Source organism: Syngnathoides biaculeatus, chromosome 12 (genome assembly GCF_019802595.1).
Source record: "Syngnathoides biaculeatus isolate LvHL_M chromosome 12, ASM1980259v1, whole genome shotgun sequence".
NCBI classification, from domain to species: domain Eukaryota; kingdom Metazoa; phylum Chordata; class Actinopteri; order Syngnathiformes; family Syngnathidae; genus Syngnathoides; species Syngnathoides biaculeatus.
Window position 1 is genome coordinate 4990716 of NC_084651.1, and position 140875 is coordinate 5131590.

The 140875-nt window shown below is 43.2% G+C and overlaps 9 protein-coding genes across 24 annotated transcripts in view; 4 read left to right on the forward strand and 5 right to left on the reverse strand.

The window, feature by feature from the left end:
- Positions 1 to 3581: 3581 nt before the first annotated feature.
- Positions 3582 to 26622, reverse strand: ccar1 (cell division cycle and apoptosis regulator 1). 3 transcript variants are annotated; one of them, XM_061836901.1, is made up of 26 exons: positions 26305 to 26622; positions 25239 to 25406; positions 23865 to 24046; positions 23662 to 23757; positions 22102 to 22134; positions 21813 to 22003; positions 21284 to 21410; positions 20958 to 21077; positions 20164 to 20350; positions 19922 to 20066; positions 19011 to 19166; positions 18707 to 18932; positions 18513 to 18626; positions 16705 to 16871; positions 15800 to 16010; positions 14581 to 14664; positions 12274 to 12462; positions 11985 to 12176; positions 7876 to 8115; positions 7670 to 7802; positions 7381 to 7463; positions 6040 to 6183; positions 5838 to 5958; positions 5580 to 5762; positions 4548 to 4753; positions 3582 to 4268 (listed from the first exon to the last, which is right to left on the reverse strand). In XM_061836901.1, the coding sequence occupies exons 2-26, from the start codon at positions 25354 to 25356 to the stop codon at positions 4197 to 4199; spliced, it is 3720 nt and encodes a 1239-aa protein (XP_061692885.1). In that variant the 5' UTR covers positions 25357 to 25406; positions 26305 to 26622; the 3' UTR covers positions 3582 to 4196. The 3 variants fall into 3 exon arrangements, with proteins under 3 accessions (XP_061692885.1, XP_061692888.1, XP_061692886.1); XM_061836904.1 differs by having other exon boundaries at positions 19922 to 20054; positions 26305 to 26535; XM_061836902.1 differs by having other exon boundaries at positions 6040 to 6180; positions 26305 to 26533.
- Positions 26623 to 26775: 153 nt separating this feature from the next.
- Positions 26776 to 32477, reverse strand: zgc:110319 (uncharacterized protein LOC796111 homolog). The gene is made up of 8 exons (XM_061836905.1): positions 32384 to 32477; positions 31926 to 32014; positions 31690 to 31825; positions 31481 to 31547; positions 30178 to 30289; positions 30022 to 30085; positions 27464 to 27638; positions 26776 to 27376 (listed from the first exon to the last, which is right to left on the reverse strand). The coding sequence occupies exons 1-8, from the start codon at positions 32449 to 32451 to the stop codon at positions 27308 to 27310; spliced, it is 780 nt and encodes a 259-aa protein (XP_061692889.1). The 5' UTR covers positions 32452 to 32477; the 3' UTR covers positions 26776 to 27307.
- Positions 32478 to 34509: 2032 nt separating this feature from the next.
- On the forward strand, positions 34510 to 44703 carry si:dkey-228d14.5 (uncharacterized protein LOC796266 homolog). The gene is made up of 7 exons (XM_061837634.1): positions 34510 to 34647; positions 35917 to 35964; positions 36078 to 36140; positions 36225 to 36292; positions 37662 to 37792; positions 39179 to 39356; positions 42618 to 44703. Exons 1-7 carry the CDS (start codon positions 34583 to 34585, stop codon positions 42803 to 42805), a joined length of 741 nt encoding a protein of 246 aa, XP_061693618.1. The 5' UTR covers positions 34510 to 34582; the 3' UTR covers positions 42806 to 44703.
- Positions 44704 to 45031: 328 nt separating this feature from the next.
- On the reverse strand, positions 45032 to 55007 carry eif4e1c (eukaryotic translation initiation factor 4E family member 1c). Its single transcript, XM_061837635.1, has 7 exons — positions 54852 to 55007; positions 52426 to 52508; positions 49909 to 50004; positions 48512 to 48575; positions 48305 to 48418; positions 46856 to 46995; positions 45032 to 45294 (listed from the first exon to the last, which is right to left on the reverse strand). Exons 1-7 carry the CDS (start codon positions 54867 to 54869, stop codon positions 45180 to 45182), a joined length of 630 nt encoding a protein of 209 aa, XP_061693619.1. The 5' UTR covers positions 54870 to 55007; the 3' UTR covers positions 45032 to 45179.
- Positions 55008 to 55832: 825 nt separating this feature from the next.
- On the reverse strand, positions 55833 to 97062 carry tet1 (tet methylcytosine dioxygenase 1). 4 transcript variants are annotated; one of them, XM_061836338.1, is made up of 12 exons: positions 96403 to 97062; positions 93001 to 94989; positions 67886 to 69968; positions 66975 to 67065; positions 63850 to 63943; positions 63536 to 63744; positions 63205 to 63355; positions 62705 to 62794; positions 62414 to 62551; positions 62145 to 62321; positions 60971 to 61115; positions 55833 to 59368 (listed from the first exon to the last, which is right to left on the reverse strand). In XM_061836338.1, the coding sequence occupies exons 2-12, from the start codon at positions 94864 to 94866 to the stop codon at positions 58497 to 58499; spliced, it is 5916 nt and encodes a 1971-aa protein (XP_061692322.1). In that variant the 5' UTR covers positions 94867 to 94989; positions 96403 to 97062; the 3' UTR covers positions 55833 to 58496. The 4 variants fall into 4 exon arrangements, with proteins under 4 accessions (XP_061692322.1, XP_061692321.1, XP_061692324.1 ...); XM_061836337.1 differs by having other exon boundaries at positions 60968 to 61115; XM_061836340.1 differs by lacking the exons at positions 93001 to 94989; positions 96403 to 97062 and adding an exon at positions 77191 to 77386 and having other exon boundaries at positions 60968 to 61115; positions 67886 to 69642; positions 69747 to 69968.
- Positions 74865 to 109253, forward strand: slc25a16 (solute carrier family 25 member 16). Of its 7 annotated transcripts, XM_061836345.1 has the most exons (13): positions 77776 to 77933; positions 79640 to 79735; positions 82275 to 82331; positions 97991 to 98122; positions 99192 to 99284; positions 99369 to 99502; positions 99622 to 99685; positions 100027 to 100148; positions 100249 to 100315; positions 100584 to 100746; positions 100836 to 100904; positions 101730 to 101925; positions 109115 to 109253. In XM_061836345.1, the coding sequence occupies exons 4-12, from the start codon at positions 98023 to 98025 to the stop codon at positions 101884 to 101886; spliced, it is 969 nt and encodes a 322-aa protein (XP_061692329.1). In that variant the 5' UTR covers positions 77776 to 77933; positions 79640 to 79735; positions 82275 to 82331; positions 97991 to 98022; the 3' UTR covers positions 101887 to 101925; positions 109115 to 109253. The 7 variants fall into 7 exon arrangements, with proteins under 7 accessions (XP_061692330.1, XP_061692331.1, XP_061692333.1 ...); XM_061836346.1 differs by lacking the exons at positions 77776 to 77933; positions 109115 to 109253 and adding an exon at positions 74865 to 75208 and having other exon boundaries at positions 101730 to 103738; XM_061836342.1 differs by lacking the exon at positions 109115 to 109253 and having other exon boundaries at positions 101730 to 103738.
- Positions 107335 to 120900, forward strand: alox5a (arachidonate 5-lipoxygenase a). The gene is made up of 14 exons (XM_061836341.1): positions 107335 to 107599; positions 109115 to 109313; positions 109384 to 109465; positions 109865 to 109987; positions 111481 to 111587; positions 111661 to 111833; positions 112651 to 112797; positions 114266 to 114469; positions 114544 to 114630; positions 116343 to 116521; positions 117879 to 118000; positions 118161 to 118261; positions 119176 to 119346; positions 120627 to 120900. Exons 1-14 carry the CDS (start codon positions 107450 to 107452, stop codon positions 120804 to 120806), a joined length of 2025 nt encoding a protein of 674 aa, XP_061692325.1. The 5' UTR covers positions 107335 to 107449; the 3' UTR covers positions 120807 to 120900.
- A 3482-nt stretch (positions 120901 to 124382) lies between these two features.
- LOC133510141 (polyunsaturated fatty acid 5-lipoxygenase-like) lies at positions 124383 to 132577 on the forward strand. Of its 3 annotated transcripts, none has more exons than XM_061837862.1 (14): positions 124383 to 124570; positions 125317 to 125515; positions 125592 to 125673; positions 125745 to 125867; positions 125990 to 126096; positions 126161 to 126333; positions 127810 to 127956; positions 128030 to 128233; positions 128304 to 128390; positions 129095 to 129273; positions 129349 to 129470; positions 129548 to 129648; positions 131033 to 131203; positions 131274 to 132577. In XM_061837862.1, the coding sequence occupies exons 1-14, from the start codon at positions 124418 to 124420 to the stop codon at positions 131451 to 131453; spliced, it is 2028 nt and encodes a 675-aa protein (XP_061693846.1). In that variant the 5' UTR covers positions 124383 to 124417; the 3' UTR covers positions 131454 to 132577. The 3 variants fall into 3 exon arrangements, with proteins under 3 accessions (XP_061693846.1, XP_061693847.1, XP_061693848.1); XM_061837864.1 differs by lacking the exon at positions 124383 to 124570 and adding an exon at positions 125169 to 125239 and having other exon boundaries at positions 131274 to 132575; XM_061837863.1 differs by lacking the exon at positions 131274 to 132577 and having other exon boundaries at positions 130990 to 131170.
- Positions 132578 to 134645: 2068 nt separating this feature from the next.
- The window catches only part of marchf8 (membrane-associated ring finger (C3HC4) 8), a 90565-nt gene continuing 84335 nt past the window's right edge, over positions 134646 to 140875 (reverse strand). The window contains exons 5-7 of one of the 3 annotated variants that reach the window (XM_061837867.1): positions 138740 to 138875; positions 138202 to 138216; positions 134646 to 136730 (exon numbers count right to left, since the gene is read on the reverse strand). In XM_061837867.1, the coding sequence (XP_061693851.1) occupies positions 136426 to 136730; positions 138202 to 138216; positions 138740 to 138875 (456 nt within the window). In that variant the 3' untranslated portion in view covers positions 134646 to 136425. The remainder of the gene's footprint in view (positions 136731 to 138201; positions 138217 to 138739; positions 138876 to 140875) is intronic. The other 2 variants (XM_061837865.1, XM_061837866.1) reach the window with 2 other exon arrangements.

The following is a 140875-nucleotide window of genomic DNA, read 5'->3' on the forward strand; positions in this document are numbered from 1 at the left end:
ATTAAGATTTTGGACGGAGTGGGACGCAATGTCAGTTACAGCGAAAAGTTTTGACGCCTCACAAAGTTCATATTGAAAGGCAACAGGATAAAATAGTGAAATCGTACCGCACGTGTAAAGCGCGGTGAGTACTTTTTACTTGGAAAGCTCACGAGTTGTCTTTAGAAGTGAGTGGGTGTATTCATTTGACTTGGCTTGTAATCAACCCAGCGCTCCGTCTTAAAAGTCTGATGTGATACAAATAGGCAACTAGAAATTTCTCTTGCATGACATGGCGCATTTACGTCTCACTAACCCGACTCTTCGGCATAAAACATGACACACTTTGTTCAGCTGGTCAGTGATACGTGAACAAAGTGAAAGTTGTTCTCTTGCAATGTATAAAGCATTGATAATAATTCAATCAAACTCAGAGAAGATACTTCTCCCTCACTTACCTTCGAACATACAGCCTTGTGTTTGTCGATATTGTCCACATTTAGTTGTACGTGCGCTCTTCTGCGAGCCTTAATCCGTCGAAGACACTTCGTCAACTGTGTTTTAGGCTTTGGAAAATGAATAAACCGGGCCCAAGGATATCTTTAATCAGAATTGCACGTTCCACAAGTGCATCTGAGGAGCATTTTCTTCGTAACATTAACTTTTCCGAGCGCCCGCTACTGACAACCAGCATCGCTTGTGGGACAATACGGCGAGAGGGGCGTGACAAGCCAGGGGTTAAGACAATGCGGTTATCTGATTGGTTGTTATTGTACGAGTGATTGACAGGTCCATTAATTTGAAAAGTGTTGAAAGTTTAATAGAGTTTAATTCATTTGAAAAAGTGAAACTCAGACTCCCTACAACCTATACAGTGCATTATTTTCTTGATTTTTCACTTGGGAATATCTTAAGAAATTAGAATGTTGCCTTTAAAAAAAAAAAAGTAATCATGACATTTAACAGATTGATCAAGAACCGGCCTGGCCTGGAAATGTAGGTCAGTACTTCGGATTGCACAGAAGGCTTCAATGGCCCTAAACGTTCAGCACTGATCCAACTACTCCGTAGGCATTACCTGGATCCCCGGATCATTGCGGGACGTTGAACAGTTCTGCCCCAACCCATGCATTATATATATATATTTTTTAAAACTAACCCCGTCTGCAGAGCGTGACCCCCCGCATTGAAACGAGACGACTGTCAGCTTGCAAGAGTACAAGCTCTTTGATATAAGGGGGTCCCACAAAGGGCTTCTGTTGCAGCCAGGGGGAGCGGGCTTACCTGGCCTGCTCTCAGCGACCGGCCTTTAAATTCACACGTCGCACGCGTGGGCGTAAAAATGAGCAAGTGCGAAAGCTGTGTGTTCCTCAAGGCGGGGAGGGAAGGGGGCGACAAATGAGCTTTGTTTGTCAACTATTGGGCGTGCGGCAGCACGACAAATGCAGCCACATAAGCAAAGTGCTGTATGACAGATCCACATTGTTCCCAAGGAAATGACACAGACAAGCTGCAGGCGCTGCACAGAGCTGCTTCCTGTGCATTTTTGGGGGAGGGGGGGGGGGTGGTGTGTGTGGGGGTTTTTTGGAGTGGTAGTTTGCAGGCCGCCACATTCACACCATTCTGCATTATTGTGAGAGGGATTAACATAAGGGTGGGAAACCTACAGCTTGTGCGATTAATATGTATGAGCCAAGATGACGTGCAATTTTAAAAACATAAATCCTCAGAAGAACACAAACATGTCTTTATAAATTACAAATTCCATGTCGTGTTTGGAAAAAAAAACTGCACAAATCGGACATTTCTGTCACTTGTGTGGCTGCCGGGTAAATATTGACATTTTTGAGCGGAAAAGGTAAGCGTCAGACCGGTGGAATATATGTGCCAAGGAAGTGACTTTTACCGGCCCTGTTAGTGCTGCGCTAGCATCTACGCTGTGCTAGCATGTTGCTGCTGTGTTACTGGCGTGTCTTAGTGATATTTACCAGTAAGTTTTATTTTAACCGGCCCTGTTAGCGCTAGTGCGACGTAAGCGCTAGCGTTAAAGTCTGTGTACCATCTTCCTTTGTAAATATCTCATGATTCAATGCGGATTTCAATGTGGGCACTTGGGGCTTTTACACAGCTGCGTCATATGTACGTACCAAACAGTATTTCCTTTCCAAATGTACTTGGGGAGGCTCGTAACCAGGTGCGCTCTGTAGGCCGGGAATTAAGGTACTCAATTTGACCCACAACGTAAAAGGAGGGTTAATGACTAAACTACAAGCACAATGATTAACATTTTAAAAAGGCCAAGTCCCTAATCGCGACAGCATTATAATATAAGCCCCCCCCCCCCCCCCCCCCCAAATGGAGTGCATGTATTGGGACTTGAGATTGTAGGGGTGTGCCTAATATTTAAGGTGTGCGAGAGAATGCATCCAAGGCATAAACAGACTACAAAAGGTAAAAGATCCAAAAGACACAACATACTTAGGTGTAAAACACAACATGATTAATATTCTTCTTTCGAAGTGTATCTGGCCACACCCGTAATAATCTTGTACCTCCAAGCATGAGGATAATATTCCTGATAGATGGCATTGAAATAAAAGCAAGATTTGAAACATTTCTCTGTCTGCCCAAGCAGGACAAAAATAAATGAATTGGTGAAAAGACAGGTAACAAAATTCCATATCTTATAAACACCAAGAAATTGCTGTTACATTAGTCAACAAGATTCTAATATAAAAATGAGTTTGGAATTGGCCTTCCTGAATAGTATTATCTTGTGATGAATGAAACCAAATTTTCACTTTTGGAATTGCAAAGTCTCCTGTTGTATTCTAATTGATTGAGATGTGGCTGTAACACAAGGCATTACAGCCAACAGCTGAACAAAAATAATCATTTTTTATCATTGCATTGTGTATGCACATTTGCCTCAGTTTAAGGTTAGAGGTTCGAACCTCTTGCTTCAGCCTTGCTGTGAGCAGTTTTCCCAAAACAAACGTTATCTTTATTGAAGACTAAATTGTCCATAGGTGGGATTGATTGTAGGACTAATGTGTGTGATTGACTGTCGAGTTGAAACTATAAATCAAACCCTCAAAAATAACCAGAGAGGACCACAATAGGAGGGGGGCACTCACCATTAGCTGCACACAAGGGCATGGAACAGCTTTCCAATCGCCGGGTATGATGCCTCGGTGTCGGGCACCTAGTGCGAAGAATCCAGCCAGGATCCCATTCAGTCATGGATCACGTTCTTAACCACTTGATGCTCTGCGTTGAAGCAAATCTGTCAACAGATTATCACATTAAAATGTGTCAAAAGTTAGAAATGGTCACACGCATTTCACAAACTTAGCGCATGGCGCCCCTTGCTGGTGAGAAGTGGTGTTACAACAAGAATGCAACAGGGCTGGGAGGCAGACATTGTACTACAGTAGAAGGGAAAAAAAAAAAAAAAGGATTTGACAACTTTTCAAGTATCAGATAAAAACGCAAAACTGCAGTCAAATTGGATAGTAGAACCCTTTTAGTTCACGCTTCCAACAGTAAAAAGCCACAATGTGGTCCTAAAAACAACCAAATGTTAAATCAATCCAAGGAAATACAAAAACAAACAGTTGTTGTTTATTCAACACGGTTTTGAACAGTGGATGAAGTCTTTTATACAAGTCGGCGTCAATCTTACATTTCCATCCAAGGTTTTCGTCATTTAAATATAGCTGATTAGGAATTCTCGCACATAAATAGCATCGGTATTGCCTAGGAGGAAAAAAAACCTAAATCTCTTAATAGTACAACTGTCACACTAAACTGGCACAATAGAAGAATGGCAAAAAAAAAGTTAAAAGTGATGATAAAGCGTTATAAAAAAAAAATTTACACAGAGGGGGGAAGGAAGCAAATCCAGAATAAACCCATATAAAGGAGTTGAGTTAAACAAACAGTTAAAAGGATATTTTGTGAATATTTACACTTGAAGACAATCAGTGTTAGCACAGCAGTAGAGAAACTTTTCCCACCATGAGCCATGCAAATTGTTTGGGGGGGGGTGGCAGGGAACTTGTCTCAACAATCAAACAAATTTGATGAATATTTACGGGTCAAACAATTTCAGGGCTTTTCCCATCAGTTCCTCTGAGGTTTTATTTGTTTTGAGCATTGCATGGCAGGCCACTCTCGCACGTGGGCCGCAGGTGGCAGGTTCCACACCCCGAGATTTAAGAGGTGCTTTGCACGTCGCCGCCGTTCACTTGGAGCGACGCCGTTTCTTCATCGCCGCCGTCTTGAGCCTGAGGAGGAAAAGAACAACAAATGAAAACGCGCATTCTTTTTCGAACATCACTTATAGTGCTCATTAATATTGGTATTTGGATGTAACAGAGTACAAATCATTTGTTACTGTACTTCACAACGTAAAGTACAGTGATGAAAATTCCACATATATTTCTGGCATTTCCAGATTTTTTTTTTTTTTAATTCTAATGAAATTTTATTTTACGATAATTGTAATTTTACCCAAGTAACATCTTTACGCTACTTTAAACAAGACTGGCAACTACTACTACCACCTTTCTCATCACCGCGGTCAGCCCTTTGACCGTGTCTGTCAGGGTCTTGCAGGTCTTGGTGAACTGTTCATGGTAGATGCTCTTCTGTTCCTCGGCGTCCTTCAACGTCTTCTCTGTCTGCCTCAGGGTACTTTTGGTCTCATCCAGCTCCTTTGACAAGGACCTGTTGTCTTGTTCCAGTTGCGCTTTCACCTTAGCGTCTTCCTCTAGTGGGAGAGTTAACGGGGACATAATCATAAGCGTGTATAAAAATAGTTGGGACTGCCCACTTGTCAAGTGTGAAATCAAACAACCATGGACATCACAGGTGTCAAACAAGGACGGGGGGCCAGATCTGGCCCACGACATGATTTTACGTGGCCCGCGAAGACAAATCATGCATGTCCACTTCCATGATTCCTAAAATCTAAAATTTGTAATTGTCATATCATAAATGATAAAGTTGAGATTTTACAAGCCTTTTTGTGCTACCAAACAACAGGTTGAAAAGTCCATTACCCGTGATTTCCGATTCCAAAACGAGTTCATAAATTTCATGTGTAAATATGATGAGGCGGTTAAAGATTTTTATGGTTTCACGGTCATAAGGGCCCTCTTAGGGGAACCGTAAGTAAAATGTGGACTGTGACAAAAAGGAGTTTGACACCCCTGTTTTATATGATGTAGGGATCATCAACAGTTGCTATAAAAGCATGTAATATTTGTTGAAAGCTATGGCAAGCGGGCTTTCGGATGGGGCAAGTGAGATTTAGATTCTGCTCCAAAATGTAACGTTGAGCCCTGAGTGTACCAGTCAGTCTTCATTACCAAGTAACAAAGGTAGGCCATGTGCCCGTCCACCTCTCCAGCACTCAGACAACAAGAATGCTGAATGTGGTGGAACTGGGCTTTAGTGTAGCAAAGCTCAAATTGAGACAAACCATAGTCCAGCTGGAGGTCTGACACAGAGTGTAGCTTGCAACATGAAAGAGGAGAAAAAAAAACAAAACAAAAAACAATTCAAACAGGTCGAGTCAATCCGCGAGTATTTACCCATTTTGGCATCCTGCACCATGAGCTTCTGTTCGATCTCCTCTCGTGCCTTCTCGCACTTCTCTAGCTTCTGCATCAGGCTGCCAATGTCCACCATGGCGCCGTTGTACACAATCAGATTACTGGACTCGCTGGTTTCTGACCCGACACATGACTTCGGAGCGGGAAGCAGCTCTCTGTTGCCTGAGAGGAAGAAAACAAATTAGATATTTTGTTTTTTAATAGCTCTTTTGCAGTGAGCGTCACCCACGAGCTCACCGTAGAGGCTTTCCATTTGTGCGTCAGCTGGGGGGAAATCGGCCTCATCTTTCGGCCTGTCTGTTAGTTTGCGGTAATAACACGACTCTCTCACAACCGGCTTGTTCAGCAGTTTCTTTACCTGAAACAGACAAAAGCCCCATTGAAATGACGCACTCGGGGGGGGAGGGGGGGGGGGTGTAGAGAAACGACTTCTGCTCACCTGAGCACGTGAAAGGTGCAACCCCAGCGTGTACAAAATTTCCTCCAAGTCTTTTTCCAGCAGGTAGCCCCAGTGACTTTGGTCGAAGTAAACAAAAGCCATCAGCAGCTCCTTGTTGTGCGTCACCATCTGGTTCTTATCCTGCTGGCAAAAACAAACCGCCGTATTGCATCTTTATCCTGCGACAGTCATCATTATTTAAAAGGGGTCATATTATGGAAAATATACAGTACAGTGGTGCCTTAACTTACAAGTTTGATTGTTTTCAGAACAACGTGGTGGCTTTGCACAAGCAATATTTATTTACAGCCTGGACACAGAAGGGTGAATATTTCCTCTGGAGGCACAGACTCTCCCATAAGAAGAATATACACCGTAATTCCCGGCCTACAGAGCGCACCTGGTTACCAGCCTCACCCAGTACATTTGTAAAGGAAATACCATTTGGTAGATACACAAGCTGCACCTGTGTAAAAGCCGCAAGTGCCCACATGGAAACCGCATTTAAACACGAGATATTTAAAAAGATGGTACACAGAGAGTTTAACACTAGCGCAATGCTAACAGGTCCGCAAAATAAATAAATAAATAAATAAATAAATAAAAGTAAAAACACCATACCGGTAAAAATCAGACACGGCAGTAACATGCTAGCGCAGCGCTAACATGGCCGGACCAGTAAAAGTCACTTCCTCGGCACATGCATACCACGTGTCTCACGCTTAACTTTTCCGCTCTAGTGCCCCCTTGCGGCGGTTAGAAAAAAAAAAATGCACAAATTAATCGCATCGCCGCATAAGATGCAGGGTTGAAAGCATGTGAAAAAAGTCACGGCTTACAGGCCGGAAATTATGGTATGTAATAAAAATCTTTACATATGTTCATCATTCCATTTAACAAAAAAAAAAAAAAAAAAAAAAAAAAAAGCTAGAAGATTGCCGAGTTGGTCGACGTGTTAAATCTACACTTGCAATCTGATTGATACTAATCTTCCTCCAAAGCAACATGTGATGTCCGAGTTTAAATAATTTCTCCGGAAAAAGGCACAGAGAAACTTAAAATTTAATCCATCGCAGCTTCAGATTGGTGCATCATTTCTCATTAGTATTTTAACAATTGTTGCTTCCTAGATGACAATCAATATGAAAAAACATTTACCCACAATCTTACATTTATGTACAATTAAGATGTATATTAGTGCAAACATTTTGCTTAAGCTATTTGGGTGTTCAAATGAATTGTTATATTAATTGTCAAAAGTTACCGCTTCACTGAACCAATACTAAAATCTTTGAAAAAGCCTCAATTGTTGTCACTTTCACCTTTGATGTAGCAACCTACCTTGTCCTTTATACTCTTGTCTTTTGGCGATTTGCGATCATCTTTGCGATCTCTTTTTTCTCTCTCATCTTCATCATCCTTGTCTAAGAGACAAACGGAAATGTGTGAACGTGATCGTCAAACGTGACGTCAGTGTAGATAATGCTTCAAATAGAAAAAGCCTCAGAGAAAGTGGAAAGGGAATCCATCACAGCTTCAGAGTGGTGCATGATTTCTCATCATTGGCCACGATTTGAAACGAGAAATTGAAATACTTGTCAGCTTTTGGCTGACTATATGAACAAATTACCATCATCGTCGTCATCTTCATCTGCGTCTTCGGCCTCCATGGGGTCGTACTCGTCTGCGTTGGCCGTGCTGTGAGCGTCTTCGTTCTCCTCCTCATCACGGGACTCCTCTTTCTTCACGACCTTGTCGTCGCTCTGCTCATTCACGTATGCAAGGCGTGCGATGAAAACACAATCCCGCATAAAGTGCCAGACGTGCACGACTGACCTTCCTCCTCTCGACCTCTTCCTCCTCTCTAGATTTCTTCGCTGCCGGCTCATCGCCGTCCTCGTCTTTCTCCTTCTTTATGTCCCGCTTTTCGGCCTCCTTCTTCTCAACCTCTTTTTTGGCCTTTTTCTCCTTTTCCTTCTTTTCGTCCTTGACGGGAATCGCGGCAAGGGCTTTGTAGATGCGGTAACCGAAATCTCTCTGTAGCATCTCATTGAACAGCTCGGCGAAGAGGGAAACCTGGAGGACAAGATTGCCACTCTTTAGACCAGTGATTTCCAACCTTTATAGAGCCAAGGCGCACATTTTACAATTGAAAAATCCCACGGCACACCAACAAAAGTAAATGTCACCAAAAATGGATAATTACTGTATGAACTTCCTGTCATCTGATAGAAGATTTTTTGTTCTGTCTGTCATTGTGCCTCACTGGCATAAATAGATGAGTAAAGATACATTAATTCTTGGGAAATTTTTTTTTTTTTAGCAATTACATAAAATTGGGTAACGTCCCAGGCACACCTGGAGAGCGCTCATGGCACACTAATGTACCCCGCCACACTGTTTGGGAATCACTGCTTTAGACAGAGCCAAGACTTTACACTTACAAAATAAGAAACCCATTACTCATCGCAAAAAAAAAAAAAAAAAAAAAATCTGTGAGTAATTGATGGAAACCCCAATAAGTTTGGAAGTGCCTATAGATGCTACAACAGGGGTTGGAACCTATGGCGCTGCAAGCCATACCTGGCTCTTTTGGTGGTTGCGTATTATATCATAACGACATACTGTATACAGCAGCGGTGCTGGTCGATTGCATAACTCCATGGCCAAAAAGGCGTCCCTTTGAATTCTTTTTTTTTTTTTTTTTTTAAAGCATTTTGGCACCACACGTAACTTTCGCTAACAACGACCTGCTGCACGGCCTCCAATGACGGCCACACACTCTTCTTCCCAGTTTACCTTTGCACCACCCCCTTCTTCGCTCTTAAAGGGGTACCCTCATAATTACAAATGTTACAGCAGAGACGAGAGAGAGTATATTGGTAGAAGGGTGCTGAGGATGGAGCTGCCAGGCAAAAGAGCGATAGGAAGACCAAAGAAAAGGTTGACGGATGTTGTGAGGGAGGACATGAGGAGAGTGAGTGTTCGAGAGGAGGATGCACAAGATAGGCTTAGATGGAAAAAGATGACATGCTGTGGCGACCCCTAAAGGGACAAGCCGAAAGGTAAAGAAGAAGACAGTTTTTACGCAGCCTATCTTCTTCTTCACGGCGTGTCGTATTTTTCCAACTAAGACACACCTCTGTCGGCAAGCATTGTTGGCGAGCGCGCATAAGTGGGGACAAATGAAGAGTTTGTTTTCAAAACGCGACATAGGCATTTTTTTTCAGATTTACGAAACTCGCGCCAAAATTATCCAGCTCCGAATGGTAGTTATCGGGATACTCTGATTTTTGTTGAAAGTGCAGCATATCGTTCTATATCAGCCAAGGAAGATCGCGTTTTATTTCAAAATGCGACATATCGAGATCTTATTTAGAGCAAAATGCGACATAATTTCGTTCAATCAGCATGCGCTGCTGAAGCAAGCAGCATCCAATCAGAATTCGTCTAGAGGGAAGTTCCGGCATCTTCCACATCATCATCCAAAATGGCTGCGCCCACGTTTGAGAGAGATGCTAATGCCGAGTTTGATTTTATGTACGAGACACCGGAGAGAATGAAGCTGGGAAGGAAAAGAAACCCAGCGGAAACGGGGTCAGAAAAGAAGAAGCGCTTGCTATGATCGTAGGCCCTATTTTTTCCTCTTTGTGAAGTTGACCTATTGTTTCCTTTTTTATCACATTTGGATTTTCTTTTACATGAATTCTATTTTTAATAGAATCTACTGATGTGTGAATCAGTAAGGTTTCTTTTCTACTTATGAATTGAAAGAAAATAAAGACTTTTGATCTTTGTAGATTGTTTTTGTTTACACTGAAAAATATCCAGTACAGTCAGTAGCAAACCTTTTCATTGTTTTGCCATGTGATACATTTTACCATGTTTTTTTATTTGGATCCTTGGCATGCATTTTTGTCGATTTTATCTTTACAGTGTTTCTTGCTTTCAAGCTGAAATAAGTCTTGTATTTTGTTTATCAATGTTTAATAATATCGAATAAATGAATCAGTGATTGTGCTGGTTTACTTGCAGGCTGTCCCATTGTGAGGGTGCTTTTCCTATTTAATTTTAATTCTTTATGAAATTATTACAATTTAATACTTCAGTTCTCATCCAAGTACCATTGTATCTGAATGTAATAAACATACTGTTTTGTCTATGATTGTGTAATGCTTGAATAGTAATTTTGTTCAAAATATTTCACCAACGATCATTAATGAATGAATAAATTTTTTATAATTCTATGCAATCTTTTTTTTTTTTTTGCCATTTTTTATAAGGAACATTATCGGCTATGACTTAAGAAAAGTTGACATTAAAAGGAAATCAACACCCTTGGAGTAGACTCAATTTCTGTCTATGAGCATTATGAATACTGTTATTATTACTACAGACTTATATCCTATTCTGCAGTGTTCTTTCCCCCGACAGCGACAGCTATAAATAAAATCAAAAGAAAGCAGACTCAATGAGTCAGATTTCAAACAGTGAATTTGTGAGTTTGAAACTGATTTCATCTTGGAGATGTGTGTATGAGATCGACTACCGATTTTTTTTCTGCTGGTATCCCTCGCAACCCATATTAACCTTGGTAGACTGGTTTGAAGCAGTTTACTTTCTTAATGATCTCACATCAACTTATAAACAAAATTAATCAACTGAGTGACACAAAGCCTGCAGATGTCGGATTGCAGAATCGCATACAGATACACAAAATTACAATGACGTAAACTCAGCCTTTTAAAGACCTCATACTGAACTAAGTTTCTAAATAACTGAAAAACACCTTTTTAAAAGAAATTCCCATTTTTTCATCTCCTTTTTCAACATCTGACATTAGTGAGCTAATTGTGAAAATTGTGACTGGTGACTGACCCTTATTTCTGATACCTAACTCTCTAAATGTGGTGGTCATGGTCTTTAATATTATTTTAAAATGCTTGAAATGTTGAAAGGCAAATAGTTTTCATGATTGCCTATCAAAAGCAACTGATTTTTAAAAAAAAAAAAAAATACAGCTGCTCCTGAAGGTTTAATTTGAAATTTGGATATGTCTCACTTTGCCAAGAATAGAATGTTTGGATAGGTCTCATTTTGGAGAAAAAATGAAATTTGTCATCAAAAAAACTCGGTGAATATTAAAGCCAATATTTTTTTGTAGTATGGTGTTTAGTTACTTTTTACCATCTCTTTCCATCCCCCAATAGTTAGAAACATAAATTGAGTTTGTTTTCACTTCAATACCAAGCCCTTTTCTCCAAATGTAAAAAACGGATATGTCTCATTTTGAAAACAAACTCTTCAAATGGAAAAAAAAAAATTCAACCTGCACACCAGCTTATTGTGAAAACTTGGAACGCACTTCCTGTCACATACCACACACTGAACATTGCTGTACTGACAATGTTTGGTTATACCTATGCATATGAAAAGTCTTAAAGTCTCTAAAAAACCACTAAGACCAACCTACGTTCATGAATAACGGATAGAAGTCTCAAAGGCTGCATGAAGTTTAATTTAATGACGTATGAAAGAGACGACTAAGCCATCAGCAAAGAAGTCACATTATTGGTAAAAAGTACTTTTGTCATCATTGGCTAGCAGCAGTATAATGCTATTTAAATGAATTTAGAGACTTGTTGCACTCTTAAAGTGTTGGTCTTGTGTAAAATGCACGAATACACTTGTATTTAGTTTTAAAAACAATTACATTTTAAAAATATTTGCCGTTTATGGGTGTCTTAGCCTAAAAGGTTCCCGACCCCTGTGCTTCAAGATTGCATAAACCCTTTTATTTTATTTTTATTTTTTTATATTGGGCTCCTCCTTGCTACATGGTCCTATGACACCACAAAGGTTTTGGCCTGAGATTAAACAGCTAACAAAATTTGCAAATACCAATGCAGGGTTTCAATGTAAAGACATCTGTTTGCAATTCTTACCTCAAACGAGGTTTCCTTATTGTCCTCGAGTCTGTAGTCCAGAAGCACACTTAAGGACATCACACTGCAGTCGAACTTGCCGTTCTTTGCGGCCCAATTGGGGTGAACGAGGATGGTGGGCTCATCGGGTAGAATGTAGCGTCTTTCCCGGCGCTGGCGCTCAAGTTCCTCTTGCTTCTTCTTTTCCTCCTCCTGGTAGAGAAGGGAACAATATCGTTTGATCACGTTTTTATGAGAAGTCTTTCTCACCACGATTCCCCACGCTTAGAAGTCAAAAAGACTCGTTCACCTCTTTGTCCTCCTCGGTGCGACACGGCTCTTCTTCCTCTGGAGGTTTTACATCTGGTTTCTCAGGTTCCTTGGACTCTTCCACCTGTTCCTCCACCTTCAGCTGCTTGGTGAGTCGAGCGATCAGCTGCGACTTTAAGCCCTTGGAGCTCAGAGCACGACAGTCAAGCTCCTTGCGCAAGTCGTTCACCTTGCAGGGAAGGCAGTGGGCAAGTTAGATCCAAAATGTAATAAGTCACTTATTACACAGTTATTATACAGTGGGACATTGACATGTGAGGGCTCAAGAGAGTTATTGGTGTTCCAAACGTTCGTAGATTTTTCTTTTTTATTTGGTTGGCAATTCCTTTGTATTCAAAACAATACGTACAAAGATATTGAAGTTTGCGTTCTTGAGCAAAATAGTTCATTAGACGCCGCTCGTACCCTCGACATGTCTATCTGAGCCCACCATAAAACCGAGGACCCCTAGACCCGAGTAACATGGGAGGCAATGTACCCAGTCAACCTGTCACAGCAGTCAGACAAGCAAAATGCTGAATGTGGTGGAACTGGGCTTTAGTGTAGCAAAGCTCAAATTGAGTCAGACCATTGTCCAGATGGAGGTCTGACACAGAGTGTAGCTTGCAACGCGCAACTTAAATCCATCCGACCATGGCCTTAAGAATTTACCCGTTTAGGAGTCCTGCACTGTTGGATGATCCGTCGAGTACGACAGGAACAGAGTGTGCCTTCTTGTGCTAGTGCGCAAACTAGTTCAATGTGCCTCATTTATAATCGCAATACGTCATGATTACGGTAAATGTTGGTGGCTACAAATAGATAAATCACACAAAAGTAGACTTTATACGATGAGGATTTTTGGGGGCGATCACCAATCAGCGAGTTAAAAAAAATACGATCACAAAACGGAGCAATAAGTCTAAATAACGTGACTAGTTAGTGTAAATACTCGTGTATTTCAAGTAAAAAAAAAAAAAAAAACATTTACAATAAATGTGTTCATGTATTGATGCCGGTGAGACAGTGCCAGACAAACGAATGGTCTTCTATCTTCTATTACATGGCAGTAAGTACAAACAGCAATTAATACATCTACTTTTTGTGATTCTTGTTCTTTGGGGTGCCGTGATATTTTTCAATTGTAAAATACGAGCCATGGCTCCAAAAAAAGGTTGGAATTCCCTCCTCTGGTAAGAACATCTGCTCAACACAATGGCAGCATGTTTACACACAAATACGAGGGCTAACACCAGCTTCCTAGGCTACGTCAAAAGACACCTGAGAATGCTAAAAATTAAACTTGCTTTTGTATTCAAATCTAGTGGCGGCAATGGTGATTAGCTCCGGAAAAGACATTTGTAAAGAACCGATCAATTGACTGATTGGATCACCGAATGATCACAATCAAGCGGATCAATCGATCAGCATAAAATGGTCATGATCGGCAGATACCGACCTCAACAATCAAACCGGTGTAAAGGCTAACAAAAAGTTGGTGGTATACGACTTTCCTGGATGGATTCATAAATAAAATCTGATGTGAATTTAGGTCCCTCGTTAGAGAACAGCAAGCCGTGTTAAATAAGTTTAATATGCATTCAAAAACTATGAAGGTCAAATTATGATCTTTTTCAGAGCACCAAATGCAATCAAATGAAAAAATTAGTTGAGCACTAATATTTGAATGCATGTTTTTTGGAACCTTTAAGTGGAATCTTGTATTAATTTAAACGCTCAGCAAAACACTTCAGTCACAGAACAGCCGTGGCTTTTAGCTTTTATAAGTAGCTTTAAAAAGCAAAACAGAATAAGTGATTACCTGTAAATGCTATGCTAATGGACAGGACTACGGTTTGACTAAGTACATAATTGGTTGAAGCTCCCCTTGCTAAAAAGTGTTTTCTTAATTACTTTTGCCTTCAGGAGAAAAGTTAACTACATTATATGTATATCGTTTACTTATACAAATGTGCCGTACTAGTATACAAACAGAGTAATATTGTCATCTTTGAGAGTGCTGTTGTGACCTTGGGGAAAAAAAAAAAAAAAAAAATTGTATTTAAAAGTTTTTCCGGCTTCTTTGATCTGATTCCCTTCATTTACCTGAATTTGGAAGAAATGTTTCGACCACTCTACCCCGTTTTGCATATACCGCATTGACCCCAAGCTGCAGCAAATTACTGTTATAACACTGCTTGAAATGTATTAAAAAGGAAAAAAAAAAAAAAGTTTATTTTCCTACAACAGGGCATTATTTGCACATTCAAGTTCAGCGTTAATGACAGCATGTGCATTTGAATATTACCTTCATTGATTTCGGATCAAGTTTAGTCCAGTGAGTGGGGGTGCAGACGTCCTTGGATTCGTCCCCATCCTTCTCCTCTTCATCCTTTAGAAAAAGCCATCGAGTCAGAGAAAGAGCAAGGCAGAAAGAGAAAGGGACAGGACTAAGTTAGAACGCCGCTCGTGATCCACATAAACTACAGAGTTGATCCGTGCAAGACCACAAATGTCTTCAACAACAAAAACTAAAAAAAGCAAACAAAACAAAACAAAAAAAAGAAAATAAAAAGTCTTGTTCTAGTGAGCTCGACTGTGTTTTAAGTCCACTGCTACTGACGGGGTACACAGGGAAGCTCTCTAGCTCTTAACAACCAGCTGCCAATCAATCTGTGGAACACACAAAAAAAAAAAAAAAAACTAAAAAAAAATAAATAAAATAAATTGAAGTATCTGTACCACCGGGAGATCTGGTCTGCAAACAGGATGAGGGGTCGGGGTGGCCCTAACCTCTACTGGCGTTGCCAATTACGGGGGATTTAAGGGACTACATGCGACGTGTCATTCAGTGCAACCAACTCCGCTTGAAGCGCCAAACTACATGTAGTCCAAATGTAAAATAACAGACAAGGGACCCTCGATTTAGGGGGAGGGGGGGAATGTTCTCGTTTCACAATCAAATTGGTGAAATCATACGAAAATAAGACATTTCTACAGCAAACGTTATCGGCGGGCAACCGACTCCACAGATTCCAGCAGTAATCGAGTTCCACATCCCAGCGTTTGGAAGCAATCACTGGTTCAAATTTAGAAAATCATCTCAGATTAAAAGATTGTTTGGAAAGACCAGCAAATAGCAGACATACAAAAATTCTTAGACCCAGATTAGCGTCGAATGAAGACAAGCTGGAAGCTGTTTTACCAGTTGCAAAAGGGGGGTGGGGGCGGGGGCATACACAAACACAAGCTAGTCTCACTGCTTCCACTTTGTGTCTGCTGGATGTGGGGGGGTGGGGCTGAGTGCTGATGGTGGGATGGAGGAGAAGAGGAAGGGGATAGGTGGAGGAGTAAAGAGAGGACATCTAGGTGAGATTGGCTGGAGTGGTAAACTCCGTCTACATGTGTTTTGCGTGTGATGTGAGGTTGCGTGTGGGTTGTTTTTTTTGTGTTTGTTTTTGTTTTGTAATTCCTGTGCCTTCCTGTGAGAAGCGGAAATGAGAAGAGAGGGATTAGCGGTTCAGTGCCTGTTCTCCATCCGCCTCCTTTCGCTCGGCCGACAGCTTCTCAGCCAGCTGCTCCCGGAGTCGCCGCGACAGCGCCTCCCACTCTGAGCGGGTAGGAAGACAATGCCAAACATCCGGAAGAAACAAAACCACTGTCTCCACATGAGCGGGGACTGTCCGCCCCTTGTGTGTCTCCTCCGGCCGGTGATAGCGAATCTCTGCAAAACGATACCTGTCGCAAAGGAAGAAGGCGAATTGGAAAGAAACACTGTGGTCAGGGCAAAGCATAACAGGCAAGCCTGGCTAGGGCAAACCTTTTGCTACCACTGCCTTCACCTTCACTCCCCCTCCCCTTTGGAGTCGCCGAAGGACCTTATAAAAAGGTCATTACGGTCACCCCTTCCCCCACACAGAACACAGAGAAGAGCCTGGTCTGCTGCTTTCCAATGGTTGTCATGGTGACCGGAGCCAGGTCGAGAAGGTTGACAAACAAATGATATCAATCACAGCCTATATAAGCACCCACCCCAACCTACATTAGAGCTCTGCCTTTTACCTATGATACACTGGAATGTGCAAAAAAATAAAAAACAAAATGAACATGAAAGACAGTTCAATAAATAGCTCATATTTAAACAGAGAGAACAGAGGAACACAAAAAAGCAAAAGTGGCGGCAAGTGTCATCTGGTCCAGGCTACTGCTTCCAGCCACAGTCCCGTGTTTGCTTTGGTCGTCACGGTGAAATGCGTGTGTGACAATTTAAAGAGTTGTGACAGAAAAAGACAGCAAAGATGACGACACACAAAGGGCAAGACAATAAATGACTGTACATCGGTGGTAACAAATTAACAACACGATGCAGATTCAGATCGTTGCGTTTCGCACTTGGAACGACAAAATGACGGATGACAAAGAGAGTTCTTACCACTGAGTGCACAGACTCAGATCTATGCTCGTGAGTGCCTTGCAACAGCGTATAGCTGTCTTAATGAGGACTGAGGGATCCTTTTCTGGGTCGGCTCCATCCAGAGAGGGAGACCAGTGGCCGCCGATGGCCATGGCCTCATCTTTGCCTCTCATTCCCACTAAAAACTGAAGGGGGGAAAAAAAGCACACAGGGTACAGAGGAGAGCCAGAGAGTGAAGGTTAGACAGAGATGAGTGATGGTGCAAATCAGATGAATCAACCGGTCATCCAAAATAAACATCTTAAGCTCCAAAACACAGCTGCATATATAGAGCTCGTGCACCTACGTCATAAAATCACGTGATTTTTGTTTACCTCGTCAAGCTAAGCATTGCTCAATGCTAAGTCGATTGGATACGACACGGAAATATGTCTTGCGGCACGACGCCCAGAATCTAGTCCGATATCGTCAGACATTTAGAAGGTGAAAATAAACGACGGTAGTGAGAAAATTAGATAAACTCGGCATAGAGGACCCGTATTTAATGCTGAAATCGATGCTTTCGCCGATAAGAAATTGGATTGTTAATTGGCTTCCGGTTATCTTGGACAACTAAATATACACAAGGATCTGGTGAGTAAGTCGTGGAGGGTTACACGGAAAGGTTTGAAAGCGTATAAAAATCTGGACGCATACAAATACTTTGTTGCTGTGGATCTGTTCTCATCAGAAATAAATCCCACATAGTGACGGTTTTGACGGCTTGTGAACGCGGAAGTGTGTTTGCCGACACGTTAACCTGTGCCGGAATCCAATCGATCTTTTCAGATAGTATTCAATTCAAATACCAATATCTAAATAACTGACCCCTGGTTTTACACAAACTCGCATTCATTAACCATGGTTGGAAAAAAAAAAAAAAAAAAATGATTGCGGTCACACTTAACCTCCGTAAAACCTCTGCGACAGACAGTTTTGGTTTTTTTCCAATATGCATTGTTCTCAAATGAGCCAACTTGGCATTATAAATACTTTTTGGTAATTTGAAATTGAGAAGAATAATTGTAATAATAATGACCTGAAATAAAGCGATCGCTACACAGGCGTGTGTGTATTTTGGTTGGGCACCATCCATCATGTTTAATTGCCGAAATCCATTGATATTTTCTGGTCTTTTCAGCTGGTATTCCATAAAATGATCTCTTTGAATATCTGTCTCGTCTGTAGTGACAACCAACAGTGCAACAGGTCTCGGGTATTGGAAATATTCTCCTCCGGTTCAATGTCTCCCGCAATGTCGAGCAGCTCTGTTTGACCGGCAATATGGGGCCGTGAAAATGGTGACGTCACATGCATAAGCTCTTTTGAATATTTACTGAACCTACCAATTAGCCGATTGATTGGATAAATATTCAATTTGCTTTATTAAAGAGATCATTGTGGTCCACTTGGGGCGACAGTTATGTTCCACAAGATATCACGTGTGACTGAGTGCGGGTTTAAAACGAACAAACATTATCTAGTGCCTGCAGTCACAGACGTGCTGCTGTGGTACGTTTGTTAGGTCTGCTCTGTAGTTGGCACGATACATTTTATCATCATTTTGGCTTGAGACCAACTTTCATTTATGCATTGGCCTGCTAAAATGGCACCAAATTATTACTCCAAGTAGTGTTGCTATTAACATTCATGAATAGGAAATGAAATATTACGAAAGTTTGAGGCAGATTTTGATTGAACTTTTTTTTTTTTTAAATAATCAATTTGAAGACAGTCTAAAACCATAGAAGAAGACTGTGCCACACAAAAAAAAACCCAACATCTACCTTGATAAGTCTTGCGGGATGCTGGAAGGAATCTCTGACCTCCTGGGAATCTTCAGCAAGCGCGCATGACTTGTGATATAACTCCTCTAAACTTGGGTTAGCCAGCAGCATCACCTTGGGCAAAAAAAAAAAGAACTTTCCAATGAAATCACACTGCCAAAAAAGTCGGGGTGAGAATGTTTCGTTCAGCCTACCTTAGCGCTGTACGTGTGATTGGCATCAGGCGGATCCAGCACGGCTGTATTTTTAACAAAAGGATCCACCTCCTTGTGCAGTATGTGGAAGTTACACGCATTGGTGAACTGAAAGGGTCGGGTCAGGGGGAAGCCGTCCACCCAAGTAAAGGCCGCGCCAAAAAAGTCGCTGGGAATGTACAAACTCTGATAGCGGCGCCTCAGCTCCATCATGTCACAGCTCGAACTGGGAAAGAGAAAACAGGCATAAGTTACATCCTCCGATGCTAAACCTCCCAAACCAGTGCAACCGTGTCCGACTCACGTGTCCAAACTGAACTTGGAAAATTGCACCGTGTAGCGGGAGACAACCCTGCGAGGACGCCGTGGCGAGCGCTCTCGCCTCGGGGAGCGCTCTCGGGATCGCTTGCGCATGGGGGAGCGCTCTCTCGATCGTCTGCGCTCGCGCTCTCGGTCTCGGCTAAAGAAGTGAGAGGAGAGATGCATGAGAAAGTGACACAAGCACACGTTACCACTGAATAGAAAGTTTGACGGGACTTTCGAGTGGCAGAACACGAGTCGGGAGGGTCAAGCAGAACTTGTGAGTGAGGATAAACAAAACAATCGTAAAACTGCATTGTGCCATATTAGCCACTTTTAATGGGACACTCAACCAAACATCCATTTTCAGTTTTATGAAAGATTTTCCTCACAGATGTGTGAAATGTTTAAATCCACATTCAAACTATTTCCCCCGTTTTCTCAAACGACACGCGAGGGCACACGTGTCAAAATCAAAGCCCAGGGGCCATATCCGGCCTTCCAGAGGATTTTATGTGGCCCGCAAAGCCAAATCTACAGTGTCAATTTCCATGTTTCTTGTAAAAATCGGGATAAAAATTTAAAATTGTCAGGTATGGCAAATGGTAAAGTTATTAAATATTACAAGCATTTTTGCGTCACCAAACATGAATAGTTGAAGCAACACATTACCCTTGATTTCTGATTCCAAAACTAGTTCATGAATTATGTAAATTTGATGAGACAATTGAATATTTTTGTTTCACAGTCGTAACGGCCCTCTCAGGGAAACCCGAACTACAATGAGACCCGTGAGAAAAATGAGTTTGACACCCTTGCGCTAGGGGTTCTTTTGTCCTGGAAAGTCTTCTGCGACTAGGAAATGCGTGACTTCATGGTGAAAAAGGTCTGTATAGTTTGATTATCCACAATGACCTGCGATCCTCTTTACTGCGGAGGATGAGTTCAGGTGGGCGATCGTTGCGAGGAGGGAAACGTGGAGGAGGCTCGATCCGTCTCACCGGCTGGGGCTGTGGCATGAGTCTCACTGGGGGCTGCAGGAGACCTCCTGGAAACACATCTAGAGCACAATGTCATACTGGTTTTGGCAGTTTTACTGCCAAATTTGATTTGCTTTTTATAGGGGTGAGCCTAAACTGGTGATTTTTTTCTCTTACCTTTGGGAGGCGGCTGCGGCAGCAGAGGCTGAGGGGGGTTTTGGAGGAGCGGGCCCAGCGAGGCGGCAGACAGCTGGGCCTGCAGTAGGGAAGGAGGAGGAGCCGAGGGCGGAACACTGAACGTGGTCGGAGGAGGAAGGGACTGAAGTATGGGGGGCGCCTTCATCATGTTGGGAGGTGGATGACTCTGGAGGAAAAACCACAACAGGTAAAAGGAGATGAATTCATGAATGAATTTCTCTGACTTAAAGTGGAATATCCATCTTGAGAGCTTTGAGTTCATTTTAAAGTGCAACGCTTAAGCTGTATGATCATAAAAGGGGCATATTTTACCAATACAAATGTTGCCCATTATCTCCCTGTATGTTTTAGTTTTATACGGTACTAAAACCTAGATTGGCCTCGCTTTTTAAAAGAATCTTGACGCTGAAATCTGAGACCGTGAAGCCAAAGAAATGCAATTGCAACTATTAACCCAAGGCTCGAAACTATGCCACACACCTTAAGGCACTGATTCTGTGCGAGTTCCATTTACTCTACTTCCCCAAACACGTCATCTTGCAAATCATTTCAACCGTGGGACGGAACGTCTCAAACTCACACGTACATTGCCTATCTAGATTAAGACAGCAGCCCGGCAAAAACGTGATATCACGAATCCGCGATAAGGCACTACAAAGAAATTTACGGTTGAACTGCCAACGCAGATACTGTCAAGAAGAGATCTGTGATTATGGTTCAAAGTTAAAAATGGAAGTAAAAGGAGATGTGTGATTTCTGGTCTATGTGGTTACATTTTGTCTGCCGTCCGCTGCGGGGTGCATGTCGGAGTAGCGCAGCTGTATTCCTGGCTCACTGTAAAGGCCGCCCAGCTGTGGGGAAGCTTGAGGTAAAGGCTGAGGCTGCTGCTGATGCTGGGGAAGGGATTGAGAACACAACAGTCATTGGGGAGAAGAACAGGACGGGGGGGGGGGGGGGGGGGGGGATTAAACCTAATTTGATCGGAAAAAAAATAAATGTTAGGACTTGCAGGGTTCAACTCAATTAAAATCGTTACGGCCCAAACTGAAACGGATGATCTCTTCACACAGAATTACGTGCAAACTGGATATGCGCTTACCGACTGGTTTGCGAGCTGAGGTAAGGTCTGGACGCGCTGGGCGTTCCACTTGAAGGGCAGGTTGGCATTGTACACTGCCTCCACCAGCACCCTGTCGCCCACTTGCGGTGTCTTCCCTTTCACGGCGCTGGAGCAGGGCAAACGACAAGTTATTCTCAAATACAAGGACGGGACGAAAAGTAGAATGAAATTGAAGAAACAACTTATGGAGTTCCATAAACTTTGCAAACTGATGCAATTGATGAAGCAATACAATTTCCTTCCTAACAGCAAAATTGTTTGGATTTTTATTTGGACACCTTAATGCAGCCTTAAAAAAATAATCTGTGAAATGCGCAAAAAAAGGAGCAAAAGGCATTGACACTGTGCAGGAGAAAGCGTAACCGTTGCATAAAAACTGAATTGTTCGCAGGGGCGTTCGTGAACAGAGCTCCACTTTGCATAAAAATTAATGAGCAAGATTTGGACAAATGTTTGCTATCACCCCAAATGTACATAAACGCGTTTAGGAGCACATGGTCTCATTCACCTTAATTGGAAAAAGACATCTTCGTCCACAAAGCCAAACGTGTCATGCAGCTTGTTGACGACGCCGGTGAAGACGCGCTGTTTCTGGGGCTGCTGCTGGTGGCTCGAGCGCGGCGTCGGGTAGGACACGGTGATCTGGGCCGTCTGCTGGGGATTGGACAGGCTCAGGCTGGTGGGCAGCGCCACTGGAGGCTGACGGATATAGCAAGGAGAAGCATTTATATTTCCCGCTATAAAAAAATGACTGCTAAAAAGTTATTAGCGCTGCATTGTTCATTCTTCCGCGTTACCTGCGATAGGAGTGCCGGTTGTGGCTGTGGAAGCTGGAACAGGAACAAAAAAAAAAAAAAAAAAATGGTGTTAAATATTATTCATTAATTAGGAATGAGTATCATAAACAACAGTAAGCTTAACTACATTTCAGTATTCCGAACAATAAAATACTTCGCACAGCGCTGTAAAAATGCATTGTCATGCCAATAAGTGTTTTGATACAAATATTCACTTACTATTATTATGACTATTACCGTAATTTCCAGCCTACAAGCTGCAACTTTTTTCCCCACACGCTTTCAACCCTGTGGTTTATGCGGTGATGCGACAAATTTGGGGATTTTTTTCCTAACGGCCACAAGGGGGCACTGGATGGGAAAAGGTAACAATGAGATGGTGGAATATATGACGAGGAAGTGACTTTTACCGGCCCCGTTAGCGCTGCCCGAGCGTTAGCACTGTGCTAGCGTGTTGCTGCTGTGTTACTGGCTGGTCTCAGTGATATTTACCGGTAAGTTTTATTTTAACCGGCCCTGTAAACGTTAGCGCCGCCCAAGCGTTGGCTTTTGCGCAGCACTAGCATTAGCGCCGCGCTAGCGTTAAACTCTTTCGGTGTACCGTCTTTGTAAATTGCTCGTGTTTCAATGTGGGCACTTGAGGCTTTTACACAGCAGCGGCGTATGTATGTACCGAATGTTACTTCCTTTACAAACGTACTCTGTGAGGCCTGTAACCAGGTGCGCTCTGTAGGCCCGGGAATCACGGGACTGTAAAAGTTAACTTTAGTGATAGACTCCTAGCATTCATAATCATTCACTCATTCCCTATTACCTTATCACTGTAGGGAGATTTCTCTATAGTGGATTATATAATTAACTTGGTCAAAAGAGAGCTAGATAGACAGATAGATTTGAAAACTTCTCACTATGTTATGTCACTGCTGTTGCCAAATTACAATGTATCTATCGGATTAAGGTCAGATGGCGGCCCTTCCACGATAAATACTGCAGGAGTAGATCAATTCTCCTATCGTCCTATTTTGAGCTGCAAATAAACACGAGAGCCTGTGTTGTGAGAAGTTGAATTTTCTGTATGGATGCAATGCATCATGAAGAGAACCCTTTTCAACTCACCATTGGGTGTTCACTACTTTTTCATAAACTGACAGTGCTGGATAAGGGGATAACCTTTACTGACGACATATTTGAATAGCACCGCAAAACGGTGAACTCACTAGATAGGGAATACTTTGCAGTACAGTCCAAGACCTGAAGCACTTGAGTGGACTACTTGTACTTATTACCGTATTTTCCGCACTATAAGAGGCACCTTCAATGACTGGCCTATTTTTAAACTTTTTCATTTATAAGGCGCATAAAATAGATGTTACAGTAGAGGCTGGGGTTATGTTATGCATCCATTAGATGGGCTGCGCTTAAGGCTCAATATTGATCCATATATAATGCGCACTGTCAGCTTTTGAGAAAATTAAAGGCTCTTGGCTGCGCCTTATAGTGCGGAAAATACGTCAATTGCCACGTTCAGAGTGTTGAGTGTGACCAAAGACTACACTTCACCTGATGAGGTACACTGTACAATGTCTGCTGGGGCGGTTGCTGTGGGGGAGGTTGCTGCTGCTGCTGATACTGCTGGAGGGCCGAATTGATCTGAGACTGCACACACACACAGACAGACAGACAGACGCAGCAGATAAAATACAAGTGTGCAGTGTGATACACTCGTATCTGCTCCAATCTTCCTGTGCTTGTGCTCGACCGACCTGCTGCAATGCGGCGGCGGCGGCAGCGGCGGCGGCGGCCTGCTGCTGCAGAGCGGCCGTCTGCTGAGACAGCTGGTAGCTGGCGGCAGATTGGTTGCCGAGGGAGGCGGCGGCCAAGGCCGACTGCTGGGAGTAGACGGCGGGGGAGGCTCCCAGGAGTGAAGGCTGCTGAACGCTGAGAGCTGTGGGAAGATGGGAACAAATTTTTGGCGGAAAAAAAATGACAGGGCACTTCAGACTGACCCAAACACACACGTGTCAAATTCAAAGCCAAGGGCCAAAACCAGCCGGCCACATAATTCTATGTGGCCCGCGAAGGCTAACCATGTGTTACCTTCCATGATTCTTGTTAAAGACTATACAAAAAAAATTGAATTCTCAAATATCATGAACAATAACGAGATATTGAAAGCGTTTTTGTGTTTCCTAACAAGAAAAAAATACTTAAAAACACCCATTACCCTTGATTTTTGACTCCAAAACTAGTCCATGCATTTCATGTGTGAATATGGAATGATTAAAGATTTTTATAATTTCACACTCATAAAAGACCTCTGAGAGAAAGAATGACTACAATGTGGTCCGTGACAAAAATGAGTTTTGGTGTTTTTAGGAAATAATAATTCAGACTGTGCAACTATATCTGCTTCTTGGTCTATAACACTAAATGGTCCTGAATACATGAAATGCTAATGGGAGATAAACCCAACAGAACTCTGAGATCGACTGATCGATCGATTACTCTGCATGCAAATGAAATACGATGTCAACAACTGTGACATCAACCCCAAGTCTACATACTTTGAAATGAAAGTTAAAAAAAGTCTCCCCCCCCTCATGTTTTTTAGAATATTTCCTCTTTAAATATTTGTTGCACTGTATGCTGTTTTAATTTTTTTTATTTTATTTGTTTTTAAATATTTTTAACACGTAAAGCGGATTACCTTGTGTATGAAATGCACAATACAAATAAATTTGCTTTGCTTATCACTGTTGCCTGCATTGTTTAACACCTAAAAAAAGTTTTTTTAAAGGAATAACTTAACATTTTGCTAAAAAAAATAAAATATCTGGGAACTGTTTTGAAATGTCTGTTTTTCAAAACCAAAGTACGTACCAAACAGTCATTTTTTTTACCCCTTCAACACATGTTAATTTGTGTATGTAACTAAGATTTAATCAACTGAATTTTATCATGATGTACTGTGTAGCTATCCAATGTCGCCATAAAGTTAGCTCGGATAGGCCCAGGCACTCTCAAGTCCATAAAACTTTCAGTTTGCAAACACCAGTGTCCTTCTGTGGCGATGAACACATCTGTTGTCATACACACGATAGTTTCAACGTGACAAAAAACATGCTGACAATACTCACAGTGCAAGTTGATATCAAGAGACTGGGCCGCGTGGCCCGTGTGTCCTGGTTGCGAGACGGCGGTGGCTGCAAACTGAGTCGCCCAGGGCGGATTTTTCTGTCCCCCAAACTGGGCCATGACTCACTCGGATGAACGCTGGTCTCCACTCGCCGGCTTGTTGCTTATATCTATAATTTTAAAAGACATACAACAAAAATCCTATGAATGAAAGTAGTACTAACAAGACTGCTTATGACAAGCAAAGAGGAGCTCAACTACTCACTCACCGTCTCGTTTATTTTGAGAGGCAGTCAAGCAAGGCATGCAATAATAATAAACTCCACATTTTTAAGCAGAGAGCAGACGGACATACACAACGTGAGCATGCGGGTCAAGGGCAACTTTACAATGAGAGTGCGACATATTTCGACCTTTAATTTGGAATTATACGTAAATCACGTAATATACGAATATCAATTCACGCCGGCTTTGAAAGGCTTTATTATAGCATCCGAGCCGCCGAATAAGTGATTATAATGAAGGAATACATGCTGCTTCACCAGAATTTACCAGCTAAAATTGGCAGATTTTACTTATTTATTATTAAGATATATATTTTTGAAATAGCTTCTGCTGACACAGCAAACCCCGAAAGCTATCGCGTGGCTAAATGGCTAAGCGGTACTTAGCCACTTTTAAATGACAATTACACGTTGCCATTGCAAAGACGCATTTGTGTAGCGAACTCTTCGCGGTTTCATTACAAAGTTGCATCTCGTTCCCAACCACAATATTTAAATTCAGAACCGCCATTATATTTTCGACAAACGCGCCACGAGGATGCAATTAGCATTAGCTAGCATTAGCTTCACAGCCACAGAAGCCGCCTCGTGCGACATTTGTTATGGAGGCCTCGGCTAATGTTGTGCGGACGCTAGCGGCTAAGTGCTCGTCAACAGCACGCGGGACGTACAAACGCTAACAGGACAGTTTTGACCTCAAGCGATGTGTAACGAGATTAAATATCAGGATTATACATTCATACACATTTTTTTTTTCTTCAAATAAGTATCACCGTCGCCTTACCGCTGTGCACCGTACCCCCATCCCGGGCGTACAAGGACTGCGCATGCGCGTAACGAAGACCTATTTTAAGTGTTCAGTTCAGTATTTCATATTTCAATTTTAAAAATACATATATCATAGAAAGTGGTCTCAAGCAATATAGTTAGCACTTTTGCTCGTAGGGTGCGATGAGTCAGTGGAGGCCATCAAGTTTTCTAGATGAATGCACGAATGTAAATGAATGTGTAAGTCGGAACGTGGGGTAAAATACACTAAAACTGTTGAAATTGCAGTCATTTTTAAGATATATCAGATTATCATTTTTGCAGCATGATCATAAATGTGAATATTTTCTGAATGTGCCTTTAATTCAAACAATGGAGGAAAAAATATATATATATTTAAGCCATAAATATAGTGGTCCGGCTCATTGGACATCGAATTGGAATGAATGTGGCCTGTAAAATGAATTATGACTCATAATGCGCACAAAATGAGGGGAAAAAAGGGGGGGTGCATGTGGGGGGAGGGGGAGCAGTCTTTTGTTTAGTTTTGCTTTCGTCATATTTATTGCGATGAAGTGGGCTTGAGAAATTATTACAATACAGTTAATTGTAAATATTTTTTTTTCAGTGCGTATGCTCCCTACGTGTGCTAATTTCCCAACAGATCATCTGTTCCATTATGAAATCGGCGTGACGCCAAAGTGCAAAACCTTTACATAAAATACAGTATTCTTACAGTGAAAATAAATAACATTTGCAGCCTCGCAGGCGCCGCTTTAAAACTGACATTTTTTTGGGGAGGGTGTGTGTAACTCCATAGTGAAAAATGGGAATTTTCATAGCGCATTAGCATCCTTAGCTTGACGTGATGACATTTCCGTGATGAAAAGTGTTAACTGTAAGTAGCAGGCACAGGTACACACAAAGCAAAACGATGCCTCTGAATTTCTCTCCTTTTTCTTCTTTGTGAAGCGTGGAGAAAGATGATCACGTAGCACACCGATCAATAAACTTCACAATTACTCCTGTAATTTGCTTTCTAGCTCTGAGAAAACCTTCGCGCTGACTTCGTCCGCTTCATCTTCCACCTACGTGGGAAGAAAAGACCAGTTGAGAGCACCATTATGACTTAGCGATCATATCTGTCTACCGGAATAACGCCGATTTACGCTCACCTGTTCCACCGCCTTAACTTCGGGAATGTAGAACTGCATCATGTTCTGAATGCCGTTCTTCAGGGTCACCGTGGAGCTGGGGCATCCCGTGCAGGAGCCCACCAACTTCAGCTGCACCGTGCCGTCCACGAAGCCCTTGAAGACCACGTCGCCGCCGTCCTCCTGCACCGTTGGCCTGCGTGGATGAAACGAGAAACCCTTGACAAATATAAGTCCTGTGATATACGGAAAGCGTTGGCCTCACAGCTCTGCGATCCCGGACCCGCCTGTGTGGAGTTTGCGTGTTCTCCCCGTGCCTGCATGGGTTTTCTTCCAGCACTCGTTTCCTCCCATCCATCCATCTTATTTGCCGCTTATCCTCACGAGGGTCGCAGGGAGTGCTGGAGCCTATCCCAGCTGTCAACGGGCAGGAAGCGGGGGAGACCCTGAACTGGTTGACAGCCAATCGCAGGGCACATAGAGAAATAGTCAAACTCACAATCACACCTAGGGGCAATTTTGAGTATCCAATTAATGTTGCATGTTTTTGGGATGTGGGAGGAAACCGGAGTGCCCAGAGAAAAGCCATGCAGGCACTGGGAGAACATGCAAACTCCACACAGGCGGGGCCGGGATTGAACCCGGGTCCTCAGAACTGTGAGGCCAACGCTTTACCATCAGATCCACCATGCCGCTCCCCGTTTCCTACCCCATCCCAAAAACATGCAACATTAATTGGACACTCTAAAATTGCCCATAGGTGTGATTGTGAGTGCGGCTGTTTGTCTCTATGTGCCCTGCGATTGGCCGGCGACCAGTTCAGGGTGTAACCCCGCCTCATGGCCGTTAACAGCTGGCATAGGCTCTGGCATTCTTTGTGATCCTTGTGAGGATAAGTGGCTAAGAAAATGGATGGATGGATGGATGGATTTACAACACCCACAAAAAAAAAATAAAATCCAAAGTATTTGTAAAATAATTTGACAGATTTAATTAACCACATGTTTTTCTTGTCATTTTTTTACGGTATGTCGTGTCATGTCATTATCCATGCTGCTTATCCTCACAAGGGTTGCGGGAAAGCTGGAGCCTATCCCCGCTGGCTTCGGGCGAAAGGCGGACTACACCCTGAACTGGTCGCCAGACAGTCGCAGAGTTCGACACCGTCACTGAGCGGGAATCGAACGCACGCTGCCCGCACCAAAGGGGCGGGGGGTGACTCCTTTTTCACAGTGTATCTTTTTTTTTTTTTTTTTTTTTTTAACGGCGTATGAATTGATGATTCGAGTCAATCAGTCCAACAGAACAGAATTTCCACAGGGGTGAGAGGGGAAAAAAAAAAAAAAACAAGACAGAGCAAAAGCTAACTTTAATCACAAAGAGAAATGTAAATCATCGCTCAGGACAGTCGCGCGACATCCTGTGAAGGAAGAACAGGACAAGATGTGACAGGACAAGGACAGGAGAACAAGCGTCCAAGATAAGGATTGTAATCCCGGCGTTACGACAGGAATGTGGTTTGACTGACTGAGTGAATTACAGAATCCTACAGAACGAGAATATATGTGAGATGATATACAAAAGCGCTACATGTAGGCATGCATTATTGACTGCAATAAGAGCGCAGTCCCACGCCCAATGAAAGAATCCAATGGGCGTGTGCCGACAGACGCATTCAGGTGAATTCACGCCGTTGTGCGTGCAAAAAGACTGACAGAAATGTAAATGCATGACAACTGGTTATAATTTAAAAACAATAAGCAGTAAGATTGTCAAACCTTTCTCCGGGCACTCCAGTTTTCTCCCGCATCCCCAAAACACGCAACAATAATTGGACACTCTAAATTGCCCCTGGGCGTGAATGATTGTGCCTGCGATTGGTTGTTTGTCTACACGTGGTCTGCGATTAGCGGGCAACCGGTTCAGGGTGTAGCCCGCCTCCTGCCCGCTGAGAGCTGGGATAGGCACTCCCCGCGACCCTTGTGAGGATAAGCGGCGAAGAAAAATGGATGGATGGATAATTGCTGTGTCCGCAACGCGGAGGCGAAGGACCTCGGCCAACCAATCCAGGACGTAGACCGGGACCAGGGATCCGACTGAGAGCAACGCTGTTCACAGGCAACCCCCCCGCTCCTCCCCCACAACAACTGGCCGCAGGGACCCAATGCCGCCCCCCACCCTAAATCCCAGGAGAACAGGAAACCACACCACGATGTGGCTCGCCCCAGCCCAAGGATGGGAGAATGTCTCTTATATGTTGGAAGGGGGGGCTAAGGGCACCCGACAAAGGAACGGCGGGGGCGGGAACCCAGAGAGTAGCCACGGGCCATGAGGGGGGAGCCCCCACGCCAAGCAACCACCCAGCCTGGGGGGGTCGCCGCCATTTAAGCAAGTGTAAAAACCAACTCCCCCTGTTACTATGCCAGGTCCCTGACTGCCAGTCATTAGCCCAACCCCATGAATCAGCGCCCCCCTCCCTGAGTGGTGTGGTGCAATCTCGCTGTTTGCTATTCGCGGGTATTTTTTGGAACGTACCCCCGAACACCGCGCGAGTAATTCCTCCATCTGAGCTCATTTACCTGATTCTGGTGTCCAGAAGCTCCTTAATCATCAAGACCACTTCGTCGTCATCCTCAGAGACACCTGCGTACGGCGAGGGCAACGTTCCGATCAAATCCCAAATTTTTCATCTAATCCATTTCTCTCTTTTTTTTAATAAACAGTACTGTACTTACTACTTTCTGCGTGCACTTCCCCTGTCGTGATGGGGTCGCCACTCTCAAAGAATTTGGCCATGGCCTCCAGGGCATTGCGCTTGATGTCCGTCCACTCCAAGTCTTCGTCTATCTGTTGAGGACAGCTTTCATTTTTGGGACAAAAATACTTGAATTACAAATGTACTTTCCTGTTGAATGTAAAGGCCAGAAATCTGTTCCTGCCTCCACAAAACTTCTTGTTTCAAGAGGAAGAAAAATTAGCATTGATTCTAGTTTTAATTTTAAAAACGTCGCCATTTTCACAGCGCCATATTGGCGGTCAAGCTGAGCCGCTCGACGTTATGTGGGACAGTGAACCGGAGGAGAATATTTACGACACCCGAGACCTGTTGTGCTGTTGTTTGTCACAACAGACGAGAGAGATATTCAAAGAGGTCATTCTATGGAATATCAGCATAAAAGACGAGAAAAAAAAAAAAAAAAATCGATGGATTTCGGCAATTAAAGGTGATGGATGGTGCCCAACCAAAATACACACACGCCTGTGTAGCGATCGCTTCATTTCAGGTAGGAATTATTCTTCTCAATCTCAAATTACCAAAAAGTATTTATAATGCCAAATTGGCTCATTTGAGAACAATGCGTATTAGGGTTAGGCAGAGGCTTACGGAGGTTAAGTGTGGCCGCAATCGCTTCTGTGTACGTTCCGTGGAGAGGACTCTTGTCTTTTTTTTTCTCAATCATAGTTAATGAATGCAAGTTTGTGTAAAACCAGAGGTCATTTATTTAAATATTGGTATTTGTATATAATACTAGCTGAAAAGATCGATGTAAAGGTTAACGTGTCGACGAACAGGCTTCCGCGCTCACGAGCCGTCAAAACCTCAGCTAGATTTGATGACGTAGGTGCACGAGCTCTATAGAGAAGGTTTTGGTGTTTTTTGTATATATATATTTTAAAAATGTCTGTATTGAGCAACACAGCATCAATACACTTAGCCCAAAGTATTGCAACACTTCACTCAACCTCTTATGCCCATCACTAGTTTTCCCCATGTTGTGTTGGCATTAATCTCGCGCACCAGCAGTTATGTGGATGATTTAAATAAACGCATAATTGATATTTTGTTTTGTTTTGATGGTAGAAATAAACTGGAGGTGGCATTAAATCACTTGAAGACGCTATGTTAGCACAATTGCTCACTAGCTAGCAAACTGGTCCTTGTTGTGTAGTGAGTTGAGCTCACAGGCCACCTGAATCCCAATATTTTGCACCATAACAAAATGCCCAACGTGCGTGAAAAGTCGACATAATGCTTACTTTTGTGACGGTGATGAAGTCCGGCCCAAAGAAGACGCTTTTGACTCCTTCGATTTCGAAGAGGTCCCTGTTGGAGACGTGGACGTTGTCATTAAATAGTTCGCCCGATGTATTGTGGTTAATTCAAGATTTATGGCACGGCAAAAGGGAAAACGCTGCCAGACAGGTTTGTTGTGTTTTATGTCGGTAAAATTAATCTGTTTCTCAACCTGGCTAAAGATGAACACTCCGTTGAGCTCTGCGAGGGGAAATCCAGCGTTCCGTGTCCTAAAACCGGCTTATCAGGGAGAAACTTCAAGCTTCTTGGGTTTGGGGTGTCTTCCGTCTGGATGGATACCTGTCGTACTGGTGGGGGGGCAAAACAAAACAAGACAGGAAGGTCAAGTTAGGCTTGAAATTAGGAAAGGGACTGCTACTGGCCAAGGGATTCAAACTATATCCTCACTTGGGACGTGTGTGGTTTTGGTCGGGGGTTCGGAAAGGACTCTCCTGTGAATCTGGGTGTGGTATGAAATACCAGTGTTCTGTGGAAATCTTAACACAAATTATTTATATACATTAATGTGAAGAAGACTCAAAATTAGCTACGCGACATTAGCAATCGCTTATGCATGCGATTTAAGCATCAATGCCGGTGTAATTTTAATCTTGTATAACCTCCACATACTCAAGGAACACAGAGGCGTTATTACAACTAAAAGCTTCACTAATTTATGGTTATTAACACAAAGTGAAAGCGGAAGTATGTGTCAATTACAGAGCTGCTTGCATGTAGCATCTTGCTATCGAGTTAGCTTTGCTCGTGACTGCGCATAAACGACGCGTTTAATTTGACACATTCATCACGCCGGCAGCGGATAAATACTATCGAGATGATAAATTTTAGTCGGGGAAAGTTCCAACCGGATAAAAGTTGAATTTTTCGCCGTCCGTAGCCAGTGGCACATAGCCCATCTCGTGTGCGCCGCCATCTTGATTGTTTTGAAAAAGAAGGAAGTTGACGTGACATTGCTTTCAAATGACGTCATATTATTAAAATAACTTTATCTTAACGAAAGATTTGTGCACTTAATACAATAATAAGGTTCGTCATAGGTGTGTATAAGTGTTTTTTAAACAAGTATATTTTTAGTGAAAGTATGTTATTGAAGAGACTGGGGTGATGACGGGAATTTTTTTTAATCTACAAAATTATGCTCCCTTCTAACCAAAATGAGATGATGAAGCAGTCAAATGTAAACGTTTGAAATATAGAAACGATCCGAATGTATTCAGTGAAAATATGAATGTTTATATTCTTAAAGGTCAAGTGTCATGCCTATAAACATTCGAAAATAGATATTGCCATGAAAAATACATGTAACATTATTCACTTCAATGTCCATACGAAAAAATAAATATGAACGTAGAGCGCGTCATCCGTGCGCAAAATTGCGGAAGTCTCTTTCGACATCCAAGTGGTCGCCATATTGGCTCCATCCTCTGTTAATTACGTCACACCGTGACATTCGCTGTTGAAAACACGCCGGGCCGCCTACCATGGGACACAGAAGCTCTTTTCAAGGAAGAGAACATCTCACAATCGAGTGAAGTGACCTTGGCAATATTATCCTGTCGTTTCGTTTCGAGCCATATTTAGATGATATGCGGATCACTTCCAACTAACAACAGACTCCCAGACAGTATGTATGATTCAGACCGGCCGAAGCCGTCTGCCGCAGACACAATCGAGTAAAGTGACCTTGGCAATATTATCCTGTCGTTTCGTTTCGAGCCATATTTAGATGATATGCGGATCACTTCTAACTAACAACAGACTCCCAGACAGTATGTATGATTCAGACAGGCCGAAGCCGTCCGCCGCAGACACAATCGAGTAAAGTGACCTTGGCAATATTATCCTGTCGTTTCGTTTCGAGCCATATTTAGATGATATGCGGATCACTTCTCACTGACAACAGACTCCCAGACAGTATGTATGAGCCGGCCCGGCCGAAGCCGTCCGCCGCGGACACCATCGAGTGAAGTGACCGGGGCAATATTAACCTCTTGTTTCCAAACCGTTTTGAGGCATATTTAGATGATATACGGATCACTTCTAACTAACAACAGACTCCCAGACAGTATGTATGAGCCAGTCTGTCCGAAGCCGTGCAAGGCGCCGACATGTACATCGACACATTTAGCACCCCTGAATTACATGCGCGAATCTTTTGTTAGATTCTGAGAGGATTACGTCTCCCCACTCCCCCCCAAACTATTTTTTTTTTTTTTAGTAGCTCAATACACACTTAACTGTCATTTCGAACCCACTGAGCTCTCGTCCTTTGCGGCCGTGCAATCCATTTTTCACGGCGAACCGGGTCTTTTTGAAAAATATGAAGAATGAATCCATCCTCTCGAGTGTTCGAACGATATCCAGCAATACGACGAGGCTAACACGATGGAACAACGAGCTCCCTTCCGGCAGGTAAAACTAGTATGAACAGACGAGACCTCTTGAGCGTGCGTCTGCAACTCACGTCACTTACCGCTTCTTCTCGAAAACAAATCCCTCGAGAGGATTTTCGTGGCGGGCGTGACAAAAAGCCATATACGTCAAAATCATGTTGCGTGGTGAAAAAAACCGATGGGTCCATTTTTTTTTTCATTATTAACATACTACATACAGCGGACCTTTAAGGAACTACTATAACAAAATCTAGTTACAAAACATTTAGAACAGTATATTCAATTCAAAGCGTCTTCAACAAACATTCCAAAAAATGTATCGACTAACCTACATTTGTTCACTGTGGATCACCACGAACGGGATGCCCGACGCTGAACGTAAAGTAAAGATAAGGCCCGCGAGGACACAACGGGAGGGACCGCGTCTGCGATTCCTCCAGAACAAACAGGTTGTCCGACCCATCACGTTTTCTTCCGTCACGGCGCGAGGCGTGACAGGCGGGGAGGAGATGAACGCGTAAAAGGCAAAAGCCAGCGCGGAGAACACATTGCGACATCTGGGACTGGATAAGTAGCGTGGAGGTATGAGGTCGGGAGCAGGAATATCTTGACGGAAGGAAATATTCTCTCCATATTTTTCATTTCCAAGACATGTGGCTGTGGATTTTCCTCCCTGTGAGTCTCTCGCTGACATCCTTCATTGGAACGTGGGCAGTGTAAGGAAACTCTACGTCTGCTTCATCTTAAACGGATATTCATCAATATAATACTCTAAACAATGGCCACAAATATTCAAATCTCATTTGATATTGATCTGTTTATTTTTTCTTGCGTTTCAGTTGGTTGGTTTTTTTTTTTAACATGATTTAATTTTTTAAATACTTCACCGCAATGGTTCCGATGCAACCAGGTTGGTGTCTCCTAAGAACAAATTCGTTCATAAAAAACAGGAAGAAAGTTTGTTAGTTATCGAGCACCTTTATTATTATTATTTTTAAATCTTGACTTTAGAGCAGAATTTACTTAGGGGTATAATAAAAAAATAGAACAGATATTTTTTATATTATACATATTTATTTATAAAAAATATATTTTTAATATATATTTTTCCAAATAAATCATTTTATTCTTTCTCTTTGACTGTATTTCATGTTAATTTATTTTATGTATTTGTTACCAGTACATGTTATTGACCTGCATGAGTTAAAGTTTTTTTTCCTGCTTTTAAATTCAATTATTTACAAAAATGAAATTTTATATAATTTTAGTTGACTAAATATTTTTGTGTTTCTGGTTTAACATTAACATATCTTCATTTCATTTGATATCTATTTCTTGACAGCCTATATTGCATGCATCAAGCATCTAAATATGTGTATTTTTTTCTTGTTAAATTATTTTTTCTTTCAATTTCAAAAAGAAAGTCATATTTAATCCAAACAATTTTTATTTTATGTTTGCTAAATTTGCTTTTATTTAATTTAAAATTCACATCCCATATTTTTGCTTTTGGACCTACACGATTCAAGGATTTCCATAAACATTTCTTGTTATCCAGTTCTTGCTTTTAAATATAATTTTTGCTGCATTATTTTTTCTCATAATTAAAAAAAATATCAAATTTAATCCAAACATTTTTTCTTTTCTGTTTGCCAAATTTTGCTCTTACTTAATTTAATGTTCACATCCCATATTTTTGTTTTGGACCTACACGATTCAAGGATTTCCATATAAATTTCTTGCTTTTAAATTATATTTTTTTGTTTTTGCTGAAATTCTACCATGTTAAATCAATTTAAGTGTGCATACATTTCCCACTTTTTTTGCTTATTATTATTTTATTCTATTTAATTTGATTTAATTATTTCTCATTGGCCTTCAAGGGTTTAAATACAATTTTTGTCTTGCTTTCAAAGGATTTATTTTACTCCCTTGCAAATCTATTTAATTTAAATGGATTATTTTATTTTATTTTATCCTTCCAGATACGGCTTAGCCTCGTCCAGCGGACATGTGTGCTTGCTCACCGACTGGTGAGTTTGATCTCGTTGCTGCCATACCCAACACACATAATTATCAAATGATTCATTATCAATGATTAATTATGAAATAATTATTGATCATTCTTCGCAACGTTGTTTCCCAGGCAGGGGCAGAACTTCTGCACAGTCAATCACACTGAGGACTGCTGCAGGGTTCCCACCATTAGGTAAGAAAATCTCCAATGAAATGATTTGATTGAATAGAGCAGCAGATTTTGAATTTGTGTCCACGCAACGGCAAAAACGTGCAGCACCAGCGGAGCCTCCCCGCCGGAGAATTCACTTTTCACGGCGACCATCAACGCCGGCTCCTTCCTGTGTGAGTTCACCCGCTCGGGACACGAAGCCGCGCTCGGGAAGTGCCGCGGCGCATCGGAAAAAGCATTCGCAATGCCACGGTTTGATCACATTTTGTTGTGGAAAATGGATTGCATTCATTGACCCCCCCGAAACTGGAACGTGCAGCGAGCGCATTTCGAGATTGAAAAGTGATCGGGCATTTTGAAATGAGCTACAAAGTACACGGGAGGACAGAAAAGGAGTTACATGCTCCCTTTTACGCGTTCCAGCTGAGACGCGAGTCGCGGCCTTTTCAGCAAGCTCGGGTGAGGACCGGAGTTGAACTCACAGTCGAGCCCAGCTGAGCTATCAGTAATTGCTCGGTATGCTGTGATATAACTGCTAGTTTTTGGGCGGCACGTTGGATCAGCTTGTAAAGTGTTAGTCTCACAGTTCTGAGGACTCGGGTTCAATCCCGGACCTGCCTGTGTGGAGTTTGCGTGTTCACCCCGTCCATGCCCGCGTGGTTTTTCTCCAGGCACTCCGGTTTCCTCCCACATCCCAAAAACGTGCGACATCAATTGGACACTCTAAATTGCCCCAAGGTGTGATTGTGAGTGCGGCTGTTTGTCTCCATGTGCTCTGCGATCGGCTGGCGACCAGTTCAGCGTGTACCCCGCCTCCTGCCCGTTGACAGCTGGGATAGGCTCCGGCGCTCCCCGCGACCCTTGTGAGGATAAGCGGCTAAGAAAATGGATGGATGGATGAGTTCCGGGGTATCCTGTTTCCAATGATCCTGAAAATGATTTTTTTGTGGGGTCGAGGGGTTAAAGTCGTATTTTGTGTGCCCGTTACATCGTCTTCTTGGCCAAAAATTAAAGTTTTGCGACCGCAATTCTTGTGGAAGTAAATTAGTGCCACCAGGATTTTAATTTGAAATGCCACAGAAAACAGGATTTGAATTTTAAATGTGACGTGATCCACATTTTCAATAGTTGCTGCAATTCGCTGTCTAAAGTTCACCGTCTGTGCCACCGGGCAGGGTTACTCCAGGTCAGAGCCAAAAAGCCAGCCAATCGCAACTACTCTTTCTTAGTCACATGATGTCACATACAAAGAAAGCGTAACTGAATAATTGGCTGGCCGTTCGGTTCCGACCTGAAGTGACCCTGCTAGGTGGCACAGTCGGTTAATTTCAGACAGCGAATTGTAGCAACTATTGAAAATGTGGATCACTTCACATTTAAAATTCAAATCCTGTTTTCTGTGGCATTTTAAATTCAAATCCTGGTGGCCCTAATTTACTTCCATAAATTCTTTTATTTGTCAATGCTATTTGATTTTAAAAAAAAATAAAAGCTAACCAAAAACATCCCTGCATGTTCATATATTATATCTTTTTTTTTAAGTTTTCCTCTTCTGCATATTCCACCATGCCCACGTGATGGAGAAAAACGCGCGTCACGGCACAATGAGCAGGTTGGCGCTGGTCTTCGGCGTGGGGGCATCTCTGGGATCATTTGCCGCCGGAAACTGCAACGTAGGTTAAAAAAAAAAAAACTGATGTATGGATGGATGGATGGATGGATGCTCAACCCTGAAGTATGTGGCCAGGCTGGCATTGCGTGACATAAATTCTCCTAAACAGACTGGAAATGTGGTGCAAACGCTTTTGTGTAATTTTGTGTAAAAGTAACAAGTTATTCCTGCTGTGCTTGCCATTGTGCGTTTTCCATCTGTTGTTTCCAAGACAATGACTCATATCACGTTTCCTTGTTGAAATCAATGACAAATTGTGTAGCAATGTATTTGTGACGATACTGAATAATCGTTCCGCGTTTTTTTTTTTTTTTGGGTCAAGAAGGGCCTGAGGTGCTTATTGGGATTCTTTTGACATTGCAGTATTGGCCACTAAGGCTGGTTCTGATTCTGATTCTGATTTGGATATAAATGACCAAATTGTCAAAATGGTACAAACTCCTGATACTGTACGAAAAAAAAAAAGTTGATATACCGGCACACAATTGTGTAATGTAACAGTTCAGAGTAAACATTTATCAAATTAAATGAAATAAACTGAATTTCAGTGATATACCTCAATACCTGGTTATTAAATGTGTAACGTATCTGCTTTAGTGCTGTTCGATAACTTAGTAATAAGTTCTAAAAAATTAAACAAAAAGAACTGCACCAGCATGGTTAGTTATGTAGTAATTTAAGGATATAGTCCCAATCAATAGAGTGAATAACTATAGTTTTTTTGGTGTTGTAATGTAGTAATAACAATGTCATACCATAGTAGTAATTATTACCCACCCTGTCAGTGTTTTCGACTTGTTTTTCTTGGCGCCAAGGAACTATGTCGAAGTGAGTCAAGGAGAATCATGTACAGGGAGTCCTCGGGTTGAGACGGTCTCGACCGAAGACCTTTCGACTTCACAACGCCCGTCCCCCGTCCGCCATTTTGTCCGGCTAACGCTTGTCCGCGTTTGTGCGCCGGGAGCATCTTCGCATTTTTCGCCCTCCTTTTTTCGACATTATCGCCCCAAAGAAGAAAGCCGCGTCTTTTAGCGATGCTTCCGCAACCAAAGGAAAACCCATTACCATGGAAACGAAGCTCAAAGATCGGAGAAAGGAGAGACACCGACGCCACCGAGGCGTCGGTCGGTCGACCGTGGTGAAGGGTTCCGGTCCGACGGCGGATACAATGCTCACAAAACGAGGTTCTTTGATACTTGTCGTAAGTCGCGACTGTCGGAACGGATCTGTCGTAGACCGAAGACTCCCTGTATTGCTTTGCTGCTATCATGTGGCATCTATGTGCGTTTTTTTTTTTTTTTTTTTTGGGGGGGTGGGGGGTGGCGTCGATTCTATTTTATTCTATATTAATATTTGACTATACTGTACGTCGGTTGTCCCCACCCAGCCCGGTTACCTGACCCTGCTCCACCACATGGGGGCGGGGGTGAGCTTCATATGCCTTTGCTGCTACGCCGTCCTGCTCACCGCACTGACGAGGAGATGCCAGCTGACGGGCTACGAGAATTTTCTCTACCCACTGCGCATCGTGTCCACTGTGCAACAGACCATCCTCACCGTCTGCTGTATCCTTTCCAATGGCTTACAGAGTTGATTCTTAACAGGCTGACGCCCTCTAGTGACATGCGAAAGAATTACTGAAATAAATGTTCAAACTGTGCCAGAGTGACCTATATGAGTATTAAAAATATTTTTGAGGTGGTACTTTGTGTAAGTTCAAGTAACTTTCTTGTCAGATGCGATACATACATGACGTAAAGTACTCCTCTAATAAACTGGTCCGGGCGGCACGGTGGAGCATCTGGTAAAAGCGCCGGCCTCACATTTCTGAGGTCCCGGGTTCAATCCCGGACCCGCCTGTGCGGAGTTTGCACGTTCTACCCCCGTGCCTGCGTGGGTTTTCTCCGGGTGGGCACTCTGGTTTCCTCCCACATCCCCAAAACATCTATCTATCCTCTTTTTTTCCTTAGCCGCTTATCTATCTATCTATCTATCTATTATCTATCTATCTATATCTATCTATCTATCTATCTATCTATCCTCTTTTTTTCCTTAGCCACTTATCTATCTATCTATCTATCTATCTATCTATCTATCTATCTATCCTCTTTTTTCTTAGCCGCTTATCTATCTATCTATCTATCTATCTATCTATCTATCTATCTATCTATCTATCTATCTATCTATCTATATCTATCTATCTATCTATCCTTTTTTTCTTAGCCGCTTATCTATCTATCTATCCTCTTTTTTTCCTTAGCTGTTTATCTATCTATCTATCTATCTATCTATCTATCTATCCTCTTTTTTTCCTTAGCCGCTTATCTATCTATCTATCTATCTATCCTCTTTTTTTCCTTAGCCACTTATCTATCTATCTATCTATCTATCTATCTATCTATCTATCTATCTATCTATCTATCTATCTATCTATCTCTATCTATCTATCTTCTATCTATCTATCTCTTTTTTCTTAGCCATTTATCTATCTATCTATCTATCTATCTATCCTATATATATTAATTGGACACTCTAAATTGCCCCAAGGTGTGATTGTAAGTGCGACCGTTTGTCACCATGTGCCCTGCGATTGGCTGTCGACCAGTTCGGGGGGCACCCCGCCTCCTGCCCATCGACAGCTGGGGTAGGCTCCGGCGCTACCCGCGACCCTCGTGAGGATAAGCGGCAAAAGAAAATGGATGGATGGATAAACTGGTCTGGCTAAAATATATACATTGTACCTGATACTACGATGTAACAATATAGTCAATCTGGCTGAGAAGTGAAGAACTGTAATTCCTATATATAGTATACATTAGATGTGTGGTATTGATATTATGAGCAGTGATGTCCACTATTGAGTATTATGGACCGTGTATGAAATTATAGACATTTATCAACAGTGTAGCAGAATAATGAGTCGGGTAATGTACACAGTCCTGCAAGGACGAAACGAATCGAGTACTTAAAAGTACACTGTTGAGTATCATGGACAGTGTATGAAATTATAGACATTTATCAACAGTGTAGCAAAATAATCAGTCGGGTAATGTACACAGTCCTGCAAGGGCGAAGCGAATTGAGTACTTAAAGTGCGGTTTGCGCACGAGTTTAATTCACGGTATGGTCGAGAGTCAGTGGTGGCGGGTGCCAGGGAAGGATGACTATAATGGGGGCTAAGCAGAGAGGGAGTTGAGTATCCTGACTGTCTGGTGGAAGAAACTGCATTGAGCTTGCTGGTTTTGGCCCGAAGGCTCTGCAGTCTCCTCCCTGATGGCAGCAATTTGAAGAGGCACTGGGATAGAGGCACAAGCCCACTATGATCGTCTTAGTCTTCTCTTTAGTGAAAGGGTTAGGAAGCACCGGTGCATCCTGTGATAAAATCGAGTGATTTAGTGAGGGTGGAACAGGATGTGTGAGTCCTGACCGACTGTGCTCTTTCGTGTATTGCTGTTGACAAAGTGGGCCTGGCTACAAAAGACGCGAGTACGGCAATCCACGCAGTGCCCTTGACACACATTGTCTCAACCTGCCTGGGTCACATTTCACCCACAATTATTTACTTGCAGTGGGAGGTGATTTTTTCTAGAAGAAAAAAAAAAAAAGATGGGTACCTTGTATGTATGCAGCTTTTCTTCGACTGTACCATTAATAAGTGTTATATGTGGTTCCCACCCCCCAGAAAAAATACTTGAAAAAAAACATCTTTAAAATGTTTTTTTCTAAAAAGAAAGACATTCTCAAAATACACTTTATCTAAAAAATGTTGATTATATGCAAACTGCAATCGCTGATGGTGTAGTGGTACACACGCCTACCTTTGATGCGGGCAGCGTGGGCTCTGTTCCCGCTCAGTGATGGTGTCGATATCTGCCCTGTGACCGGCTGGCGACCAGTTCAGGGTGTAGTCCGCCGTTTGCCCCAAGCTAGCTGGGATAGGCTCCAGCTTTCCCGCAACCCTTATGAGGATAAGCGGCTTGGATGACATATGCAAACTCCACACAGGCGGGGCCGGGATTTGAACCCCGGTCCTCAGAACTGTGAGCCGGTTGATCCGCTGTGGCGCCCCCTATTGTTTAAATTAAAAAAACTTCTTAGCTAAAAAAAAAAAAATTTCGCCTCAACATACATTTTCTCAAACTTGTTTTTCCAAAGTAATCAAAAACACATTTATTAAAAAAAAATAACTTAACCCCCGCTCATAAATCATTTGATATACAATTTTTTAATAACTTTTTTCAAAAGTTAATAAAAAAACAATTTACACAATTATTAACAGTTCTGTATATTCCCTTGAATATATACACATCCTTCCATTTTCTTCGCCGCTTATCCTCACGAGGGTCACGGGGAGTGCTAGAGCCGATACCAGCTGTCATCGGGCAGGAGGCGGGGTACACCCCGAATTGGTCGCCAGCCAATCGCAGGTCACATCGAGACAAACAGCCGCACTCACAATCACACCTATGGGCAATTTAGTGTGCATGTTTTTGGGGCCGTGGGAGGAAGCCGGAGCGCCCACCCGGAGAAAAACCACACAGGCGGGGCCAGGATCGAACCTGGGTCCTCAGAACTGTGAGGCCAACGCTTTACCAAGTGCTCCACCGTGCCTGAAAATATTTTTTGGTACTCTCATCCAATTCTGGCTTTTCTTAAATATGAAGAAAGGTTTTTATTTTCAGGTAAGAATTAAATCGTGAATATGTACTTTATTATCACACAATCGCTGTAACATTGTTTAGAGAAACTATGGCAACAATCATGTGAGTGTGCCTCGAGTCCCGTGTTGAAATCCCGTCAACCCTTAACCCGAGTTCCCCGTTCAGACGCTTTTTGCTTCGGCCAGCACGACTACCACTACGTTCACCTGTCGGCCGTGTTCGAGTGGCTCCTCAGCGCCAACCTGGAGCTTTTCGAGCTCACCTACGTGGCCGAGTTCAGCTTCTTCTCCTCCTACATGCTGTCCAACCTGTACGGCCCGCGCGACGAGGACGGGCCGTTCATGTTGGCCTAACGCGCACGCTAACTCGCGCAAAGGCTGCCCAGGTCCAGCTGGAGAACGAGTACGACGGGACCGTGAATGCGACGTGAGGATTTTATGACGACTGACTGTCGGGATCCATATTTATTCACGCGTGAGCTATCGTTGTGAAGATCACTCATGGTTGGGGTGTACAGTACATTGAGTTGATGCTTTGTATACCTCATATCCTGTCGCGCTGGATTCCTACGACAGTGCTCTTGGCCTCAGGGGCGGATGTCGTTACCCCCCCTGGGCATTTTGTTAAGGTGTAGAAAATAATCAGGTCCAGAATCCGATCACCTTTTCATGTTTAGGTGACAGGAAATTATGCAAGTACTAACCCACTCAATATGAAGTGTACAGTTGTGCCTCGAGTGATCAGACTTATCGAGATTCGAGCTATCGTTTGACTAGTGAAATTTGATACGAGCCCTGTATAGTTGCATTAAAATCTGCTATCTTAATGCTAACAGATAAAACACCATAGATGGGCTAATGAAACTAACACCGACGTTGCATCGTTAAGCAATACACTGTGTATTTGAGCACAAATGATGGAGCAACATGTCGACAGATGACATATTACCTACAGGCATATATTCTTTATCTTCCGCAAAGAACAGTGTTAGGTTACTGGAAAGTTGAAGCCCACCTCCATGTATTCTATACCTAATTTTCTGTATTATACTGTCCCCGGGGGCCGAGGGTTGCACACCAGAAGGTCCAGCGCAATGTCTATCAAATTGAAGCAAAAAAAATGTGGCAACAAGTTTTAGTTTCTATACATTCTATTTAATTCATCACTAAGTTTTTTTTTTTTTTTTTTTAAGTTCCAATTCATTCATTTCAATGGGGAAAGATGATTTTCAAGGTTTTTAGTTACAAGCATGGTCTTGAAAGAAATTAACTCATATTTCAAGGTGCCACTGTATCCACTAACGCGGTTGAACTTCACCCAGCAATCATTTATGTGTCGCGCATCACATACCAACACTAATCTGTGGATGCCAACAACACTCGATGCAGCTCTGCCTACCTTTTGGCTTTGACAGACTGACTGCCTGTGTATGGAAAACCACGAGCATTTATTCATTACTGTATATCTGCATCTATCTAGATCCAGTTTAAGATTGGACTAGGCCAAAAGCGGCACTAGTGATGGGAAAAGATTACATGCAAGAGCTGTTCTTTTAGTGCACTTGTCATACTAGTGAGGATGGAGTGCACGAGTACATAGACTGGATAAACTGGATATTATTTGGGGGGGGGGGCTCAAATTCACCAAAACGTGAGTCCAATTTTCAGTGTCTTAATTAATCTCTCAACCTAGGGAGGAGAGGAGGGAGTAAGAAACCATGTGCGAGAAAAAAAAAAAAAAAGGTTAAAAACAGAAAACTTCAAAGTTGAAGTAAATTTGAATTTTGCGTCACTTTCGGGATGTCTGCGGGTGGGACAAAGACAACAGCTGCAGCGGCCTGTCGATTTAATGCAAAGCACTTAACCTTTACTTGAAAGAAGGTAATATACATCCTGGGAGAAAGGATAAAGATGCCACTATGCAAAAAAAAAAAAAAAAATTATAATTCCACAATGAATTTCATCTTTTTAAATTGAAACAGAGATAGTGTGTCATTATCTACATTTTGTTAGCAAGGGGACAGTGAAAGCGCAACAAAAGTTGGGTCAGTATCTTTACTGTTTGGTACACTGTAAAAAAAAAAAAAAAAAAAAAATTAATCTAGAATGCAGTACTCCATCCACATTGTCCCCCTCCCTCCCTGGAAAAAAAAAGTCATTCCTCAACTGCAAGTGATACATTATAAATAAATGTAAAGAGGGCAACTTGGGGAAGAAATAAAGAACAAAAAAAAAAAAGGGGAAAAACAAAATACTACAAGCAATAATCCACAATTCCAGCATGGCTGAAACAATAAGTGGCCTTAAAAATCCAAACCACTGGGGAGCGTGGCCACAGTTTCTCTATGTCTCTCTCTCTCTCTTTTTTTTTAGCTATTTATTTTTTTTGATAAACTTTTAAGATATTGTAGAATCTCCGAGATGGCGTGTCGGCCCATTTTGTAACGCTCGAGAGAATAAATCAAGTTAAAACTGCTCTTGAACTTTCTCATTTTCACACCTTTTTATATGCTCCAACAGTTATTTTTGTCCAGCTACTCATTGAAATTGAGTGGTGGTGCATTTTTTTTGTCCCCCCCCCCCATGTGAGAGTACAACACTACGGTAGTTGAATCCCCCCCCCCAAAAAAAAACCCCAAAAAAAGTTACCATGATAATGATTTGGGCTTGCAATTGTTAAAACCGAAATCACGGCCGAGTTGTTACGTCAACACTGAGGGCGGGCGTTTCAAACGGAGTACATGTTCTTGGTGGTGGAGCCGCTCTTGCTGGACGTGTCTTCGTGCGACTGGTAGCCCAGCATGGCTTTGCTGGGGATGCTCAAGAGGTCCTTGTAAGTTTGCCTAAAGGCAGAGGGAAGTACAGTGAACCCTCCTCGCACATTCACAGTTGGGAATTTGCTGTTTCAATATTTCAGATTTTTTTTTTTCTAAACCAAGCATTACTTTGTTGCCATCTGGTGGAATTTTGACATTGTTAGTATTTTTTTTCCCCATTAGTTTGATCTTCTATTTTCTCAGAATTAATGAAAGTATATTTCAGCTTCCTCCAATGTAGTCTTACTTAGCGTAATTTCCGGGCTATAAGCCACGACTTTTTTGCCCCCCTACACGCTTTCAACCCTGCGGTTAAGGCGGTGATGCGGCTAATATGTGCATTTTTTTCCTAACTTGCTGAAGGGGGCAATCAAGCGGAAAAGGAAAGAGTGAGACCAAATACGTGTGCCGAGGAAGTGACTTTTACTGGTCCGGCCCTGTTAGCGCTGCGCTAGTGTGTTACTCTCATTTCTCTGTGATTTTTATTCTGTATGTTTTTTTTTATTTTTTTTTTAAAAAACAGCCCTGTTAGCGCGGCAGCGCTCGCATTAGCGTTAAACTCTCTGTGTACAGTCCTTCTTTGTAAATATCTCGTTTTAATGTCAGCTTCAATGTTGGCACTTGCGGCTTTTACACAAGTGCGGCCTACGTATTGTATGTACCAAATGGTATTTCCTTTACAAAACGTACTGGTTTATAAGCAGGTGCGCTCTGTAGGGCGGGAATTATGGTACTTTGCCGTTACAATTTCCCTGTACTGCCAACAGTGCTTGTGAATGTCAAAAAGTGGGTTTAATGTCTTAATACTGCTTGTGGACAACAAGCATGCATATTTATTTGCCTTTTTATTTGATGTCAAGTCAGTTTGTGTGAGTGTGTTATTCATAGTGGTATCCAAGCTAATACTACAGATGAGCCTCATGTGAACGTGGTGTTGAATATTAACTACTGGATGAATGTACACGGATGGTATTGAAGCTTTGTACACCTCTCAATTTGAAAGTCTTTTATCACCACATTTATATGCGAATCAAAATCATCTTTATTGGCAAAGTATGTTGGAAACAGGGAATTTGTATCCAGTACCAGGAGGAAGTTAAAAAAAAAAAAAAAAAAAAAAAGGATGGAAAACTTCGCTGCTTTCGTCGTTTCATGGTGAGGGCTCACTTAGTATCCCCCAACATGAGTTAGATTATTCACAAAAAGTTAGGCCCATTGGACCTTTGGGTGGAAAATTTCAGAACCAATCATTCCCAAAAATTTGAGTGTACCAAGTTTCAATATTTCACTTAAAAAGACAGAACATCGATTCACTACGCAGTTAAATGTTTCAAGATTTTATTTCTCATGCCGATTCTTCCTCACAACCTCAAATTTACCATCTACAGGAATTATATTACACAAATGTTTATTTTTTTAATTTTATTGTGTAATATTAATAATGTAATATTAGTTAGCGGTTGAACAGAAAGTGTTGAATGTGATAGTATAACACGACTTTCACTTTCTTCATTGAACTAATCAAATAAATCAAGTTTTCTAGCACATTCTGACTGGGACGCACGTGTTGCTTATGCAAAGAGCTCACCCTATCGTGATGATGGCGTCCCTGTTTTGACAGTTGCTGGTCCAGATGGATATTTTGTCCGCTTTGTGTCTGACGTTGACCACGGCTCCGCACACGTCATCGCTTGCCTCGTCGAACGACTCACCCACCAAACACAGGAGCTGGAAAAATGAAAAACACTGTCACAAACATCAGCCAGTGGCGACAATTTTTGTTTTGTGTGTTGCTAACACGACTGAGCTTCGGACATCTCACTGCTCAATGGCAGCAGCAAACATCAGATGTTACTACTGTCCCTGAGGATGGAATTTCAACTGCTGTGAAGTGCTATTTTTCTGATCAACAACCATCTTCTGTGGTGGCCAAGGCACTCACACCAGAAACACAATGACCACTGAATGAATGCAGGAAAAACACTTCTTTTCCTTTCGGCTTGTCCCGATTAGTGGTTGCCAGAGTGTGTCATCATTTTCCATCTAAGCCGATCTCGTGCGTCTTCCTCTCTAACAGCCACTGTCCTCATGTCCTCCCTCACAACATCCATCAACCTTTTCTTTGGTCTTCCTCTCGCTCTTTTGCCTGGCCGCTCCATCCTCAGCACCCTTCAACCAACACACTCACACTCTCACCTCTGGACATGTCCAAACCATGTAAGTCTGCTCTGTCTAACCTTGTCTCCAAAACATCCAACTTTGGCTGTCCCTCTAATGAGCTCATTTCTAATCCTATCCAACCTCCTCACTCCGAGTGAGAACCTCAACATCTTCATTTCTGCTTCCTGCTGTCTCTTCAGTGCCACCGTCTCTAATCCGTACATCATGGTCGGCATCACCACAGTTTTATAGACTTTGGCCTTCATCCTAGCAGAGACTCTTCTGACAATTCCCGCCAGCCGTTCCACCCCGCTTGGGCCCGTTTCTTCACTTCCTTACCACACTCTCCATTCCTCTGGATTGTTGACCCCAAGTATTTGAAGCCATCCACCCTCGCCATCTCTTCTCCCTGGAGCTTCACTCTTCCCCCTCCAACCCTCTCATTCACGCACATATTTTCAGTTTTACTTCAGCTAATCTTCATTCCTTTCCAGTTCATGCCTCACTCTTAATTGTTCCCTGACCTGCTCCCTGCTTTCACTGCAGATCACAATATCATCTGCGAACATCATTGTCCAAGGGGAAGCCAGTCTAACCTCATCTGTCAGCCTATCCATTAGTACCGGAAGGGGCTTAGCGCGGATCCCTGACGCACTCCCACCTCCACCTTAAATTCTTCTGACACACCAACGGCACATCTCACCGCTGTTCTGCTGCCCTCATACATGTCCTGTACTATTCTAACATATTTCTCCGCCACACTGGACTTGCGCATGCAGTACCACAGCTCCTCTCTTGGTACTCTGCCATAGGCTTTCTCTAGGTCTACAAAGACATGACATCACAATGCACATTTTTTAACACCGCACGACCTCACCGTCTCCATCCAGTAGCGATCGAGGTCATTGTGCCGCTGGACTTTGTTGAGGGTCATCAGCCACCGACCCCCCAGTTTGTTGCGATCGTCCTCCCACATGGGCTTGATGCCGTCCTGGAACGCAACACAGACGTGTCTTTACAGCTGTCAAAAGCAGTGTATTTGTGATCTTGGTGGTTGGTTATGAGCAGGGCAGGACAGAAGTACCTTGAATAAGCAATAGTCACAGCCAACAACGAGCTTGCTGGGCTGCTGTATGTGGTTGTACAATCTGAAAGAAGCACACGACAGGGTGAGAAAAACAACTGGCAGGCACAGTAATAAAACAACAGGAGCGCTATGTTCAAATTTGGTAGAATAACGTAGCATACACCGTAACTTCCGGACTATAAGCCGCGACTTTGTCACAGGCTTTCAACCCTGCGGTTTATGCGGTGATGCGACTAATTTATGGATATTTTTTTCCCCCCAAATGGCCGACAGGGGCGCTCAGACAGAAAAGGGAAGAGTGAGACAGGTGAAATATATGTGTCGAGGAAGACGCAAGTTTAATGTAACGTAGCACTTTGTGCATGAATAAAATTAGCCTGAACAGAAACTCATCATGGAAAATGCAAGAAGAACTGTATATGACGCAGATTTCTAGTGAGAAGCAATCGAGCTGGACGATAAAGAAGGAAACAGACATAAATGAATCGATGGGGGGACGCTGGAAATGGCAGCGGGAAGAACTGGAGCAATGTAAAAAGACGAAAAAAGCTGTCAGACGTAATAAAAGCAGGTAGCCTGAACCGTGTTGCTGCCACGTCACAGGCACTGTTTGGAAAGAAAAGTCCATGGTACATTATTAAAATTTTGAAAACTATTTCTGTGTACCATCTTTCTTTGTAAATATCTCATGCTTCAAAGTGGGCACATGCGGCTTAGAGACATGTCCAGCTTATGCGTGTACAAAATGGGTTTTCATTTAAAAATATATTGGGTGAGGCTTATAATCAGGTGCGGCTTATAGTCCAGAACTTACGGTAGTTAAAATACCCCCTATGATGAGAAGCTCGAGTACTACTCTTTGAATAACTGCTATGTTAAAAGGTTACTCATAAATGGTCGTGTCCAGTTAATAGTTTTGTGGTTGAACGGCACACATTCAACTGCCATTATTTGCAATGGGAAATGTTCGTGAAAGCAGCATGCTGCCTGGAAGACCTTGTGTTTGTCCAATGGCATTCCAGCCTAATTTGAAGGAACCAAAAAGCAACCTAACAGTAAAATATGTACAAAATACTGTATGTTTTGTCATGTTTGTGTATGTGCATACGCCTTTGTGAGTTGAGGCCTGGTAAAATGGCGGCAAGTGATGTCAGTGAGTTTACACGCGAGTCTCAAGCATAAGCCGTGTCTGTCATCAGGTTCTATGGGTGTATGCTTGTTTTTTTACTATTGTGCAATTCATTTAACAACTTTGGCTATCTTTTCCCACATAGGAGGGTATTACATACTCTTGAGTATGAATGATAACACATGATATAGCGTGGGAACGCGACAATTCTAAGGAGGACAGTGATTAAAATGCTGATTTGAGAGCACGTGAAAAGAATACTCACGCCCAAAAGTCTTCCACTGTGTCAAATTTGGAAATGAGACGCAAGTTCTCCGTCCAGTTTTTGTTCTTGTCATTTTTGAAATACCACAGGGCCCATCTGAGGAGAGGAGAAACACAAAAAAGTCAGCTTTCATTCACACAGTCGTGGCAAATAACTCTTGGATGAATTAATGAAGCATTTAATGGGCGGACACGTAGTTTATACTCTCAGTGTGAAAACATGTCATATGCTCAACAGTAGCCTTTGACAATCTCGTTCCCAACCGCCATCGGCAGTTGATAAGAGCAATAAGCGAGGGATGGAACGGAAGACGACAACAGTGCCGGCATGCATATGAATGCCGGGGAAGAGGAAAAGTGCAGCACAAGTGCAGCCTTTGTTTATGGCCACTGAGGTGATTCTTTCATTTGTTTGGAGGGTGGGCGGGGCCAGGAGGGGCAATGTGAGGCCATTAGCTGAACTCTGTGACCCCCACCCCTTTTGCAACATTTATCCCACCCACCAACACCAGTGTACAACCCTGCCCTCGCGCTCACCGAAGCCATAAACTCTCATGGGGTGTATGTCTTGTTTATACCCTGCGTCAGTGGATCAAGGTTTGAGACGCTCATTGTTCACCGCGATAGCACGAGCTGGGACCAGTGAACGGGAGATAACCTGGACAAGTGGAATACTCTAGAAGCCACTTACCCAGAGAATCATTCACAAACCAAAACAATATTCATGAATAGGTCAGGAGTAGTGCGACGTGGTGGGGGGTAACGCAGATAAATCAGTCTCTCCCTCGAAGCGCCGCTTCCACCATATTCCTTGCACGTCCGCGTCCCGTGTCTGAACCCCACCCGCCGGCTTCGAGAGTGCCGACGCCGTGTTCTGTGCGTTTCCTGTGGTTGCTGATGATTGAATGTTGTTGCGCTTTTGTGCAGGGGGGCATGTGGAACTTTGCGTTTATACGCAATGATAATAAAACAAAAACTTCAATCTGCGTCATTCAGATCACTCAATTCAATCTAATCTTTTTATGTAGTAGTCCACTATTCAAAAGGATTTGATATAATACTAAAATGATTCCCAAAAAGGCAACATCCCCACCTTTGCTTAATTTCTCTGGAACTACTGATCTAAAAATAAAAGACTGGAAGGCTCATTGGCCACCAAAACTGAAGTTGTCATCCGCCATCTTGATACTCCCAAAACAACCGCACTGATCTGTGCAGTGCCAGTGATTAACTGCGTTAATCACCAGATACGTGGCTGTGAGAAAGTTAGAAAGATTTACTTTGACACTGTTAAAGTTTGTTTGGAAAGGTTTTTTTTATTTTCTGATGATCTTAATTCACTTGAACAAAGTTTTGTTTACGGTTGTTGTTGTTCACTGTTCACTTTCCGCTTCACCTTTCCAGGACCACGGTTTTTCACGAAAAAGCCATGTAAATATTACCAGAAATATACAAGAAAACAAATTTTCTGTGAAATTTTTGATGAATTTCATAATACTGAACTCTGCAAATTGAATTTGATTTTCAAATGCGAGGAAAAGTTTAAATTTGTCTGAAATAGGATGTCTCAGAGACAACAAATGATCAATACGTTTAGTATGTATTTTCCCATTGAAAGTCCTTATTTCCAAAGATATATCGAACTGAGTGACTTAAAATGTAATGTTTTTATGACAAATAAAATGCTTAGTTTTTTTGCTATGTTATGATGATAGTGCTTCACAGCATATTTTGAGAAAAGTTAACGTGACACAAGGTAATATGCAAGGTTTCTTGGTAGTCACGGTGTTCTATGTCTTTCCTTTGCAGTTCGCCTTTTTGGCTTACCAAGTCGAATTGAAAATCCTTCATGTTGCCAGAACTGAAAAAATGTCAAGCTCACACTACCAGCTTTCATTCTACATGCCAAACTGAGGAAAACCCCGCCATAATCCAACCTGTAAACCATGACCTCTACACGTTTTGGGAGTACCAAGATGACGGCCAACTGGCTTCAGCCAATTGTACCGCTCGATGTCTATGCGCTATCCAGTCTCTTTTTTAGGTCAGTGTCTGGAATTCATCATCTGATTCTCAAAATTCTTTGCGCTCTGCTCCTCTTTCTTCTTCATCATCCTATTTTCCATCTGTCTAGCTCACCCTCTGGCACCATGTTCCCCCTTAGAGGTAAGACTTGGTATTACAGCAGATATGGTTGAATGTGTTCATCATCTTGAGTATGCGACACACACCTGTCCTTGATTTTTCCACACGTGTGGTATGTCACGTCTTAAAAATTGGCTACCATGTTAAAAATCAGTGAGTGTGTACCCTGCTTTACACACAACTGAGACAGAAATGTGCAACTAATAAACTACCAAGTTGGCATTAAAAAGGAGTTGCGGTACACTATCCTCCTTGGCTGCATTCTACCACATAAAATAACAATTGTAATAACTTACCCATTATGTCTTCTACCGTGCAACTAGTGAAAATAAATTTTAAATGTGCGTGCTGTTCTGAAGCGCAGCTTTGTCACCTGTTTTGCAAGGGATGTTTGATGTACTGTTCCTGGTTCGCAACTTGGCTGTCAGGTTGTGTCTCTTCAATTTCAGGTGCTTTCTGGATAGAGACAAAAAACAAAACACATTGGGAATCTTTCATTTGATTTAGTAGAGAGTGGACTAATCACTACTTTGTCGCTTGGAAAAAAAAAAAAAAAAAGGTTAAAAAAAAGTTATTTTTGTTGCTCTAATAGGGCACCCAAAATTCCTGCAGAGGAGCAGCTAGTGTGTTTTTCCCCTCAGAGAGTGATGCGTGGAGAGTCTATGATGACCTCTTAACACTTGAAACTGGTCTAAGGTAGAAAAGAGATAGGGGACCGCTGGCCCGAGAGGACAGTAAAAAACCAGCTGATTGATCGTCCAACCTAAACAGCAAATTAACCGCTGCATTCCCCGTTGCACTTCGTTCAAGTCCCCCCCTTACCACTATACACTATATCAGGGGTGCTCAATGTGATCGTGATCGACTGGAAAGGTAAGCATTGGTCAAGTGCCTGACCACATGATTTAAAAAAAAAAAAAAAAAAGACAGCCGAGATTGCTAATTTTGTTGTGAAAGATTGGGTCGTGCGGTGATACAAGGTACATCAACATTGATCCTGAGCCAGAATTTTGTCCGCATTGCGCCCGTTATCAGTCTCTAATCACCACCTTCGTGCCTACAACTCTGACAAGTACCATTATCACGTAATTAACAAAGAAAGGGGAGCCATGCTAAGCTACTGTCACATAACACAACAACAAAAGAAATGCTTGGGTAATATAGTCCACTTGTCACAATTAAGCAGATAGTAACGAACTTTGAAGTGCAAAATAGCAAGTAAATTAAGTGTCTGGAAAAAAAACACTAACACACTAGACGGCCACACAGGGACAGGAAATTAGCAATGAATTAGTACGTCGGCGCTATGTCACTTGGAAAAAAATGTGCCTATATGGTAAAAGGATGAAATAATATAGATACATAACTTACGATAACCTTTATTATTGCCACAGTGGTGAAATTTGCATAATTTAAGCAGCAATAGTAGATACAGGAATACAGTACTTTATCAGCGATTATGACTATACAGGAATGCCTGTTGTGCAGCGGAAAAGTATTCAGGATTACATAATTTGTTACAGTAACTCCTACAGAGTGACAATTTTTAAAATATGGAAATCTAGACATTTTTCTAGAGGTGAATTTCTATGAGCTGGCAGCCCTGCAGACATATCCATACATGCAGTTTTACAACTAATATCCAAATATAAATAAATTACTTTTGCTTTTGGCCTTGAATGAATGAATGCCAATTATCGTCAGGTACCTCATTCCCAATTGGTTAAGAATTTTCATTTTGGTGCATATCAGTATGTATTTCAACAACTTATGGGGTTGTTCTTCATTTTCCAAGTGAACTTCGCAATGAGCTATTAACAATTAACATCACGTCAATGTCGGTTTAGGAAGCTTTGCCAAGATAGCAACCTCATGAAAGTAAGATCAAGACTGTTATGCAAGTTTGAAACAAGGATTTTTACCAAAAAAAAAAAATTGGACCCCCACTGACTTTGTATAACTAGACTGACATAAATTGAAGCACTTAACTTTCATAACTTTCTCAGTAGTTACGGCAGAATGCTACTGTAGCAATACTCTTTGAAAATTTAGAAAGATAACGATAATACCATGGAAATCAAATCGATTTGATCTATGAAATGTTGCACACGCACATTAATCGTTGAGTCCACCTTTCATCATCGCCTTTAATGTCAGTGCGTGACTTGTAATACTAGTAAGAACCTGGTCGAAAGGAGGAATAGAAACATAAAACACACAAAGTATCCGAAACTAAAACCCACGCCGTAGAAGTTACATTTACTGACAACTATCTAATTCACAACGGATACTATTGAAGAGGAGTACATTCGACAATGCACGAATGTTAACTTTGCTCCAATTTTTCTTTTTGGTTAATTTAGCTTCAGAGTTAGCCTACACACACACACGTGTCACAAATTTAATTAACGAGTCAAGACGCCATTCGTCAAAAGGCTCATAAGGACGTCGGGAAATCGTAAAACATTAACATTTGAGACAAGTAAGCCTTTGATTATTTGTTTTTCCTTTTATTACAACAAGTATGTGAATGTCGTTTGAATGAGGCGACGTCCAGGTTGCAGCCAAGCCTCCCTCCCAGCCGACAAAAGTGAGCCACTTATTGCTAAAATGCTAACGGCTACCCACGCCAAAAAAAAAAAAAAAAAGACCAAGCCACAAGAACTGCTCTGACAAGAACCACACGAAGCCCTTTCAACGTTACGCCGCCATATCACAATGTTGTTCGACCCAAAGAGGTTTTCCTTTTCTTTGGGGCAAAGCGGCGGATTTGGGTCAGTTAGCTTTCGATTCACTTACCGGTTCCGATGTCGCCATCTTGACAGTAGAAATGATCTGTCCGTTAAGTTAAGCCCGCTGCGTCACACCGTAGCCACTCGCTTACGGAAGCCGGTACCGCTCAAACATGGCCGAACATTACCAGTTTACCACCGCATTACAGTAAAATAAAATAAAATAACACTCACCCCCTTGCCCTATTACCTAATAAAATGCCACATGATGAGTAACTACTTTTAATATAACTATTGAAACCAAACTAGTGCCTAATGCTACATAATAGAGAAGGCCATACCGGCCAAACATGGCCGCCCATCACTGGCGTTAAAAAAGGAATACAAACTTGCTTTCCATATTTATTCTGTACAATATAAGTATTAATACAGAATTTTGTGTCCAATATCGCAAATATTTTAATCAATACATTATTTTTTTGTACTAAAATAATTTGTTATATGTAATCACTTTCACACAATTTAATAGTCATGATAAATTATTTTTAGTTCCTTTGGTTTTAAACCCTATTCTTTTATACAAAATATATTATTTTTTCAAAAAGTAAAGTGCATTCGATCATCAGTTCTGAAGTCACACTGCATTAAATTATGAGTGACTCATCCTCACACATGAAGAGGACAAAGTCTAAATTCCAAAGCAGTGAGTCAAATTCTAATGTAGTAACTTTCTTCAGGCATTGCATTGCATTGTGTTGTGGAAATAAAAAATAATCCTTTAGTTTACTATAAAATATGGAGAACCTTGCAAAATGGGAGAAAAGCGTACAGCCTGAGCCTCTAAATGTGACAAACGAAAAGCAGAATATCAGGATCGAGTCCAAAATATAAATATGACTTTATTTCACAATCCCAAAAGAGATCAGACATCCATAAAAGAAATGCAAAATTTAGTCTCTTCTCAAGTCTAAAATGGATATATATATATATATATATATATATATATATATATATATATATATATTATATATATATATATTTTAGCCACGTACAGTAATTCAGTTGCAAAATAAGCAAGAGCATCCATTGTCTACACACAATACAGTAAAAAACAATATAGTTCACATACATATTTACACAATATTCTGACGATTGTAAAAAGTGTTTTTTTTTCCAAGTTTTTAAATGCTGGTGATAGCCTGTGGTTAATTTAAAAAAATTATTTTGTAATTTGGACTCATACAATAAATCAAAATGTTTTTTTTTTGTGGAGTTTCCTGTACTTGAACTGATTCCAAACATGCTTACAATCATTTCATTGTGTGTCATTCCAAATCAACTGTACTTTTGTATAGACTCTAATACAGTTTTTTTTAATTATTTTATTTTATTTTAAAAAGAGCACCATCCCTATTGAGTATAAAACCACGTTTAGTCAGTGAAGTAACTTGTCCTATTAGCACCGAGGGGAAGTTACCAGTCACCAACAATGTCACATTTGAGCAGATATTTCTTTCAAGGATTTCAAAATAAAATCAGATCGTCCTATTTAGACTCATTCAAATGCTGGAATGGAAATATGATATAGTTAAAAACTGCTTAAACATTCACTGCCATTGGTGAATCTTGAATGGTGTGATACTGGAGTGGTTTTTATTTCCCTTCAACAAAAGCTGAAATGAGGGCTATACACACACCAGTAAATGGTCCAAATTTGAAAATTTTTCCAGTCAAATGTTTAAAAAATTTGCAATGGTGGAAATTGTCTGCACCCTTTTTAGTTACATATCTTTTTTGTATGCAAATACAGTACAAACTGGCAACATGTCGGCATGTATGACAAACAGAAATTTGAACAAGCACCAATAAAATGTACAGCGAAGTTCCAAAATCCTATGATTCCCACCTCTTAATAATTCCATTTGCAGAAGGTGAACATACATAAAAGTGCCAGTCGTGACAAGCACTTTGTTGTTGTTGCAAATTATAATTGCGATGAATGCTGTAAAATAAAATGTTATTATATTTCTGCGATTGTACACATAGAGACAGACAAAGCCCTATCTGTACATACATAATTCGGCCTAACATTTGGGACCAATATTTCAAGTGAGCCTTGAGAGAAAATGGAAAATAAAAGTGCTTCGTAGCAACCTTCAAGAAAACTAATAATTGCTTTCATTCACGATAGAAACCGAAGGAGGAGATGTGTAAAGCCATTATGCTACATGAGATAATATGCCGTAAAATATATGCATGATATAGTGCGTAACGCGGGGGCGAGGGAGGGAGGGGGGGGGGCAATTCTAATTTGGATGCAACAGATGATCATAGAAGTCTTGCAGTAAACAGGCTTAACACCAGAAATTAAATAGAAATGATCGGAAATAAATAATCACGTTTTTTTGTTCTTTATCGTGTGTATACATATATGCTGTATACGGTATATATTGTATATATAAAACCAAAAAAAAATCTTAAAAACATCTTAAAAATGCTTGAAAGCACCATCTCTTTAATAAACATAAAACTCACAGTTAAAAAAAAAAAGAGCCCCGAAATACTTTGGCCTTCCTTGCCGAGGAAGACGAAGGAGCACCAAGTAAGCCGTTTGCGTATTTATTCGATATCCTAAAATGAGCGTGTCTTACGGGCAACATTTTTTTTCTACAAATTTTTCTTCTAGTGCATTGAATTGTCTTACTTGTGAGGATAAAGCGGGTACTAGCGCACGGAGATTCAGATGGATATCAAGCTTGAGCGGTACTTCATAGTAGTAGCACACTGTTGTCGAGTAGTGTACAGTTTTGCCACAGTAGTAACACACAGTTGTGCCACTAGTCTGCAAAATTTATCCTACTATGCCAAAGTGTGCACTAGTGCATGGATCTGAACATGGTTATCCTTGATATCGAATAAATGCTCGAAAAACCTTCAGTAAATTTGTTTGAGCATGTATTTGGAACTCAATTTAAAGGTTTGTGTACTAGTGCACACTTTGTCCTCACTAGTGGGAAAACATTGGCATTCTAGGAGGGCGACTACAGGCTACTAAAAATGTGCACTAGTTGACAACTGTGAGCTACGAGTAATGCTAGTGACATTATAGAATTCATCTAAAGTTTCAATAGTAGTACTAGTATCAAATTGCTGCACAGTTTGGCCTCACTTATGTAGTTGTCCTACTAGTGTGGACAAAAAGCGTACTTGTATGTGAACCTCATGCTGGATGTCGAGAATATGGAATAAATGCTCAAACGGCTTTTCATAATAGCGGAGTGCTGATGTCAACACTACACTGCCAAAAAACTCAAAATCTTAGCAAGACTATTGTTGTCATTTATTGTAAAAACTGATCTAATTACACTCAAAATTAGAGTCAACATTATTATTACATTACTTCGAGTGTAATCAGATTAGTTTTGACTAGAAACAAGGCAAATATTCTTCGGAGTATTTTTGAGTTTTTGCAGCGTAACGCGCAACTTTGCCTCACGAGTGACATGTAGTCGTCTTCGGGTGTAGCGCGCACTAGTACGTGGACCATAAACCTAACATCGAGGGTACTGAATAAATACTCAAACAGCCTTCCAAAGACAGGGATCATAAACGCATGATTAAAACCAGGTAGAAAGAAAACGAGAGAAGCAGTCTCAAGTTGATTGAGGTAAGGCATAAATAAGCACAGTGTTGTGTGTGTGTGTGTGTTGACTTAAGTCCAGCTGTTGTAAGGTCCCGTCACTTGTGTGAGGGCGTAGGGGGACACGGTGATGACCCCGTCCCTCGGTAGCGTCCACGTTTGCCGCGTGGGGACGTCCCTGGCCTTCCGCGCGTCCTCCCCGTTCACCCCGGCCCCGTCCCCCGTCTCCCCTCGGGCCCCTCTCCCGCCCTCCTCCATCCTCAACCTCTCCTCCTCCTCCTCCTCTTCCTCCTTCTCCCGCTCCCTCTTGGCCATCTTGGCGTCCCACATGGCCATCCCGTGGCCCGGCTCGTTGAGGGACTTGTGCTGGTAGAAGACCAGGGAGATCCGCGTGGGGTGCCGGCGGTCGGGTTTGAGGATGGGCGTGGTGGCGTGCAGCTCGCGCCGCGCGCACTCGATGAGGATGGAGCCGTGCGACGGCGCCACCGCCACGCCGCCGATGTCGTGGTCCAGGAAGTTGTGCTCGCTGTCTGACCACACCTCCTCCTGCTTGACTTCCTCCTCGAAGCCGTGGAGTCCGTTCAGCCTGCTGTAGAGGCCCTCAGAGGTAGGTCGAGGGGAGGAGGCGCAGGAGGACGGAGGGGCGCTCCCGCTGGCCGAGGGTCTGCGCGGGGGAGAGTGCGCCTCGCCGGGCTCAGATTTAAAAGTACAGGGGTAGCCGTCGAGGTAACCCCTCAGCGCGTCGTCGGTGGTCTGATACGCCGGGACCGAGGGGCCGGGGCCAAACAGAACACCGGGCGGGTGGTGGTGGTGGTTGTGGTGGTTGGGTGACACGAGGTCCCTCTGTTGGTGGTAGTTGCTGGAGCTCTGAGCATAAGTGCTGGCCTGGCACCGATCCACGCTAGCGGGGCGAGGCAGGATTTTGTTGTAAAGGGCGTGTTGCTCTGTTTTGAAAATAGAAAACATACAAATTTCAACAATGAGAATTTCTTCACGCCATCATACCTTGACTTACAACTACACCATTCGATGAGCTGTCAGAGATTCATGCTGTTGCTATGTGGATTTATTGTTATTTTCTGGACAAAATTTGCACTAAGTTGGCATTGAAGGATTCTCATTTGAAATGATGGAGCACTAGTTTTTGTAAAACGTTAAGGTCCAGTTGGTTCGATGTGGTTCAACTGTATGTCAACTTCCTCTTTCTCTCTTTGTGTCACCTCCTGTCTCTCCTTGTTCTGTCCCTGCTTCTCCTTCTGTTTGTCCTCAAGAAGTCCTTTTCTATTGTGGCTGACCCCTGCCAGATCCTCTCTTGACTGACTAGGTCCTGCCTCACTGCAATCAGGAATTGCCTGCAGGCCAGGAGGATAAAGTTAACATTTGAAATATTGTTAGCGGAGGAATGTCGTGCATAAAAACCAAAAAATGACATCTGCAAACTAAAAGGCTTTTTTTTAAACGTTTTTGCCTAGCTAGAAAGTGCTTCATGGAGTGAGTGTGAAAGTCAACTTCAAGAACAGAAACAGGTAGAAAGTTTTTGTTTTTTCTGGTAGAAGAAGAATCTTCTCCTTTTTGTAGGTTTTTGATGCTTACATTGTCTCAGAACAGACTGTTCTGTGAGTCTAAAAAAATATATGTTTTTCCAAAATATTTTAAAACGATTGGCAACATGGGGAAATCTGCTTTGAAAATGTCAATTAGCCAATGAGCTAAAATAGACATTTTTAAGCCTTATTAGGGGTGTCACTTACCTTCGGCCTTTTGCAGGGAATATTTTGTAAACCAGTGAACAAATTTTTTACACTTGTATCACAATTAAGTTAAGCAATTTTCTTCCTCTCCACTTCCCTATGAGTTAGGGTATCCATCCATCCATCCATCCATCCATCCCTCCATCCTCTTTGTCGCTTATGCTCACCGGACAGGAGGCGGGGTACACCCTGGACTGGTCAAAAGCCAATCACAGGGCACATGGAGACAAACAGCCGCACTCACAATCACACCTAGGGGCAATTTAGAGTGTCCAATTAATGTTGCATGTTTTCGGGATGTCGGAGGAAATCGGAGTGCCCGGAGAAAACCCACGCAGGCACGGGTAGAACATGCAAACTCCACAGAGGCGGGACCGGGATCGATCCCGGGTCCTCAGAACTGTGAGGCCAACGCTTTTAACAGCTGACCCCACCGTGTCGCCCTGAGCCAGGGTAGGTAGTCAAAATTGGTGAGTCATTCTACTTTATTTTTATTCATAATATATATATATTTGATATATTTATTTTTCTTACTTTCATTATGCAGCAGTTATCATCTTTATCCACTTGTGGTAAATATATGAAAATATTGCTGGTCCAACTTAAAAAACAAAGTCCTATGTGATGGCTACAATAATATATATTTTTTCCTTATTCCTAAAATGCATGAATTATAATGACTGTTTTTTCTTGTGGGAAACTGAGTTTGACTAGCATCCCAGGACTGCATCGGTTTCAATCTTAGCGCGTATTGAAAGCAAAAATGAAATGTGCGGAAAGACTCGGACTTACCACCTTTGGTGGGGGTTTCCCGCTTTACTTTAGTCGGAGTGAGAGGGCTCAAGCCGAGCTTCTTCTCCAGCTTCTCCGCTTGAGCTTTCAGACGAGCTTCTTGCCTTATCTTCCGGGCTGATTTCACCGGCTCAGCTAGCAAACGCACCTGACAAGAAACACGCAGAAAGTAGGTTTCAATTCACATTTTATTTCATTTTTCCCCCCTATTGGTGCCATTGCAATACGTCACAACACTTATACAATGCATCCATCCATCCATCGATGCATCCATTATCTACCGCTTTTCCAGGTCTGGTTGCAGGGGAAGTAGCTTTAGCAGCGATACCCAGACTTCCCTTTCCCCAGCCACTTCTTCCAACTCTTCTGGAGGGATCCCGAGGCGTTCCCAAGCCAGCCGAGAGAGATTGTGTCTCCAGCATGTCCTGGGTCGTCCTCCGGGTCTATTTCCTGTAGGACATGCCCCGAACACCTCACCAGGGAGGCGTCCGGGAGGCATCCGAATCAGATGCCCCAGCCACCTCATCTGGCTCCTCTCAATGCGGAGGAGCAGCGGCTCGACACTGAGCCCCTCCCTGATGACCGAGCTTCTCACCCTATCTCTAAGGGAGAGCCCGGACACCCTGCGGAAGAAACTCATTTTGGCCCCTTGTATCCGGGATCTTGTTCTTTCGGTCATGACCCACAGCTCGTGCTCATAGGTGAGGGTAGGAACGACTGATCGACTGGTAAATTGAGAGCTTTGCCTTTCGTCTTAGCTCCCTCTTTACCACACCGGACCGATACAAAGTCCGCATCACTGCAGACGCTACCCCGATCCGTCTGTCGATCTCCCGGTCCATTCTTCCTTCACTCATGAACAAGACACTATCCATTTATTTTCTATAGCATTTATCCTAAGGGTCATGGGTCAGCTGGACCCTATTCCAGCAGAAGCGGGGAACACCCTGGACTGGCCACAAATAAACAAACGAGCATTCACACTCATATTCACACCTAAGGACAGTTCGGAGTCTTCATTAAACCTAACCTGATTTTGAAATGTGGGAGGATACCAGAGTACCTGGCGAAAACCCAAGCAAACACCAGGAGAACATGCAAACTCCACAGGGACTGAGATTCAAACTCAGAAACTCCAAACTGTGACCCAGACATGCTAAATATGCCCTCTTCTCACCTCTCTGGGGAAGGATGAGAGAACCTGCAGGGCACCGGATTGGATTTTGGCCCACTGCCCTTCGACCCGACCAAACTCATCCCTGTCGGAGATCTTGTAGAGTGGAAGAACGTGGAGCTGCTCGTCTTCCGGTATATTCCGAACCGCGCGGTTATCTTCCTTTGTTAAAGTGCAAACCTGAAAGAAAGAAAGAGCATGAAGAAGGACTCAAGAACCGGGACCTGGTGGTTGCCGACTGGACTGCAGTGTACACACAGTCACTCGCTTACCACAGTGCTGCCATTATTCATGTTGTGGTTGTCCTTGTGAGCGTGAGCGCAGAAGTCCACACAAGCCGTGACTCCCGAGAACGGACGTCCCCCCCTCCAGCCCAGCCGGCAGGAGTCCCCTTTCTCCTCTTGTTCCACCTTGAGAAGAGATGCAGGCGCATTTGATTTGTGGTGATGACAGAGAGGATGAGCGGTGATCATTTACAAACGAATGCAAAAAGTTCTCAAATCAAACCTTTACATAATAATTAACATGATTAATAACTTACAAAAGTGTTTCACATTTCGTACCTGGTTCTGGAAGGCTTCAGGAGCGAGGCACTTGTACAGTGGTGCAAGGTCAGTGGCAAGACTCTGGAGGTTTTTCTCTATCTTCTCCTCCTAAATGTCACGAAAGATGAGATTATTAACAGCTTAATTTCAATATTTTTATGTGATACTTAACGTAAATGTCATGTCAAGTCATTATCCAAGCCGCTTAGCCTCACAAGGGTTGTGGGAAAGCTGGAGCCTATCCCAGCTAGCTTCTGGCGACTGGTTGTCAGTCACAGGGTAGATCTCGACACCATCAGTGAGCGGGTATCGATCCCACGCTGCCCGCACCATAGGCAGGCGTGTGTACCACTACACTATCAATGACTTTTGATGTAAAAGTGTATATGATTGAATACTTTTCATAACTGCTTTCAGTGGATGTTGGTGTTATTTTTGTTATTTTAGTAATAGTGTCATAATACCAATGATCATGATTTTTGTCACGATCATCGTGACCTGACAACAGTCCCCCTCACCTGCTCCCGGTAGTCACCAAGCAGGCGGAATTTGCGTGGCACTTTGCTACGGGCGAACTTGCAGCCATTGAAGTACATACTCCACGAACAGCCGAAAGAGAAGGAAGCGCCGCAGGTGTCCGGGTCTAAACCCTGACAGGCACAGGTACGACTGTGAAGGGAAAAGAAACAGGTGAACCTGGAAGAAAGAGCTGACTCCAAGGACCTATCTATTATATGACACATAATAGTATTTCCCTGGCGTGTCACCATTTGGAGAAATACATTTACAAATGCAGTTTCGGGCTACTTTGGCCTCCAGAAGAACACCGTGAGCAACAGAAGCCCTTACTCTTCGTTGAGGGCGCAGCGACGGCTGGTGGGCGAGCCATATCTGAAGAGGGTCTCCGTGAGCTCCTGGTAGAGGTGGTCCGCCACCGCCCGCGGGATTCCTTCCCACGCCAGAATGAGGATGACCAATACAGCCGTGTCACAGTGGTGCCCTGGCCGCCGCCGCACTAAACACAGCAGCTTCTCCTCTTCGCTGCCACGCCGGACCACCTGTCATGCAGTTGTACACGCACAACAGCCAGAAGTATGACATTACGGGCCGATAATAAGCCCCATAAATGTATAGATGTTTATTTGCACATGATTGTCATGTACCCATTTAGCAATAGGACACCCCTGGGAGCTCTTTCCTTCTTTTCCAGTGTAGACAACAACTTCCAACCGCACTGCATTCCCCTTGGCGCCGTATCTGTGACACACAAATTTACAAAATACATGTTGACATTTCATTGGGTACACCTAATGCACTTATGTCAATACAGAGCAATGGTGAGTGTGGTAAGGCAGTGAATAAATGGGTCCAAGCGGGATGGGACAGTTGGCGCAAGGTGTCAAGATCCTGCCAGTCCTGGCCCTGACTGTGCAGGTCCCTCGACACACCGGCAGTCATCAGGAGGCGCATAGCTGCGCCTCATCCCGAGTAATTACCTGCAGTACTTATAGGACCCAGCGGATGGTTTGGCTTTGCCAGATTATTGCCGTTGATCCCTCGTTCCCGCACTTCTTCGACTCTGATCTCGACTCCCGGCGTACTGACCCTTGCCTGTCTGCCCCGTAAGCCTGACATCATTATCACTGCTGCTCTCGTGGACTGCCTGCCTGATTACCGACTCTGGACTGAATAAAGATATTTCCTGAACTGCTTCCACGTTTCCCGAGTCGTGCATTTGGGTCCACGTTCTGGTCGTGACAGAAGAGTATCCGCTGGAATGAAGGGCAAAGTGTAAAAAACAATGGTGAGGCCGCCCATGATGTACGGATTAGAGACGGTGGCACTGAAGAAACAACAGCAAGCAGAACTGGAGGTAGCAGAAATGAAGATGTTGAGGTTCTTGTCATGGTCCTCCCAGTGCAGCCCTGGCTGGGCGGGTCCCAGCACACCGGCGCTGATGAGGAGGCGCACACCTGCGCCTCATCCTCGCTGATTCACCCCGGTTTTATAGTACCCAGGGGACGACTGGTCTTCTCCAGATCGTCGCAACTCATGCCCCGTTCCTGCACTCCCGTGTCTCTCATCATAAACCCTTGTGTACCGACCTCCGCCTGTCCTCCGACCGACCCCGTAAGCCTGACGCCCTTGACACTCCTGGCATCTCGGATCAATTTCCCGTGTACCGGCCCCTGCTTGCCCGCGGACCTGCTCTCTACGCCCGACGTCTTGACTACCGCTGCTGGACTTGACAGTCTGCCTGATCCCCGACCTTGGAACGAAATAACACTTTTCCCAAACTGCCTCTGCGTCTCCGGAGTCGTGCATTTGGGTCCTCCTCCGTCTCGATGGGTCGTGACAGTTCTCGCTGGGAGTGAGCAGGTTGGATAGGATTAGAAATTAGCTCATTTGAGGGACAACTAAAGTTGGATGTTTTGGAGACAAGGTTAGAGAGAGCAGACTTCAATGGTTTGGACATGTTCAGAGGCGAGAGAGTGAGCATGTTGGGAGAAGGGTGCTGAGGATGGAGCTGCCAGGCAAAAGAGGGAGAGGAAGACCGAAGAGAAGGTTGATGGACGTTGTCAGGGAGGACATGAGGACTGTGGGTGTTAGAGAGGAAGATGCACGAGATAGGCTTAGACGGAAAAACATGACAACGCTGTGGCGACCCCTAACGGGACAAGCCGAAAGAAAAAGATGTATTTAAAACAACCACAAAGCTTAGTTCGAAGTAACTGAGAAGGTCCCTTCATTTTTTTTTCCCCAGAGCTGTATATCACGTCGATATAGGACAGGAAGTGTAACCGTCTCAAATTGTAGCCACATGCTTCTGTAAAAATCGTTCAGCTCAGCTTCTGGGCTGATGTGGTTTTTGTATCACTACAACTTTGACAGGCCGTGACCGAACGAATGCTGCTTTGCTACGCACGGTCTCTCATGTCGGTTACATCACAGTTTTCCTGTCTCAACATGTTTTGTGTGTGTGTGTGTGTGGCAGGTGGACATGCTGAGCGAGCTTCCTTTTAATAGCTGGCTCCTTGGCAATGACCTCGCCGCATTCCACCAAGCCCGAGCTTGACACGCTCAGCATGTTCGCTGACGAACACGTCCACACATATCCAGCTAAATAATAACAATTGCCACAGTCATAGTAGTAGTCGTAGCAGTACTAGTATATAGCAAGGGATTTGGGCACTTTTGGGATCTCCAACTGAAGGAACAAGTTTCTTTTTGATACTCACCCGTAAGAGGAATATCCAACTATAGATCCATCCATTTTCTTAGCCGCATATCCTCACAAGAGTCGTGGGGAGTACTGGAGCCTATCCCAGCTGTCAACAGGGAGGAGGCGGGGTACATCCTGAACTGGTCGCCAGACAATCGCAGGATATCCAACTATCCATCCATCCCTCCCAATGTCTACTGCTTTTCCGGGTTGCGTCGCAGGGGAAGTAGCGTCAGCAGGGATACCCAGACTTCCCTTTCCCAAGCCACTTCTTCGAGCTCTTCCGGAGGGACCCCGAGGCGTTCCCAAGCCAGCCGAGAGACATAGCCTCTCCAGCGTGTCCCGGGTCGTCCTCGGGATCTCTTTCCGGTGCGACATGCCCGGAACACCTCACCAAGGAGGCATTCGGGAGCCATCCGAATCAGATGCCCCGGCCACCTCATCTAGCTCCTCTCAATGCGGAGGAGCAGCGCCTCGACACTGAGCCCCTCCCGGATGACCGAGCTTCTCACCCGTTCGCTAAGGGAGAGCCCAGACACCCTGCGGAGGAAACTCATTTCGGCTGCTTGTATCCAACTAGTATATCATTATCTGACTAGTGAGCTAAATTATGTATGAAAACTGGTGCAGATCTTCAAAACGCAAATATGGCAAGATATTTGATCATTTACAGTATTTGATGCCCTTGGTATCCAGTGGAATTTCCATGTACCATGTACAATTAAGTAAGAAAACCTTAGCAAAAGTGCCACTCAATGCCACCAGTGAAGCAAAACTGCACTAATCAACAACTGCAAATTTAACATATTAAATTACTACTATTCAAGGATAGTACTTCCCATTCAATACTGTGCAGATGTCAGCTCTTTGACAGGTTTGCATTACTAATACCAAGTAGTGTAGTGTGGAAAAATGTCATGGCCCTACAGTAGTAGAAAAAACATGTTACTAGTATGACATTGGTTCTACTCGTGCTGATTTGCCTTACTAGTGAGAAGAAAGAGTGTGCTAGTACTTGGACCTTAAGATTCGCTGGTACTGTATTAGCAATGGGAAGTAGTCTACCTGTTCTCCATCAATTCCCTCACTGCGGCAACACTCGGTCCTGCTCCAAGGTGAGTGTAGTAAGGACCTTCTTCCTTTTCAATGATCTGGTCTGTGAGGGAAAAAACAATCTGTTACAAAAACTGTTCCTCTACAGTAGAGCACACAATGGTATTATTTAAACTAGATGACTCGGTTTTGGTTAGTGAGCGATGAGGATTGAAATGTATTATTGTTTGTGACAAAATTCTATTTAAATGCCATGTAATACATTGGTTGCATTAGTTCATTAAACGCATTAAAATGGGGTCAAATATATCAGGGCGGCACGGTGGATGTTTTGGTTAGGCTGTAAGGCTCACAGTTCTGAGGACTGGCGTTCAAATCCCGGCCCTGCTTGTGTGGAGTTGGCATGTTCTCCCCATGCCTGCGTGGGTTTTCTCCAGGCACTCCGGTTTCCTCCCAGATCCCCAAAAACCTGCATTAATTGGTGACTCCAAATTGCCCTTAGGCGTGACTGTGAGTGCCAACGGTTGTTTGTCTCGGTGTGCCCTGCAATTGCCGGATGATAGCTGGGATAGGCTCCATAGCCCCGTGACACTTGTGAGGATACGCGGCTTGGAAAATTAATAAAATAAAAGGAAATAAATCTATTTAATCATCTTTTATTTCAGGACCAATTAATATGTTCCATCTTGTATTTAATTATTAAATGCCATTTGATAGCTGCCATTTATTAAAGAGACTTAATAATTTAACTGTGTCAGTCCATCCATCTAATCTGTGTAGCATTTATCCTCACGAATGAAATTTGTATTCAGTTCCATTTCTATAGTGTCACTTAGTGATTTGTCTTGTGCTTTTTTTATTTCATAATGCTACGGCAGCGCCATGACAAATTCCCCCATGAATGTCTGGTAGCATCAACTTACCCACACACTGACAGCAAGGAAGCTCAGACAGCTTTTTGGAGGGCGTGTTGAGCAGGTTCTTTGTCGGGGTGTCCAGAAAAGCCATCGGCGACTCCAGGAAGCTGTTGACACTGTGCTTGGATGGCGTCGACTCCGCCGAGTGGCCCGCATCGCCATCAGCAGATGTAGACAGGACAGTGACGGGCCCCGACCTCTCCAGCTTGTAGTAGCTCTGCTGTCTCGGAGGGGGCGACTGGCGAGCACCTGAAAGGCTGTTGGCCAGACCAGGGAAGGTGGCGTGGCCGGGGTGAGCCACCCCGTGATCAGCACCGTGCTGCAGCCCTTTGGGGGGCTGAGCTACCTGAGTTAACGAACACCTTTCCTGCCCTGGTCCTGCAACAGGATTGTGTTGGTTGAGTGGATTGTGCAGATAAGACAATAGCTGGTTCTCATGGCCGAGACTCTGGTTGGTCCTGCAGTGGTGAGTCTCTGTACTGTGATGGATGAGTTGCCTTGCTTCCTCCTGGGCCTCACCCAAGTATCTCTTCAGGTCAATCTGAGCCTGAGGAAGAAACAGATTCCTCCTGTGGGGGAGATCTGATTTGCCGGACAGGGGGGGTTTCTTTCCTTTGCTTCGATGGGATGCATTTCCATTGCGTTTTGAAAACGGGGTCCTTCGGTTGATTCCCTCCTGCGGTTCCTCATTTATCTTCTTCTTCCTGGGCTTTGGAGGAGTCGTTTTAGTTTTCTTTATGGGGGTCTTTTTCTGACTGGGGGATAACTGAGAATGGTAGTTGTATTTGATGGCTGACACCGGGGTCCCCTTCATGCGATTGCTCATGGACAGCTGGTTCTGTCGTGACTGGATGATGAAGGCCAAGTCTGCTAATTGGGCAGCCACTTCCTCTTCGTCTTGGTTTCTCATCATTTTTGGTCTCTCTCGGTCCTTCCAAAAGTTACGCTCGTGATCGTTGTTAAATTCCGACTTGATGACACGAGAGCCAAAGTTTTGGTATGTCCTACTGCAGGGTGCCCCGTTACCGTCTACTGACAGGTCAGGTGGCCTCGTGTCCTGGCACCGTTGTATGACGTTGGCCTGTCTGGCCACAGGCGGGTGAATCACTGACGTCTGGTGAACCGGTGAGCTGATGACTGAGACTTTGTTGTAGCAGATTGCCGCTGTGGGTTTGGCTTCTTGTGTTGAGGTTGCTTGGGATGTGATCGCAGAAACGGGAGATTCACACTTTCGTTCGGCTTTAATAAACACTGGGGTACGTTGAGGTATAGCTGCCAGTTGAGTTAAGGCCTCAATGGCGATCGCCTGGTCAAAACTAAGATTCCTCTTCTGTGCCAAAGACTGCACACTTGGTAACAGGTCATTAGAAGGCGGTTCACTTTTGATAGTCTGGGCAGTCCTCGGTAGGCTACCTAGACCGCGACACTCATCCCTCCTTAAATCCTCCGACTCTTTGTTGATTAAGTTTAAATCCGGTGGTTCCGTTTTGATGCAGTGAAGAGCAGAAGGACGTGAGCTGAAGAGTTTCTCCTCCAGCCCTCGCCTCTCTGTGACAGAGAGACACACCACAGCTGCCAAAGTGGACAGAGGGTCTTCGCAGACATCATCTTCGTCGCCCAAATGCGCGGTGATCACCTCTTCATTCTCCTCCAGTTTGATCCTCTTCAGCGGGACCGACGTATCATGCGGCGGAGTCTTAGGTCCGTTGTCGGAAGGGATGCCGGCGGTTTTGCTCCTTTGAGGCTCGGAGGCCATCATAGCCCTGTGATATGCAGACTTCAGGTCAGCGTGACACCCGGCCGTCACATTAGCACCGTTTGTCGGGTTTTCGGAGGAACCGTTGTGGGAATTCACAGAAGGGCGTACATGTTGGTGAAGTGCAATGTTGTTCAGCTGCAGCCCGAGCTCTCGCTGAATAAGTGCCGGCCGTCCGCCGATGTCCAGGTTGTGGCGAAGCGAGCTGGTGACGGGGGGAGTTTTTGTATGTTGTATGTGGCCTTCCTCCTCCTCGCCCTCCTCTGCCGCCATGTGGGTGCCATCCATCTGTGCCTCCCCTTTGCCATTGAACGACCCACTTTCTGGAACCACCTGTGAACGGAGGGAGAAAATAAGAAAGTGGTGACTCAGTGTGGTGTGGTGCTATGTGTGACTCAGAATCAGTCCACAACGCATCACACCCCCTCTCAGCACGGCATCTGCCACCTCCACCATCAAGACGGTGGAAAATATTGTGGGAAATGAACAAATCAACCATGAGGCAACAAAACACTCGTGTTCAAGGCTTCAATGGGGGCTCAACTGCAGAGTACTGCCAGACAAAGACTCATGACTCAATGTTTAGAGTGGAGCGAGGTTTGAGATTGCATCACTAGCGGGAGTGGGTCAGTGGGGACACGTGCAGCCAGCACGAGTGTGTGTTTGCACAGTTTGTAGATGGTAATTCACGCTTGTGCGTACTAGCGCACATGGATATTCACTTCCCCGGCACACCCGCAAGACTACGTGACTGAAACTCACAAAATGCTTAGTTACTGTGCTTTTTTTTTCCCCAGTTATCCATTTTATCTTTAAGACAATTTTTCACGTGTGAATAGAGAGAGGAGGAGCAGGAACGAGTGAACATTAACAATGAGGTCAATAAATTCGGAAAAGCATGACAATTTTATTTTTTTTATGGTGTGAGCTGTCAGAACAATTCGCGGTAAAAACAGCTTTTCTGTTCAGAAATTCTCAATGTAACTTGAAAAAAAAAAACAGAAGAGTATTTTTTCCTAGTTCTTATCATTTGGTAATTTTTGTATTGTTCCTAGTTTTCTTTCTTTCACAGGTGTCAAGCACAAGGCTCGGGGGCCAGATAGGGCCCACTCCATGATTTTATGTGGCCCGCAAAGGCAAATCCTTTGTCCATGATTCCTAAAATCAAAAATTTCTAATTGTCGTATCCATCTATCCGTTTTCTTTGCCGCTTATCCTCACGAGGGTCACGAGGACTGCTGGAGCATATCCCAGCTATCAACGGGCAGGAGGTGGGGTACACCCTGAACTGGTCGCCAGCCATTCGCAAGACACATCGAGACAAACAGTCCCACTCACAATCACACCTACGGGCAATTTAGAGTGTCCAATTAATGTTGCATGTTTTTGGGAAGTGGGAGAAAAGCGGAGTGCCCGGAGAAAACCCACGCAGGCACGGGGAGAACATGCAAAGTCCACACAGGCGGGTCTGGAATTGAACCCAGGACCTCAGACCTGTGAGGCCAACACTATAATGGCTGCGCCACCATTCCACTTAGTTGTCATATCATAAATGATAAAGTTGAAATATTGCAAGCCTTTTTGTGCTAACAAACATCAACATTAGTTGAAAAGCCCGTTACCCGTGATTTCTGATTCCAAAATTTCCTAAATTTCATGTGTAAATATGGTGAGCCGATTCAAGATTTTTATGGCTTCGCAGTCATAACGGGCCTCCGAGGAAAACCGTAACTACAACGTGGCTCTCGACAAAAATGAGTTTGACACCCCTGGCTTTTGGCTAGCAAAAACCAAAAAGCCATCGTCTCAAGAAACGAGAACATAAAATAAAAAATGACATCATGTGCCCTCATCGGCAGCTGGGAAAAAAATTATTTCAAGGCTTATTTCACCGTGTAATTGGGGAATGCAATTTGAGCGCTCGTGAAGGAGCGTAGTTACTTTCACTTTTCTCTCTACTGTGCATGGAACACACGCTTCTTAAACCCCATCAGTGTCTAACGGACTGATCAAGAAGAATCAACAGTCACCAGACCCCGATGAGTCAACGGACCAGACTTGAAACCGTTACCGTATATTACTGAGGCCACAAGCATTACGTGCAAGGGATCTCCTTTTGCTGTAATGATCAGAATTCTTATGTCAAATGAATCACCTCATTGAGCGTTTTTCCACATTCAAGAACGAAAACCCAACAACATTCGCACGTTGATATGTGAAGGAATAAAATGGAAGCAAGAAAACTCCACATAAGAAGGCCACAGCTGATATTCAAAGTGCATGAATCAAAATTCAAAGAAGCTTCGTGAGTTAACCATTCCTTTAAAAAAAAAAAAAAAAAAGTGCATCAAATCCACCAATAAATAACAGGGACTAATACTTAATAGGGGTTGAATCGACAAGTCGGCTGCTCGTTGTGTCAAATATTCCATTGCACGATGACAATTTTACATCGGAGTTGATTCGGAGCCGATCGCGTTTTGGCAACAACAACACGGATGCCTCACTGGAGTCATCAGATGGTCAGTCGTGTGGAAATATTTGACTAAAAAATTAAACCGGCAGCACAGGCCATTGAGAAATATGCTTCCCTCGCTCCCTGACTCACCTATACAAATCATAAATCAGACTCAGACGCGTTCATGGGCTCATAGTCAGTCGGAACTTATAAAACTCTTGCAACAATTCATTGTAAAATGATTGCAGATTTGGTAGAATACATTAATTACAAAGCGTCCTGTAATTTTCCATCAATTATCCAAACAGCTCATCCTCACAAGGTTAACGGGAAACCTGGAGCCCATCCCAGCTAGCTTTGGGCGAAAGGCGGACTAAACCGTGAACTGGTCGCCAGTCAGTCGCAGGGCAGATTTCGACACCATCACTGAGCGGGAATCGATCCCACGCTGCTCGCACCAAAGACAGATATGTGTGGATTACTACACCATCAGTGACTCTGTTCTGGTAATTTTATGATTAAATAATTACGACTATTGGCGGATCGGTGGCTCAGCTGGTAAAGCGTTGGCCTCTGAGGTCCTGGGTTCAATCCCGTCCCCACCTGTGTGGAGTTTGCATGTACTCCGGTTTCCTCCCACTTCCCCAAAAACATGCAACATTAATTGGACACTCTAAATTGCCCGTAGGTGTGATTGTGAGTGCGACTGTTTCTCTCGATGTGCCCTGCGATTGGCTGTCGACCAGTTGAGGGTGTAACCCCCGTCCTGCCCGTTGACAGCTGGGATATGCTCCAGCAGTCCTCGCGACGCTTGTGAGGATAAGCGGCTAAGAAAATGGATGGATGGAAATACTAGTATTATGTCGTGAGCAAGCAGCAACCCTGCAGTTTTGCTTAGAGAAGATGCCTGAATGTGTTTGGATGAGCGAGTGTCTGAATGTGATTGGAGGGTGGAGTGGAACCGAATACTGACTTTGGGTTTGGCCTACATCAAACACTCGGATGTATCCCGGCCTGGACAACAATAGGTCTGAGTTTAAAGAGAGGAAGGGGTGAGTGGAATGCGGGGGAAAAAAAAGTTCCCACATGTGATCACAAAAAACAAAACAAAAACAAAAACACGCACTTTGGTCCTTTTTATTCCTTGAGGGAAAAACAGCATGAAAACCAGGACACGGGACAGGAACCAAATCAGGATTAATATAATCTTGGAAGCATTCAACATTGCGTGTATTCCAGGATACACGTCGTACGCCGCTGTACTTACAACCCGACATAAGTCCGCACGATAAATGCGCAATGTTTGCCAACGTATCCTGCAATTGTGATCATATAATGGCAGGTATAAAGATAAAGTTCCGCACAAGCCGCGTTATTATCATTTGCATTGTCCTAACATAACCCGAGGCCCAAACCTCAGAAGTTTAGGACCGCTCGTACTGTTACAATAAAAGCCCGAAACCTTTAACCCACAAATGTTTTTAATAGTTAAGAAAGACCGTTGCATCATATTTTTTCATGAAATTAGTATGGCTCGCGAGGGGACTTTATGAAAAGGAAACAGTTCCTGACAGGGGAAAAGCTTTCCCCACCGCTGGCTTAAGCGCTGCAGTAAATGTTTAGCCTTTTTCCTTTACCATGCATGGACTGAGCGAGCACGCGTAACATTTTCAGCGTGGATCTGGATAAGCAAAACGTTACATTTTGTTATCCTTGCGGAACCGGCGACTCCACGGCAGACGTGTCTTCTTCTCTGTGTTATTGTTGGCAGCCGGCGAGCGGTTCGTGATATGCGTTATGGCCATCGAGAGCGACAGCTTGGTCACGTCTTCCGCACGCTCTGCGGTTCGACGGACGACTCGAAATCCAGTGCCGTACGATAATCCGGTGGAAAACAATGGGGATGAATATGGGGGAACTATCCATCATCCAGTTATATTTATATACTGCTTATCCTCATTAGGATCACAGGGGAGGCGAAGTCTAATTTAGACGAAAGGTGGGGTCCACTGCACCCTGGACGAGTTGCATTCATTCCGTGACCACGCTTGTAATTCAACATATTCGCATAGCAAATTATCTTTCCCCATTGAAATGAATGGAAATGCTGTCCCCCCCCTCAAAAAAAAAAAAACCACCATCTTTTTCAAATATTTTCAAAAACAAGAAAATAGTACTCTCTATAACATTGTACTTTATAAAACCGTACAGTAATGACGTAAGATGAGATAAGTTTAGATCGTTTTTTTCCGCATTTTTCGTATCAATTCAATGGAAATTGTGTTGCTTCTCCTGGTGTGCATGGCTCGGCAACCTGGGGGAAAGTAAAATACAGCCATGTAATATTATATTATTATATTATATTATATTTTCACAAAGGATAAAATGTAAAATATGCATGTGAGTATTATACTGTCTGTCTAGATGTGATGCTTCACCATTTTTATAACACCGCTATCCATGAGTCCATCTTTGTCATTGTGCAATGTTTGATAGAATTGACCTTATGGGCTTTATTAAAGGGAAAGCTACGTGGTAGAGTGTCAGTCGGGAACAACAGCAGCTCCGAGTGAGTGTTTTCAATATAACATAATTTATATAATTTCAAAATATACATTAAAAAAGCTCTACCACAATCACAAACAACGAATTATAATTCAAAAACGTTAACGTGTTATTCTGTGAGTTTTACGGAGCTACTTGAAATAAGTAGTACAGTAAGGTTACTTTTGTCCCCTTGGGGCTCCTGTAGCTTGTTTAGCTAATAGGAAGTCAGTAGCCAGATAACTGGAAGTCAGAGGGCAACAGATAGCAGGAAAGTTATACTTATTTCTTTGTTCATTGCCATTTTGCCAAAAACGTTTCCCTTTTAATGTTATTCTATGTCCAATTATCATACATACTGTGTATTATTGAATGATTAATTATAGTGAGATAACGAGGGATTACATTACTTTCGCAATGCTAATTCAATTAACCATTAACGTTAGCATTAGCTTGCGGCGATTTGCTATCGATAAAGATATAAATAACACATTTCCATGTTATTCCAGTTTTACATCGAATCCCGAATTGAAGAATGAAAAGGAAACTCCAGCTATGGGACGCCACACAAGTAGGAGCAGAATACACAATTTGGGGTTATAATCTTGTTTTTCATTGTCCGGCAGTCGAAGTGCGTTTGTTTTAGTCTGGTTTTGGAAAAATGTGTATTTTTAAATGCGACGGGGACTCCAGCAACACTGCTGATGCAACCTGAATCCAGGGGATCATATTTGGAAATGGTCGTGGAAAGACAAGCAACATACACACGACGGGCACCATCATACACAGGGAGCATCGTCCTTGGTTTTTTTCAAATTTTTTTATTGCCTGTCACAAAAAAAAACCCCTGCTTTGAATGACAAAGCCCTGCTGGCTGTCTTCCAATGCTGCACCAGACACAGCCGTTTGTCACGGTGTGTATGCTGCGCAACTTTTGTGTTTGATATCCGAAGCGCACATCAAAGTCCAGCTTCTGCTTTTAATTCTTCTCCCTTTGGTCTAAACTCGTAAAAAAATTGAGTATTTATTTTTTTCGTTTTTATTGCATAATATAAATTCATACTCAACATGGGGGGGGGGCTCAAGATGCTGTCTTTGTGTTTATCTTGGCTCGCCTGCGGTCAAATGAAGGATGATGAAACTGTATGTGCATTTATTTGATATCCTTGACATCCACCTTTTAGGCCATGTACTTGTATCCTCTTTGTCCTCAATAGTTAGACAATTCAGTGCACTATTATTATCCGTCTTTCTAGCAATGTTTTTGTACTCCTAGTGCCAATAGTAGCCTAGTCGTATGACCCAATACAACTATTTTGAGTATTAATTACAGTACATATCTTTGATATCCGGGTTAAATTCCATGTACTAGTGCACACTTTGTCCTCAATAGCAAGACAATTCAGTGTGCTAGTACAATACCTGTGTCTTACGAGTGAGGTTTTTTACATTACACTGACATTTTTGCACATTCGTAGGAAAACTATGGTATACTTGTAGGACATTCACATTATCTGTTAGACAAAACTTTGTATTAGTGGACAACAACATGCTATTATTGAAGGTTTAAATGTTAACCAGTAATAGCATGTAATTGTCAATTAGTGACTATTTAGTTGCCTTACGAGTGTGCACAATTTTTCCTGCTAGTGAAGACAAAGAGTGCACTAGTATGTGGATCTTAAGATGGATATCAAGGATATTGAATAAACTGCTCTATGCTTAATTTACAATAACCTTTGTATTTCAAATACTAGTAGAGGAAAGACTCCACTAGTCGTTCTACTAGAGCACCCTAGTAATTCTACCAGTGTTCTGAATGGTCTTGGAAAAGAGTGTACTAATACATGGACCTAAAGGTGGATATCCAGTTTATCAAATAAATAATCTATCTATATGTGTATTGTTTTACATGGGGACAAAAATCTCCTCTGTGTCCCCTAGAAAACTCCTCTGCTTGTCGAAGCGTTTACGGGTCGACAAAAACACTTGAGTAGTTGGAACTGAAAGCTTTACGCACGCTCAAAGACGAACCCTAGCAACAGCGGTGTCACAGAGGCTTGAATCCCAACAAACCCCTCTCTCCGGGCGACGCGTCCCCAGAGAGGTTTGGAGTACTTGTTCGCAAACAAATGCGCTGCATCACGGCTTCTTGATTTTATTCTGGTTGATAGAAAGTGTCTTCCCCTTTCCTGGCTCAGAGTGGAAGTAGTAGCGATTTGTTGTGTACGTGCTTTTTCTGTGAACGTGAGACTTTTTTTTTTTTTCATTCACTAGAGCGCGTTTCCTGGCTCAATGATTAAAAAAAAAAAAAGCGCAAACAATGAAACTTAAAAGAATAAAAGCCCGGATGGGTGAGCAGGAGGGCTGAACGCGGTTACCGTTGGTGTAGTCTGATGAACGATCAGTTGAGAATTACAAAGAAGGGGCAGAAAAACAGCAGGTGCACAAGTACGACTCGAAAAGGAGTCTCTTGAAAGTAATTCAGAATGACGAGGAGAAGAAAATCGTACAGAGACAAAGCACCGGTGCGACAAGGCCCTTAAAACCCACCTGGAAATGACAAGCCCAACACCTCAAGGTCCTCAGCCGGAATTTAGAAAAACAAAAACAAGAAAAAGAAAGACAGCTTCCAAATGAAGCACTCCAATCAACTAAATCCAAGGGATGAGCTCCACTGCAGCCTAGACTATCGCCACTAAGTCACACACTCAGGCAGGTTTTTTATTTTTTTAAACCTTGCCTGTCCTGGGAGGAAGCCCCTCTGTTTTCGGCAGCATGCCGCCTTCACGCCACCCCCCCCCCCCCACCTCTCACACACTAAAATATATTGGTGGCCATCTTGCTTCGCCTCAAAAGCCAGGCTACAATAGCTGAATGCAGGGTAAGCTCCTGGGTGTCATGACTAGGGTGACTGTGGGTTGACTGTAGCCAAAAACTGCTACAGCTTAAGGTTAAGCACACACGCACACACACACACACACAATAACGCACGCGTACACACGAGATGACTTTTGTAAGGGGCAGACAGGGGCTCATCAGCCAATGGCGTGAGGACCTTAGTGGTTTGTAAATTATCTTCCATGCCTAGACTCTCCTAAACAAAGGATCCCCTATGTGGGCTTTTTACTCCATCACTACGTGCGGGGATCGGCGGCAAGCTGTGGAATGGAGGGTGCGCGCACGCTGGATCTGGCTCCCAGGACAACAACTCTGTGACTCGGGAAAGATTAACCCCTGCGGCACCTCACGGCGTGGCTGAAAAGGACTGAAACAGAAGGGAAACATCTGGGAAGGTTAGGCATTGGTGTTTGAGCCACTTTCCCTGATCATTCGGGGGAGGGAGGTAACCGAGGGTCAATTAGAATTGCACCTCCGTTAATGAACTTAATGTGTGTTCCAACACTTCTTGAAATGAATTAGAATTACACCAAACTTGTTTGCATTTCTCGACTCCAAAATTACCCTCTTTGCTCAAAAAAAAAAAATAGAAGATAGGTAGCTGCCCCTAAGTCTCTTCCATAAATGCCTTTAGTGCCCAAAAGAAAAAAAAATAGTGCTTTGGTGTCAAATTGATGCATCTCGGTGCCAGAGAACTGTTAAAGTGAGGGAAGAAGCTTCTATTGGAGAGGGTATCTTGTCCAATGTAAAAGTAGTGCTTTGGTGCCATTTGGGTGTGGTGGAAATGTCTTATTGAGGAGAGGAATCGATAGACCAAGGTCGCTTTAATAGACACGAAATGCTTCCGCACCATCTTGTGTGATGCTTGTCCCAAGGAACTATGTTAAAGTGAGGAGAGGAAATCCTCTTCGACAAGCAAAATACCTAACAGAAAATGAACAAAACTAGTGCTTTGGGCCCATCTTCTGGCATCTATTGAAAATTATAGTGTTTTGGGGGAGGCGTCAATTATGCCCATGTTTATTATTATTATTTTTAAGCCATTGCTCGGTCCCAATGCGCTCATTAGTTGCTGCCCAATCCCAAACACTTTCCAGAGCTTCCTATTCGCACACTTGCACTCTCCAATTTCATGGGAGCCTTAGTGGTGGATAATTTAAAATAAAAACAAAAATATTGTGTACTGTATCTGGGACTGTTTACGAGGTTACATATAGAGGTACCGATTGTGGGACATCCGGTGTTAGTTACTGCATGAAAAGCACAAACTGCAGCGGCAATATCCCACTTTCACTGGTTTCTGTGTGTAAATCCAAGACAATTTATGGCCGAATCTTCTGTTACCTTCTGTTGCGATGGAGCTAATTTGCAGTATTACGTAATCACTGGAAAAGAGAATTTTGATCAATTTCTTGACGATCAATTACTCCAATAATCAATTACTGTGGCCTTCGCTTCTTTAGAGATTAATTTAGTGTCAGAAAGATGTCTGAAACCTTTTTTGTATGTAACATTCCTTGCTCTCACATGACTGTGACACTGACCTCCCTCCCCTTGAAAAGAACTTCCCTTTCTGTGCTGTTGTGCGTCCCTTTTTAATATTTAATATTATTTTTAATATGCAGAGTTACACGGTAGCATTACATTCTTTAGGAACACCGCTGAAGAGTCAAGGCTCATGGCATTGAATCACCGCAACAATCCAGGACTGAGACAGCATAAGACAAAGAACAAAAAAAATTAATACAGAATTTCAGTTTAAAGGATACGAGGAAGTAAGAGCTATCAGGGTCATCCCAGAACATTGTGAGAAGAGCTTCAGCACGTGGCTGTGTAACACTATTGTGAGGCCACCTCAGCTGAGCGTTTCATCTCGGAGGCAAACAATAAGGAACACACTGATCGGAATTGTACCATTTGAGAGAGAAAAATCTGAATTTTCTCACTTGAATCAAAAATTTACCTAAATCCAGCCCAAGTGTATTCTGACATGTCTATCTCAGTAGGGAAAAAAAAAGGTCTTTTCTTGTGTCAGTTGTGGATTTTGCAGATGGTTGTGGCACGACATTGCAACAAGGAACTGTCCTTTCTCGTCAAACAGGTTTAACAATGGCGGAAAAACTACTAACTGCAAACAAAGACAAACAATAAGTGTAGGAAGATGCCTTCCAGACTACCAAAGCCACGTCGTCAAATGGTACGTGCAATACGCCTTCACAGCAGAGAAAATTCACTGCTTCATAGTGTGGAGTACCTCTTGAAGTTGTACCAAAAGTTGAAAGATGAAAAACTTTTAGGTTTTATTAGACTTTGCGTGGTAGGTTTTTGCTGGAGTGTATTTGGGTTGATAGGACTATCAGCCGGTATTGGGCAACTTTATAAATGAATGACTTTGATTTGGATTGTCTGTGACTGGTGTTATACTTTGAGTACCAGTCACTCACATTAGAAAAATGTACGGGTGCAGTCAGTCATGCCCGCAGATATAAAGTTGCGGGTGTGATTAGGGATGGAATTCCAAGACCTTAAAATAATTTACTGAGTTGTTGTACCCGATTATGTAGTTTTTACCTAATACCATAATCATAATTTATTGAGACTGCACAGACTGAGACAGACATTTTTAAAGAGGTCAATAGACATTCAATTTCAAAAGTAAACATTCACATAATCAAATCATTTTATTTCATCATGATGTATTGTTATCTTGCGTAATTCACGGTGCTATCTACTGTCAATCCATTGATGAAAGCTAGCAGTAGATGATCAATATCTTCCTAAAGCATGTAGAGGGGAAAAGTTTTCAACTTTGAGATAACGCGGTAACATGGGGGAAAATGACCGTTCGCATATAGATATATAAACAGACTAGTCTAACCTTAGAATTTAGGTCAAGTCCATCATAATCTCATACTTATAGTTAGGTACTGAAAAATTACCTGTTATATCCCAGAAATGTTTTCAATGTAACTCAGGCGTGCCAGATTCAACCCCCCCTACCCCCCACCCCCAAGATCAGGCATAAAAACTGTGCCAAACAAATATGAGCGTTTCATCTGAGATGTCACGCTGTGGCGACCCCTAAAGGAACTTCCCAACTATCTACTTTTCAAGCAGACAGCCTCTCGCGATCGAGCGGGGGTGCTTGTGCGCATTGCCGCGACTGCCGTAAATTCGAGGCCGGCTTGCTAGAACGCGCCTTTATGCGCATGCGCTTGACGTATTGGCCACGCCTGAATGAAGCGACGAGTTGGATGATAGTCTAACGTCTTTTTTTTTTTTTTTTTTTTCAGGCACGCCATCACATGATCAATCAAAACTGCCTCGCGATCAACGCACTGAGCACCTATGACATGGCTCATTGTGTTGATGACTTTTCGACGTAAATGCGCTCGCAGTACGTGAAGCAGCTCGGAACGTGCGCTTTTGGCATCACTTCTGAATACGCTCAGTACGGTTAACTTGCATTTCCTGTTTCCGGGTGAATACTGATTGTTGAGGCTCAGGCTCGTTTTGTTACTGACGTTTATGAAATAAACAGGTGAATTAATGTCAAGACTACACAAAATAAGCGACGTCTTTCGGTATCTATTTTTTCTACTCTGAACAAATTTTACACGTGTGATTTTTCGTGCTCGACTGTGCAGAGTTGCAAGTGCGATGGTGCGCGGGCGCATATGCGCCCGTCAAATGTGAGTGACTGGAGTACACTACAAAGTAGCAGTAGAATATAATCAAATTATACTGTATTATATATGTACTTCAAACTATCTTTCCCCATTGAACCGAATGGAAATGCCATGAATGTTTCAGCCACCCCTTATAATGTTTTAAATTAGAAAATTAGTATTCTATCAGTCACTCACATTTGACGAGCGTGACCGCGCTCGCGGGCCTCCGTGCTCGCAAATCTGCACAGTCGAGCACGAAAAATCTCACGCATAAACTTGGTTACGAGTCGAAAAAATAGATATTGAAAGACGCCACTTATTTTGTGTAGTCTTGGCATTAATTTAGGTGGTTATTTCATAAACGTTAACTAAACAAGCCTGCTAAAAAACAACCAGTATTCACCCGGAAACAGGAAATGCAAGTTAACTGTACAGAGCATGTACGGAAGTAAGGCCGAAAGTGCATGTTCAGCGCTGCTTCACGTACTGCGAGCGCATTTACATCGAAAGTCATCAACATAATGATACATGTCAAAGGAAATTCAGTTACACCAGGGGTGCTCATTGCGTCGATAGCGAGGTAGTGTGGTGGGGTGCCGATCCCCCCCCCCAAAAAAGATGTTAGACTGTCATCCACCCCTTCGCTTGATTCAGGTGTGGCCAATATGTCGAGTGCATGCACATAAAGGCGCGTTCTAGCAAGACGGCCTCCTTTTTACGGCAGTCCCGCGATGCGTGCCCCCCCCCCAACAATACATCACGATTGCCAACAGGAATGTTTGTTCCAATGTATGGCTAGCTTGTTGCCACTAACACCGATTATGTTGAACTAAACTTTCAGCATCTTCAAAACATTGCGAGTATAGACCGTTCATGTTTATTCCTTGACAGGCCACTGCATTTAATTTCAGATAGTTTTTCAGATCAAGAATTTTTATTGATGAAAAATTTTAAATACTGTTTTATATCATGTTTTACTAATATCAGTTGAAATTGCAAATTATCATTTCTGAGTTTGATATTTTTCTATTTTAGTTATGCATTTATTGTATTTTTAATTTACAGTTACACCTGCAACTTTATCTGCGAGCATGACTGACCACACCTGTGCATTTTTCAAATGTGAGTGACTGCTCTATCATTTTGTACTTTACAAAAACACATAAATTTCATTATGAAATAGAATGTAAAGAATGGAACTCTTTTCGCCACATTTTTTTTTTCCTTCGATTTAAAGGACATTGTGCTGCTCAAAACACAAAATCAAAACTTTCAATTTCAGTGTCTAAAATAAAATTTTATCACCATCTTGGCTTTGGTTTGCTAAATGTAAGTGTTTGCTAGATTAATAGTGATTATTTTTAGTCTTTTCATGTTGACGCCGAGGCTAAAATATGCACTTTCCTGTTTGCTTGTGTTTGTCACCACTCGCCGACCAATGAGAAGCACATTTACATTAGCCGCGGCATTAATGACAACTGTTGGCAACAGTCACGTTTGGCTAGGCCGGGCTCCAGCGGGGTTCGGCCCGCCAGATGTTTCGGGACAGTCGGAGACTGTGCTGTAGAGCCACTTGCATGTAGTGCGTTTGAAGGTGATTAATGTCCGGACTACTTCTACCTAACAAGAGCCAGGCTGCTTGTTAAAAAAAAAAAAAAACAACATGTGGCACGTTTTAAAGCTGAAAATGAAGGGTGCGGTGGGATACTGGTAACAGTTAACGTGTATTTTGGGACGGAGGCACGAAGGAGCAGAGAATGTTGAAAGACTTGAGATGCAAAGTGTTGCAAAGAGCGCACTATTTGGTGCAAAGTGGCAGTTGTGCTCTTTTATTCATTGTTTCCCATTTCCAGGGTAGGAAATTATATTTTCATATGGGTTGTTTGATCAATGTATAATTTATATACACACTGGTGCTTTTAAACCCAGAGTTAATTCGTTCTGTGACCACTCTTGCAATTGAAACATTTAAAATCTTCTTTCCCCATTAAAATGAGTGAGAGCCATTAATCCGTTCCAGCCTCCCTCCTAAGCAACAAAAATATTTGTCGTGTTTTTTAATACGACAAAAAACACTCTATGATATTGTACTTTATAAAAAAAAAGTAATAACATGATTAAACACTGTAAAAATATGAAACAATTTTTGCCACAATTCAAGAGACTTTTTGCGTACAATACAGATATACGTTTGTACATGGAGATGGAGGGGACGGTCACAACTCCTCAGGAAGCTGTTGTAATATTAGTCGTTCCTTGCAAAGAATAAATAATATATACCCGTACGTATTGCTTACATGTGTTGCTCACAGTTTGTGTGTCAAATATTCATTGTGCAAAAGGTTTTAACATTGGGACTATCAATGATAAATATATAGATAGTGATCTGCTGTAAGAAAATGATTACGTGTGAACTGCTGAGTGTTTGAAATTCTCCTAGCTAAAAATGGAAAATAATATAAACCCCCCCCCCCGCCCCTTCCTCCTTGTGAAGGATGCGGAAAGGTGAGGGTGAGTTCAGTTGACGCAAACGCACGCATTGACCCACAGACACACAAAAAAACACACATGCGCAAAACTATGCAGGAAAGCGACTCCCCCAGCCCCCTCCCCGGTCCCTCGAGGGGCCTCGTGGCTGCTCGTGAGGAGACAGGAAAAAGGCTTTTGTGAGTTTGTGTTATGGTGAGTCAGCACGTGTGCGCACATGTATTTAAAGCACTAACACACCAGACAAGTGGAGAATAGCCAATCGGAATCACACATGAAATTGAACACTAACCTAAAGTAACACAGTAGTAAAGTCATAATTATAGTTTTGCCCACTATTTCTCTATTTCTCCCCACCAATATACTTACTGAATTTAATGCCCTCTCAAATGGATCGACAATGCACTTCTCAGCTATTTAATGAACATCAGGAGAAGAGTAAAGTCAATTAGCACACTTGCGCATAAGCTACGGTGAAAAAGAATTTTGAAAAAACAATATCTATTGCAGATTTTCCACCATTGTGGATGGGTGTGGATAGTATCCTACGCAATATTGTGGGGTACACATTCCAAGAAATATTTGTGTGAAAAACACTTCTTACAACACTTTGTTAAAACTGAGACCCCCTGCTAGTGGTATTTCTTTTCGGGTCCAAAGGTAGGGAGGTGTTTTTCTGTCAGACAAACAAAGTGTCATGACTTCAAAAGCCTCTCTGGAGACTCAACTCACCACAACAGTCGTAGACGGACATGAGTAAGGTTGTCCCATAAACATCGGCGCTATCATTGTCTATAGATCTGCTTGTAATTGAAGAAAGAGCATTTGCAAACGGCGTTGGCGCACCCGTCATGACATCTCTGGTTGCCTTTAAGCACGGTCCACACTCGGCAGTACATCTGGACTGATGTTTACTGGGCTCCCTGGCAGAGGAACTGAGAGCCGCATTCACATAAAACAGACATTTCCTCCTCATCTGCTCTTTTCTGTGGTTACTAACCAAGCAGTGACGCTGTTACTCGGATCGATCTACCTTACAGAGCTAATTTCTAGTTAATTGGCTTGGAGCGGGTTGAAAGGAAACTATAGGGTTGTGGTAATAAACTGTCTCTTAGTTGGACACATAGAGTGTTGGCTCCGTGGAAACGTTGGCAGCGTCCCGGACACTAAACACATCACCGGGATCCTCTTCTGTCCCACAAGTTCATGCAGTGAGTGCGCACACGATTCCCCCAGCTCACTGAGAAAACACCCACACACGAGTGTGGGTGGGGAAATCAGATGACATTGTGAGTTTAATTCCGCTTTAATTCCGCTTTTAACTCCCTTGACTCCAGTGCCAGTTTTAGGTTTATATGTGCCCTCCGACTGCCTGGCGACTAGTTCAGGGTGTGGTCCGCCTTTCGCACGAAGTTAGCTTGGGATAGGCTGCAGCACTCCCGGGACCCTTATTGGGATAAGCAGTTTGGAAAATGCCTTTGGTGCAGGCAGCTAGGGATCGATTCCCGCTCAGTGATGGTGTCGATATATGCCCTGCGGCTGGCTGGTGGCCAGTTCGGGGTATAGTCTGCCTTTCGCCTTAAGTTAGCTGGGATAGGCTCCAGCGCTCTCCTTACATAAATGCAGAGAGGTTGCGTCAGGAAGGGCATCGGGCGTAAAAACTCTGCCAAACAAAATACGAGCGTTCATCTGAGATGACACGCTTTGGTGACCCCTAACTGGACAAGCCGAAAGAAATTACTCGACATAGGCCGAGTGTAGTATTTGTGTTGCTTGTGTGCTTTTAAGGGGCATGGTTTAGTTGTGAGTGACCTTTGGAGCTGGAGTCTGGTTGTCTGGTTAGTCTACGTGTGAGTTTTGGCCTACGGCAGCTACCTACAAGTGCTGTTATTATTATTATTTTTTTTATTTGGGTTTGTGAATTTAATGTTCAATAAATGGCAGCTCTGTGCAGTGCTCAATTAATTGGTGTGTTGTGGAGGTACGCAAACTTTAATTTTTGCGACGGTCACCTTCAGTTTGGCCGTGTCGATCTGTATTTGGAGGACTTTTTAGGGGTTTGGGGATTGTAGCGCTCCTAAATTGTAACATTGCTGCTTCATCTACTTAATGGTAATAGTATGGTTTTATGGTTTTTCTTCTCTCAGTTTGCATCAGACATAATTGACTATATTATAGAAGTATGTGTAAAATAAAGGCTGGACAGTTATTCACATTGCACGTGCCATCATGACGATACCAATATTTTTTTTTTGTATATGTGCAGCTCTATGTATAATTGATTCTATTTATGTCTGCGATTCAATATTTTGGCCAGTAAAAGATGTCAGTGGCCTGTGGACTTTTTTTCATCCAACCACAGTGTGGCCAGTGAGTCCAAAAGTAAATTTCAGCCCCCGCTCACAGGAGGCGAACTGGCAAATCCATGACCAGCGCCTAATGTCACTCACTAAACCCATACGAACACTGCAATGTAATTACACTTTATGAAACAATCCTTTTTCTCAGCATTCTTTTTTTTAAATTTCATTTTATAAATGGTGGTGGAGATCCTCCTCAGCACCAGCACAGCAGCTGCTCACCTTCAGAGACGAAGGCAGTACAAAGGACAGCAAAGGCTGCTAAAAAGATTTGGGGGAGGGGGGAGGCAGCCTCCACAAACGGCAGGAGAGAACAGAAATCTTAAACAGCAGCAGTCTGGAGGTTCAAAGACTCAACCCATCCCGCACATCCTCTCTTCTGTCTGCTCCCTTTGGGCAGGAGCTACGGAGCATCCAAAGCAGGACCACCAGGCTGAGGAGAAGCGTCTTTCCGAAAAACTACATTGTCGAACTCGAACAGGGCTCTATTGCCCTGACACAAGCCCATCCCCACCCTCATATTCATCCCTCCATGATGAACATTTTATCTTAGTTTCTCATTATTATTTACAGTTCACATCTCATTGGCAGCTGCGGCTCAGTTGGTAGAGCGGCTCATCCAGTTGACCGAAAGGTCACCAGTTCAAATCTTGGACTGTCCTTACCCCTAATTTGCTGGCAGCAGCCGTCCTTTTGTGTGTGAACGACGGGCTTTGTAAAGTGCTTCGGGCACTGCGATATTGTAGCTGTAAATTTAGTCCATTTAACATTTATTGGGGGCTAATAATCTGGGTTTCGAAATCTGGAGACTGTTTCTAAAAAGTAACCCAAAAATTTTCTGTTTCGGATTTTATGTCATGTAATGTGTAACTGTGTATTAGTATTACAGTTTAAATCCTTGAACACTTGAATCCTTGGATTATATTTTTATACAATACAGAGCAATTTTTTTTTTTTTTTTTTTGGGTGGTGGGGCTGAAACAAGTAAAGTGAGACTTAGACTTGGTCATGGAACTAATTCAACTCCTAAGCCAAAGTACTCCTATACATATTAATAGTATTTTAACGGGAAAACCTGCAGCACTGGGTGGATTTGTACAGATTATAGTTTACCCTAATTACCTGGATGCAGGTTACTGAGTTCAGCGTCTTAAACAGCAGCAGTGGTGCGTGTCTGCTGGTTATCTCTGGCTAAGCCTCATTATGACCCTGAGAATACTCAGTCAGAGCAGGCTGGCGGGTCAAAGGTGGGTGGCAGACAATGAGGTCGCCGTGGCAACCGTCAGCGCCGAAGACCTCCGAAGGCATAGAGTGGGGGGAAGCGCCGCGCCGGCGGCGTCTGCTTGGAACAAATCACTCTTGCTTTACATTAAAGCGGGTCCCATTTTTGGAAACAATAAGAGGGGAGGGTTCCGCACGAGGGCCTGAAGTACAAGCCATTTACGTGAAATATGACATTCAAATATCCACACAAGATAAAGACATATATATGGCAAGCAGTTTGATCCTTTGTTTGATCTACATAATACCCGGTTTAGGGTCTATGTATTTGTAATCTTTGTCCTCATTAGTAAGACTACTTCATGTTACTAGTGAGGCAAAACTGTGCACTAGCTAACATCTGTGATCATTATTTACTAGTGACGCGCTAGATGCTAACTAGTAGATTTTTATAATTTAGTAGTAGCACACATTTGTCAACTACTATTCCCTTATTAGTAACATGTAGTTGTACTATTACTATGCCAAATTTGTCCTGCTAACATGCAGAAATGTTTTTTTTTACGAGTGGAAGGTAGTTATGGAAGAACATTACAAGTTAGACAGTCGTCGTACGGTTGCAGTGAATTGTCCCCGTAGCGAGGACAAAGACTTTGCGAGCCCATGGATCTTAAGATGGATATCAAGGATATTGCAACATCCATAAACGGCTTAATGTATATGCGCACACATGCACGGTTTTAATGATGTCTAATAGGGTTATAGCAAACGGCGTGTGTTTTCTCTCTCTCTCTCAGGGGGATGCGCAAGTGTGTACCCCTGATACATGTGTTATCTCAGCTGGATTGTTGCTACTCGTCTGGCTAATGCACCGCCGCCGTTGGGGGAGGAAAAAAAAAAAGATTTGATGATGTATGAGAGATTAATGAGTTGGCAAGAGGAGCTAGGGCTGAGCTAGTTGGAGGCCATAGCAGGTTACGGTTACTCAATTGAAGTCCTCCGGGATGCTCACGCTGCTAAGCCTGATGACATCATCGGGCTAGCACACCATGGCGGGAAGTGATGAAGCACAAATACCCCACTTGTTACTTTTTTTTTTTTCTAAATTGGATTTTAGATTTAGCAGTTTTAAATCAAGGGAAACTGTGGTAATGGTGGGAAGCTTGAGCTTTTACATGTCCTAAATGTGTATTTTTCATAACACAGTGGTAGCAGTGTTCCAGGGGGAGCCTGAAACAGTCCACCTGCACAAAAAATGTGTACTTTAGAAATATTTTTTATTTATGTGCATTTTACATCACTTGAGGTCCATAGCACACTGAGCAACACAGCTGAACCCGGGTGAATTGCCAGGCAGTATGCGTGATTCGGCAACTATTGCATATTAGTGTGTGTGTATATTTAAATAGGGAATGGAAAGGGTGGGCGGGGGGGGGGGGTCGATCAATAGCTTTATTCTCGTCCATTTCCTCTTTGTGGCCATCTGCTTAGTCCTTCATACCCATGCCTTCTTTTTGTGGTTCAATTAAAAAAGACAGGGGTGTGTGTGATGATGATGATGCTCCCAAACCATTTTAAGGTTGATTTTATGTTGCTTCCTGTATTTAATTATCTTTTTGTGCACTGTATTCTCTGCGCTTTCATCCTGTATCAGGCTGTGCCAAGGTGGAATTTTAAAATGACACACCATCTCATCCTGCACTTTCTACTTTGCCTTCAGACCTGACCTTTCCCACTCGGAAAAGAGAAAATCTCATCCAGTTTTACCACTTTTTCTTCGATTATTCACATATTCCAACAGTCATTGCATCTTGAATTAACAGCATTTCTTTTTTTAACTTTCTCCATTAACATCGAAAGTAAACATGAGCAGCATGTCTAGTTCATCTTTGCTCTACGTTGCCCAGACTGTTGCTAACTAAAGCAGCAGCGGTGGCGGACACTGTCATTATAAAATACATTGATGGACTGCCTAAGTGCTATAACATTTGTAATTATGAGTGTACATCTTTAAGAGTGGGGTGGGGGGGGGGTGTAAGGTAAACTAGGAAAAAAAAGAGATCGCATTGAGCACCCCTGTACTACAGTGTACTAATCAGTTTGAATAGTTTTCATGTTTGTTTTTTAATTATGTGCAATAACAATTTAACTGAATCATTATTTGCGTGTCTTTTTTCATTTTGTAATGTTACAGTAGTTTACAGCAATATGTAATCCTGTAAAGGGAATAAAACCTGCCAATACTTGTGTTTTAATGTTTGTCATTCAGGTGGTACTTAGATAGCTAAGTATTTTTTAAGGCGGTACCTAGCGTAAAAAGTTCAGGAACTTCTTGTTGCTTCTTGTTAGATCCCGACAAGCCACTTTTGGCTAACTTGAAGCAGTGTAACTGATTTCAAAATAGGTCATTTCCCCTTTGGTTCGAAGCAGATGATGTCCATGTGTATCGTTTTGCATGAGAGAGGGAGTATTACTCATTAACTGTCGATTGGTCAGCCATAATAATAGAGGCTAGCATCTGATGACTAGGAACCATCAGTTTTTCTAAATTGGGACGACGGGTGAGCTGAACTCAATCCCTGCTGAGTTTTGACGAGTGGTGGGTGTACACCCTGGAGTGGTCGCAAGCTAAACAACCATTCACAGTCACATTCACGCTTCTATTCAATAAACCCAGAACATGCAAACGTTACACAGGAAGACCGGAGCCAAGAATCGGACTTCAGATCCGTGAGACGTGCTCACAACATCACTCTTGTGCTGGCCCGTGTTAGGACTGTTTGCAGGGGGATTTCGCTGTATGAAAGGCAGCATTTAGCGTGTGACGCTAATGTGCGTGTGTGTGCCTCGAGGGCCAGGGCCCAGCCTTCTCTTGACTGCCCAATGTAAGGCGAGGCCATGAGGGAAACATCAAGCAAGCCTGAGTGAAACCAGACTTCTTTTTTTTTAAAGGGAAACCTCCACTATAACGCCGCTCGCACAAACCAGAGAAGCCTTTTTTTGGAAAAATTGCTCAGAGTGTATTTTCAGCCCCTTTCAATCAGTCTTCAATTATTATTATATGGAACCAAAACAAACCGCAGCGGCGTTCGAGTTCACTGCGTTGTGGAAAACAGGAACAGCTATAGACAAGCCACTACACGTGCTCCTTCACTTGACCTCTGCCCTTTTTCACAATACTGTGGAAGAAACGTTTGTCAGGAAAGGGTGTGTGAGCTTGATCAGCAAGACTGGCCACTGAGTATATATCGACATACAGTATTGCTCCATAACCGTGCATGCAGTTGGTGGTTGTACTCTGCATCCATAATAAAAATATCACAGTATCAACTTGTGATTATATCATACTTGTACCATACAAGTTCCCCAAGTTTCATTATTATTTTCATTCAAGACAGTCACTTTGTGCTAACGTGTTATTTCGGTAATATGTCTTGCGGATCGTATTGATGAGCCTCATGTGAAGGTGCTTTGTTTGCGTTAAATAGTTTACCTACTAAATACAGTTATGTAACATGAGATCATGACTTTGAACATGCTCGCTGCATGGTAGTTTGGTGCGCTAAGATCCTCTGTGACCCATCTTGTGGCACCTCTACACAGTTATAACCTTTTAGTGTGGGCGTCAATTCGGAGATTTCAGTATACTTGGTAGGGGCTGGTGACCCATCTCTTGGGAGTAGCGAGTTCACCATTGTGTATCGTTATTTAGACCGCTGATGGAAATAGGGGCTAGCACATCACAGTTCAAAGTTTTTCTCCAGGTTCTCCAGTTTCTGCCTCCATTCCCTAAACCTGCATGTCGGGTTCACCGATTGAAAGACTCTGAGCTGTAATTGTTCACAGGTTTGAATTTGAAGGATTTCTTGTCATACGCTGCACGTGCCCTGCAATTTACTTGCGACCAGTCCAGGGTGTACCCCGCCTCTTGCCAAAGTTAGCCGGCATAGGCTCCAGCTTGGCTACACTTGCATGACAGTTAAGATGATTAAAACCGTAATACTAGGCATCCAGCCCCTACATTTTCAGTTCAGTTTCTGTTTCTGATTTTTCTCATGAGAAAACGTATTAATCTTTGAGGTGGACGCCGATATCTTATACGTTCGGCACAATAAAAGAACTAGTTCGCTTTGAGTGAGAGGAATTCTGACAGCGAGTATACAACCAACCAACCAGCATGCGTGTGTGTGTAAATAAACAAACCCCAGTGAACCTTAAAGCCACACAAGCCCACACTGACCCACATTTTGGGACGTCCCTAATAGTACGTTTGCAGATTCTTGGCTCTTGTGTCACCTCCCGTGCTCGGCAATAGCGCACAAAGGTTTCCACTGAGTGATTCCGCAGGTGTTATATAACAGTCACCCCTAATCTGACTATGCCTCTGACGGGGAGGTCGACTTCAGTCAATGCACTCGCACAAACGCACACTGAGCCGCATGGACTCTCTCGCGCTCTCGGTTTCTCCCTCCCCCCAGCCGCATGGACACCATTGAGCGACACACATGGCGCACGGCTCGGCTCTGGGAATCCATACCGCTGAATGAGGACATTTCTGCAGGAGGCACGAATCGGCGTGCGTCATATTAAAAGTTTCCACACAATGGCGGCTAACCCCTACGAAGGGAACCCCCAAACGCAAGCAATTTTGACCCGTTAGACACATTAGCAAACAGCTGCCGTGTGACACACGATGAACACAAAACAGCATTAGGGTGTAACTACCATGTTGTGTGTGTGGAGGGTGTGCGTCCAATTAAATGTACGCCATTGGAAACGTAAAAATTGAGGAAAATCGAGGGCAGCACGGTGAATTAGTGGTGAGGACGTCTACCTCATATTTCTGAGGTTCAGGGTTCAAATGTCAGCTTTCCCAGTACTCGGGCTTCCCCCCACCTTACAAAAACATCCATGTGGTGTTCATTGAAGACTCCAAATTCTCCATTTTTTTTGTGCAGATGAAAGTTGGCTGTTTGTAAACATGTATGTGATTGGCTGGCGACCCGTCTAGGGCATTTACCAGCTCTCCAGCTCAGGACAAGCGCTATAGAAAATGGATGCCTATTCATCAGTGGCTCACGCTAAATTGTTAAACATTAGGTTCACTCCGGCCGGGTTGCCAGCCAATCGCAGTCCACGCAAAGACAAGCATCTGTTAGCACTCACGTTGACACCTAAGGACAATTATGAGTCTTGAATGAACTTAACTTGCATCTCTTTGGAATGTGGTGGAGGGGGGACGCTCGAGCTGGGTTACACACTGAGAATCTCAAAACTGTGGTGCGGATGTGCTGAACACTATGTCGCTTGCCTTCCCTCCACTTGGACTATTTTCAGCAAAACAATAAGAAACAAGGGGAGCATATTTATAAATATCAGAGGAAAGAAAACTTGGGGGTTCATAGTTGAGGTCTGAACCACACACAAACACGCACACATAACAGGCGCATTACTCTAACCACGTGCTGAGCGGCTGCCGGTCATGAAAACAAAGAAGGCATCATCCCACATACTCACTTTAGTCACACATGCATTCACATGGGTCGTCTATTCTCCACGCCCCTCCCCCACTCGAATATTTCAGAGGAAAGCTGCACCAGATCGAGCGAGTCTGAGCGTACCAAGTAAAAACATTTAGTTTTGACTCGCTATCTTTGGTGCGAGTAGGCGGCAGTACAACTCTGGACTTTGTACGTTTTTGGGGGTAAAATTAAAAGACTAACCTGTACAATGAGCGGCTTCGACGGCCTCCTCCTCTTCAGTTCCACACATTTCCTCAACTTGCAGATCTGATGGCCAGTGCTGCGGTTGAGACAGCAGCTGCACCGGCCGCAGCTGATGGTCCTCAGGCACGGCTCGCACCTCCCGCACCTGCTCCGCTTTCGCCGCTCTTTGCGCTGCTGTTGCTTCCAGGAGGGCGGGCAGCGTCCTCCCTCGCACCCCCAGGATACCAAGGATTCGCCATAGCCCTGCTCAGACTCTGTTTCCAAAGAGAACGAGGAACGCGTACTCTCCGAGCTGTAGGAGAAGGCTGAGCTGCCGTCCAGAGAGGGGGTTGAGATCTTTGGGGGCAGGTCTAGCTCAGGCGCTCCGACTGCTACACCACTGTCCTCGTTGAAGACTGGGTTACACTCTGCTGGAGTCTCAACCCGACTGTGGCGCACCGTTGGTTCAGGAGAGGGGTTCCTATTTTTGGCTTGTGGTGCAGGAAGAGGGGGGTTCGCAAGAGTTTGCAGTCGCTCCCAGAAGCTCCTTGCCTTTAGGGAGTCACTACGGATAATAACCGGGGTACTCCTTGCTGCTGGGTTGGTACGTTGCGACATCGAGGTCTCTGGTACAAGAGAGGATTTCGGGACTGGAGGTTTAGCACCATGAACCAAAGTTTGCATGTTTGTCCCGTCCTGCCTCAGAACCTCCGGTTGGGATGACTCTGAGGTTTTGGGGGCTTTGGTGGGATTTGAGGTAGCTGTGTTTGGGACAGTTAGCACCTTGTCAAGCGACTGTTTTTGCGGTCCATTGATGGACTGAGTTGTATCCAGAGGATGTGAGAGAACTGGCGCACTGAGAAGTGATTCAGTAGAACTGTTCTCTTTTGGTAGTCCCTCACAATCAGCCAGCTCCCCAACAACGTCCGCCGGCTCTTGGTTCACCTCATCCGACCTCTCAGATGTTTTCTCTGCCAGTCTCTCTTGCATTATCTCGGAGTTGGCTGTGTTGTCAGTCATTGTCTCTACTAAAATTGCATCATCATCATCATCCGTGACAAGCCTGGGTTTGTGTCGCGTAAAAGATGTTTGCAGTCCTTGCGAAACAGCGAAGGCAATCCTTGTAGCAGCTAGTTCGTTGGGGCTATCTTTACTAGCAACGTCACAGGGGTCTGGTTGCTGGTCTTCACTCAAAGGTGCCTCAGCCACATTCTCACTGATTATACTTGTCTGGTTGTCTAGAGGAACACAGTCCTCCAGGTTGTCATTACATGGCGGAGAGTCTGCTTTGAGGGGGCTGCCTTCCTTAGCATCTTTGACGTGAGCGGGACCTTGGAAATCAGTTTTCAGAGAAACCGGCAGAAGTTGTTCGAGGGGTGCTTTCTCAAGCTCCTCATCAGTAGTCGGGTCGTTGTTGCTGGTCTTCGACGGCTGCCTGCGGGTGTTACCTCTTCCTCTCGTCTTCCTCGCACCCCTGCACAATTTGGGTGGTAAGCAGGAATCAGCTGACACCTGCGCCCCCCGTGGGGACTTCCTCCGCCATAGGGTGTCATCCAACTCACAATAGTGATCAGGCACCTTGCTCAACCCTTTGAGTCTTGCGGATCCTGTTACACTTATGGCATGGTTACCTCTACCCAGAGATGCATTGCCCTGACATGCGGACCGGCTACCAGTCCCCCGTCCCCGAGGGCTCCGGCCCGATCGCGACTGAGCCCTGGCAGTCGACCGTGTGAGAGCAGTTGTGACTTTTTGGAGACGCTCTGAGGCTCGTCCCCTGCCCTTATTTGAGTTGCTGGTTTGCCGTCTGGTGTCGGCGACTTTCTGGCCATTTTTTCTCTGAGTGTGGGTTTGTCTTCTTGTGGATTTGGTGGTGGCAGGCATGGCTGAGGATATGGAGTCGAGGGTTTTTTACAGCCAGCATGGGAGCCGGATTTTGGTCTCAATTCTGTCTAAAATCCACCTTTATTGTGTTTTTCGGGGTTGTGGAAACTGGCAGTGCATGACCTATGGACACAGAATAAAAAGGTAACCAGGGTAATAAAAACAGACAAGCAACAGCCGAGTGCCAAGCCTTATCCAGTTGTTTTAAAATTTGTGTATCATTCACAAACTTCTATCTTGGAAATATTCTGGAAGGACTGAACGAAAGTCTTTTAAAAAATATTGCTGGCTGCAAACGAAAAGGTGATCATAAACCAAAGTTGGCTCAAGAGACACTGCCCCGTTATTGGCATTTTTCTCTACATTGTAAAACACCAACTGTATAATTATGTTCTTGAGCAAATGACTGACTCGGTGTGGCTCCAAAATAATTAAAACAGAAACAGGGGGAGAAATGGCACCCCTATTTAGCCAGTGAGACTATTTATAAATATTTTGTCACGTCTGGTATTTTTTTTTTAATGCATTAGGCAGATTTGCTTTATTTTAAGGCTCATCATTATTATCATCTTGTTTGTTTCCTTTATGCGCATTTAGCACGTCTTTTGTTTTTCATCTTTTCAATTTTTGTATTTAAGATCTGGATGGGGGTCACTAACCAGGAATCAGGTCCCTGCCATCTGCACAAAGAGATTGCACAAACATTACCAGTTACCAGCTCGGTCATGACGCAAATTAAACTCGTAAGTCAAAGGGGCCGCTGTATTTGGATGAGAATCGGGCAAATGAATGGAAGGTGAAATGAGAATCATGAAGTAGACGCACGTGATTTGCTTAAGCAGACCACATAAAATTGTGGATAAGGGCCGATCTGGCCAGGGCACCTGTGAAGCCAATTTCCACGTTTTTACAATGTGTGTGTGGGGGGGGGAGATGTAAACGCTCCACTGAAGGACCACAGCCCGGATTCGAACACAGAACTGTGAGCTGGATCGTGTACAACCCACAGTGCTTGATGCCACTTGGGGAAAACAATAATAATTTATTGCATGCTAAGATTTTTAAGGTATTAACTGTTCTAAGTTTCCTAAGACAAGTCTTCCACAAACCTTGTCTGAAGTGACAGTTTGGCCACGCCTGACACATGCTGGTACATTCAAATGTCCAAACCGTCGAGACAAAGATAGATAGCATGAGAAGTTATTCTAAACACAAACACTCGCCGCTTCCTCTTTGGCGTGAGCAGTTTAAAGGGCAAACACTTTGCTGAGCGGTGCTCGAGGCCAAATCCTGTTTTCGAAATGTGTGGTTATTACAACCTTACAAACGCCTCCTGCGTCGTCCTTTTACTCCGATTTTTTTTTTTCCTGCACTTGACCGCCCGCGTTTAAAGCGCCTTGTTTGGGGTTAGGATGGTGGGTGGAGGCGGGGGTAGGGGGTCGGGTGGGTGGACGAGGACAAACGCCACTTTCACACGGTTCTGTCGCCCCTACGGCTTTATCGAGGCGTTTTTGCGGCGGAAAATGCTTGACATACCAGAGAGGGAGAGTCGGTTGCGCCGTCTGAAGTGCTAATAATACTCCGCGGAGACCGTCAAACCTTGTATGCCTTTCCCCTCCTCGGCAAATTTAGCTCGCCGCCGCTGATGGCGAGTCGCTCCGCTGCTGCTGGGCGTCCAGACCGACGCGGTCATGACAGGCTGGCGGGCGAGCAGAGCAGCGGGGTGGGGGTGAGGGGGGGGGGTGCCCGGTGGCCACGTCGCCGCGCGGTTCGCTCGCTCCTCGTCGTCAAAACGTCAAACCCTCTCGTGTCACACAACCACGGCCAGGGCAGCCCCGCTCGCTCTCCTCGCTCCCTCCTGCCAGACACCGACCTTCTTCGGGCTCAGCCCGTGTCGAGCGCGTCGTCTCCGGGCTGGAGGGGAGGCGAGAAAACCAGACACGGATGCGAGCTGTCAGTCGGGCCCGGATCGGAAGGCGCATACGCGCCCGCGTCTGTGTGCGTGTGCTTGTCTCACTGCATTTGCACCCGCCTCTTCATCAAATTATAATATTGAGAGAATAAAGTTAGCATATTTTCCAGACGAAAAAAAGAGATAGAAACGCATGTATTTTTCCCGATGAAGTTATATATTTACCAAAATAAAGTTTGTTTCTAAATAAATTTAGAGATAAGTCTTGGGGAAAAATTTTCAAGAAAAAAAAATCTCTCTAGGGGGCCATATTTCAATATTATGATGATTACTGTTTGAATATTTGTAAAAAATAAATACTTAGCTAATGAAATTCTGAAATGATGCAATAAATACTGAAATTGTTTATATGTGGCCTGCCACTGACCGGCGACCAGTTCACGGTGTACCCTGCCTTTCGGCCTGAGCACTCTGGATTAGGCTTGAGTATGCTCACGACACGAGTGAGAATAAGCAGTACTGAAAATCAATGGCTGGGTAATTAAGTACATATTTAAATAATTCATTACATCTCGAAATAAATAACTTTACATTAAAATTAGTGCATCTTGGAACTAATACACAGTATAATACGTTAATTAAAAAAAACAAATTTTGTCATGACAATTGTTGATATTCATTTATGCATTTATTTATTCGTTTGTTTTGTTTTTGCGCTCTTTCCCCCTGGTGGTAGAACAAATACATGACCTCATCGGGTCGCATTCAATAGACGTCATTTACCGTCATGAGCGTGCGACAGTAAACCCGGAGCGAAGGGCACGTCTAACGTGATCCTCGGGAGCGTCGCTATAACTTTATGTTTTAACAGGCTTCAGAGTTCAGTTATGAGTGTCAGTCGTCACGCTTATTTGGGACGCTCGCCTCTCGTTTGAGGTGGCGTCGTGTTGAGGAAGAAGGCGACACAGAAATCAATTTACTGAGGGGGAATTTGTACCATCGACCTTCCTCGTTGCGGTTCACGGGTCATGTACAGTATGATACGTCGTAAGTACAGTGCAGTAAAATTCATTTTATTTAAAACTAACCGGGAACTCAAAAGTACTTTTAAAAAAATAATGCCTGGTTAATAGGACAATGGAGGCGAGTGCCAATAACCAATACATTAGCGATATACGTACGGTATGTCAGTTTATGTTTTCCATTTGGCAGGGATGCACGCAGTGGATTTGTGAGCATCCAGGATGACATCGGAGGCTGCCGCTGCTGTCTCCACACCTGCAGCCCTAAGCAGTACTCCAGCCAAGAGGGACCACTACTGGCTACGCTCATTTGTTGCTGGAGGTATTACCTGACATTATTATTGAGACGCTTCATGTAGAAGCACCACAATAGTAATTAAAAAAAAAAGTGCTTCCTGCTTAGCTCGACATTTCCTATTTTAAACAAAAAAGACTTGGCAGCACGGTGAGCTATTAGTTAGCACATATGACTGGTGGTGTTGGGAGCGTACCAGTATTGTTGTTGTTGCTGTCATCATGAGACAAATACGATTGTTGATATGGACATTGTTGAGCCTGTTGTTCTTTAGCCCACCCTCCACCCCAGTCGCTCAACCCCTCTCTCCTGTTTTCTCTCGCTATCGACCCTCTGTCACTCTACACTGTCTGTCCCTTGCTACCACTGTATTGGAGGGAAAAATGTAATAAATTTTAGTATTTTATGTCTGAAATATTTGTACGTTGGACAGGGTCTGAAAGTGCTTTGCAATTTACTGTGGACCACCAGTCCAAGGTGTCATCCGCTTCTTTCCTAAAGTCAGCTGGGTTAAGCTGCAGCTCACCCAGAATCCTCTGTTAAAGAAAATGGATGACGATGAAGTGAAGCTTCTGTTGGAGACATACTTTAAAAAGGGTTTCCACATGATGCCATGTCAATTCAGTACGAGGCTGACATAATTCATAAGACTTTTCAAAATTCTACAGTTATTTGTTGACAATGTTAGCACAGACGTGTCAGATATCTTGATGTTGTGATTCTGCCGACCAATTTCATTGCTTTCCCATTGCGCCGGCCAGTGCGGCATATAGCTTTCGCTACCATGACAACTTGGGGCGGAGCTAGGGTGTTGCAACAAGGCAAGCGGTGCCTACAAGCTTAGAATGTGAAGAGGGGTTAGGGGGGAAAAAATGCTCACAAAGACAGTAAAACTTTTTACATTTGTTGAGGGAGAACTTATTTTGCAAAAAGAATATATATATTTGCTTTATAAAAACAGGAATAACAGTTTTGGTACTTTTTTTTTGCTTCAATTCAGCAGACATTGTGCTGCTTCTTCTGGTGGTGGCCACCCGGGGGCAGTATAATACAGGATATGGATATGGTAACTCATTCCGTGTTTATCTTGCCATAGGTGTCGCAGGATGCTGTGCCAAGAGTACAATCGCTCCTCTAGACCGAGTAAAGATTCTGCTTCAGGCCCAGAATCCTCACTACAAGCACTTGGGTAAAGTGTCTATAAATAGTTTGATTCAATTTGTATTCCCCACGAATTCTATAATCACTTTTTTTTGGGCCTCTTTCTACGCAGGGGTGTTTTCTACTCTAAAAGCCGTGCCAAAAAAGGAAGGCTTCCGTGGCTTGTACAAGGGTAATGGGGCAATGATGGTGAGGATATTTCCTTATGGCGCAATCCAGTTCATGGCCTTTGACAATTATAAAAAGGTAGAGCACTTCCTCTATTTTGGAGTAAATCTTTCAAGAGGGCAAAATGCAGAACATGTGATGCACTTTGCCTTTCATGGCAATTCACACCACTAAATGCATTTTCATTTCCTCAACAGTTGCTCAGTAAACAACTCGGCATCTCTGGACACATTCACCGCCTTATGGCTGGATCCATGGCAGGTGGGCGAGAAAGAGATCTGTGGAAACTCCCTCAAATGGTTCATTCCATTGTAATAAATGCCGTGCCCACAGTTGGCATACATGCACACAAAACTTGATTCAAAGATATTCACCTATGTGGCTTTACCATAAGGCACACAGAGGTAACACCTGTAAAGCCGAAGTTTACACTGCAGTTTAAATATTTGCTGCTGTTTGGAGAATGCAACAAACAGTGATTTGTTCCAGAAGCTCGTCTCATCAATTCTTTTTTGTGCGCAGGCCGCTAATATTTTTGGTGACATGTAGTGGAATCGTGTTCGATTAAATTAATTGAAAATGTTTCTTGTGGTTGTTGTCAGGTATGACAGCGGTAATATGCACGTATCCACTGGACATGGTTCGAGCCAGACTGGCCTTCCAGGTGACTGGGGAGCACCGCTACACAGGAATTGCCAACGCCTTCCACACCATCTATTTGAAGGTGAGCTGCTGGTGGTTATGCGTATGAAAGATGGTTCTGAATATGTTGTCCCCTGCCTGTTCACACATTTTGCTGTTATTTTTTTGGTATTATGGCACAGGAGGGTGGATTCTTGGGCTTCTACAGGGGACTCACCCCAACCCTCATTGGAATGGCACCTTATGCAGGTGCATACTGTTATCAATACATTTTTGTGAATCTAGTCTACCTTCACCTGCAAAATGTGGAATAATGGGGACCAGATGGGAGCTCTGGGAATGTGGAAAATGTGTCTCGAGGCTGTACATATCATGGAGTGCTTTGAACTGGTTGAAGAATGTGTAATAAGCAACAAAAATCATCCGTATTTAAGATTAAGAAAATAACTTTGTCGCAGAATAACATTGTTCACCTGCCCAATGATTGTGATTTATTTATTTATTTTTTTAACTCCAGGTTTCTCTTTCTTCACCTTCGGGACCCTGAAAAGCCTCGGCTTGAAACATTTCCCGGAGACGCTGGGACGGCCGTCCTCTGACAACCCCGAGGTTCTGGTTCTAAAAACCAAAGTCAACCTGCTGTGCGGAGGAGTGGCCGGCGCCATCGCTCAGACAATATCGTAAGCAGGAGGAGAAGACTTCAACCTGATCTGTTGCCCAATGAGAGCTAAATATTCTTTTTTTTTTTTTTTTTTTGCGGTGCCTCCAGGTATCCTTTAGATGTGGCACGTCGAAGGATGCAGCTAGGATCTGTGCTTCCTGATTCGGACAAGTGTGGGTAAGTTAGGGTTAGGGTTTAGCGTTCAACCGTCTGAGCTTTATCAGAAATTGTGCTTTGACAAAATAAATGGAGCGTGATTTCCGGCCAATAAGCCGCAACTTTTTTCACCCGCCTTCAACCCTGCGGTTTATGCGGTGATGCGGCTAATTTGTGAATTTTTTTCTGACGGCCGCAAAGGGGCACCTGAGGGGAAAAGGTAAGAGTGAGACCGAATATATGTGCCAAGGAAGCGACTTTTACCGGTCCGGCCCTGTTAGCGCTGCGCTAGCGTGTTACTGCTGTGTCTCAGTCATTTTTACCAGTATGTTTTTTTTTTTTTTTTTTTTTTAACCGGCCCTGTTAGCGTGGTGTTAGCGTTAAACTCTCTCTGTACCTTCTTTCTTTGTAAATATCTCGTGTGTCGATGTGGGCACTTGTGGCTTTTACACGGCTGCGACCTATGTATGTACCAAATGGTATTTCCTTTACAAATGTACTAGGTGAGGCTTATAACCAGGTTCGCTCTGTAGGCCGGGAATTACGGTAATACTACCAAAAAGTATAATAGTACAGTATATTAGAGGCACCCTAACAAAAAGAAATGACACTACAGGATGAAAATCTGAATCTTACGAGAAGAACATATATTGTCATGAAAATTATAGTCGGTGGCTCCAGCTCCTGTTAGCCATTTACCACGTCGCTAGTTCAGTGTGAGTTTCTCCATCTTTGCAAGTGTACTCATTTTGTATTTGTGACTTTGACTCTTTGTCTATAAACAGCTGAAAGCTTATCAGTGACTGTGCCCCCCCCCCCCCCTGCCTATCTTGTGTACCCGATCAGCTCCCTGAAAAAGACGCTGTCCTACGTCTACAAGGAGTACGGCGTCAAGAATGGCTTGTACCGAGGCCTGTCGCTCAACTACATCCGCTGCGTCCCCTCTCAGGCTGTGGCCTTCACCACCTACGAGTTCATGAAGCAGCTGCTCCACCTAAACTAGAGGCCGCGTCGCTCATCTGCCTCTTGCTGACATTAATTGGTATGTCTTAAAAACCCCAAACTGAAACGCGGTCAATCCGTTAATGTAGTGCGATGTGGAGGCAGGAAAAGGAAAGCAAATATTGTTCTTCTCTCCCCTTCATTAGTTTTCGACAGTGCTATTTTGATTTAAAAGTTTCATTTTTTTCTATGACCTCACTCGTAACTCAAAACACTAGTATCTCAAATCATGCCTGCTTAGATTCTCAATCATCATTTCAACAAACGGGCCATTCAGTTGCCTTCGTTCAGCGTTTGCGGCTACAGTGGTACCTCTACTTACAAAATTCATTCTAGAAGTCTCTTCGTCATGTGAATTTTTCGTAAGTAGAAGCGCTTTTTACGTGGTAGCTAGCCTAATCCGTTCGAAGCCCTTTGTACCCCGCGCCAAAAATAAGCAATCAAAATACATAATGTAAAGAATAATCAAAATGATATTCACTTATCTTTGCTGCATCATGGGGGACGGAGGAGGAGGCAAATGCTTGACTGCTGAGTGAAAACATATGTTCAAATGGATGCACGCACACGCCTCAATTACACAAAAGTTTTTTTTCGGGGCCATGCTTAAGAAAGATGAATAAACTTGCAGTAAAAACAAACGAAAAACTCACAAAAAAGTTGTATTTAACCAACGTGCGCTAGCGTGTGATTCAGTGACACTCGAGTTTCCAAGGGAAACAAAAAGCATCATGGGTAAAGATTGATCTCCCACCTAGCCAGCTCTTTCGCACCGTTATCAAAGCAAGATATAGGATGTTTACGTTTGCTCGAATTTATGAACTGCGAAACTAGCACCTGTTTTTAACTTTCGGATCTTGAATTTTCCAAAGGCTGGCTTGTACCACAAAAAAACTTGTAAGTTGAAATACCACTGTAGTTTCTGTTTTCATTTCTACCATGTACATAACAGGCAGCTGGAAACAAGCATAAACAAACAACCGCATTTCTATCACCCCCCCCCCTAAAAAAATACACAAATTTCTTTGTATTTTTTTTAATGAGTTTGATACATTGAAATTTAAGTGTTGGCTTTGATTAGGGTTTACAGCTTTATAAATATAAGGGGTGTAGTAAAAGTACATTTTCCTTGTCTTACTTACAAACAGTATGCAGTTTTTACATTTTTTTTAATCTGCTCTAAAAAAAAATTCTGAGTTCTCATTTTGCCAAACTTTGAATGGAACAATATCAGATTTTTTTTGTTGTTGTTTTCAAGCACACAGATGTTTGTGTGCTCATAATCGCATAACCACTTGCAATTCCACAATCACAGTACAAATATTCATGCTTATGATTTTACTTGTTGATGTTCATATTTTGATGAATGTAGATCTGACATGTCCGGATTGGACGATCGTCCCAAAGAAGGGAGAAAGGAGGGAAATTTGCACTTTAACTGTTTACCTTTTTCTTCTGCTATTTATAATTTCAACTAAATGCTGCCACTGCTTACAGAAATGATGTGCTTTACATTTCTAGCCGAACATAGTCATGTAAATAAAATGATAGTCCGTGTCAGATTATTATTATTTTTTTTTATGTATAGCAACTTAAAAACCATGCCTTGACGCCAATTTTTAATGGCAAACCCTGGAAATTAACATTTTTTTCTTGGCCAGTGATAGGCCCATATTTTACATTACAAAAATCTTACATCACAAAACAAAAATGTCCCAAAAATTGATTCACGGGTTCATTATGTACTTTCTGCTAACTTGTGGAAGAGCATTGAATAATTCTACCTGTTGCTATGCATTGCTGGCATTATTTAAAAAAAAAAAAAAAGCATTTTCTAAGGTAAAGAGAGACCATCCATTTTCTATACTGCTTATCCTCACTTGGGACACGGGAATGCTGTAGCCTATCCCAGCTAACTGCAGGCGAGAGGCGAGGTACACCCTTAACCCAACGTGACAAATACGTGTCTGTTTTTTGTTAGAGTTGGCTGAGAATTTTCCTTTGTCCTCTTATGAGTGACAGCTGCACAGAATTTCATATTGATTGGTAAAATTGGTGTTGAGCGAGGGTCAAATTTTTATTCTCACTCTGTGTTGAAGGAGTTTAGAGAAGGGCCTTGTTGAAAACCTCAAAACTAAATACATTTTCACCAGAATGCACACACGTGCAAAAATTGGATTGATGAATTTTCAGGCATGTAGATTCCCTAAAAAGGCGATTCATTATCATCGAGAGATTAATAATGAACGGTGATTCCAGGGCGGCCATACGGGGCTGATACTTGAGCCTTAATTACATTTGTATAAATACATAAGGAAGTGCTTTGAATGCTGTTGTACGCGTCACGTTTTTCGGTCTTTTGTGAATATCTGATGACTTATCTCTATATACAGTTGAAGCCAGAAGTTTACCTGCGCTTTTTATTTTTTATGTCTCACTGTCTGAAGTCAAATCAGACAAAACCTCTCCTCTTTCAAGTCAGCCAGTATCACCACAATTATTTAATTTTGTTCAATAGCACGGTAATGAGAAAATTCCCGATATAATTTTGTATTTTCTTCAATGTCCAAAGTTTGTATTCGCCAAAAGGACTGTCTTAAAAGAACATGGGGAATCCCAGATGATGTCATGGCTTTGGAAGCTCCTGATAGGTTAATTGACGTGAGTTAATTGACTCACTGTAAACTTTTGGCTTCAACTGTATGAATCCGTTTAAAAGTGTACGTGTGTACATATACATTTTCTGTACCGATTTTCCTCATAAGGGTTTGTGTATATATGTGGTAATTGATTTATTGCAATTTGCAAATTAAAAAAAAGATTAAAATAATGTACTGTGAACTCACAGACTGCTCAGCTACTGAAATGGAGTGTTTAATTTTCCAAAAATTTTATATATGGTATTTTGTATTGGTATGTGCAGCTCTACTTGATCAAGATATGTTTAGAGGAGTTACTCAAAATGTTTTCAGTACTAACTGAACAAGAGTGGGGGGGGGGGCCTTTGGATGTACATATTTTATCCTCAATATTTGTGGCCTCTGTGCATTTTAATGAGCAGAACATTACATTAAAGGTCACCCTGTTAAATGCACACAAAGCTGTCTGCCTTCTTGCATGAAATCGGTCTAAATTAATTTCTCCCTCGTTGGGATCGTTTCGACTCAACTGGAGGTGATGGTCTTCGAAGTTCCACCTGCCTCAGCTGTATCACGGTTCATTGTTTCCCGCTTTGGGATCTTGCAGATTTCATTTATGGATTTTCAGAGTTGACATTTGAGTCTGTATTTGGTGTCGTATGCCCTTAGTGGAGTTAACACTGCTGGTATGTGTGCCCAACTCAAACAGCAGTAATAGTTGTTGTTCCAACAAAGCAGAGAAAATATATACCTGTTATTGTATGCTCTTTTTGTGTTTTGTGTGTTTATGTCCCATGAGTTAAAGCATGTTCCTCGTAACTGCGAGGCCAACATTCTGACAAGTTTCTCCGAGTGGCCACAAGTTAGGTAATTCGACTCTTCCAAGCTTTTCTGCATCCCACGCCGAGCTCTCCGCCTTCCAGCGCTGCAAAATACCTCCTCGTCTACATAGAGGCAACCAATCAGAGGAATGGGAGCCTCAACCAAATATGGACAAAGATGCAAAACTAATTCAAAACAAGTAGCTGTCAGTGGTGTGTTTATTTATTTTTTTTTAAATCAAATAAACACTTTTATAGTGCATGTTAGAGCGTCACTCTATGGAGGTCTAAATAGCCGAAATATGAGACCTTCAAAGAAAGAACGTGTTTGCTCTTATTTTGAAAAACTGCATGTGAGTGCGTAGCAACGGGTGTTTAGCAAAACTTCACGGAATGCAGATTAATTACTGTCCTTTTAATAAGATTTGTTTTAATGGGAATTTGTGTGAGGAGTTAAAATGTCTTTTTTTATTTGATATTTCTATATTGCGGATTTCTACTCCGGTTGGGTCTGGAATGTGTCACCCGATATAAATGGTGGTTCACTGTATGCAAGTGGTTGTCATCCCCCTGTAATGCAAAGGGACGAGTACTGTGCTGTGCTATTTGCATTTATGTCACTGGATGAGACTACACTGTCAGGCATTGTCCAGTGTTATATACTCATTTGCCTAGTAAATTTAATATCTCGTATGCGGAGTACTGTGCGAAAACCTACGCAGGGACGGGGAGAACATGCAAACTCCACACACAAGCAGGACCGGGATTTGAAGCTTGGTCCTCAGAACTGTGAGCCGGATTTGCTAACCAGTTTTAGACCGTGCCACCCACGTGAAGAATCATTGAATTGAAGTGTTCACGGTGTACACATAAGTGCAGTTTTATTGTTCAAACATCGGTGCAGAATGGTACAGTGCTACACAAGCAAAAAAAAAAAATCATTTTGATGAACAGTTAGGAGTAGTACGCTACACCATTTTGTTGTGAGTTAGTCTTTGTCATTCATGTTCGCGGTACTTGGCAAGCTAATTATTTATTTAGGTGGTACCTAGAATAAAAGTTTCTGAGACGAACTGGAATTGGTATTGGCTGGTCACACAGTTGTGCTACTTCTGGAAGTACTGTAGTTGCTTTCTATTGATTCAGCTGCAAATGGACACCGGGTGGCGCCATTGGGTCCCAATGATATCATTTATCATCCTACAAATTTCAACAAGAATTTGGTTTTTATTTTCCTCGTGCCAAACAGGCCTTAGCGACAAAGTAGTCGTGCGTTATGGGGGATTATTGTGCCTTATCGTGAGGCAAACAGGAGATTTTGATAAATTCCCTTCTGTTATTTGTAGTGAGATGGAAATTTACTAGAAATACAGTCAGATGGGCTGAGGTTTTAGAGGGGATAGACAAAGAGAATAAAACGGGACAGTATGGCAGAATTGTCTGGAACTGGACAAGTCGGGCCAGGACAGGAAGGGATTAGACAGAGTGGGGCAGGACTGCAGTGGACAGGACTGGATGTGATGTAGAAGTGGACAGGGAAGGCAGTACTACAGCCATTGAGGCAGAGATGCACCATGGACATAATATGACAGGACACAATGGGCAAGACCTGATACTTTTTGTCTTGCGTCATTAAAGATGAAGATGAAATTTGTTCTTGTCTTTTGAACGATGTCCTTCTGATGCTAACCGGGTTATGTAAGGAGGAACTTGGTAGGGGGCTATGAATACAGTGCAACTCGCTGGTGTGACGGTGATGCCATACACGTATGTTCTAACATTTGCCTAATAAATTTGACATCTCATAAGAAGCTTCAATTAAAATGTGTCTTATGTGTTGCTGTTAAGGTTTGTCAAGGGAAATGCATGTCATCAGGTTGAATGATGGAGGGCGTGCCACCGTTGTTCCCTCAGCGCACCGCCCAGCTCTGGTTTACAATTACACATTCTTGTGGCATTTGAGTAAGAGAAGTGAGGAAAAAAAAAAGTGAGAAGTGCTCATCAGGGACCTAGCAAACGTGACCACAGGACTAGGGTCGAAGTTGATGGGAGGTGGAATTGATATTTTCACACGGGAGAGAGTTTTTTTGGAGTGTTTCGATCAATGCTGTCGTACACAGTGACCATCGCCACGGGAAGCCAGTGGTTTGCAGGTACCGATGACTACATCTACATTACGCTGGTGGGCACCGAGCGCTGCAGTGAGAGGACTCTGCTGGACAAGCCTCTTTACGATGACTTTGAGAGGGGAGCGGTGAGTGAGTCTGCATGAAAATGTTTGACAAAAATGAACTGAAGCATCACAGTTGTATTGGGGAAAGACAAAGGTAGAATTGAAGTATTGGTGATGATGTTTCAAGCAACAGATTGCACACCTGTTTCAAGAAAATTGTTCATGCATTCATTATTCATGGAGTGGCATTGAAGAAAGAACACAACTGGTTGGAAATGATGCAATGGAATTGTTTTTGGGAAACAATTATGTGTGTTCGTGGTGTGGCAATCGTATAAATGGAATTGTTTTCCCATTAGTTGGTTGAAGTTATTGGATAGAGACCCAGTCCCAGAGCCTAGTGAACCAATTTAGGATTCATGTCAAATGTGTGGAACCAGGGCCAAGCGGTATGGACCTAGCGAGGCATGGAACATGGATAATAGAAGATATGGTCCATCATGGTCATTATAGAAGGGAGTAGAGTACGGGCCAATCTTGGAGATGTCATGGGAGAAGGGGGGGTCACCAGAGTCCAGGTAGGAGAAGAGTGGCGTATGGACCAAAGGGGCACATGGTTCATTTACCATGGGGATAAAATGGAATATGGACCAGTTTATTAGAGGTCATGGGACAAGTGTTAGCCAAAGTTAAGGTAGGACAGAGTGAAGTATAGACAGAGGGGGACATGGTTCATGGAGTACAGTATCATAAATCTGGTGTGCCTGGAAAAAAGTGGGAATGAGTGAAGTTTGAAGAAGACAACACAAGGAATATGAGAAGGGCAGCGTCACATTCGACCTCTCAGACGTGGGATTTTGGTCTATGACCCCCAAATGCGGCAGATTTTCTCAGATCTGCTTCTTTTACAATCAATGCTTTGTATGTGGATTGACCCCGCCTCTCTCAGGATGTGGGTAAATCATCTCTGTTAATGTAGTGAGTGTTCAACAATAGCTGTTCCTCCTCTTGGCCAAGCGCCAAAATGGCTTGACTACAAAGTCAATCAATTGTTTTTGATGTGAGGCGTTCTTAAGTGAACCAAGAACAACTGAATGTCCACCTGTCGAAGCCATCTCCACACCACACCTCCCATTTTCACAAGAAAAGCATTTATAAAAAAGAAAACTATAGTAATTGTGTGTGTCATCCACCAATAGCTCGTCCATTGGTTTTACCTGGTAGAAAAGTAATGTTTCGCAATCACCAGACCCTAATAGACACAGAACCCCTTTGGAAAGGCATCAAACCCTTACGTCTGCTGTTCAGCATCAGTTTTACTGGGCTGTGTCCAATCAAACCATGTGGAAAGCCTGTCATGCAGACGCTTGCACTCTTGGGACAAAGTTACCAGCCATTTGGAATGGCTCTGGGCCTAGACCCTCACTTTACGACCATTTTAACCCTTTGACTCCCTTTAACCACAGTACGGTGGCAATTCTTGAAGAACCATCTTCTTGACTTTACATGTAAAACACTCACCTTCGAGAACAGATGACGCAACAAGTGGCGATATGTTTTGTTTTTTCCCAAACCATAAAATTGATTTGCTCGCAGGTGGATTCCTACTTGGTGAAGGTAGACGAGAACCTGGGTGAGATTGTGTTGGTGAAGCTGGAGAAAAGGAAATACTGGGTTCAGGACGACTGGTACTGTAGGTACATCTCCATAAAGACCCCGGATGGTGACAATGTGGAGTTTCCATGCTACCGCTGGCTGGTCGGTGACAAGGAAGTGGTGCTGCGAGATGGGCAAGGTAGAGTGACAAACCGAGGGTCAGGTACACTCATTTCATACGCTCACACATTATCTCTTTGGTTTGTTAGGTCACCTGCCTCAGGATGATAAGACAACCCTGGTCAAGCAACACAGAAAAAACGAGCTGGAAATGAGGCAGAAAGCCTACAGGTATGCGTCATGTGACCGTCAAGTCGGTGACGGGGCACCAATAACCCTACCTTGTCGTAGCAACGTTATGTGGTTGCCATCTTTGGGAAGTGTTCTACTAAGTTACATAGCTGTTCTTATCTCAACTTGAACGCCCTGGAATTTCCGGATATTTTTAGCTGAAACCTGTCTGCCAATCGGGGGAGGAGTATATCATGTACCAGAGAAAAACAAAGTGGTCGAGGTGATGTGTTGAGGAATTATGCTGTTTTACTCTAATTTGACTAGATTTTCAATTGAAAAAAAAAACAAAAAACGTTTCCCTAGGGAGAATTCACCCTCAAACCTATTTCCTGATTTTCAAAACTTGCATTCAAATTCACAACTTTTGGGGGAACATTGTCATGTTACCACTTGTAGATGGATGGAGTGGCAGCAAGGCTTTCCGATGAGCATCGATGCCAAGAGACACCAGGATTTGCCCCGAGACATCCAGTTTGACAGTGAGAAAGGAGTGGATTTCGTACTGAATTACAGCAAAGCGTATGTATTGCCTCCACTTACTCATTTGTAAAACGGACCCCACCCTACGAGAAAACCAGTATAGTGTGATTGAAGTCACTTGGGGAAAAGTATATCATTGTGTATCTTTCGTGAAAAAAAAAAAAAATACCGCCCACAATTGTCTCAGCTTGTGTTACACACAGTGAATTGACCCCTCCGTACAGGGCACTTAACCACGCCTCCTGAAGTTACGTCACCCCACGTGTGCTAACCTCAGACAAACAATTAGCAAAAAGGGCGGCGAAGAAAAGACTAGAGCGAAATTGTCCGATTTACCAGCTGATTTCTCACTCGCATTCTTAGCGAATGGTGAAATATCGTCGAAAAGCAGACAGCGGGGCTTCAAGTATTTCAGCGAGGGGTATTTCAAAGGTATTTCCATGCATATCGACGGAGAAACCATCGATATTAGCGCGAGATCTTTCCGGAGTCAGAGGAAGACCGAGAAGCCACATAATATAATATAGTATAACCCAAAGACGAATTCGTCATTGACACTTTCCTATTTTCGTGTTACCTATCACACTTGTGTGCAGAATCTGTACAGCCGTTTGTGAACCGCCGTATGAAGGAAAAGAAGAAGGCGAGGCTTGATTTACGAGTTGTTTCTCTCGTTTTCTTTGTGTAACGTCACGCGCTCCCCTCAATAATTATTCTTGAATTAGTGCCGAACCTACGTAAGTCCCGACCGAGTACGACAATCACTACTTTAGTGTCCTCAAACATCCTTCCTTTAGTCTTGGTGTCTCGGTGCACGTCGAAGGTTTTTAGGACTGCTAGTCCAGTTTAGCTTAGCTCAGCTCACCGCCAACAAAGCGACACGTTTGTGCAGTCAGATCATCGCAAAATATCGCTCAAGACAGATCAAGTGTGTCAATCATTCACACGTAGCTATGTTATGCAAGCGAAGAACTGCTAATTCATTTATATGAGACATGTATTGAAAATCAAATATAGGGCTTACCTTCGAGCAAACATATCTGTTCCGGTCGATGGATTTAGTTGATCATGCGGTCTTCCTCAAAGTTTTATCCATCAAAGACATTTTTCGTACTCTGTCTTCTGTTCCGGTTGATTTTAGATGGATTCAGTTGATGATGCCGTCTTCCACAAAGTTTGATCCATCCAAGACATTTTTCGTACTGGGTCTTCGAATTTGGAAAGGGTACGAATTGAACTCCACCAACTAGCCTTTCAGGATACCTGTCGTCTCCATTACAAAGTCCGTGACTACACCTCTTAACCATATCTATTGATAAAGAACCCAAATACGCGATAAAACGCTAACAAAAGCTATACTGGACCATGCAACGTTGTCTGAGGGAACGGCGGGTGCAAAAAAAGGGGCGTGGTTTATGCAGATCTCTGGCCTCTGATTGGTCAGCGACGCGGATGACGCAATTTCTACGGAGGGGTCAATTGTCTCAGCTTGTGTTGCACACAGTGAATTGATGCAAAACTTGAATTTCCAGAATCGAGAACCTTTTTGTGAACCACCTCATGCACATGTTCCAGTCGTCCTGGAGCGACTTTGACGATTTTGAGAGGATCTTTTGGAGAATCAAAAACACAATCTCAGGTCAGCCTCAAACCGGTCCTTTCATTGAGCTCCTTTGAATCGGTCACATGTTGTATAAACGCTTACACTTCAGAGTACGTGATGCAACACTGGAAAGAAGATTTCATGTTCGGGTACCAATTCCTGAACGGCTGCAATCCTGTCGTCATCCAAAAGCTCACCAAACTTCCCGACAAGTTTCCCGTCACCAATGAGATGGTCGCTGTCAGTCTGGAGAGAGCGTTGACTCTGGAGGAGGAAGTTAAGGTAGACCAAAAAAAAAATCTCTGCTGAGCATTTACGGTCATCTCTGGGCTACAGAGCGTACCTGTTTATAAGCCTCACCCAGTACATTTGTAAAGGAAATACTATTTGGTAAATACATAATCCCCACCTGTGTAAAAGCTGCAAGTGCCCTCATTGAAACACGAGATTTTACAAAGAAAGACGGTACAAGGTTCAAGTTTTGGTTCAAGTTCAAAGTTTTGAAAGTGTTAATACCTTAGCTTAGCTTAACATAGCAACAACACGGTAGCACAAACAAGGCTGTTAAAAAAAAAAAAACTGCCATGGTAGCGACACAGGAGAAACACCGTAGCACAGCACTAACAGGGCCGGTTTAAAAAAAAAACATACCTAAATAGCTGAGACACGGCAGTAACACGGCAGCAACACGAGCTCCGAGCTAACGGCCAGTTTTTAAAAAAAATATACCTGTAAAAATCACTGAGACACAGGAGTAACACAGCAGCAAGACACTACCACAGCGCTAACGCTAGCGCATCGCTAACAGGGCCGGTCAAAAAAAAAATATATATATACCGGTAAAAGTCCCTTCCTCGCCACTTTGATTCCACCGTCTCACTCTTACCTTTTCCGCTCGAGTGCGGCCGTCAGAAAAAATGCACAAATTAGCCGCATCGCCGCATAAGCCGCAGGGTTGAAAGTGTGTGGAAAAAATGTGCGGCTCATAGGCCGGAAATTACGGCTGCAGATCACTTTAGTGCCAACAATGTCCTGATTTTTTTTTTTTTTTTTTTTTTTTAAGTCATTTTCTTTTCATCATGCAATGTTCTGCTTCCAGGCAGGTAACATCTACGCGGTGGACTACGAAGTGTTGGACGGCATTAAACCAAACTGTACAGATCCGTGCACCCTGCAGTACTTGGCGGCTCCCATCTGTCTTCTGTACAAGAACACGCGCAACAAGATTCTGCCTATAGCCATACAGGTACAGCGGTATGAGCCATGAACAATAGTTTCCCTCCTTGCCTACAGGGGTGAGAAAGTAATTCTATTTTAATTACTGTAGAACCTCATCTAATCTTTTATTTTAGTGTGAGTATAAGAAAGCAGTCTCTCTCTCTTTCTCTCTCTCTCTCTCTTCTCTCTCTCTCTCTCTCTTTCTTTCTCTCTCTTTCTCTCTCTCTCTTTTTCTCTCACATACATGATTGACGTTACGGTACACAAGGGCCCAGAATGCTACAAAGCCAGTGCAAATAATATCCATGTAGAATTAACTCAATATGCTACATACAGTATAAAAAGTATGAATTGAATGTGCAATATCGGAAATCAGTTGTTTTTTTTTTTTTTTTAACGCTCTACTTCTACTTAAGTACGGCATGTGAGTACTTTTCAAACGTCGGTGAAGCAAACCTTTGGTTGTGTCGCACCTTGCATACTTGAAAAGTGACGCAAAGTGCTTCAGGGGGCAAATGGTGCAAGACACAAGCGTGAAACGCAGTCTCGGAGCCCTTGCCGGGATTCGTATGGGTACGGGAATTTCTGGAATATCATGGAAAGAAACGTTGCCTTTTCTAGGTCTTGGAAAGTCCTTAAATAAAAAATATTCCACCTTGGCACAGCCTGATCGAGGATGAAAGCGCAGAATATACAGTGCATAAATAGCTGATTCTATATTTTAAATATAGGCAACATAACATTAACTTTAGATGAAAAAATATGTTCAACATGTGATTATCATTTATATTTTTATTAAACATAAATTTCACAGTCATTATAATGCGCCTACTACATTGATAAGCTTTGGCACTTACTATTAAGTGAAAACATACGACCATATAGCTAAAATATTGCTGTCTACCACAATCGGTCAATCCAATATTAGTCATGGAATTTTGTATTTCATACTTGCAAAGTCATGGAAAATTCTTGGAATTTTGATTCTCTGGAAGTGTATGAACCCTGCCTTGCGACACTCAAGATCCTTGAGTCCAAGTAGACGGAAACAAAAAAAAGATTGAATGGATAACAAATCAAGACATGACTGAGCCGAGTGGAGTGAAACGGTGCCAAAAGATAAAGCTGCGGGCTGACTCCAACCCCAGTGAGGAAACACTGGAACATTAAAACCAAAAGAAGAATCAAGCAGGACTACAACATAAGACACAGAAGTGCATAAATAAATAGCAATTCAACATAACTCTAACAATTATTTTGAAAAAATGTACAAGAAATAAAAGTTACTGACCGATAAGAAGTGAACGATAAAACTTTGCTAACCTAAAAGTAAACACAATCCTATATAAAATTACAAGTAAATATTTACATTAATTAGATATTAACAAGCGAGTCGTAATCAGTTAAAAAAACCAGCCTTAATTTGTGCTTCTTGAGCCTGCTTTGAAAAATATCACCGGTCTTTGCTGCTTTTGCTTCCTCGGCATGTCTCCCAGTTGGGTCAGACTCCTGGCGAGGACAACCCCATCTTCCTGCCCACGGACGGCGAGTACGACTGGCTCCTGGCGAAGATTTGGGTGCGATCGGCCGACTTCCAGCACCACCAGACGGTCACGCACCTGCTCAGGACGCACCTGATCTCGGAGATGTTTGGTGTCGCCATGTTCAGGCAGCTACCCGCCGTCCACCCGGTATACAAGGTCAGACCCTCGCTCACGAATTTATTGCTAAGCTCGACGGTGTCTAAACGGGTCACCGATGGGCTCCTTCGCAGCTCCTCATTCCACACGTCCGTTTCACCATCGCCATCAACACCAAGGCCAGAGAGCAGCTCATCTGCGAGTGTGGAATCTTTGACAAGGTAAGCGTAGTGTGTGGAAGACCCTCCTCAACCCGCCTCGTTTTTGCGCCTGCAGAAGACCTCACGCATGTATATATGGAAGTCGATTAGTGCAGTGATTTCCAACCTTTACAGAGCCAAGGCACATATTTTACAATTGAAAAATCGCACGGCACACCAACAAAAGTAAATGTCACCAAAAATGGATCAATTAATTACTGTATGTAATTCCTGCCATCTAATAGAAGAGGATTTTTTTGTTCTGTCTGTCATTGTGCCTCACTGGCATAAATCGATGAATAAAGATACATTATTTCTTGGAATAAATGGTTTATTTTTAGCAATTACACAATATTGGATAACTTCCCACGGCACACCTGAAGAGCACTCACAGCACTCTAATGTGCCCTGGCACACTGGATTAGTGCCACTGGGAATTGAATTTGAAATGTAACGTGATCACATTTTCAGTAGTTGCTACAATTTGCTGTCTAAAATTCAACCGGCTACAATTCGCTGTCTAAAATTCACCGTCTGTGCCACCAGGCCCAACCCCCAGCCAATCGCAGTTACCCTTTCTTAGTCACGTGACATCACATACTAAGAAAGCGAAACTGGATCGGCTGGCTGTTCGGTTCTGACCTGAAGTAGCCCTGCCTGGTGGCCCAGACGGTGAATTTCAGACAGCGAATTGTAGCCAGTTGAATTGTTAACATTGAAAAGTTACACTGAAATACAACTATTGAAAATGTGATCACTTTACATTTCAAATTCAAATCCTGGTGGCACTAATCTACTTCTATAGGTATGCAGCTGGTGTGAAGGACAATTTTTGACAGAAGAAACTAGAGATTTTCCACAAGGGACTTGAACCGTCACAAGAGGAAGCAGCACTGCCCTTCAGTGCGGTATTTAGTCAACACCAATTATTTGCTACAAGTGTAGTGGTATTATTTTGCAGCGCAAGAAGGCACGTTAAAGGTCTAGTGTCTTCCCTATAGACATTCTAAAATAGATATTGAAATGAAAAATACATATATAAGATTATTCACTTCAATGTCTACAAGAAAAAAATAAATATGAGCGGAGAGCGCGTCATCCATGCGCTAAGTTGCGGAAGTCTCATTCGACATGCAAGTGGTCGCCATATTGGCTGCGTCTCCTGCCCGTGACATCACACCCGGACACTCGCCATTGAAAACACACTGTGGCCCCTACGTTAGGACATGCCCCTTCAGACACGGAAGCTCGTTTCGAAGAAAACATCTCACAACCGAGTGAAGTGTCCGGAGCAATATTACCCTATTGTTTGGAGCCATATTTAGATCCCTCGAGAGGATTTTTATGGCGGGAGTTACAAAAAGCTGTATACGTCAAAATCATGTTTTGTGGTGAAAAAACACATGGGTCCATGTCGGCTGCCTTTTTTTCATTAATAACATACTAAAAATCATGCATTTCATGACAGTGGCACGTTAAGCTAACCTTCGTATTGACTGGGTTTCAATTGATTGCTTTAGATTCCTGGCCTTATGGCGCTGTTTATTACAATACATACAATAACTATACGATCATTTCCCAGAAAAGGCAAAAACTTTGAGGTGTCCTGTTGTTGTCAATTCTGCGCCATTGCCGGTCTGTAAGAGTTTTGACATGATGCTGAAATCCTCAGTGTCGTCAAAAAGGTTGCCGGTCTTAAAGAACAAGTGCGTGTGTTTCCTCTGGCCTTGAAGGCAAACGCCACGGGCGGAGGTGGTCACGTGCAGCTGGTTCGGAAGGCCACGAAAGCCCTGACCTTCAGGTCTCTCTGCTTCCCCGACATGATCAAAGCTCGGGGAGTGGACAGCGCGCAGGACCTGCCCACCTACTTCTACAGAGATGATGGCTACAAGGTGTGGGAGGCCACCAAGAGGTGAGGACTGGACTGAGTTTTGACTTTCAATCAAATGTCACTCCATATTGGTTTTGCCTTGAAGTGACGTGGCGAGTTTTGCCCTGGAAAAACGCTTATGGAGTTAACAGGACAGCGCTTATTTCATGCGCTGGGTAGGTTAAAAATGATATTGGAGACATTGCATAACAGATCTATATCTGATTGAAGGGGGGATAAAAAAGCTACTTGTATATACATGCATTGGAAGCAGTGAAGACAGCGGAAAACAGTGTGAAATAAAAAAAAATGACTCTTCTGAATACATTAGGAAATTGAACACAATTTTATAGAACATTTAAGGGATTTATTAAAAACAAAAACAGATCTCCAAAACACATCTGGGAAACTGCGTTATGGTCCGATGAAACTGATTTTTTTTTGGGGGGGGCTATAATTCCAAAGAACACCACAGTACCAGACGTAGGGGCTGTTTTGCTTCAGTAGGAAGTTTGCCGTGTGGTGGAGGGAATCAAACGGTTTCAAATCCCAGTCAACGTTAGCACAAAATCGGCTACTACGTACTTCTAACTTTATTTGGTGCTTATCAGAGGCTCAGTGACACGGCCACACTCTCAATTTCTGACTAAATAGCTGTTGCTAAGTAATTGTGACTGAAAAAAACTACTAGAAAATCAGAGTTTTATTTTTTTTGACATGTGAAATAATGGCATTGACGGTCTGAGCGCTCCCCCGTGCTGAAAAGTCTCCTTGTGAGGAATGCGCATGCGTTCCTAACAGGGGAACTCTGGGTACGTAATAGAGGCTTACTGGGAAATCTCCCGGTCTCATAGTTCCCCTTCTTCTACCTAGAGGGAGCTAACATATGTTATAACCTAACCTTAAAACGAAAGTTGATTAAAAAAGATATACACGTACGTTCGCCGTGTTCGTCTTTCTGAGACGTCCATAGCAAACGTGAACGCTCGGCGACACGTTGTCGAATGGCCCATGTTGAAGCATGGATGGGGATGTTTCAGACTGGCCGGACGTTTACAAAATTTACGCGCATGTGCGTTACTCACAAAGAGACTTTGCAGCACCGGGAGCGCTCAGACTGGCATATGATTGATTCATTTTGAACACGCCCACATTGGCAGTTAAAGTGAGTGTGCAGGCTTGCCCGACCACATTATCGCAATTATTTTTTACCTACCCACTCAATTTTTTTCCCCCAAACAGTTTATGGGTGTGGGGGGATGAAATTATCATGATCATGTTTTTTTTTTTTTTTTTTATTGGATAAATCTTCCATTTGAACAGGGGTGTGTAGACTTTTTCCATCCACTGTGTTTATTCTCCTCCATAGTGGATCTGTTCCGTCTTTTTTTTTTTGCAGCTTTATTTCCGACGTGGTCTCTATTTACTACACAAGCAACGAAAAGGTCCAGGGAGATGTGGAAATCCAGGCGTTCGTCAAAGACGTGCGCACCTGTGGCATGCAAGACTTTGATTCCTGCGGTAAGTGAAGCCGAATCAAATCTCGAGGTGAAAGGCACACATTGGCAACAAAAGCGGGTCAGATGTTAGGAAACGGGCCTTTTCCTGCATTTGGCCACGGCATCCGGTCGCTTTACGCAAGCTTACGTCGCTAATGTGCGTGTTTGTCAATCCTTGGCAGAGTTTCCCAAGGCGCTGAAATCCCGCGAAGAGCTGATCGAGTACTTGACCGTCATCGTGTTCACGGCATCGGCGCAACACGCAGCCGTCAACTTTGGACAAGTACGTGATGACGGCAATACCCCCCCTCCCGCCCCCGAAAAAAAAAAAAAAAAAAAAAAAAACCTTTTCTGTTCATCACATCCGTTTTACACCAGTGTTGAATTTAGCAAGTTTTATCTGTCGTCTACACAACCGGAACAACTTTGTCTTACCAATGAAATGTTACACAACATGAAAGCGCAAAGCTGACTTTTTATTTATAATTATTACTATCTAATGTGATTCAACCAGAATGTGCATCATTTGACAAATGTTTTATCTTCCATGATAGGGAACATTATCATTTATTATTGTAGTCTTTAACAACTATAATATTGTGAAATATTGGACAATTTAATCACAAATATATTGATTGATGAAAGCCTTATTTTCTGTAAAATTCTGTAAAACGCTAGCGCCGTGCTAATGCTAACAGGGCCGGTTTTCATAAAACGGTTAAAATAAAACTTACCGGTAAATATGACTGAGACATGACAGTAACACAGCAGCAAGATGCTAGCCCAGCGCTAACGCTACCACAGTGCTAACCCGAGCACAGCGCTAACTCTAGCACAGCCCTATTGCTAGCACAGCGGTAATGTTAGCACAGCGCTAAAGTTAGCGCAGCGCTAACAGGACCGGTAAAAGTCACTTCCTCGGCACATGTATTCCACTGGTCTCATTCTTACCTTTTCCGCTCGAGTGCCCCCTTCGGGTCGTTAGGAAAAAAAAGCACAAATTAGCCGCTTCAGCGCATAAACACCAGGGTTGAAAGCGTGTGAAAAAAGTTGCAGCTTGTAGGCCGGAAATTATGGTACTAATAATAATACTGAATAAGTTATTATTTAAAAAAAAAAAAATCATACATATTTTTGTATCCTTTCCAGTGTGTGCTCTTTTTAACCAAACATTCACTTCATTGTTACGTGATTAAGTACGACTGGTGTTCCTGGATTCCCAACGCTCCGTCCACCATGCGAAAGCCCCCCCCTAAGGAGAAGGGTTTGGCCAACGTGAACCTGATCATCGACAGCCTCCCGGACCGAGGACGCTCCAGCTGGCACCTGGGAGCCGTCTGGGCCCTCAGCCAGTACCAGGAAAATGAGGTACCATAATTTCCGACCTACAGAGCGCACCTGCTTATAAGCCTCACCCACTACATTTGTAAGGGAAATACTATTTGGTACATACATAAGCCGCACCTGTGTAAAAGCCGCAAGTGCCCACATTGAATCGCAAAATATTTACAAACAAAGACGGTACACAGAAAGAGTTTTCAAAGTTTTAAAACCTTAGATTAACTTAACGTAGTAACAACACGGTAGCACGAACAGGGCTGGTTAAAAAATAGGAAACAAACAGCCAAGGCAGCTACACAATAGCGACACAATAGTACAGCACGAACAGAACCGGTATAAAATAAAAAAAAAAAAAAAAACTAAATCGCGGAGACGCGGCAGAAACATAAAACATACCAGTAAAAGTCACTTCCTCAGCACATATATTCCACTGGTCTCACGCTTACCTTTTCTGCTCGAGTGCTCTCTTGGGGCCATTAGAAAAAATGCACAAATTAGCCGCATCGCCGCATAAACAGCAGGGTTGAAAACGTGTGAAAAAAGTCGTGGCTTATAGGCCGGAAATTATGGTAGTTATTTGGGGGCTGAAGACAAAGCGACTCACGGGGCCTCCCACGTCTGTGCACTGCAAATATTTTGAACATTACTGCTTATCATCCGCTTAGAAAGGGTCAATTTGTCACCCTCCTCTCCATATGTACTGCATCCTTCTCAGCCGACACTGACAGCAGCGCTACTGCGACCGTTGTCGCTCGCGTGGAAAAAGGTTGAAATTTTTGGGTAGTTTCAACGAAAAACTTTTTCCTCTCACCTCTTCCTCTTCGCCACCCCACCGGGGGAACTTCCCCATCCTTACAACCGCGCCAACTAGTTTTGCTACAAGTCCGTGCACCCCCGGCAGGAAGACGGAGTAGTACTAGTGGGGCAGTCTAAATGATCATCATGATTTTTAAGTGTTAAAAAAGAGCAAAAACGATCATAATAATCATAAATAACTCTTTATTGTTCAGTTTTTGTGAGATGTTTGGGGGCCCCTTAAAAATGCCGGGGAGCCTGGAAATTGCCTGAATTTTCCCAATGCTCAGTCTTGACTGAAATAATACCCAGCAGATTCAGATAAGATGAATATTTTTTGCAAAAAAAAAAAAGAACAATAACCATCCAGTAAAAGGCATCTTTCACGGCGGCAGTTCAAATAATACTTTGTATACACACCCCATTTATGCGCCATTGTTTTATCCCATTTTTATTTAATAAAGCAGGAACTACACCCCCCCAAAGAACAATAACTGTCCCCCCCTCCACAGCTCTACTTGGGCATGTACCCCGACGAGCACTTCACCGAGAAGCCAGTGAAGGCGGCGATGGAGAAATTCAGGAAGAGCCTGGCGGAGATCAGCAGCGCCATCAAGACGAGGAACCAGGGCAAGAAACTGCCCTACGACAACATGTCCCCCGACAAGATACCCAATAGTGTCGCTGTTTGAGGGATACGCGCTCATTAATTTTGTGTACAAACGTTTGCTCACGCGGTGCGTCGTATTTTCACAGAAGCAGACAATAAAAAAAACTTAGCATGTCTTTGGACTAATTGACCCCTCCGTAGAAATTGCGTCATCCGCGTCGCTGACCTGCATAAACCACGCCTCTTTTTTTGCATCCGCCGTTCCCTCAGACAACGTTGCATGGTCCAGTATAGCTTTTGTTAGCGTTTTATCGCGTTTTTAAGTTCTTTAACAATAGATATGGTTAAGAGGTGTAGTCACGGACTCTGTATTAGTGACGACAGGTATCCTGAAAGGCTATTTGGTGGAGTTCAATTCGTACCCTTTCCAAAACCGAAGACCCAGTACGAAAAATGTCTTCGATGGATCAAACTTTGTGGAAGACGGCCTCATCAATTGAATCCATCTAATATCAACCGGAACAGAAGACCGAGTACGAAAAATGCCTTCGATGGATCAAACTTTGTGGAAGACCGCATCATCAACTAAATCCATCTAATATCTACCGGAACAGATATGTTTGCTCGAAGGTAAGCCCTATATTTGATTTTCAATACATGTCTCATATAAATGAATTAGCAGTTCTTCGCTTGCATAACATAGCTACGTGTGAATGATTGACACACTTGATCTGTGTTGAGCGATATTTTGTGATGATCTGACTGCACAAACGTGTCTCTGTTCGGCGGCTACCGAGCTAAGCTAAACCGGACTAGCGAGTCCCAAAAGCCTTCGACGTGCACCGAGACACCAAGACTGAAGGAAGGATGTGTGAGGACACTAAAGTAGTGATTGTCGTACTCGGTCGGGACTTACGTAGGTTCGGCACTAATTTAAGAATAATTATTGAGGGGAGCGCGTGACGTTGCACAAAGAAAACGAGAGAAACGACTCGTAAATCAAGCCTCGCCTTCTTCTTTTCCTTCATACGGCGGTTCACAAACGGCTATACAGATTCTGCACACAAGTGTGATAGGTAACACGAAAATAGGAAAGTGTCAATGACGAATTCGTCTTTGGGTTATACTATATTATATTATGTGGCTTCTCGGTCTTCCTCTGACTCCGGAAAGATCTCGCGCTAATATCGATGGTTTCTCCGTCGATATGCATGGAAATACCATTGAAATACCCCTCGCTGAAATACTTGAAGCCCCGCTGTCGGCTTTTCGACGATATTTCACTATTCGCTAAGAATGCGAGTGAGAAATCAGCTGGTAAATCGGACAATTTCGCTCTAGTCTTTTCTTCCTGTGCCGCCATTTTTGTCTGAGGTTAGGACACGTGGGGTGACGTCACTTCAGGAGGCGTGGTTAAGTGCCCTGTACGGAGGGGTCAATTCACTTATGGACATACAAGTGTAGTGATTCTCAGCGTGGTAAGTGAGCGCCCTCTGCTGGAGCAATTTTATGACAAGAAGCGGGTACACCAAGAACTGATTGCCAGCCAATCGCAGGTCACATCAAATAAAAAAAAACATGCATGTTTATTGGGATGTGGGAGGAAACCGGAGTACTACGCGAAAAGGCCGGGATTTGAACCTCCATCCTCAGAAATGTGAGCCAGATGTGCTAACCACTTTTAGACCGTGCCACCCACATGAGGAATCATTTAATTAAATGTTCAAAGTGTACGCAAATGTGCAATTTTATTGTTCAACTTTTGGAGCTGAATGGTACAGTGCAGGGATGGGAATTTTGCGCGGATTTGTGGAATTCCGAGTTTTTTCAGCTGAAATTGTCATTTTTTTGAGACGTGTAAATCCGGTGGGGGTACGGCTCGACGCGGGGCGAGGCTGTGATCGAGACCGGCCGCCAGCATCTATCAGCAACGCTTGTAAAATTAGTCACAGGTGTGATAGCGGGAAAACGGCATTGCGATCTGTTTACGGCATTAAATTTGGCGTTTATAATAACGGCAACATTCCGATTTCCGGCAGCATTTTGGCGGTATTTCTGTTATTGTGTATGTCTGCATATGGTATCGAGCAGTCTGCACGTTTGCCAGTATGGGGAAAGTCTTGGTGTGAAAAGATGAAGATCGTGCCGGGGAAATTGATAAAAAAAAAAATGTTTCAGGCGGTGCGTGGCTTGAAAAAAAGTGTAACCGTGCAGATAGGTACAAAAACGGTATCAAACGTTCCCGGCAAAGTGCTGTGCGCTATGTGTTCCGATATGATCAATTATGGAAGTCGAGGAGCAAAAAATTATGCAGGAGCATATCCAAACCAGGTAAGTTGGACGTAAATTTTTCAAATATAAAAATTGACAACTGTTGGCCTATCTGTAGCACTGGCCCTGTAGATCACGCGTTTTATCGCTCACTTTTATTGTTTCATGATCTCTCATTTATGTATATATATATATATATATATACACAAACAAATTACTTGTGTGCTTATTTCTGATGTATAACTTGTAAGCGCAGTAGCCCATTTGATGTAAATTTCACTCAGTCAACATTTTTTTTATGTCTGAAGTCTGGCAAAATGATTTTGGTTGTTAGGTCTCATATTTCAAGTTTTTAAAAATATTATGATTGCCCTGTATTTACACTGTTAGAAGTAACCAGAGCATTTAAACGTGTGTTTTATAAAAAAAAATTCATGCCCAAAAGGGGGGGGGGCGCACACCCATTTGAAGCCCCACCCCGAAGGCAGACATTTTCCAAATTGGTCTTTCTCATCCCTGTTCAGTGGTACACACACAAAAATATATATATATATATTTTGATGAACACTTCAGTGTCCTACGCTATGACATTTTGATGGGGATTCCAATTTTTGTCATTTGGGAGCTAATTATTGATTTAAGTGGGATCTAGAATAAAAGTTTGTGAGACTAACTGCTGTATAGGATTTGGTGTTGGCTGGTCGTCTGGAGGTACTGTAGTTGCTTTCTATTGATTCAGCTGCAAATGGACACTAGGTGGCGCCATTGATCCCCATTGACATCATTTGGGATGATACACATTTCAACAAGAATTTGGTTTTTATTTTCCTCGTGCCAAACAGGCCTTAACATGTCTATTTCGGCTAAGTAGCCGTGCGGTCTGGCGGATTAGTGTGTCTTATCGTGCTGCAACAGTAAATTTTGATAAATTCCCTTCTGTTATCCGTAGTGAGATGGAAATTTACTGGAAATACAGTCGGGATGGCTGAGGTTTGAGAGGAGATAGACAAAAAGGAAAAAATAAGACAGGGTGGTAGAATTGTCTGGAACTGGACAAGTTGTGCGAGGACGGGAAGGGATTAGACAGAGTGGGGCAAGCCTGCTCTGGACAGGACTGGATTTTGGTGAAAAAGTGGACTGGGAAGGCAATACTACACCCATTGAGTCAGGGATGCACCAAGGACCTAAGCTGACAGCATGCAATTAGCAAGACCTGACACTTTTTGTCTTGTGTCATTAAAAAAACGAGGCAACTAAATTAGTTCTTGTCTTTTGAACGACGACAACGGTCCTCCTGGTGCTTACCGGGTTCTGCAAGGAGGGACTAGGTCGTGGACTATAAATACAGCGCAACTCCCTCTTCTGCTCACTTCTTATCGCAGAGACTCACACTTCTGAGCGTTTCCATCCGGCGCGACAGCCATGCCGTGCACGTACGTGGTCAGCGTCGCCACGGGAACGCAAGGCCGGTCGGGGACCGATAATTACATCTTCGTAACGCTGGTGGGATCCGAGGGGTGCAGCCGGAAGATTAGGCTGGACAAACCTCAGCACGATGACTTTGAGAGGGGCTCGGTAAGTGAGGTTTTTGATACACATCGTGCGTCCACACCCAAAACAAACAAAAATTTTTGATCGTAATCATTTTGGGGGTAATGTTTTCAAAAGTCCTTTGATGTGGATAAACCACATTTGTTGCAAGGAAAACAAACGTTTTGCCCCCGCAAAGCGGAAACCAGCAGGCGTCAGGTTTCTTTCCAAAGAATCGCCTGAAGGAGGAATGTGGGCGCGTCTCGCCATCACCCTCTGATGCTTGATTCCTGAAAACGCAAGTTCAAGCCTCGCTTGCGTGACTTTGTTCCCAAAAATGTCAACCCTGTGAAATATGTAGTTACATTGTAACAGACAATATTAAGTTGTATTTAGTATTTTGTTTTCAGTTGCGGTGTTTTTACTGTCGTCCTCTAAATTTCAGTCATTTTATCATGGGGGGGGGCAAACGAGTCTCTGGCCCTATTTGTTCTTCCTGTGTAAGGGTAGTCTTGAATCCCAGCCCAGAGGGAAAGGACCTCAAAGCAGCGTTGAAGAGTATTTCCTTCCCGGACAAGTTCTGGCTTATTTAGGACTGGCATTTTTTTGTGCACTATTGTCCTTTACAGTATAAAATAAATCCACAGTACTGTACACGGTGGTTGGTCCTGACGTCACTTGGTCGACCACACCCCATAAAGACACATCCAACACGTGAATATGACAATATTTACAGAAATTACACCATTACGATCACTCCGTTATTTATTCAAAGCGCTCCTCACTCGCAGGTGGATTCCTACCCGGTGGGGACGCAGGAGAATCTGGGCGAAATTACGTTGGTGAAGCTGGAGAAGAAAAAGCATTTGACGCAGGACGACTGGTACTGCAGGTACGTCTCGGTGAGGACGCCGGGGGGAGACGGCGTGGAGTTCCCGTGCTATCGTTGGCTGGTGGGTGACAAGGAAGTGGTGCTGAGAGACGGGCGAGGTACGGGTCGCAAACTTGCAAACGGGTTTGCCGCACTCATTTCATTTGACCACATGGGCTCGCTCTGGTTTCTTAGCTCACCTGCCTCAGGATGATGAGACCACCCTGGTCAAGGAGCACAGACAAAAGGAACTGGAAATGAGACGGAAAGCCTACAGGTGTGCGTCCTCTGACCTTGCAGTCCATTAGGGACCCTCCTGTTTGTTTACAGAAATGTTGTACCTTGCAGATGGATGCAGTGGCAGCCAGGATTTCCTATGAGCATCGATGCAAAAAGACACCAAGATTTACCTCGGGACATCCAGTTTGACAGCGAGAAGGGAGTGGATTTCGTACTGAACTACAGAAAAGCGTATGTATTGCGTCTAGCGGCCTGGATCTGGAATATCTTGTAATAACTCCAAGACTCAGAGCTTTTAAATGAAAACAAATCAAGCTGTATCAACTAATACATCATGAACATGAATTTTCCAGGATCCAGAACCTGTTCTTGAACCACTTCATGCACATGTTCAAGTCGTCCTGGACTGACTTTGCCGATTTTAAGAAGATCTTTTTGAAGATTAAAAGCACAGCCTCAGGTCGGCCTCAGATTTATATTTCGTTGATTATGTCTCACTTAATTTGATCAACGTTTCACTCCAGAGTATGTGATGCAACACTGGAAAGAGGATCTCATCTTCAGCCACCAGTTCATGAACGGCTGCAATCCCGTCCTCATCCAGAAGATCGGCAAAATTCCGGACAAGTTTCCCGTCACCAATGAGATGGTCGCCGGCAGCCTGGAGAGGGACTTGACTCTCGAACAGGAAGTTAAGGTAGATGGACCGTAGTCATTGCCATCTTATTTTGACGCAGATGATTTCATTCGAATGCGATAACGGAAAATTTGACTGAGGATCCATGCGCATCCCCCACTGCCAAGGTGTGCCACAAGGTTCAATTCTCTGCACCTCTTGTCTTCATCTTCTACTTGATGCCCATTTGATCCGATAATCCTCTGTCTGTCTACCAGTTCTTCGCCAACTACATCGAGCTCCTGATATCCATCCACGTTCTCATTAGGGCGGTAGGTGTGCTGTAGTTGATCCCAGCTGACTTTGGGCAGGGTACACCCTGGATTGGTCACCAGCCAATCCTTGGCTTGGCATTGGATGGTGACTAGTACAGGAGTACTTTGGCTCTCGCTCAAAGTCACCTGAGATAGTGCAAGCACATCCCCCGAGCCTAATGAGGATAATCCATCCATTTTCTTAGCCGGTTATCCTCTAAAGGGTCGCGGGGTGTGCTGGAGCCTATCCCAGCTGTCAAGGGTACACCCTGAACTGGTTGACAACCAATCGCAGGGCACATCGAGACAAACAGCTGCACTCACAGTCACATCGACGGGGAAATTTAGAGTGATCAATTAATGTTGCATGTTTTTGGGATGCGGGAGGAAACTGGAGTCCCCGGAGAAAACCCACGCAGGCACGGGGAGAACATTCAAACTCCACACAGTCAGGTCCGGGATCGAACCCGGGACCTCAGAACTGTAAAGCCAACGCTTTCCAGCTGATCCCCCGTACCCCTATTGAGGATAAGTGCTATAGAAAATAAGTGGCCCTTGGCATGATTTTCAAACTGACTCTGGAGTTCATTTTTACCTCAAACATCTCCCACGTCCGTCAATCCCTGTCGTCTTGACCTGCAGAGATCCTCTTTCACACTTTCATACCTCGGGTCTGGACTACTGCAACAACCTTCTCTTTAGTCTACCTAAAAAAAAAAAAAAAAATACAAAAAAAAAATCCAATAATGTTCCCTTGTTTAACCGTATAATAGAAGTTTTAGTAGGAATTTTTTTTTCCATTTGTTTTTTCGTTGATTATATATTTCATGCATTTACAGGATGTTTTTTTTTTTTAATTTAGTGTGTCTTTTTTTCATCGTTTTTTTTGTTTTTTATTTACAGGATGTTTATTTTTCCATTTTTAATATATGTTTAAAGTCTCTAAAATCCCAGACTACACACTTGATAAACAGACAGGCATTATCATTTTCTCACATTTCTCTCATTTAAACACTCTCAAGGTTCAAACATTTGTGAATAATAATAATAATAAAAAAAAAATACCCAACTGTATTCTACAATGAAACCTAAGATCAAAACCTGTTTTAGGCCAAAACATTTATTTTGAGAACTTTTTTTTTAGTGATGAAATAAAATTTTACTTGTAAACTGGGTCTTACCAACAAAATATCGCAACGTTTTTGTGAGTGGCGTTAAGAATAATTTATTTTTATTGTTTCAGGCAGGTAACATCTACATGGTGGACTATGAAGTGTTGGATGGCATCAAGGCAAATGGTACGGACCCCCGCACCCCGCAATACATGACGGCTCCCATCTGCCTTCTGTACAAGAACACCCAGAACGAGATCCTGCCAATAGCCATTCAGGTATGATCATAATGATCACGAGCAAGTCTCACACCAGTTTTACAATCCTTTCCCTCCTCGGCTTGTTTCGCAGTTGGGTCAGACTCCAGGCGAGGACAACCCCATCTTCCTGCCCACAGACGGCGAGTACGACTGGCTCCTCGCAAAGATCTGGGTGCGGTCGTCCGACTTCCAGCACCACCAGACGATCACGCACCTGCTCAGGACGCACCTGATCTCGGAGATGTTTGCCGTCGCCATGTTCAGGCAGCTGCCCGCCGTCCACCCGGTCTTTAAGGTGAAAAGTCCCGCTCATCAAACCCAACGGAGGACTGATCATAACAGGGAATTGATGCGCTCCTTCACAGCTACTCATCCCTCACGTCCGTTTCACCATCGCCATTAACACCAAGGCCAGAGAGCAGCTCATCTGTGAACGTGGTCTCTTTGATAAAGTGAGTTATTTTTCTCTCGAGGTTAAGCGCTGATAGACTACCTTAAACCGGCCTGGATGTAGTTTGCACGAGTCATGAAGTTTACTTCAAGCAGGCTTGTGGTGGCCCAAATTTAAAGTAACTTAATGTAATCATTCATGGCGAGGTTCTAAATGTGCGAGGCGCATCCTTAGGCTCTGAGAATGATGGTACAGGCTTGGCCCTTGAGGATTTGAAGACTGCAGAGCTGGTTCAGAAGGTTTGGGGCCAGATCACACCTTTTGAGTTACTGGGACAGTGACGGGGCACTTAGACACTGAAAAGTCCTTTGAAGTCTTGACGACTCAACTGCAAGATCAGGCTCAGACACTTTGAAGACCGACAATGTCAAGACCCGGTGGCAGACTGAAACTCCTTGTCTGGGGGGCGATTCCAAGGTAAGAGTTATAGGCCTGTCAGGGGCAAGCGCTTAAAAATGGCAAAAAACAGGCTCAAGTTCCAATAATGTAAGGACATACCAAGACTTGGAGAGTCAGCGAGGGACCTTTGAGACTTTGAAGACTTGGAGCATACTCATTTGAGGGGACATTTAAGATTCCTTTGACTCCCAACGGTTCGAGGGTTCAGTCCCAACCTTTGAAGACTCTATACAGTGCAGGACTATGGACAAGATTGGAAATCCTGCAGTCCACATTTGATTGACGTGTTCCGTCCCCCGTGTCAAGGCAAATGCAACAGGTGGAGGAGCTCATGTGGCGCTGATTCAGAAGACCATGAAGACTCTGACCTTCAGGTCCCTCTGCTTCCCCGACATGATGAAAGCTCGCGGTGTGGACAGCGAGCAGGAGCTCCCTTGCTACTTCTACAGAGATGACGGCTACAAGGTGTGGGAGGCCACCAGGAGGTGATGACCGATGGGAGGGGCCAAAAAAGTGTGCCTACAAGTTCCCCGTACTTGACTCGTACCTTCTTTTCACAGCTTTGTGTCGGACGTGATCAACATTTACTACAGCGGGGACGAGAAGGTGCGGGGAGATGAAGAAATCCAGGCCTTCATTAAAGATGTGTGCGACTACGGGATGAAAGACTTCAAACACTCCGGTAGGTATCCCATGGTGTACTTCTGATGGAAATTGTACATAAGAGACGTTTTCTTCAAACTCTTTCCTTCCGCGCAGGGTTCCCCAGGTCGCTTCAATCCCGCGAGGAGTTGATCGAATACTTAACCGTCATCGTGTTCACCGCTTCAGCCCAGCACGCGGCTGTCAACTTTGGACAGGTACAGTACGCGTTAATGATTTCAAATGAAAAAAGGTCCAGCGTGGAAGCATGCGCCACCACGATTCGAATTTGAAATGTAAAGTGATCAGATTTGCAATGTTAACTATTAACTGGCTACAATTCGCTGTCTGAAATTCACCGTCTGTGCCACCAGGCAGGGTTACTTCAGGTCAGAACTGAACACCCAGCCAATCGCAGTTACGCTTTCTTAGCCAGGTGACGTCACGTGACTGACCCTGCTAAAAAAATTTCTAAAGAACATTTCAAAAGAACTGTAGAATTTTAGGACCCAAAGTTTCTGTAGAAATTCTACAGAAAATCACAGCCAAAGTTCTATGGAACAAGTTGTTCTGTACAAATTCTATAGAATTCTATAGAGTTTCTATAGAAACCTTTTCGCGGGGAAGAAAGCGTAACTGTGATTGGCTGGGTGTTCGGTTCTGAACTGAAGTAACCCTGCCTGGTGGCACAGACGGTGAATTTTAGACTGCGAATTGTAGCCGGTTGAATTTTAGACAGCGAATCGTAGCAACTATTGAAAATGCGATCACTTTACATTTCAAATCCAAATCCTGTTTTCTGCGGCATTTCAAATTCAAATCCCGTTGGCACTTATTTACTTTCATAGTCGAGGTCTTTCTTGCACTTGTAGGCAGTCACGTAAATTTTGACACATATTCCGCAACTAAAAATAAGCTAAGGTCCCATCAAAATACCTTTTTCTTTTTGAAGATTAAACATAAAATAAAACTAAATAAATAAATAAATATATATATATATATATATATATATATATATAATATACTCATAAAATATTTACTGCTATTTCTGCTCTGTGTAGTAACTGTAAAATTATGTTATAGTCATGCAAATATGTTTTTACAACAGGCAACCCCTCTCAATATTTACTGGAAACATAGCCGTCAAAATCGACATTATTGCCAGAAATTGCAAGTGAAAAATTCTAGTTTTGTAAAAACTGTTTCTAAAATGTGCAACTGCTGAAAAAAATTGTGTGCTGATCTAAATGTAGCCAATATTTGTACACTCCATATCATATGGGTCAATGGAACTTTTTGAGGTTAAGTGTTCAAAAAATGTGTTTTGTTTCCTGGTGCTCCTTTAAAAAAAAAAAAAAAAAATCCAAAAATTTAGAATCAACTCGTTGAGTTTATGTATTAGAGCCAGTGGTTCTTCAAAGTGCATCTGCTGTAAAAGTAGCGCGCAGACGCCACATCAAGGCACCGCAACACATTAATATGATACTACAATTGAATCCTGCGTTTGCTCCGTGTGTGGTTGTGTTCTTAGGGGAATTCATTTTTTTTTTACGCTTCAGTACAAAATAGCTCCAGTGTGAACTTGTGTTCCCAATTGCAAAGTATGACTGGTATTCCTGGATTCCCAACGCCCCGTCCACCATGCGGAAGCCCCCTCCCAATCGAAAGGGTTTGGCAAACATGAGCCTGATCATGGCCAGCCTACCGGATCGAGGGCGCTCCAGCTGGCACCTGGGGGCCGTCTGGGCTCTCAGCCAGTACCAGAAGAACGAGGTACTTATTCCGACACGTCGGCATCCGAGAAACTTGCCCCCACTCGCGCGCTCTCCTTTTCGTCCTCCAGCTCTACTTGGGAACGTACCCCGACGAGCATTTCCTGGAGAAGCCGGTCAAAGCTTCCATGGAGAAATTCAAGAAGGATCTGGCAGAGATCAGCGGTGACATCAGGAAAAGGAACCGGGAACGGAAATTGCCTTACTGCGGCTTGTCGCCCGACAAGATCCCAAACAGTGTTGCTGTTTGAACGCAGAACCTCCTGAGTAGAAGGTCCCGAGTCAAAAACAAAATTCACGGCGATCATTAAGGTGGGGCAAATGATTTCACTCGCATTACTATTTGGACTTTATAGAAAGTGACATCAAAAAGAACGCATCGAGGTAGATTCCCGTGTTTTAGGACTTGGGTCTTGTTTCACTTCAGACTCGATTTGTTTTTTTCATGAGATGACGCAACTTTGAATAGAAACCACATGGGAAGTCTTTTGTTTTTTGCCATCTTCCACATGCGAACTCGCTGGGACCACATCGGCACTCCGCCGGCACACAATTTAAGAGCTTATTTAGAGAACTCTCAAGTACATTTCACATAACGCGTAAAAGCAACTGCAGGCTTATAAACAATCCTTTAAAGATTCGTTTGTACTATCAACATATTAAAGCGTTACAACTGCTGCTAATCTAAACTAACTGACTTTAAAGCTTATTAGTTTACGTTATATTTCTGTCCCTGTGATTTGACAGGCGCGCAATCGCACTCGCAAATCTGCAGTCGAGCGCGAATTATCACGCGTGTAAAATTTTTTACGAGTAGAAATATAGATATTGAAAGACGTCGCTTATTTTGTGTAGTCTTGACCAATGTTCCCTCGAAGCTGCGCCACTGCGCAATTGCGGACTTGTTGTGCACTCTCAGCGCACATGAAAACCGATCCACCACAGCCTGACATCTTTTTTTCCAACACGGAAGCACACGGTCTCGAACGACGAGCTGCTCAGCCTACTTCTACTTTCTAGTTTACCTGACACCGCCCCCCTCTGCTCTTAAAGGGGTACACTCACAATTACAAGCAGAACACACACCCGTAACTATATCTGCGGGCATGACTGGTGGACCACACCCGAAACGTCATATCTGCGGGCATGACACCTGTACATTTTTCAAATGCCTAAAAGAAACCAATGGCTTCTACTTTTCATATTTTACTGTTCGTATGTGAATTGTGCCATTGGATTTAGCAACCAGTCATTTTCCCTTTTTTGTTGTTGAATAGATTAATGGCATGGGAATTTTTCCACTTCATAAAACCAGTGTTCGTGATTTTTCTTACCTTTGGTATATTTCACAAAACAGCTATTCTTGAGTAAAAAAATAAAAAAAAACTTTTCAATTTTTATTTGGTTGTTCATTTCAAACTACAGTTTTTCTTCAAACATGGGAACAGAAAACATGGACTTTTAGCTTAAAAATTGGACTTTCTCATGTTTGTTTTTTTTTTTTTTTTTAAAAAAAAAAAACATTATTATTCCAAATTAAAGTTCGTAAGACAAACTTGTGGAATGATATCATAGAAAGGGGCAACAGTCATCACGGATGTTCAAGTCCAGTCAGTAGTAAACAAAATGCAGCTTTATGCAAGTTACATTTCACCGTCCCTGCCTTGCCCACACATGACGAGTCGAAGCAGCAAAGTACAAAAAATCATCTTCACGTGCCACATCTCACGAAAGGGGATCGATCAGAAGGAATGTCCACATCTAAAGCTCGTCTGTCAAGACTTAATGCGGGGAGCCAGCTCCCATTTAATAATTAAAAAAAAAAACATTCTACAGCTTAGCATCCACCTTAAGCATGACTATACATTAAATAATGTACAGATACAGCATGTTAAAACACATTTTTAATCAACAATTCTTGAATGTTTAGGGGGGAAAATGACAGGGAGGAGGGTGGTGGGGAATTTTTCATAAAATGACTCAAAAGGGGAGGCTGGGATTAATATGCAAAAAATTTGAAAAATAAATACAACAAAAAAAACCCAACTTTTTCTACCCAGTGGATGAGAAAAACAAGTGACGAAAGAGATCACGTAAAAGGTAATTGCACTTCCCCCCTCCCTCTCATTTTTTTTTTTTAATCATAGCATTGCACCACACCGCTAAAGTCAAACTTTCTCCAACAGGAAAAAAAAAAAAATCCTTCCCGTTTATTAATCACCACGCGACCTTGACATAAAAAACACTAAACGCAAATTCATTTATTCTCATTACTGGTATTACCAAGTACCGTAATTTCCGGCCTACAAGTCGCAACTTTTTTCCCCACACACTTTCAACGCCTGCGGTTAATTTGTGCATTTTAACGGCCGCAAGGGGTCACTCGAGCGGAAAAGTAAAGAGTGAGACCGGTGGAACGTGGAGGATTTCGAGGAAGTGACTTACAAGCCCTGTTAGTGCTGTGCTAGCGTGTTACTGGTGTGTGACTGCCGCGTCTCATTGATATTTACCAGTTAACAGGCCCCGTGCGTGTTTGCGCTAGCTTTAGCGCGGCACCAGGGTTAGCACTAGCGTTGCGCTACCATTAAACTCTTTGTAAATATCTTATTTTTCAATGTGGGCACTTGGGGCTTTTACACAGCTGCGGCGTATGTACGTACCAAATGACATTTCCTTTACAAATGAACTCAGTGAGGCTTGTAATCAGGTGCGCGCCGTAGGCCGGGAATTATGGTGTTTTTGGACCGTTGCGCTTCCCAGGCAGTGACTTGTATCAAAAAGAGCCTTTAAAAATGTTCCTGGAGTGTGTGGAAAGTGGCTGTGAAGGTCGACATCAATACAAATTGAAATAAAGTAATCCACTGCTGCCTTTCTGCAACGCCAGCCTCCCGCCACCAGAGGGCAGTACAGATTATGACGCACTATGGATAGGTATTGAAGAAGAATTGAGGGAGGTTTGAATTTTCTCAGTAAAGTCCAGACATCACGGTATTATTACGATGCAATATTTAGCAGACTTTTAACATTTTGCAACAGACCACATAAAGATCTTTTTTGTGAAATGTTTACTTTTTTTTTTAATTCAAAAAGTTTGCATTTGGCCTGCCTTTATGTAAATTTTACAAACTGCGGAATCGACACCCTTTCACAATTTAAAACAGCAATTTCCTACCAAACTGTTATCGGACAGCAGATATATGGAAGTAAACGTGTGCATCCAGGATTTGAATTTGAAATGTGATAATATTTTCAATAGTTGTATTTCAGTGTAACTTTTTAATGTTAACAATTCATCGTCTGTGCCACCAGGCAGGGTTTACTTCAGGTCAGAACCGAACGGCCAGCCAATCGCAGTGAAGTTTTCTTAGTCACGTGACGTCACATCCTAAGAAAGCGTAACTGGATTGGCTGGCTGTTCGGTTCTGACCTGAAGTAAACCCTGCCCGGTGGCACAGACAGCGAATTGTCGCAAATATTGAAAATATGATCACTTTACATTTCAAATTCAAATCCTGGTGGCACACGTTGACTTTCAGATTTTGCAGCGGTGGATTTCATTTTACAGTACTGGAATATGGCAATATTTTGACGTTGACTGCAGATATGTATTTTCCCGAGGCTGTTTATACAGCTTCAGGTTATGCTTACAAGACTGTGCCGGTGGGAGGGGGGCAGGGCGTCACGTACAGGTAAACGTAGCCAAAACGGCAGCCGGCAGATACACGATGCACACGTACGTAAAGATAGCCTTACAGATTTAAAACACGCTCACACGCCTCAAGTAAAACATACGAAGTTGTAACGGTGAGCTCAAAGACATAGAAAATAGCTAAAAATTGTATTTTATTATTATTTTTTCTAAGGTTTTGTGTTTACAAAAAAAAGTGTACATTCTCTTCAGAAGGTGTCAGGGAAAAAATGCCCCCCCCCCCCCCAAAAGGAAAAAGTGAATTCACAAAATGTTCTTTTTATGTCATCTGACTTGGGGGGGGGGGGGGGGGTGAAGTGATCCGTGTGCTCCATCCTGCACAAGACGACAAGAAGGAAACAAAAAAAAGTGCTTCGATGCCCGTCCACGTGTTGGATCGGTCCGGGACTCACAGGTAAAAACAAAGATAGACAAAAATCAACAGTTTTGATGATTATTTTTTTTTTAAATCTTAGCGCGGTGGCTCCGACGTTGACTTCATGGCGGACACGTTCGGTTCATAATTTGCACAGACGGGCGCCTTTCGTGTTCTTAAGACATTTGGCTGAAATTGAATCTAAACAGTGTTTTTTAATCTTCATCCATCCGTTTTCTTTACTGCTTATCCTCACGAGGGTCACGGGGAGAGCCTATCCGGGCTGTCGACGGGCAAGTGGCGGCGTACATCCCGAACTGGTCGCCAGCCAATCGCGGGGCACATAGACGCAAACAGCCGCACTCACAATCACACCTAGGGGCAATTTCGAGTGTCCAAATTCATTTTGCATGTTTTTTGGGATGCGGGAGGAAACCGGAGTGCCCGGAGAAAACCCACGCAAGCACGGGGAGAACATGCAAACTCCACACAGGCTGGGCCGGGATCGAACCCGGGACCTCAGAAATGTGAGGCCAACGCTTTACCAGCTGAGCCACTTTTTAATCTTCATGTGACACCAATTTATTTATTTGACGAAGGGGAAATTTCGGGAGAATATTGCTTTGACGATCGCCTTTCGCACTATTGTGTGCGTGTGCTCTTAGCAAACTCGTACCAAACGTGCCTGTTCTTGTTTTTCTGTCTTTGTGCAGCATAAAACTTGACTTTTTTTTTTTTTTTCTTTATTGCAATATTTTGGCCCCAAAAATGAATTTCCCTTGACTATGTTGGATTGTGTGTGTGTGTGTGTGTTTTCTTGACTTTCTATATTTGTGTGCCAGCAAATGCGACACTTGGTGTGGACATTTTTCTTAGCAGAGAAATTGAATTTGAATTTTTTTTTTTTTTTGGAAATCTCGAGTTCCATTTCAACGCTGTGAGTGTCCATTCTTGTCTTTCTATCTTCGCGTGGACCAAAACTTGACTCCCCGCCGACATTTTGACTGAAAATGTTCCGATAATCTCCCGTCACTCCGCGCGTGCGTCCTTGCTCGAAGTCCCAAAAAAACAGCAACGAGGCAACAACTCGGCCCCCCGACCCCCCGTGGATCTGACTGAGACGATCGGAGGGGCTCCCCCACGCCATACCCGCTGCGAGTCACACGTGGAGCACCTCCATGCTGTATTCGTCCGTCTCCGTGTAGTGCGAGGAGTTTGTGTCGGAGTGGGCGGGGGCCGGCGCGTCCTTGTGGTCCACGCTGGGCTCGAGGAGCGGCGGCTTCTCCAGGGCCAGTTTTTTACACGAGTCCGGCCGGTTCTGCACGTAGATGACGCGGTTGTAGGCCTTGAGTCTCCTCCACAGGTGGACGTAGACCTTGCACTGCACGTACATGAAGACCAGGCCGCCCGTGAAGCCGATGGCCACCACCACCAGCTTGGTCCAGAAGGGCCACTCCATGATGCCTGACGGGGGTCACGGACAGAGGTCGCGCGCGCGCGCGCGCACACACACACACACACACACACCACACACACACACACACACACACACACAGGCAAACTTCAAGTAAGATGCAGCAACTTGAGTGTGCGTTTTGTGTACTGTATGTTTATGTGTGTGTGTGTGTCTGAGAGAGCGCGACAACACAGAAAGTAAAGGAAGTTACTGTTATTAATATCCTTCCTTTTATGACCATGATGAAGCTATCGTACAATATCTGCTTGTCATAGATTGGTTATTTAAAGATTGCATGCAGTGCCGTGACGATCACCACTTTTTTAGTCCTATAAATGGTAAACTGAAAAATATGAAAATCAAACGTTGTGCAGGAAAAACAGATGACCTTCATTGATAGAAAATTACCATTATGGAAAATACAAAAAAAGGGCAAGACTCAATTAAGAGAGTACTTAAAAGTTTAAATAAAAAATATAACATATACTATATGAAAAAATAAAAATAAAACATAGCATGTAAAAATGCATTAAAGATCAAATATTTCTTAAAAGAGAATAAAATCCAACAGATACCTCATTTTTACAGCTGCAATTATTTAATGAATAAAATCAAATATTGCATGTAAAATAAGTACCTGACTTTTGCGATAATCCAAATGACTATTGCAGGCACAAGAAAAAATGAAATTAAAAATAATAGCGAACTTTAATTCAATTGAATAACGTCCAGTATTACATATTAAATAATAAAATAAACCTATTTACAGATAAATGAAAAGATTCCGCATATAGAAATAATTAAAATTAAGCACTAATGACTCATAAAATAAACTAATTTACAAGTAATCACTTTAAAAAATATTGCATATAGAAATAAATTAAACGCTAATGACTCAAAAATTTATTTGATTAAGATGAATACAATGATTACATTAACATTATTGTTCCAATAAAGTAAATAATGGTAACCCTTTTAATACAGTATTAACTAATAGATACATTTTAAGATTGCAGGTAAAATAAAAATAAACTAAAATTAAAGAAAATAGCATTAATAAATTAAACAGGCCTAAGTAATATTGCAGCTAAAAAAAGATGTTTTAGCTGGAACACGATAAAGGAAAATAAAACTTAAAAAAAAGATTAAATAAGCGAATTCAAAATAACAAATGTTTATAAACAAACATCAATTAAGTATAAAACTGTAGCGGACTAAAAAGTTTAATAAATCAGAACTTTACTTAGGCAGTGATTCTTCTGTGTACCACAAGAGGGCAGAAGCGTAGCACATTTTGAGAACAACTGCTTGAATGCATCTTCATGCTTTTATGTTTTCATGGTCAGAAAAGTGGAATTTAAAAATGATTTCATGATGATTTTTTTATTGTTAAATTAACAGAAAAATGGGTGGAGAAGGGGGTCATTGATTACATAAAGAAAAGACAGAAGAGGTGGGGGAACAAAGTTAATAAATTACCTGGAATACTCCGGGCTGCATGAGTAAAGAGAATGTAAGTATAGATATTTATTTTTTTTTAGAGAGAGAAAGAGAAATTAGTTAAAAGAACTTTAACAAGTACATTGTGAGTTAAAAAAAAAAAACAAAAAAAAAAAAACAAATACTATCCCGAAACAAAATCCAACCATGGAGTGGTCTCACAACGGAGACACCTTGTGCAACCTCGTGACTCATCATGGTGGACCAAATGTGCCCGGCTTGTTGCTTCCATCTGTGCGCAACACAATACGCATTCGATATGGAAAGCCATTTGTACATTTATTCCATATCCTTGCTGTTCATTTGGATGGAATAAAATGTTCAAACTGCTTCATAACCACACCCGATGTGTTATTAATGATTTATTAATGTGTTATTACCATGTGTAACAACCAAATCGGCACATGCGATAATGCTAAATCCTGGCTCACTTTTTGGCTACCAGATTGTCTAAAAAGTGACCTAAAAAATAAATTTACTTTGCAACAACAGGATGAAAACTACGTTGTACCCTGACCTTGTTTGATTTCGTCTGCCGTCCTGTCGATGAGGACGTAGAGCGACCACACCACGCACGTGATGGCGATGACGTGGAAGGTGACCGAGCACATAATCTTCCGCCGTTCGCTCGCCGTCATCTGAAGCTTCTCCCACTTCAAAGAAAAAAAAAAAAAAAAACGTAATATGTGTATGTCCACCATATTATCCATCCATTTTCTTTGCCGCTTATCCTCACAAGGGGAGTGCTGGAGCCTATCCCAGCTGTCAACAGGCAGGAGGCGGGGTACACACTGAACTGGTCGCCAGCCAATCGCAGGGCACATCGAGACAAAACAGTCGCAATCACAATCACACCATGGGGCAATTTGGAGTGTCCAATTAATGTCGCATGTTTTTGGGATGTGTGAGGAAACCGGAGTGCCCACCCGGAGGAAACCCACGCAGGCACGGGGGAGAACATGCAAACTCCACACTGGCGGGGCCGGGATCGAACTCGGGTCCTCTGAACTGTGAGGCCAACGCTTTTAGCAGCTGCACCACCGTGCTGCCCCGCTATATTATAATTAGTAATATTATTGCATCTCAAATATTCAGTCCCGAGCCAGATAAAAACATCCATCTATCCATTGTCTTTGCCGCTTATCCTCACGAGGATCACGGGGAGTGCCGGGAGCATATCGCAGCTGTGCTTGGGCATGAGGCGGGGTAGACCCTGAAGTGGTCGCCAGCCAATCGCAGGGCACATAGAGACAACCAACCAATCGCACTCACAATCACACCTTGGGGCAATTTAGAGCGTCCAATTAATGTCGCATGTTTTTGGGATGTGGGAGGAAAGCGGAGTGCCCGGACGAAACCCACGCCGGCACAGGGTAGACCGTGCAAACTCCACACAGGCTGGGGCCGGGATTTGAACCCCAGTCCCCAGAACCGCGAGGCCAAAGCTTTACCAGCGGCTTTGGGGGGAAAAAAACAAAACTTCCCGATGGAAAGCTTGCAGCTGGACGCGTGAAGCAGTCGCGAGGTTGTAAGTCCGTAAAGCATCAATTGCGTTGGTGCCCTTTTTGTGCCGGCAGCTTCTTATTACTTATTAGTGGCACCCCGGATTGCTTGAACGCACAAACGGGCACACCCGAGCGCGCCTTTCACAGGCAGCGCCGCCTGCGTGGCTTCACTTGACATTTACACGGATCAACCTGCGCCGCGATGCTGGCCTTTGTGCTGTTGAGCAGGGACTTGCCGGCAGGGGACGCGGAGCGGTGCAATTCTTTTCCGTTTCTATTTTCTGCTCTGGGGTCTCCCTCGCTCCAGAACTTTGCTCAAAAGCACGGGTGTCAAACTCAAGGCCCCGGGGGCCAGATCCGGCCCGCGAAGCCAAATCGAGACAAGTCAAGTAAAAATCTGTAAAATCTGATTTCTGATTCCAAAACTAGTTCATGAATTGATCATGTAAATATGACTTTCGTTCCACAGTTATAACGGCCCTCTGAGGGAAACCGGAACAACAATGTGGCCCGCGAGAAAAATGAGTTTGACACTCCTGCTCTAAATGAAGCTACAATATCTAACAAACATTTCTATTTACCAATAGTGGCTTGCAAATGCATAAATAAAAACACACAATTCAAATGTAAATAAACAAGCAGTATGACTATATACAAGTATGGATTATTCTAAATATTATAATTCACGGTGTGGAATTTGGCAGAAAGGTAAGGATAAAATCTCATGAGACCATTGAAATGTAAACACAAATGCAAAAAAATAGCTTTACATGAACATGAATATTAATAAACATAACTGGTGCATAAAAATGCATCGATAACTCACACGTGGCATCCATATTTCTCGGATTTTCGTTAAGATTTGTAAGATGGCATTTTCAAAACTGACACTGTGCGTCGACGAGTACTAGTATTATGTATCCAATAAATTATATATAACAGGGCGGCACGGTGGAGCAGCTGGTAAAACGTTGACCTCACAGTTCTGAGGACCCGGGTTTGACCCCCCCCCCCCCCAAGGGTCGCAGGGAGTGCTGGAGCCTATCCCAGATGTCAACAAGCAGGAGTTGGGGTAGACCCTGAACTGGTCGCCAGCCAATCGCAGGGCACATCGAGACAAACAGCCGCAGTCACATCACACCTAGGGG

Excerpts from the sequence above, each read along its gene's own strand:
- ccar1 (XM_061836901.1), bottom strand. The coding sequence starts at position 25,356 with ATGGCCCAGTTTGGGGGACAGAAAAATCCGCCCTGGGCGACTCAGTTT. Across the intron at positions 22,004-22,101 it reads AACCGGCACTCCTATCGCAG|CCTCCAGTGGCGCTGCCCAC; the intron begins GTAACGCGGAAG and ends TATATCCGTCAG. Across the intron at positions 12,463-14,580 it reads TTGATCCGAAATCAATGAAG|GTGAACGACTTGCGCAAGGA; the intron begins GTAATATTCAAA and ends CTTCCCTGCAAG.
- zgc:110319 (XM_061836905.1), bottom strand. The coding sequence starts at position 32,451 with ATGGCGGCGCACACGAGATGGGCTATGTGCCACTGGCTACGGACGGCG. Across the intron at positions 32,015-32,383 it reads AAAAATTCAACTTTTATCCG|ATTTCCACAGAACACTGGTA; the intron begins GTTGGAACTTTC and ends ATTTGTGTTAAG. Across the intron at positions 31,548-31,689 it reads GAGTGTTCATCTTTAGCCAG|GGACCTCTTCGAAATCGAAG; the intron begins GTTGAGAAACAG and ends CGTCTCCAACAG.
- si:dkey-228d14.5 (XM_061837634.1), top strand. The coding sequence starts at position 34,583 with ATGTGGCTGTGGATTTTCCTCCCTGTGAGTCTCTCGCTGACATCCTTC. Across the intron at positions 35,965-36,077 it reads GTGTGCTTGCTCACCGACTG|GCAGGGGCAGAACTTCTGCA; the intron begins GTGAGTTTGATC and ends GTTGTTTCCCAG. Across the intron at positions 36,141-36,224 it reads TGCAGGGTTCCCACCATTAG|CACCAGCGGAGCCTCCCCGC; the intron begins GTAAGAAAATCT and ends AAAAACGTGCAG.
- eif4e1c (XM_061837635.1), bottom strand. Across the intron at positions 48,419-48,511 it reads GTGACTATTGCTTATTCAAG|GACGGCATCAAGCCCATGTG; the intron begins GTACTTCTGTCC and ends GTTGCGTTCCAG. Across the intron at positions 46,996-48,304 it reads ATCGCTACTGGATGGAGACG|CTCCTGTGTTTGGTGGGTGA; the intron begins GTGAGGTCGTGC and ends TCATTTTTCCAG.
- tet1 (XM_061836337.1), bottom strand. The coding sequence starts at position 94,866 with ATGCCTGCCACCACCAAATCCACAAGAAGACAAACCCACACTCAGAGA. Across the intron at positions 62,552-62,704 it reads CTGAAGCCTTCCAGAACCAG|GTGGAACAAGAGGAGAAAGG; the intron begins GTACGAAATGTG and ends TCTCTTCTCAAG. Across the intron at positions 62,322-62,413 it reads TGAATAATGGCAGCACTGTG|GTTTGCACTTTAACAAAGGA; the intron begins GTAAGCGAGTGA and ends TCTTTCTTTCAG.
- slc25a16 (XM_061836346.1), top strand. The coding sequence starts at position 98,023 with ATGACATCGGAGGCTGCCGCTGCTGTCTCCACACCTGCAGCCCTAAGC. Across the intron at positions 99,686-100,026 it reads TATGGCTGGATCCATGGCAG|GTATGACAGCGGTAATATGC; the intron begins GTGGGCGAGAAA and ends GGTTGTTGTCAG. Across the intron at positions 100,316-100,583 it reads TGGAATGGCACCTTATGCAG|GTTTCTCTTTCTTCACCTTC; the intron begins GTGCATACTGTT and ends TTTTAACTCCAG.
- alox5a (XM_061836341.1), top strand. The coding sequence starts at position 107,450 with ATGCTGTCGTACACAGTGACCATCGCCACGGGAAGCCAGTGGTTTGCA. Across the intron at positions 111,834-112,650 it reads CTCTGGAGGAGGAAGTTAAG|GCAGGTAACATCTACGCGGT; the intron begins GTAGACCAAAAA and ends TTCTGCTTCCAG. Across the intron at positions 119,347-120,626 it reads GCCAGTACCAGGAAAATGAG|CTCTACTTGGGCATGTACCC; the intron begins GTACCATAATTT and ends CCCCCTCCACAG.
- LOC133510141 (XM_061837862.1), top strand. The coding sequence starts at position 124,418 with ATGCCGTGCACGTACGTGGTCAGCGTCGCCACGGGAACGCAAGGCCGG. Across the intron at positions 125,674-125,744 it reads ATGAGACGGAAAGCCTACAG|ATGGATGCAGTGGCAGCCAG; the intron begins GTGTGCGTCCTC and ends TGTACCTTGCAG. Across the intron at positions 126,334-127,809 it reads CTCTCGAACAGGAAGTTAAG|GCAGGTAACATCTACATGGT; the intron begins GTAGATGGACCG and ends TTATTGTTTCAG.